The 144,179-nt window shown below is 38.4% G+C and overlaps 1 protein-coding gene and 1 non-coding gene across 7 annotated transcripts; both read left to right on the forward strand.

Annotated features, from left to right (window-relative positions):
* Window positions 1-7,601: 7,601 nt before the first annotated feature.
* On the forward strand, window positions 7,602-77,628 carry SS18 (SS18 subunit of BAF chromatin remodeling complex). Of its 6 annotated transcripts, none has more exons than XM_065932415.1 (11): window positions 7,602-7,722; window positions 10,951-11,027; window positions 20,090-20,174; window positions 43,493-43,646; window positions 47,106-47,327; window positions 57,341-57,508; window positions 58,155-58,259; window positions 61,101-61,193; window positions 61,911-62,030; window positions 66,497-66,630; window positions 75,859-77,628. In XM_065932415.1, the coding sequence occupies exons 2-11, from the start codon at window positions 10,951-10,953 to the stop codon at window positions 75,883-75,885; spliced, it is 1,185 nt and encodes a 394-aa protein (XP_065788487.1). In that variant the 5' UTR covers window positions 7,602-7,722; the 3' UTR covers window positions 75,886-77,628. The 6 variants fall into 6 exon arrangements, with proteins under 6 accessions (XP_065788487.1, XP_065788488.1, XP_065788490.1 ...); XM_065932418.1 differs by lacking the exon at window positions 7,602-7,722 and adding an exon at window positions 7,851-7,964; XM_065932417.1 differs by lacking the exon at window positions 7,602-7,722 and adding an exon at window positions 8,081-8,229.
* Window positions 77,629-119,527: 41,899 nt separating this feature from the next.
* Window positions 119,528-119,620, forward strand: LOC136168085 (small nucleolar RNA SNORD116). Its single transcript, XR_010663239.1, has one exon. It is a non-coding gene; the product is annotated as a small nucleolar RNA SNORD116 (small nucleolar RNA).
* The last annotated feature ends 24,559 nt before the right edge of the window (window positions 119,621-144,179 follow it).

A 144,179-nucleotide genomic window follows, 5' to 3' on the forward strand; every position in this document is an offset into this window, starting at 1 on the left:
GCAGTAGTACAAAGTTGTACTAGTAAATATTATATTCTTTACCAGTAGGCACCTGTGGGAAGAAATGCCAAATTCATTTTAGAATGTTATTAAATAAGCACTTAATTATGAATTTTATTAGATCTTCTCTCTTGAGTACCTGTTGTTTTAATATTCAGAATGACGTAAGGGGCAGTAAACATAAAACACCTCTCCTGCCTTCAAATTAAGATGTTAGCTTGAGAAAAAGCATTTTTTAAATATTTGAGTTGCTTGCTGAACCACCCCCTTTCTTATGGGACATCATTTATTCTTGAAAGAATGATTGACATACTGTGGTTTTTCAGAGTTAGATATTTGGGCAAACATTTCTTGAGTGACATTAACCTGTCATTTCAAAAGAACAGCATACAGGGAATTACCTGGTGGTCCTGTGGTTAGAGGGCTTCCCAGGTGGCTCAGTGATAAAGAATCTACCTGCCAGTGCAGGGGATGCAGGAGACTCAGGTTCGTCCCTGGGTCGGGAAGGAAATGGCAACCCGCTCCAGTATTCTTGCTTGGAAAATCCCATGGACAGTGGAGCCTGGTGGGCTACAGTCCACGGGGTAGCAAAGAATCAGACACAGCTGATCAACTGAGCAGGTACGCATGCCAGTGTTTAGGATTCTGTGCTTTCCCTGCGTAGGGCAGGTTCAGTCCCTGGTTGGGGAACTAAGATCCTTCACCTCCCAGTGCAAGTCCAAAACAACCCCCCCCCCCAAAACCAGATAATGTGTGTTTCAAAAGATAAAATTCAAGCATTTAAGCAAAAATTAGAATTTTTGGAAGACTTGCATACGTCACCATGAACTGGACAACTTCCCCATAAATTAAAACTTTGCTCTGTATTCTACAATAACCCATTTAGGAAAAAAATTGAAGAATAGAAAAATGTATATGTAAAATTATTTTTAAATTAAAATCTTAAATGGCAAAAAAATTAAACTTTTACTGATGAGACTATTGGCAATGAAAAAGTCTAATTTTTTATGTAGTACTGCATTTGGAATTTATACATAATTCAGTGAACCAGTGACCAAAGCAAGATACACAGTTATGCATAAATAAAAGACTACATAGACCAATGGATTTTAATGTAATAGAGTTGGAGTAATAACAAACTTGCCTTCAAAATCACTGCAGATGGTGACTGCAGCCATGAAATAAAAAATGCTTGCTTGGAAGAAATGCTATGACCAACTTAGTGTATTAAAAAGCAGAGACATTACTTTGCCAACAAAGGTCTGTACAGTCAAAGCTACGGTTTTTCCAGTAGTCATGTATGGATGTGAGATTTGGACCATAAAGAAGGCTGAGTGCAGAAGAACTGATGCTTTCGAATGGTGGTGCTGGAGAACTCTAGAGAGTCCCTTGGACTGCAAGGAGATCACACCAGTCAATCCTAAAGGAAATCAACCCTGAATATTCATTGGAGGGACTGATGCTGAAGCTCCAATACTTTGGCCACCTGATGCAAAGAGCTGACTCATTGGAAAAGACCCTGATGCTGAGAAAGATTGAAGGCAGGAGAAGGGGACGACAGAGGATGAGATGGTTGGATGGAGAGCATCACTGACTCAATGCACTTAAGTCTGAGCAAGCTCTGGGAGAAGGTGAAAGACAGGGAAGCCTGGTGTGCTGCAGTCTATGAGGTCACTAAGAGTCAGACACAACTGAGTGACTAAACAACAAAAACAAGAGTAATAAAAATTCACTGGTAAGAATCTATAAGTTTCAACCAGCTTTAAGAAACTATCACAGTAAAGCTGCATCATGTACAGGCTGCTCCTACATCATTGTTTTAAGTGTCTTCAAATTTTTTGTCCATTTTTGTTGTGTTGTTTGCGTTTTTACTGAGCTGTAAGGGTTCTTTAAATCTTCTAGATACAAGTTCTCTGTTTTCATATATTTCCACCTGTAGTATTGCTTGCATTTTTACTTTCTTATAATCCTTTGAAGAGAATTGAAGAGACTTTTAAATTTGATTGAAATCCACTTTATCAATCTTTCTTGGATGCTTCTTGCTTTTTGTTATACCTAAGAAATATTTAACTCAAGGTCATGAAGATTTTCTCCAATTTTTTGTTTCAGAATTCTATAGTTTTACTTTCTACATTAGGTCTACAGTATATTTCAAGTTAATTTTTGTGCCTATGTGAGGAAAGGGTCAAAGTTCATTTTTTAAAACATGAATTGTTGCAAAACAGTTTTTCCTCCACTGAATTATCTTGGCATCTGTATTAGTTTTCCTATGGCTGCTGTAATAAATTACCACAAATCTGGTGGCTTAATAGAAATTTATTCTCTCACAATTCTGGAGGCCAGAAGGCTGAAACTATATCGTCTATGCTGCTGCTGCTAAGTCACATCAGTCGTGTCCGACTCTTCACGACCCCATGGACTGTAGCCTACCAGGCCCCTCCATCCATGGGATTTCCCAGGCAAGAGTACCGGAGTGGGGTGCCATTGCCTGCTCCATAGTGCCTATAGGACTGTGCTAGAATATTTTCTTCAAAAGAAAATATACAATAAATGCTATTAGGTTAGCTTAGTATGTAATTAGGACAGTAGTTTGTAACATATTGAATAACATCCATTATTTTAGTGCACACTGCATGATTCAACCATAAATGTTAGATAGGGAAATTTCCTATAGGTGCATGAACAAATTATCCCCAACTTAGTAGCTTAAAACAACACAAATTTATTACTTTACAGTTTTAGAGGTCAGATACCCAAAATGGGCTTCACTGGGCTATAATTAAGTGAAAGTGAAGTAGCTCAGTCTTGTTGACTCTTTGCGACCCCGAGGAATGTAGCCTACCAGGCTCCTCCGTCCATGGGATTCTCCAGGCAAGGATACTGGAGTGGGTTGCCATTTCCTTCTCCAGGGACCTTCCCGACCCAGGTCTCCTGCATTGTAGGCATACGCTTTACCGTCTGAGCCACCAGGGAAGCCCTATAATTGAGTGTTAGTATGGTTCTACTTCTTCTGGAAGCTCTTGGGGAGAATCTCCTTCCTTGCCTTTTCAGCATCTAGAGGCCACCCACATTCCTTGGCTCATGAACCACTTCTCTCTTCAAAGCCAGCAATGACAAGTCTTCCTCAAGTTGCCATCTCTCTGATAATGACTTTTCAACCTCACTGTTCTCCATTTAGGGAAATTTGTGATTACACTGGGCTGACTCAAATAAGGGCATCCCTGGTAGCTCAGCTGGTAAAGAATCTGCTTGCAGTGCAGGAGATCTGATTCAATCCCTGATTTGGGAAGATCCCCTGGAGAAGGGAAAGGCTACCCACTCCAGTATTCTGGTCTGGAGAATTCCATGGACTATATAGTCCACGGGGTTGCAAAGAGATAGACAAATGGAGCGACTTTAACTTTCACCCAAATAATCCGGGTTCATCTTTGTATTTTAAGGTCAGCTGATTAATCACCTCAATTCTAACTGGAACCTTAATACCATGTTTTCATGTAAGTTATCATATTCACAAGTTCTGAGGATTGGGAAGTAGTCATCTTTGTGAGGATGAAATTACAGTGCCTATCGCATCCGTTCATAGGGAACTTAGTTAATGATTCATAGGGAAATTAGTATGTCATCATCCTGTCTATAAATTGTGAAATAGTTCAAGGACAGTTATTATATTCTTTTACTAAAGGTAAAGTAACTGGACATCATTTTCAAGGACAGGAAACATGTTCAACAGGAAAAAAATGTGATCTCTAAGTTATAAAATATCTTAAGAGGACGCTGCACTGTCAAGTATTTTGAACCATTTCTAGTCTTGAAGTATGTATTTCTCTCCTTATTAGATTATTAAGTACAAATCTTATCCTTATTTAGTAATTACAATATCACATTTTTTTGCATATTTTACCGGTTAAGATTGACATCTTAAATAATCACTCAGCACGATGGCTGTGCATAATAAACACTAACTAAATAATTAAACATCTTATTATTTTTAATAGTCTTTTAGATAGGGTGGCAAAATGTGAATGAGATAAAGAGTGTTCTGTCCAGTATCATGCCATAAGTGGAAGAACTGGGATCTCCAAACTTGTGCATTCATCACAGTGAGTTAGTTACAGTTGCACAGCTTCCCACAGAAACTAGTTTTTTGAAGCAACGCTTTCTTATAACATTTAGCTCCCAAATATAATTGATTCAGCTTCTCCTTAATTCATTCAATATTTGATAGCATTAGAAGAAATGGAAATGTGCCAGAGAGGTTAAGTTATAGTCTACTCTGAATGAAATCTTCTGGAGTATTGAAAATAAAGTCTTTTACGAAGGATTGGGAAAGGTGATTTGTTCTTGCCTAGAATAATGATTTTATATATAGATGTCTGCTGTTCTCCTTATAGTCTTGAAATCTGTGGAAGCCACAACTCAAAATGACTCATCAAATGCCATGGTGACAGTGAGCAGAAATATTTTGAAAGATATTACCTGAGGGGTTTTGCTCTGAGCCCAATTATAAGCAGACAGGCTTGGTCTGTGCCTTCCCAATGTATTATATAAATTGATGGCAGCACAGGGGCATAAAATACCAGCTAATTTGGTAGTACAGAGAGTCTACTAATTATAAAACAGTAAGTACTAAAGAAACGCTTGTATGAAAGTAAAGCTATCTCAATTATCTGAAAATTCATGATGTATTTTTTGTGGATTAAGATAATTTTAATGCCATGATTTTATAGTTTTATTAAACATTGAACATATTCCTATAGCACTTGATTCAGTCAGTTCAGTTAAATTCATTTAAGGAATACAAATTCATGTAAAACAAATAGAGAATTTAAGCATATTTGAAAATCAAGCACAGATAATTTCCTCATTATTATTTTTGAAAAGTGTACCTACATTCATTATTAGTGTGAATAATAAAGACCAGTTGTTCATGTGGATGTTTTTACTTATTCTGAGCTATTGTAGATTCTCAAAAACCTTTCACCTCTTTGTTATGGGGCTGAATTCCTTTTTCAGATGTCTCAATCCAAGAGCAGTTTAAATAAATGGGACAGATTTTTCTAGTTGGGGAGACGGCTGCCTGCGTAGCTCGTTTTTAAGCTCCAAGTCATTTCTCAAACTTGGGCCAACTACCCATTCTCTGTTTTCTCCTTATCTAAATTCTGGGGACTCTATTCTTTTCCCTTCCAGTCCTGCTATCACTCTGTAGTTACCTTGGGATTCCTCTCTCTTAACTAATGGTGAAATGAGACTAGATGCTTCTAATCTTTTCCCTAACTCAGGGATTTTATAGGTACAAAGACTCCAAAATTCCCAGAGAGTTCCTCCAGGCTACAGTCTTCCTTACCACTTGCTGAACTTTCTACTTGTCCAGATCAAGCTGACTGATTGGATTTATAACGAAAGCTTAGGTAAGATTGTTGTTGGTGTCTGTTTGCTAAGTTGCGTCCCACTCTTGCAACCCTGTGGACTGTAGCCCGCCTTGCTCCTCTGTCCATGGGATTTCCCAGGCAAGAATACTGGAGTGGGTTGTCATTTCCTTCTCCAGGGGATCTTCCCAACCCAGGGATAGAACCGGCATTTATTATGACTAACTTGCATCGCCTGGCAGATTGGTTACCACTAGCGCTGCCTGGGAAGCCCAGGAGTAAGATGAAAGTGAAAGTGAAGTCGCTCAGTCCTGTCCGACTCTTTCCGACATCATGGACTGTAGCCTACCAGGATTCTCCGTCCATGGGATTTTAGGGCTCCTTTAAAAAGGTGAATTCTTCACGGAGATCATTTGTATCTTTGGATGAACCATTACACCAGTGCTTGCCCTTTGATTTCATGGGATGGACACATAGAAAATACTGGTATCTTTTTGGCATATACGCGTGCTTGCTCAGTGGTGTCCAAGTTTGCAACCCCTGGGACAATAGACCACCAGGCTCCTCTGTCCATGGAATTTTGCAGGCAAGAATACTGGAGTGGGTAGCCATTTCCTACTCCAGGAATCTTCTTGACCCAGGGATCGAAGCCATGTCTCTGGTGTCTCTTGCATTGGCAGGCAGATTCTTTTCCACTGGGCCACCTGGGAAGCCTTTGGTGTCAGAGAAAACTGTGGTTATCCATGTCTAGAAGTAGTGGGTGTCCTAGGCCCTGCCCTGCTACTTTGAAGGAATAAACTACTTGAGCAGAGCTGTTATCTCTTTCCTTACCTACAGCTGGGAAGCTGTACTTTAGACAAAAGCGTTACCTATCTCTGGGTACTTCCTTGGCACTTTTTTTTCCTGGACTATAGGAATTCAGACAGTGTTGCTACTGGTTCATGTCATTCTTCTACAATTTCCATGCTATCTCCCTAGCAGATAGAAATGGAGCAGTAAAAAGTTTCATTTCTCCTACTGAGATATTCTCAACTACTAAGGCACATTTGTGTAAACATCAACACACCACCATGGAAGCCAGGCTTTTAGACAAGACTTAGTTTCTGTTCTGAATTCAATAGGTTTTCCAAATTGATGTGTTTGCACTATGTCCAAGTTTAGCAGTGTATTTTTGTCAACGCTGAGGGTAGTGAAAGACAATTCCTGAAAGAAACTACTATTTGCAGAATTACAAAACATCTTACTTTTATCCTGAGGATGGCTTGAGTCTCTTCATCCTTTAGGTCTCAGGTTAAATATAACCAAGGGGACTTCGCATCACAACCAGTCTCTCTCAGTCTCAGTCCCCAGTTAGCTTGTCTTCCTAAGTACTTTACATATGTACATATTTGTTTGTCTCTGGTTTCTGAGCCCTGTCAGAGTTTAAGTTCCTTGAGAACAGGTACTCGTCCATCTTGTTCACAGCTGTATCCCAGGTGCCTAGCACATAAAAAGGACCCAAATTTGCTGAATGAGTGAAACTCATGGCTTTTTTTGTGTGTGTGAAGAGCATTTATTTGAAACATATATTTTAAAATAAGGAAATTTTCCTTTTTCCCCCCCCGGCTTATTTTATATATAAACCGAGGGATTGATTTTTGAGCCTCATTAATGTTGGATGACATTTTTATATAAACTTTTCCTTCGTGTTACATGAAAGTCTAATTTTACTGTGTATTAACAAAGCCTGCACAACATATTACGGAACTTTGCCCATGTCCCTTCCACAATTTGAAAACTTTTGGCTTTTTCCCTCACACTGATTAGCTTGGGCCTAATGTACAAGCCACTAAATACATAATTGCAAAAGAAAAGCGCGAAGGTGCCCTATTTCAAAACCTAATTCCGAAGATGCGAGTCAGATGAAACCGACCCACATTTCCGCCAAGGGTTTATCCTAAGAGACGAACTCTGGCCGCTCCAGCCAAGTTGGCCGACTGCCCCTGAAGTACACGACACAGCCTTCGTTTCCCGATTTTGGGTCGCGCTTTACTTTCTAATTGTTCGGGAGTGCTGTGTCTGCGCACGAGACCGTGGGTTCGGAGGTGCGCACTTCGGAGGCGTAGCCGAGCGATTCAAACCAGCGAATCGGCGCTCCCCTCGTCCGGCCACCCCTGCCCCGTCTCGGCAGATGCTCCACGGGTGCGCACGAAACTCCCGGATCCTGACCTTCCTCCTCCCCTGGCCGGGTACCCGCAGAGCTCGGGGCGGCCACTTCTACCCAGGAGGGGGTGAGGAGGAAGTTGGCAAAACTGCTCGAGCTCTAGAGCGGAGCGCCGAAACGCCGCGAGGGACACTCGGGCGCGCGGAGAGGGAGGCAAGCGGCCCCGCGCGAAGGGGCGGGCCGGCTCGGGCGCTCGCATTTCCTGTGACAGGGGCTGCCCTACCGCTCCCTCTCCCGCGGGCGGCGGGACCATTTCCTGAATCGCTGAAGCGGAGGGAGGGCTGGGGCGCGGCCCTACCACGAGCTCAGAGGGCCGGGGGTGGCGAGGAAGGACAGGCGGAGGAACCGGAGGGTGACCGAGAACAGGGACGTTCTGCCGGGGCCGCGGCTCCCAGGTACCGCGCAGAAACCGGACTAGTTCGGGCCAGAGCTCCTCCCGCAGGCGGGGCCGGCCGGCTGCCCGTCGGGCGCCGGAGCATCCCCCCTCCGCGCGAGCCCGACGTGGTTCGGCCCGAGAGGCCGGCGTCTCTCCCCCAGTTTGCCGTTCACCCGGAGCGCTCGGGACTTGCCCGTAGTGGTGACGGCGGCAACATGTCCGTGGCGTTCGCGGCCCCGAGGCAACGCGGCAAGGGGGAGATTACTCCCGCCGCGATTCAGAAGGTGAAGCCGCGCGGCGTCGGGGATGCCAGGCCTGGCCCGCGTTGAGGAGGAACCCGGGGGTCTGGCTCGGGCCGGGCTTCTCGGCCGCGCCGGGGGCGGAGGCGGGCCTGCTGGGCGGGCGGGCGGCTGTGGGAACCCGAGCCGCGGGGCTGCTCCCTAGTGGGTGGCGGAAGGGGGCGACCTGCTCCCGTCGCGGAGTCCTGCGCGCCCCCTCGGGCTCCTTCCTACGGGCACAAAAGCCCGAGTGACCGCCGCCCGATTTCTCTGGGGATGGGGCGGCGTTCGCGCGACGGGGCGCTTGCGCCCGGCGGCGGCGGCGGCCGCGCGGGGCAGGGCTGTTTTCCGAGGCCCGCGCCCCCCGCGGCCCGCGCGTAGCTCCGGAGTTACTTTGGCGTCGCCCCGCCCCGCGCGGTGCGGCGGCCGCTCCGGGTCGACCCCACCTCGGGGCCCGGGGGTGGGCCTAGGAGAAGTAGGAGCGCTGCTCGCTCTCGGCGCTTGGCTGCAAACTCCGGCCGAGTTGGGGAGCTCTCAGCAGAACTTGGGGGATGCTGCGGGGTAACTCGGCCGAGGCTCCGAGGCGGACGAGGGAGCACCCTCTAGACTTCAGGATTCTCGCGCAGCCCCTTCTCCCCTCCGGATCCACCCCGACCCATTTACAGCTGCAGCGCCAAGAGTAGGCGCCGAGGCTGCGGTGGTGAGCATGGTCCCTGCCTGCCTTCAGGGAGCTTAGGGTCGAGTGGTGGAGACAGTCTGAGCCTCGTGATCCGTTTCAGAAGACGTGATACACACGCGGGGAGCTGCGCGGTGGCCGCGGTTACTTGCCAGTTGGGAACACAAAGGTTTCTTTATTGTTTTCTGCCCCTTGTTGTCTTTGAGCACGGCAGCATTCTGAATTTGAGTGAACCAGAGTTTGAAAAGTTACTTGCTAAATTTTGCAATTTACCCTAAATAGTTTTGTTTTATGCACCGGAACAAAGATGAAAATGGAAAAAAGTCAACTTTTAAAACCACTCAAGACACCATCATATGCCTAGTAGTTTATGTTAATAGGCTTCTGTTGACTCTCAGGCTCTTTACAGTGTGGCGTTTGACATTTGCCCAACTGTTGCTTTATTTATGAAGAGACAGGCTTGGCATTGCCTGAAAACGCAGCGTGCTGGGCGAAGTCTGCGGCCTGGCAAACAGCTCCGAGTACGCATACACAAAACGTGTTTCTGGAAGGCTTCACTTTGTGGACTGTAGAAAAGTTCTGAGTTTGTATTTCTTATAAAGAGTTCTTACCTACATCTTAAGATAATTTATCGTGGGTGACTAACTCAAGAGATGCTGATCAGTTAAAGTGTTCATCCTCAGCTCAGGAGAGAAAAAGGATCCACATTAAGTGCCTGATTGTATAGTGTGAGGGAATGACGTTAAGATACGAGACAAACCCGGACGTTCTAATGGTGAAGATTGTTAAGCCATTGAATCTACTGAGAAGATAGGTTGTGAAATCGTTAGGTTGGACAGTGTATTAAAACACATTCTAAAGACAAATTTTTTGGCAACTGATGAGTGGATATAAGAAGAAAACTGCATTTGTTTTTTTTGAAAGGCATATTAATATTTTTTTCCACCTAGTAAAGACTGATTCATATGCAGAAAAGAAGTCACACTTTTAAATGGATCTTCATGTTTAATTAAAAGAATTACATTAACTAAATTAGTGAGAAAGAGTGGTTATGGTATTATACTTAAAACTTTCCTGAAATCCTGAAAGGGTGGGGACAGTTTGAGGAGGAACATCTACTCCTGTCCCTTGATAAATCTGAGCCTTTGACATCTTGAGTGGTTTGCTCAGGATAGCAAAACTGACAGTAAAACTGACTTTTTATTTATTTTTGTTTTCTTTCTTTTTTTCAAAACTGACTTTTTAATTGCTACATCAGTGCTTTTTCCTCAGTACCACTCTGCTTAGATGAATTATTTAATCCTTAAAGCCAATTTTGCTTTGAAAAATTTTCATAGTATGATAAATATATGATTGTTTTTAAACTTTTGGGACAATTATAAGGTTGGCTCATAGGGTCTGTGGTTAATATTACAGTACTTACCTAGAAATTACTGGAATTAATGATTGCATATTTGGAAAATCACAAAACCATGCTGCATAAAACTTGGAAAAGACCCTGATGCTGGGAAAGATTGAGGGCAGCAGGAGAACGAGGTGACAGAGGAAGAGATGGTTGGCTAGAATCGTGGACTCAATGGGCACAAGTTTGAGCAAGCTCTGGGAGAGGGTGAAGGACAGGGAAGCTTGGTGTGCTGCAGTCCATGGGGTCTCAAAGAGTCAGACATGACTTAGTGACTGAACAACAACATAAAACTTGGAAGCTAACCAGCTATCTCCTTAAGCCTCCTGTGCTGAAGTTTTCATCAGTTTACTTCATTCTGGATTAGGACAGATTAGCTTCCACTGCAGGAGGCACAGGTTCAATCCCTGATTGGGAACTAAGATCCCGCAAGCTGGGCGGCAGTGGTTGAAAAAAAAAATTAAAAGTTGTTGATTAAACATAATATCCCAAAGATATAAAATAAGATCTTTTGTGCAGATCTATATTGTAGGTATAAAAAAGACTTGTGGATTCAGTTCCTGAATAGATAAACTTTTCTAGAAATCTGAATTTTTTATTTTACTTGATGCATGAGATTTACAATAAACTTTTTTTACTTTTATTTCAGATGCTGGATGAAAATAACCATCTAATTCAGTGCATAATGGACTATCAGAATAAAGGAAAGACCTCAGAGTGTTCTCAGTAAGATTGATATGAAAGTTGTTTTTTGGTATTTCTTTTTCTGTATTGGTTAGTTTTTTACTTTTCTTTCTTTTTAAGAATAGCTTTATTGAGATATAATTCACATACCATATAATTTACCTGTTTTAAAGTGTACAATTCAGTGGATTTTAGTATATTCATAGAGTTGTACTACTATCGCTTTGATCAATTTTAGAACATTTTCAACAATCCAGAAAGAAACCCTATCATTAGCAGTCACTCCCCACTCTCACCTCCTAATCCACACCCGCTGATAACCACTAATTTGCTTTCTGTCTATGTAGATTTGCTTATTGTGGACACTTCATACAAATGAATTCACTCAGTACGTGATCTTTTTTGACTGCGTTGTTTAGCATCGTGTTTTCAGGATTCATCCATGTTGAAGCTTATATCAATATTTCCTTCCTTTTTATTGCTAAATAATCTTCCATGGCTGTACCACATTTTATTTGTCTATCAGTGATGAACATTTGGATTGTTTCCTGGTCTTGACTATGATGAGTGATGCTGTGCACATTCGTGTGCAATTTTTTGTGTGACTTGATTTTTGTAAAAGAAAAATTTGTTACTTGGGCTGGAGGATATATGTTTTTTCCTTATACTTCTTATCCTGTGTTATAAATGACTTCAAATTTCTGTAGTCTGATTTTTGGAACATTAGATCTTCGCGTTCATAGTTACATGCATATTCTGTTGACTCTTGAATAGCATAGGTTTAAACTACACAAGCACTTACATGGATTTTTTTTTCAGTGTAGATGTACTGCAGTGCTATATGGTCTGCAGTTGGTTGAATACATGGATGCGAAGCCATGAGATACGGAGGGCTAACTGTAAGGTTATACTTGGATTTTCAACTGCAGGTGGCTCCGTGTCTTCATCCCTTTTGCGCAAAGGTCGACTGAATGTGGTTGAGAATGTCAAGTTTGTATCTAATAAATAGAGAATTGATTATCACTCATAAGAACTGAACTTCTTATTTTAAAGTAATGATGTTTCGAAGTGAACAGTACCCTATATCTAGTAGGATCTGATAAAGTGGAACAAATTGAATATTTTATCAAAAATCTTTATAACAGCACTGTCAGCAGAAATATATTGCAAGCCACATAAGTCATTCTACACTTGCTTTTGTGTGTGTGTGTGAGTCGCTCAGTCGTGTCTGACTCTTTGCGACCCCATGGAATGTACCCCACAGGCTCCTCTGTCCAAGGGATTCTCCAGGCAAAAATACGGGTAGATAGCTATTCCCTTCTCCAGGGGATCTTCCTGACCCAGGGATTAACCTGGGTCTCTTGCATTGCAGGCAGATTCTTTACCATCAGCCATCGGTAGGCACGTTATACAAGTAGAAAGAAACAGGTGAAATTAATTTTAATAATACCTTACTTAACTCATTGTTTCTAAAATATCACTTCAATATATAACCAGTATAAAAATACTAATCAGTTAATTTATGTTCTTTTGTTTCATACCAAGTCTTTGAAACCCACTGTGCATCCGATTCTACTGACATCATTTTGTATTAGCCTCAAGTTCAGTGTGTCTAGTGGCTACTGTATTGGACAACTCAGTTCCAAGTACTTTTCTCCCACCGTTGTTTTGGTATTCATCTATTTCCTGGAGATCTCACTGTTCTGCTCTCAGGAAGATGTTTTTCAGCAACCCTGGCTCTGCATGGCTTTCATGCTGTGCTGGTCTCTCGGCTATTATCTGATTAACCCTTTTCCTAATTTTGAGTCCTTCTTCATGACTTCTCCATGACTTATTCCCCTGTGCTTAAAATTATTTTTGAATTAAAATCATAAAGCATAAAAGTTTGTAGAGATGAAACTTTGTAAAAAATTATATTTATTTTAATTGGAAAGTAATTATTTTACAGCATTGTGGTGTTTTTTGCCATACATCAATATGAATTGGCCATAGGCATACACTTCTTATTTCTCACTCTTATCTCTATTCTCCATAGAGGTAACTACTTACAGTGGTTTAGTTCTGTCTTTCCAAACATTTTTCTGTGCATTTACAAATATGTGCTCATATTTATATAAACACATTTAGACGTTTTTAGTAGGTTAGAGTTTTATAAAAGGAATGGCTGGGTCAAAAACTATGCTGAATCTCCAAATTACTCGATTGTGTTGTATTGGTTTGCCTTCCTCCAGCTAGGTTTCAGAGACCTAGTTTTCAACCATGTCTGCCAGCAGTGGATAGTGGCCATCTTAAAATTTTTTTTTACATATATTGGTGAAGAGTGGTATCTCGTCCTAAAACTTTTTATTTTAAAATAATTTCACTCTTACAAAAAACATTTCAAAGATAGTAAAAGAAATTCCTGTATGTCCTTCCCTGAAATTCCTCAAATGTTAACGTTTTAGTCTCCTTGCTATGTCATTCATTTCTTCCCTACATTGTTTTTCTGAAACATTTGAGAAAAAGTTGCAGGCATGATTCTCTCTCACCTTTATAAAATCCGTGTGTATTTCATACATGTTTCATGAAAACAGGCACAACTTAAGAGTCTAGTTGTTCACATCAAGATTTAATACTGTTGTCTAGTTTCAAACTTTTTAGAAATTCTACCAGTTTTCTTGTTAGTGTATTTGCTCAGGTCCACAGTCTGGTCCAGGATCAGATGATATGTTTAGGTTGGTCTCAGAATACTTTCATCTGGACCTGTCCTTCGATTTATCTGTTCTCTTTCATGATGTTTACATTGTTGAAGAGTACAGGCCGGTTGTGTGGGATGTCCCTCATTGTGGAGTTTGACTGCTGTTGCTCCTTGATGAGATCCATGTTTACGTACTTTTGTTGTCTTCTCAGTGCATCTGCGGTAGCTGTGTGACCGTGGTTTGTCCCAGTATTCATGATAACTTTGGCCACTATGTTAAGGTGCTGTCATGTCTGCCAAGATTTTTACTATAAAGTTACTGTTTTTTCCTTTATGATTCCTACCTATGTTTTGGGGAGATACCTTGAGACACATGTAACACTGTTTCTTAGCCTATTTCTACATGTTCATTGTAATGTCCACCAGTGATTCTTGGGGCTTCCCTGGTAACTCTGGTAAAGAACCCACCTGCCAGTGCAGGAGATGCGGGTTCAGTCTCTGGGTTGGGAAGATCTCCTGGAGGAGGAAATGGCAACCCACTCCAGTATTCTTGTCTGGGAAATCCCTGCCAGCTCCTCAGTCCATGGGGTCGTGAAAGAGTTGAACACAACTTTGTGACTAAACAGCAGTAGACATAGTGCTAAATGCCAGTAGCAACAGTGGTTCTTAACTCAAACAGTTACTACTGTATTGGGTGCCAAAAGGTGACAGAATCTATCTTTCCTTCTTGTTTGGAATCCTACTGTAAGGAAGAAATTTCCGAAGCCCTGCTCCCATTTATTCATTCATTGATTTATATCTGAATGGACTTATTGATTTTTATTGTATTCTCTGGATTATAATTTGTTAGTCTATATATTTTCTTTTTCAAATTGTCCAAATGCTGGCCACTGGCAGCCCTTCAAGCTGGCTTCTTGATACATCGCTTATTATTTTTTGAGCATTTACAGAATTTTCTTGCCTGACAAAATGTTTCAGGCTTATCTTGTGTTTTTTTTCTGCCCCAGTCTGGAATCATCCATTTCTCCAGGTCCTTGTTCTTTTTTGGAAAATTATATTCAGAAATTAAGATCTGAATGCTAGGCTATCCTATTTTCTAATCACTTGTGCATTTTGCATTTTATGTGACCACTGCCATTTCTTTTATGTATATTTTCTTTGATGAATCTTGTCTGTTTATATGTAAAACATTCTTCTAAGAAAATTACCAGCGGAGCTACTTCCTTAGCTTAACTGTGACTGCTCATCAGTTGTTACGAGATCCCCACCTCAAGTCAGCTGTGGAATAGTAATGATTGTGAGGCACTGATGAGAAGAATCATTTTCACTTGTGGCTTTTTTCTTTTTACTGCCTTCATCCAGCACCTCGGCCCGGTCCACATTCCGCACCCTCCCCCAGGCCCCTGGTAACCACAAGTCTAATCTCTTTTTCTGTGAGTTTGTTTTTGAAGCATAACTGACCTATAACACTATGTTAGTTCCTGGTACACAGCATAGTGATTTGACCCTTCTATACGTTACAAAGTGATCACCACACCCGTGACTTTTCAAAATGCCAGGCAGAGCCGAGGGCATACGGTTGGTTCAGTTTCCTACAGGCCTTGGCAGTGAGTGATGGGGATAAGACATATTCAGATCTAGAACCCTCTTTTCCAGCTTGTTGGCACAAGTTCATCCTGTCTTATTCTTTATATTCTCAGCGTTTTTGTGTATGTGATCATTTTCCTCTTTCTCGGCCTATTGGCATAGACCTCATTTGCTCACATAGATGTATCTGGTATAAATGGGGCCTAAATTGATTTAGGTAGAATCTTAAATTCTGCCCTTTCTCTTGTATCTAATTTCATTCTTAGAGTTTTCCAGGTACTCTTTGTTTCTAAAGTTGTCAGAATTGGTTTGGGAGTGAAGAGAAAAAAAATCTCTCCTTTCAATGTTAATAAATGTTCTTGTTTCTCACAGGAGGAGAAGCGAAAGGAAAATAAAGAGAAATGTCAATGACAACCATTTGGGAATTGACTGTTCAATTTTAATTAAACAGTTCCTTAAGATGTGATAACTGCCTCAAGCAGAGTTTTTTTAGATAAAAAAATAACTTTATTTTTATGAACACAGTATATACATTGTAGAAAATTAGGAAACACGGATATATAAAATTTAGAGAATGAACACCATATTCTCATCACCCAAAGATTTTTTGCTGATTACATGAACTCCATGGATGATAGCCCGCTAGGCTCTTCTGACCATGGAATTTTCCAGGCTGAAATACTGGAGTGAGTTGCCATTTCCTACTTCAGGGGATCTTCCCGATCCAGGGATCAAACCTGCATCTATTGTGCCTCCGCTTTGGCGAGAGGATCCTTTACCACTAGGGCCACCTGGGAAGCTCGGTTTGTGTATGTTACTCTTTCCTTACCCACACTCATACATTCACACACACACATATAAGGCAGTGAATCACAGTTGAACTTGTACACCGAGCTCCTCTTCGCTTTAAATTCTGACAACGTACATGTAAGAATATATTATTGCTCTCTTGTGGTGTTTGGTTTGAGCATTTTCTAAATCATTCCATGCATTTACTTAAATCAGCCCTTATTTTTTTTTTCCCCAGGGTGATTGCATCTATTTCAGAATGGGTTATAAAGCAATTCTCAAATGAAAAATTTGTGTTCATAATATAAATGAATTTTGGTTAAAATCTCTAGTTAGGAAGGTAACTTTTATTCTGTACATTGTATTCTTATTAACCTATAAATATACTCTTCATAGCTTCTAGATAAAGATTTCTTTTTCAAAATGAAATCTCATGTTTTTTGATTCATTTTATAATTATATCAATATATTCAATAGTGGTTATTTAACTTTATTTGAGGTAATTGATGTAGTGGCTCTTAGTGGAATCTTTGGGAAGTGAACTGCCTTACATTTAATAGGTTAATAATTGAAGGTATTTGGAAATACCTACCAGTATTTATTAGGCAGTTACCATCATCAAATATAAGATGTTGATTATGTTTTATATCTACCCTTTGTTTATGTACTGTTTTCTCATATAAAATATACTGCTTTAGAAATTACAAGCATATACATTAAAAACCGCTTCAGTGATAAATTAGTAGTATTTATAGAATAAAAAAAGTTTCTCAGAAGAATATTTGTAGAAGAATTGAGAATAAGTTTATTTGGTGAGTGTTGTAAGAAGAATGAAGAAGAAAATAAGAAGAAAAAAGAATTTCTTTCTTTTACCAGAAAGAAAACCTAATGAAGTTGCTTACAAAAGACCTGTTAAAATTTTTCTAGGTTTTACCAGAAAGAAAGAAACCAGAAAGAAACCAAAAGAAAAATTTTCTAGGTTTTACCAGAAAGAAAACCTAACGAAGTTACTTACAAAAGACCCATTAAAATTTTTCGTTTTTACCTATCCCCTTACATTAGATAAAAAGATTTGGCTGTTGGGACAGTTGTAGCAATTTGACTGTGTTCTGTGGATTCGATTAACATTGTATCAGCATTCATTTCCTCCTTAGGATGGTTGTACTGTAGTTATATAAGGGAATGTCCTTGTTTTTGGGAAACTGACAATGTAGTATTAGGAGTGATGAGTATTATGTCAGTAACTGACTCTCAAATGACTTTGGGAAAAAAGTGTGTAGTTGCATGCATGTGTATGTTGACTTGTGTGTTTAGAGATAGTGTGAGACAAATTAAAATGCTGACAGTTGGGGAATGTGGGAGAAAGATATTTGGGAGTTCTTCATACTATTCTTGAAATTGAGTTTGAGGTTATTTCAAGATTAAAAATTAAGATTTGAAAGTTAGGGAAATGTTTTAACATATTTGCTAAAAGGTGCTGTATTTGAAGATATTTAGAACTATAAGCACTTTATAGATCCGCTCTCATTGCCAGTATTTTATACACGGGGCCTCGAGTGTGGCAGATTCAATATTTTAATACTGATTTACCGAGTACCAGTAACCATGATTACAGTTTTTCTTAAAAGGTCATAAGTAAGCCATAGTTCTTAGTAACATTGGCATTTTTATATTTGATAGGGCAGTCAGCGAATCTCATATCTGAATACGTGTATTAGAGCCTTACTGGTACTCAGAAAAAGAGGAAAACTTGAAGGAGTAGCCTTTGAAATGCATTATATGTTCTAATTAAAAATGGCTGGTTGGTTTTTTAAAAATGGCAAGATTGTGGAGCCCTGCACCTTAAATTCCATTTAAGATTGCTATGGAATAATGAAGTAGTTCCAGCTGGTGGTGCCTGTCAGTGCTGTTTGAAGAACTTCAGTGGCATAACTGTGAATAACTGCAAAATATTATTTCTTGGTCCTTGTTTGTATAAGGATCATTGTAACAATATGTCACGTGTGATTGAGCAGCATAGTGTATAATATATGTGAGGAGAAACGTAAAGAACCTGTAGACTTGTTTTTAAACAACAAAAAAACGATAACAAAGGGAAACAAGGAAGATTGGGAAGTGTTAGGTATGTCTTACCTCCACGGTGGTGATATTTTCGCAGGTGTTCATGTATGTCCAAACATCAAATTGTACATATTGAATATGTGAAGTTCTTTATAAATATCAGTTATACCTCAATAAATCTAAAAAAAACAAACTACGAAAGCATAATCTTGTTAGTTAAGAAACTTCAAGTTCAGTGAGAAATAAGTTTTATTCCCCACTAAATAAGAAAATAATGAAACCAGTTTTTCTAATAGAAATTAGAGTTTACTAGTTTTTCTAACAGCAAAGAATTTGCTAGGATTCCTTTTATGATGTCTGTTTTAGAAAATTACTGCATTTGGGATCTGCATTAGAAGGCTTTATTTAGCAGAATAAAGGTGTTTTTTACTTACTTCATAATTTTAATTTATATACTGTTTATTAGTAAATGAAATTCTAAAAGAATAATGATCTGATGCAGATTTTAAGTTTGTATTTTGTGTATTTACCAACACTAGTAATGGAATCACTGCTAATTTCACTCTGGTTTCATCGGAATTAATTTTTAAAATTATGAAGAGAGGCTTAGCAAAAATTATTCATAAGTAAATAAAATAACAAACATGTTTAACCACTTCATGCCAATAATGAGAATTTGCTTTATTTTTTAAAGTTAATTCGTAATGGTGTTGGTGTTCTGTTCTTTACTCCATCTCAGTGCTTTACCTTGTAACTTTTTTTTTTGTAGTTTAGTTCAGGCGCTCATTTGTGTCCGACTCTTAGCGAACCCATGGACTGTAGCACGCCAGGCCTCCCTGTCTATCAACAACTCCCGGAGTTTACCCAAACTCATGTCCGTTGAGTTGGTGATGCCATCCAGCCATCTCAGCTTCTGTCGTCCCCTTCTCCTCCTGCCTTCAATCTTTTCCAGCATCAGGGTCTTTTCAAATGAGTCAGTTCTCCGCATGAGGTGGCCAAAGTACTGGAGTTTCAGCTTCAACATCAGTCTTTCCAAATGAATGTTCAGGACTGATCTCCTTTAGGATGAACTGGTTGGATCTCCTTGCAGTTCAAGGGACTGTCAAGAGTCTTCTCCAAAGGAGTCTTCTTCAAAAGCATCAATTCTTCGGCACTCAGCTTTCTTTATAGTTCAAGTCTCTACTGCTGGAAAAACCATAGCTTTGACTAGACAGACCTTTGTCAGCAAAGTAATGTCTCCGCTTTTTAATTGGAGACACCTATTTATTGTCCTCTTCATGCTAGGTCCTGATAGCTGGGCAGCACAACTGCATAAATTATTGGTCACTGCTGCGGGAATGAGAATAAAAAAGTGTGGTTTCCACCTCCTTTCTGACATTTTAACAGAGCGTGTTGACTGTACTTGACTTTGAGGTCTTTGGTAACACGAAAATGGCAGAGGAAAGGGAATAAGCATATCAGTTTCTTTGACTCCTTCATCCTAGATCTCTTTGTAAGTGTATTGGGTTAGCTGAAAAGTTTGTTTGGATTTTCCCATAAGGTGTTATATATAATACGAAAAACTTGAACGAACTTTTTGGCCAACCCAGTAGTTTGCGTGGAGCCCTTACCTGTGTTAGTATTCCATTTTCCATGCTGTACAATCTTGTACAAGGTATTAACCTTTCTAAACATCAATTTCTTCATCTGTAAAATGGAGAAAATAAGAACCTTTACCTCATAGTGTTGGTTTGACGTTTAAGTATATAAAGCATGTTTATGTATTCTCTAGGAATATCTAGCACATGGCGAGAGCCTTGTTTTTATTTTTGTCTTTGAATGTACTTATTTGCAGTTACTTTGCAGAAGAACTAGGAAAAAATTGAAGTACTGCTGGTGTTCATGCAACAGAAATCTCTTACTAAAAACTTGAGAAATAGAATGCTGTTTGTGTGTAAGCAGATAGGAAGAAAATGATTTTTTAATATTGACATTTGTTTTGTTTTAATAGGTATCAACAGATGTTGCATACCAACTTGGTCTACCTTGCTACAATAGCAGATTCTAATCAGAACATGCAGTCTCTCTTACCAGCAGTAAGTACCTTTAAAGTAGTGGGAAGTGTAGATAATTTTTATAGAGTTCTGTACAGAAGGACCCATTTTTGTTGAGTGATTCTGAGATTTGTTTAGGAATTCCTACCCTCCTCTGAGAACATATGAAGATATTTGTTTACATGATCTATTAGCTTTATTATTTTGCCTTCATATTTAATTTGAATTAATTCAGTTAGAATTGATTCACTGCCCAAGGAAGTTACATCCATCCATCTATTCATTCACCCATCCACCTACCTATTTATTCATTTATTTTGATGTGTAATCACACAAATTATTTAGGAACAAATCTCTAATATTTTAAAGCAGATCCCTATCCATCATGTATGTAATTTAATATACATCTCTAGCAGATAAGGACTGATATCCCACATAACAAAATAACCAGAATCTCTTAATGTCTTACAATAATCAGGATGTTTTCAGTTTTCCCCAGTTATCTAAAAAAAAGTTAGAATGTTTTGCTGATTGTTTGCCACAGAATCCAAGCAAGGCCCACTGTCTGCTTTGGCTAATCTGTGTCTTAGGTCTTTTTTAACCTGTATCAGTTTTTTTCATTCTCCATTTACTTACTGAAGAAAGAGGGTCACTTATTTTGTAGAATTTCTCACATTCTGGATTTGGCTTTTTGTAGCCTCATGATCCTTAAACGTGTTCCTCCATCTCATTTCTATTTCCTCTAAACTGGTAATTTATAGATGGAGAGGCTCGACCATAATTAGTTTTTTGTTGAATATTTCATTGACTGCGACATGTGAGTGTTGCCTATTGTTTTTTGTTAGGAGGAACATGTTTTGTTGTCCAATTTTTAGTGATGTTAATGTTGATCAGTGCTCACAATTGATACCAGTTTCATCAGTCCATTATAAAGTTCTTCATCTACCTTTCAGGTAATGGGTTCATCAGTCATTGGTGCTTGTTGGTTGGGTCCATTGTTTCTTAAGATCTAAGGATGATAAATTTTTCATTTTACAGTTCCTCCCTCATTTTACTTCTTTTAAAAAGGAGAATTTCAGCAAATATTTGGTTATCTTAAAATAGAGAGTTCCTATAGGAAAGTCATGATAGAATCTTGATTTTATTCTTTATCAATTTTTTAATCAGTTTATCAATTTTCAGAATAACAAGTTGGTCTGTGGCAACTTGCAAAGGATGACCAAGGATTTTGTCTTTGTGTTTATTATTATCTGAACTTACACATTTCTATATTTTTAATGTGTTTAAATCCATTGAGACACTGTGATGCTCAAGTTTTCTCACCTTTGGTCGATGGGAATCCCTTCCTTTGGCTTCTGTGCCCTGCTGACATGATTCCAGTATTCTTGTGGAGCTTCTTTACTTTAGAATTTATGAGAGAGATCAGACTGACTATATTTGTGCCCCAGAGCTATTCTGCCCCAGCTGTTTTTTCAGCTGGCCCTTTTTTCTGTGGGAGTTGATATTTAGAGACCACAGTTTGGATGTTTGGGGCGCTTGTTATTACTGCATTTGGTTGTTGTTCAGTCGCTAAGTTGTGCCCGTCTCTCTGTGACCCTTGGACTGCAGCCCACCAGGCTTCCTTGTCCTTCACTATCTCGGAGCTTGCTCAAACTCATGTCCATTGAGTGGTGATGCCATCCAGCCATCTCATCCTCTCTCGCCCCCTTCTCCTTCTGCCCTCAGTCTTTCCCAGCATCAGGGTCTTTTCCAATGAGTTGTCTCTTCACATCCGGTGGCCAAAGTATTGGAGCTTCAGCATCAGTCCTTCCAATGAATGTTTGGAGCATTTTCAGTGGACAGAGGTAGTAAACATGTTTTTTTTTTTAAGGAAAATATTGGTGGTATTTTTCACCTCAGGAAAAAATTTTTTTTGACTGAGCTTTAATTTTGTTTATTAGTGTCTCTTCTTTTTCTAAAAAGCTTGATATCTTAACAACTTTATAGTCTTGTTTACTTTGTACTGCTATATATGTGACATAATTTCAATATAGCAACATTGCCACTAACAATAAGAGGCTTGTCCTTAAGATAAATCTCACTAAAGATATATAATGAATAAATTTTGTTTTGTGATTTTTTTACCATGATTTTTTTTTTTTTAACCATAATCTTGATTACCAGCTAGTATGAGAAATAGGTTTGATTTCATTTGTTTCCAGGTAGATAATTCTCTCTCAGCATTATCTACTGGGAAAACAAAGCAAAATATCTTTTCTCTACTTCTGTCATGACACCTATATCATATATCTAGTGCCCATATACCTGGGGGTCTGTGTCTTACCTCTTCTGTTCCATTGACTGGTTTTGATGATTTCCTCTGTCCTGTCACACTTGTCAGAGTCAAGACTTGTAATAAGTCTTGATGTATATTAGAGAAGTTCTTTATCTCTTCCTTAGGTTCCTTTTTTTTTCTTTCAAGACTATCTTGGGTACTGGTCCTTTTCATTTCTTTATACACTTAAGCTTATCAGCGTGTTCACCATAATCCCATTGTGATTTTCACTGAGATGACTTTGACTGTCAATCAGTTTGGGGAGAATTGATGTCTCTGCAGTACTAAGTCTTTCACATCATGATCATTCCATATATTTTGATTTATTTAGTCCTTTCCTCCCTGTCAGTGAAGTTTTGTGATTTTCCTGGAGGGGATTTGCGCACCTCTCTTTGGATCTATTGCTAAGTACGTTGTCTTTTTAAGGCAGTTTTTAAATGGAATCTTTGTTTTTTTTTAAGCTTTATTTTGTAACCATGATTGCTATTTACATAGAAACACAATTGGTTTTGAATCCCATAGTCTTGTTCAGTTTTTATCTCTAAAAATTTTTCTGTGGATACTTTCATTTTCTCTATTCACCAATGTATCATTTGTGAATGAGTTTTGTTCTTTTCTTGCCAGTCCTTACACCTTTTATTTATTTCTTTTGCCTTCTCTAGCTAGGGCCTCCAGTACATTCCTGAGTAGATGTGGTGACAGAGGACATCTTAATCTTGTTCTTGGTCACAGAGGGAAAGCTTTCACTGTTTAACCATTCCCTATGATGTTCCCTCTAGTTTTTTGGTAGATACCTTTAATCAGATTAAGGAAGTTCCCTTCTGTTTCTTTTGTGCCAAGAGTTTATATATTGATTGGATGTTAAGTTTTATTAAATACTTTTATTGCATCTAATGAGATGATCATAGTTTTCTCTTTAATCTGTTATTGTGGTGAATTACATTGATTTACTTCTTAATGTTCAGTCTTGAATTTTTTTAGTAATTAACCTACATTTTCATGACCCACTTGGTCATGATCTTTTTAAAAAAATTGCTGTATTCAGTTTGTTGAATTTTTGATCAAGATTTTTATGTGTGTTCATGAGTGTAATTGCCTTTTATCTTTCCCTTCTTATAATACCTTTGTCTCTTTGTTTTGAGGTTATGCTGGCTTTATAAAATGAGCTGCAGAATTTTCCCATTTTTTCTTATCTGGAAGAATTTGCATAATATTGCTATTTCCTAGATGATTCGTATAATTTAGAAAAGCCATCTGGATCTGAAGTTTTCTTTGTGAGGAGACTTTTATTTACCTGCTCAATTTCTTTATGGTTATAGGACAGTTTATGCATTTCTACATTTTATGAGATACCTATTTCAGTAAGTTGAGCTTTTTAGCATTTTATCTAAAATTTCAAATTTTTTGATAATAAAGTTTGTAGAATAATCCTAACATCTGTTAGGGTTTTATAGAATTTTCCTAATGTCTATAGGATCTGTAGTGATAGTTTCTTTTTTTATCCTCATTGTAGTTTATTTGTGCCTTCTCGTTAAAAATCTTTTTTGATCACAGTTGCCAAGTATTTTTTGTATTTATTCTCTTAATCTTTTTAAAGAATCAGCATTTGTCTTTGATCTTTCTCTGTTGCATCATTTCTCAAACTCTGTCCTCAGAACTGCATCATATGTAAACATTACTGAACACTGAGGAGTTTCATATGTTATATATATGATATTTCCTTTTACTTATTATACTACTATTCATTTAAAATGAACAATACTAAACTCATTGCATGTTAATATAAGATTCTTTAAAGAAAAAACAACTATATCTTTGAAATCTAATTTAGTGTGAGGTAAATGATACTGTTTAATAATTTTGCAAATTTCTTTTGAATGTCTGGCTTAATAGAAAACATCTGTATTTTCACATTTACTTCTGAATTTGATCTAGCATAATATGTTTTGGTTGAAGTAGAAGAAAACCCAGTTCCACACAAATAGGAAGTTTGTAAAGGGAAGAATATTTTTAGCCTTTTCAGAATGTTGTGAATAATCTAATAGTATAGCACATCTTAGCAAGTGTTTTTTTTTTAAAGGTTAGTTGCAGTATGGAATCTGAAATTTTATCAGTACATTTATCTTATTCCGGTACCTTAAAGTTCACTGGTCTGTCTTGCATTTTTGGATGGATCTTTTACTTATGCATGATTTCAGAACATCATGATTTGGTCATCTGGTAAAGAATAAATTCACTTAGTTCTGCACATATTTTAAGTACTAATATGTTTCATTATGTGATACCAAAAGCCACATTTGTTGAAATTACTGCCAGTCTCATCAGAAAAGTCTCATATGTTGGGATGCTGTCAAGCTCAAGATAGAAAATATGTTTGCCAAACTCCCATTTCTTCCTTGAAAAGTCAAGGATCATTGGCAATGTGATCTTTGGCAACAAGTACTGTCAATTGTTTTCCAGGCTCACTGTGTTCAGTTTTGAGGAAATGTCTGCCTGGATAAGGGTAATTTGTCTAGGAATTGTTCTTTGAAGTAAAGTTGGTGTTCCATGAAGGGAAGTGAAAGTGTTAGTCGCTCAGTCGTGTCTGACTGTTTGTGACCCCCTGGACTGTAGCCCGCCAGGCTCCTCTGGCCATGAATTCTCCAGGCAAGAATACTGGAGTGGGTTGCCATTCCCTTTTCCAGGGGATCTTCCCGACCCAGAGATTGAACCTGGTTCTCCTGTGTTGCAGGCAGATTCTTCACCATGTGAGCCTCAGATGTTCCGTGAAAACACGAACCCCAGTATTCCATGAAAACGGTGCCTAAGTCAGCAGGCAGCTCAGTCACAAAGTGTTTTCATTTTACTTGGATTTGTGGCAGATATGTTTATTTTTTTCTCATTTTGTCATCACATGGAGTATTTAACTAACATGGAGAATTTAATAAATGAATAATTTTTACTGCTTTATCAAGGACATTCTTAAGTGAAAGTGACTTTCTTTTATTGCCAGTCTGTGATAGTCAATAATACAGTGATTTACAGTAGACTTTGATGCCTTGATATAAGGCTGCATCTGTTATGTCCACTTTTGCTGTTGCATCACGATATTATAAATACCAACATAGCTTAAAAGGCAAACATTATCTTAGTACTATTATGGAAATAGTTTTGACCTTTTGGATTTCCTGAAAGAATCTTGAGAACCAGACTCTGTGACATTACTCTTTTGTCTGTTTTTGTTTATGGCTCGTTTCTGATCTTACTTCATTGTTTCATTTTATTTTCTTTCACTGTATCTTGCTGTTCTTTTTCTGAGTTTTAAGATGAATCCTGGCTTCCTCAGTTTTAATCCTTGCGTACTCATTTATGCATTTGAGGGTGTAAATTTCTGTCCAATTAGTTCTTTTGTGTAGTATATTCATATATAGTTTCCATTGTTATTTCTTCTTTATACATGGGTTGGTAAATATATTTCTTAGTTTGCAAGCAGGGAGATTTTATTGTTTCTTTTTCTTAATGATTTCCGACTTCATTGCATTGTGGGTAGTTAACACTATATGATTTCAGTTCTTGGGAATTCTTCGAGATTTGTTTTGTGGTCCAACATATAGTCAGTTTTTACAAAAGTTCCATGTATTCATCAGCTCCTGAGTGCAGAATCCTTTATATGTTGACTGTTTCAAGTGTGTTAATCTTGTTTGAATCTTCTATTAATACATAGCCTTACTGATTTTTTTTTTTTTAACTTTGTGACGTTTCATTTTTGTGTTTGTTCTATCAGCTACTGAGAGGTGTATGTTTAAAATGTCAAGTATAGTTATAGATGGACTGTTTTCCCTTGTACAGTTTTAAGATTTTATCACACTTTGAGGCACTGGCATTGGGTGCTTATATGTTTAGAAATGTTACAGCTTTCTGATTCTTTGTAACATGTGTCGTTATGAAGTACCCCTCATTGTCCTGACTATGCTTTTGGTCTTAGTATCTACTTGTCTGGGTTTTGTGTAGCTCAGTCAGCTCTCCTTAGCATTTTCATGTTGTATCTCCCAGTTGAATGACCATTTCTTTGTGCTAGAGATACCTGTTTTATGAATAATACATAAACTTTCTTTGTTATTTACCTGAAATGTTAAATCCATTTATAGTGAACGTAATTGCTCATATATCTGAGTTTAAACCTACCATCGTATAAACCTACCATGCAAACACTTTGTGTTTGTCTCATCTGTTTATATTCCTTTTTTCTATTCTTTCTGTCTGGATAATTTTTTTTTATCATTTTCTTTTTTTTTTTTAATGCTTGTTTGGAAATTATATACTTGTATGCTTACTATTCTTTTACTATATAGGTTACTGTACAGTTAATTCAAGAACCCTCAGATAACTGTATTTCTATTCATTTTCTCAATGACTTATCTGTTGTTACACATTTTAAATCTGTGACTGTTTATTCACAATTAGTACTTTTTTTAAAGTTAATATTCATTAGAATTATCATTATTGCCATTTTTGATGCTTTTCATTCCTCCCTTCATTTTCAGCCTTTTCTCTCAGGTCATTTCTTCTTTTCCTCCTGAAAGAACATATTTCAACATTTCCTTTTAGCACTGGTTTGGTGGTGACAAATATCTTCAGGTGTTTTTTTTTTTGTATATGTGATCTGAAAAAAATTTTTTTTTTCTTACTATCCTTCTTATAAGATGCTTTTGCCAGGGACAGATTTTAGGTTGGCATATGAGTACATGAAATTAATAATTCTGTTGTTTTCTGACCTTTAACTATTGACACCTTTGTCGATGTAAACGTGATTATTTTGAAGGCAGTTTGACTATTTTCTTTGTGTTGATGAGTTTTGCTTTGCCTAGAGTTTTTTGCAGTTTTACTCTGAGCTCTCTAGGTGTTTTATTTATCTATTTTCTTTTTATTTATCCTGCTTGGAGTTTTGCTGAGATTTCTGTAGTCTGTGGATTGATATCTTTGATCAGTTTTGGGAAATTCTCAACCAGCTTTCTGTACTGCCTGTTGTGCCCACAGCAATTGTAGCCCCAGGTTTGGGCCCATGTCTCTGCATTTTTTTTCTTCTGGAGCTTGGCCTGTGCATTTTTAATTGCTTTGTCTGCTGTTCTATGTCTTGAAACATATTTTTAAAATATTTTCTCCAGCTTTTTTGTCGTCCATCATGGAGGATTTGAATGACCTCCTCTGCCAAACCCTGTGTGATTCCTTAAGTATTGGCATAGAATTCTGTTTGCTGTCCATAGTGTATTAATTATTTTTATGGCTTCTCAGATATGCCTGTTTCACTGGAGAGAGAACACACTTGCAGAAAAGGACTGCTAAGTACTGGGTCCTTTGAATACTGTATTTCATCCTCAGAATTCTTTAAGATATTAGTCCCATTTCATGGTTGAAGATACTGAGTGTCAGGATGATCCGTGTGTCTTGGTAAGTGGTAGCATGACCCTTGAGCCCACGCCTTACTGAAAGCAGTTCATGCATTATATCATCAGTCATGTGACTACTGGGATGGAATGGAAATAAAAGCTTGACCCCTTTGCTCTTAAGTTTGTGTATCAGGGTAGGAGTTGGCTGGATTTTTCTAGAGCTTGAATCTAGGTTTTACAACCTGCAGTGACTTGATTGTTCGGTTGTGTTATTAGGTAAATGAATGCCTTAATCACTTTTGTTTCTTTTTTGTCTTGCTTTGTTCTTGTCCTTAGGCGTTAAGTTTGTAGAAAAAAAGTGTTAAATGAATGAGTCTGCTTATAGTTTGGGGACTATACTGTGTATTTAAGATGTAGGCTAAGAATTTCGCTTATTGTCACCATGGTGATTTTTTTTTTTCCTCCTGTTCTTGTAAACCTGAAAGATATAACACTTTTTTGATCATATTCTCATCAAAACAGTAACACATCACAGGATTCTCAAGTCAGGGCATTGAGTGTGGAGAGGGGACGTTCTCCCCCAGTTACCAGAATCTCAGGGGTGGCTGGGGAGTGAGCAGTGCACAGTATTCTCAGGTGATTCTGTTACCCCTTCCATATCCCTCTGCCCACCCAGTGGAGAATCTCTGTAACTTACGATACTGTGCAATTTTGAATTTTGTCAGTTTGTCTTGATTTGAAATACTGTCTTCATAGGATATGGAAATATCTTAAAGTCTTAAACATTATAATTTCTCACATGTCCCTTATTCTCTCTAGCTTTTATGGAGAACACAACAGTGTTGGTTCATGGCATGCATCTGGAGGTTTAGTTACTCATTTCTCTTGCCCATCCTCAGAAAAGTTGTAATTATTGAGAAGCCAATGTGGTAAAATTTAACTTACCATAGAAATTCATTAAGCTACTGCAAAATTTTCTGATTTAGAATTTACTAGTCCATTCTTACCTGTTGCTAAGTTATATACTTTACTGAAATTTTTTGCAATTTTTAAAAATAGCATTTATATTTTTCCTACAGATCAAATAGGACAGTAAAAATAATTATTGTTTGTATTCAAGGCAAATATTATTTTACCATCACCTAGTTAAGAACTATCGCATAGGAAAGACATAGATTTCATTACAAACCTACCATTATTTCAGATTCATTTAACACAGAGTCACCATTTCACATATTTTGCTAAAGAATATAGATATTGCCATTTGTGTATTTTGAAATAAAATTTTTCCCTCTTAATACTGGTCAAAGTTTTAATTGAAGTTTGTGACCAAATTTTCATTTTAAAAAATGAGTATTTTGAACTTTAAGTTGTTTGAAAAGCAACATTAGCAAGGAGGAAGGGTTTTAGAAGAACTAGAAATAAATCGATCCTCATAGTAAGGGGAACAACAGAGAGTTGGACCAATAGAGAAAAGTGGGGCTAGAGAGGGGAAAAATCAGCTGCAAGGGAAGCAGTTGGATTAGAGATGAAATAGGAAGAAAGGTGAATTTGGGAAAACTGAAATAGCAGAATACATATCACCAGTCGGCCAAAAGGGATAGAATATACTAGTTACTAATTGTAGTGTGAGAAATTTTGACCCTAAAAAAAGACTGTATGTTTTAGGGTGATTTTACTCAAGTTTTCCAGAATGGAGTTTTTCATTTTTTTTTTTAACTGGTTGTGGGAATTGGAAATGTGCCCATACTTACATGTAAGCTCAACTTTCAATCTTTAATATCACCCCCAAAAGAGGAATTATGTGTTTATGGTAATATTTCATGTATCTGAAACTAGACCAGATCTAGCAAGCTTCTTCTATTTGAATGAAAGTCAAGAATTGAAAGACCAGGACTAAATGGAAAAAGACCTAAAAGGAGAAAGATGACTTAGAAAGCCAGTGTACTAACCATTTGGCATTTTACTTCTTAGTCTGGACCCTGGGTATTCTTTTCTTGTTTCAAATGCATTGTAAGTTTCTAACAGAAACTATTCTTAATTTTATATATGTTTTAACAAGTTTGATTTTTCAATTTTAAGCCCGCAACCAAAAAGCAAATCAAATCAGAACTCAGAGAATGTAGTCTATGGACAGGCTTATTTAAAAGCAGTGTATATGACAAAACCCACTGAAAAATTTTAAAAAAAATTAGTAAAAATAAAGCAAAAAAAAAAATAAAAGCAGTGTAAAATCTACAAGCAATAAATGCTGGAGAGGGTGTGGAGAAAAGGAAACCCTCTTACACTGTTGGTGGGAATGCAAACTAGTACAGCCACTATGGAGAACAGTGTGGAGATTTCTTAAAACCTGGAAATAGAACTGCCATATGACCCAGCAATCCCACTTCTGGGCATACACACCGAGGAAATCAGATCTGAAAGAGACACATGCACCCCAATGTTCATCGCAGCACTGTTTATAATAGCCAGGACATGGAAGCAACCCAGATACCCATCAGCAGATGAATGGATAAGGAAGCTGTGGTACATATACACCGTGGAATATTACTCAGGCATAAAAAGAATTTATTTGAATCAGTTCTAATGAGATGGATGAAACTGGAGCCCATTATACAGAGTGAAGTAAGCCAGAAAGATAAAGAACATTACAACATACTAACACATATATATGGAATTTAGAAAGATGGTAATGATAACCCTATATGCAAAACAGAAAAAGAGACACAGATGTACAGAACAGACTTTTGGACTCTGTGGGAGAAGGCGAGGGTGGGATGTTTTGAGAGAACAGCATCGATACATGTGTATTATCTATAGTGAAACAGATCACCAGCCCAGGTGGGATGCATGAGACAGGTGCTCGGGCCTGGTGCACTGGGAGGACCCAGAGGAATCGGGTGAAGAGGAAGGTGGGAGGTGGGATCGGGATGGGGAATACATGTAACTCCATGGCTGATTCATGTCAATGTATGACAAAACCCACTTCAATATTGTAAAGTAATTAGCCTCCAACTATTTTTTCCATTTCCTCCAATGGAAAAAAAAAAAGCAGTGTACCTGACATCTGAGGTGACATTGAAAGAGGCCAACTATTTATACAAAGTGGGCATTGTTCAAAGTGCACACTGTTCTGACGCCTCTTCGTATGTGTATGTAGGGTCCTGTCTGCCTTATGATGTTGGAGGCATCACTGGAATATTGGTCTTCAGAGTTGGTATTTACTTTCTAAAACAGCAGTGGGCTTCCCTGGTGGCTCAGATGGTAAGGACTCTGACTGCAGTGCAGCAGACCTGGGTTCAATCCCTGGGTCGGGAAGATCCCCTAGAGGAGGGCGTGGCAGCACACGCCAGTATTCTTGCTGGAGAATCCGTGGACAGAGGAGCCTGGTGGGCTGTGTGGTCCATGGGGTCACAAAGAGCTGGACAGGACTGGGCAGCTTTCACCTTCAAGTACCATTGATTTAGGAAAGAATTATGAGAGAACAGTTTAAATTTTAAACAGCTTTTATCTATTGATTTAATTTTTCTTTGGGAAAAATTTGGGGAGCAAATAGTCTTTTTTATTGTGATAGTTCATTTTGAAGATATACAGTCTGGAAATATTTCTACAGAATTAAATTTTAGAACTGGAAGGAACTTGGATAATCATATTGCCTAGTGTTTCTTTACCGTGGCTGCACATTTTAAAAGCTCTTCAGGTTGATTCTATTGTATAACTAGGAATTGAGGATTTTATATTGCTATATATTTTGAATGGGATATCCAGTGATATTTGAGGATAGGTAAAACTTTGGAAAAATATGATACCTTTTTCTGTAGTATCTACCTTCATTTGATGTATACTGTGACCACTTTATGAGAATTTATAATTACTCTGTGATTCTACTACATGGAGGACTAAATAAAGCATTCAGGGTGTCCAATGTGTAGGAGGTACTCAGGAAATACTGATGGTGATGACAATGAAGGTAGTATGCAGTTGGAACGTACACATGGAAAGAGAATTCAGATTTGCTAGTGTTTGAAAGAAGATTGGTGGGATTCTGTTACTGAATACATATACAGGATAAGGGAAGGACTTTGGAGACTTAACTGATATTCATGCCATTAACTGAGTTTGAGTGTGTGTGCATTTAATTTTAAAAGAAGGCCAAAAGTTGATGGGAATTGCTTGTCTTGGCTTTTCACTTAATTCATTATGAGCATTAAGTTTTAAAAAGAATCTCTAATTTAACTAGGTAGTTTTAAAAAGAATCTCTAATTTAACTAGGTAATTTTAGGTATTAAAGATAATTTTTGTTTAATGTATTTTCTGTACAAAAAAATAAAAGTCTTAAATTGTTACTAAAAATCAGCTTAGAGAAAGTAGCCTTACACTTTATATGTTGTTTTTTATTTCCTAAATTGCAGTTTTGGAGGATGCCACACTTGATAGTGTGAGTTAACATTGGGCACTCGATTAGCCTTTCCTTAGATAAGTGTCAGTAATAACGATCATACATTTGTCTTCAGGTCAGTGACCATGCTGGCAGAGCACTCATTAGTTAAGATGTTTCACTGACTAAAGTTTGATATTATAGGATTTGCTGTTTACAAAATTAGCTGTTTGCAGGTATGGTCCAAGTGAAGTGAAGGAATACATGGTGAGAGCTGTGGAATATTTTTAAGATTAGCAAGGTCTGTTTCATTTATAAATTTTAGCTTAATTTTTAGCACAGATTATAATACTTTGATGTGGTTAGAACATTAAGGACTGCCAAAAGCTATACAAAACCCATCTCCAGCTTGTCTTCTTGCTGTGTTTTTTGCAAATAAAAGCCAATACATACGTTCCCCTTCTTTTCTATGCGAGTAGAACCTTGCTGTACACACTATCCTATTTTTTATTACAGTTTTTTTTTTTAATGAAAGTGTTTAACATCTCATTTAGATTTATGGTACTTCAGTATCGGCATCTTTTCCGAGTCTCGGGATGTGCTCAGCGTCTGATGGGCATGGCCGTGCTCATGTGGTCTGTGTGGCGACACTGGGGCTGCTGTCCTTTAACTTCAGGGAGGGTTTTCTTTGTTCACCTTTCTCGCTACTCAGCTCCCTCCCTTTACCTGCCCGTCAAATGTTGATGATCTATCCTTGAACATTTTTTTACCATGCACACCCGTTCTGGGAGATTTCACTCACATGCCTGGTTTTTTATATTCTTGACTTGAGGTTCCCCCCCTGTATTCTTGAGCTTCCCTTGTGACTCAGGTGGTAAAGAATCTGCCTGCAATGCTGGAGACCTGGGTTTGATCCCTGGGTTGGGAAGATCCCCTGGAGAAGGGAAGGGCTACCCACTCCAGTATTCTGGCCTAGAGAATTCCTTGGACTGTATAGTCCATGGGATCACAAAGAGTCAGGCACGGTTGAGCCACTTTCACTTTCACTTCCTCCATATTCTTGGCTCCCAATAGGTATCTTCTTGCCCAGGTGTGCACCGTGAATCTAGCTTCCATTTGGCATACCTAGTTTGAATATTCCTCACCACATGATGTGGGCAAAACTCATCTCTCTCCAGTTTCCTCTGTTCCCTGCTGTTAAAGGGGGGGGGGGAGAAAGTGCACAGCCTGCGTTTTCCTATTTCCTATCTCAAGTGAGTAGTATAAACACTGAGTTCTTTTACTGAGAAACATAGTGATCATCTCAGACTACTCCATTTTCTTTCACCAGCCACAACTGTCTTCTTTCTCTTCTACCTTAATAAGTGCTGCAAAATAAAAAGTGTCTAATTAAGACATTTTGGTATTAAAAACAGAGCAAGACTGCAGGTGAAATGATCTTTTGAAATGTGTATCTGTAGTTTATATGCCAGAGCATTCTATAAATGAAATTAAAGACAACAGTAATTCTGCAGTATAATTGTATGCTATTTTAGAAGTATGTATATTTCAAGTACATTTGAAACATAATAGATGTGATTAGTTCTTCTATTGAGGATTAGAGAAGGTTTCATAAAAGAGGTAACCGTGCATTTCATAGACAGTTAATTTATGGGAACACATTTCTCTATGTTAATACAGGGAGCATTTTGCCAACATTGTTGCCTCTCGTGTCTTTTCAGAGTCCTAGGAAAAATCATGATAGCTATTTGCTGGATAGCATGAATAAGGAATAGAGGAGACCTTTCTAAACCGTTTCAGATATGTGTAAAACTCATTTTGGGAGACTGATTTTAGGACTTGGAAGTAAGACAAATAATGATAGGGATGGGGCTTTTGGGTCCAGTCTTGGTTGATTCATCAAGACTCGTGTGTGTGTCTAAGGATCATCTCTTTATCAGTTTTTGGAAGTATTTATATGTGTATATGTATCTATCTGTATATGTAAAATATATGTAGCCTATTTTGAATAGTTTCTTTTTAATCTCTCTCTGTATGTCACTTGATTGCCTCCTTTGGGGAACTATTTTAGTGACAGTTACACTAATGATATTTATACAGGCCAAAGATTATTAAACTACAATTTGTATTTTTCAGTTTTTTAAAATATTATAAAGAAATAGTGAAGATATTTTATAGTCAAAATTATTTTTAGTTTTATAGTAAATTGTTTAAATTTGGTAGTTTCTTCATTTGTTCCCTAAGTATTAGATTCCTACTGTGTGTTAGGTGATAGTTAATGACTTTACCAAAACACAAATATTCCTGCTCTTTTGGATTTTATGTTGTACCAAGTAAGGCAGGTGTGGTAAATAAAGCATGTTGCCTGTAGGAGATGGAAAGAGTTAAGGAAAAGGAAAACAAACAGGAGAAGAAGAGGTATACTGGAAATACTGGAAGCTGGGATGGAGTTTATAATATGAAATGGAGTGGTCAGGGTAGACCTCTTTGAGAAGGTGACGTCTGAGCTAAGACCTGAGAAAGTGTTTTAGGCAGAGGAAACAAGCAGTGGAAAGCTCCGGAGGTGAGACTGTCTGGCTTGTTCAAGGGACAGCGGGAAGGTGGTTGTGGCTGGAACAGAATGAGGTGAGGAAGGTGGGTGAGCAGAGCCTATCTTGCAGGCGGTTGTAAGGACTTTGTTTTTCACTCTGAAACCAGAAACTCAAGGAGGATTTTGAGCCAGAGTAGATTGATGTTTAACAAGTTCATTCTGGTTACTTTGTGGAGAATTTACTGTGGAGGAGCGTGGGTCAAAGCGGGGAGTCCTCAAGGAGACTCTTGCAGTAATCAGTGTGAGTGGTGATGGTGGCTTGTGCCAGGGTGGTAGCAGGGGAGTTGGTAGTAGAAGTCACATTGTGGGTTTATTTTGAAGGTAGAGCCCAAAGGATATGTTGAAAGTTGGATGTAGGAGGCAGTGTATAAGAATAGAGGTGTAAAGGATGCCCCTGTTGGTTTTCAGCAGAGCAACTGGAAGATGAAATTGCCATCAGCTGATAGTGTTGGACAAAGGGATTTGAGGCTGAGGCCAAGATGTCAGGGACTCAGTGTTGTAAATTTTAAGTTTGAGGTGTCTAATAGACTCACAAATGGAAGTGTGGAGTTAAGAGTAGGTAATTTTGACATAAAAAATCATGATTCCGCCAGGCTCCTCTGTCCATGGGGATTCTCCAGGTAAGAATACTGGAGTGGGTTGCCATGCCCTCCCCCAGGGGATCTTCCCAACCCAGGGATCGAACCCAGGTCTCCCGAGTTGCAGGCGGATTCTTTACCGTCTGAGCCACCAGGGAAGCCCCATTTTTTCATGTAACAATTATTTATTGAGTACCTTTATTTGATAGTTCAGATGGTAAAGAATATGCCCATATTGCTGGAGACCGAGGTTGGATCCCTGGATCCTGAAGATCCCCTGGAGAAGGAAATGGCAACCTACTCCAGTTTCTTGCCTGGAGAATGCCACAGACAGAGGAGCCTGTTGGGCTACAGTCCATGGGGTCACAGAGTCGGACACGACTGAGCAATTAACACTTCACTTCTGTTTGATACGAGATGATTCGGGGCTACAGTGATAAGCAAATATAATTATGGGCTCAGTCCTTACAGAAATTAACATATAGTGTGATAGATGTTAATTAAGTAATTATGCAAACATTTTAAGTGACAGTTGTAAATGCTGTGAAGGAAGGGCATCTAGGACTTAAGAGGGCAGATAAGGGGGCCTGATGACGCGGGGGCGAGGGAAGGCTTTCTTGAGAAAATGACATTTGAGCTATAATTTACACAGAATAAAATTCATTCATTTAAATTGTATAGGTGGATGAATTTTGACTAATCCATGTGACTACTGCTACAATCAGGATATAGAATAATGCTGTCATTCCAAAAAAGTTCTCTGATGCCTGTTTTCTGCCCACTTTAAACTGGGTTGTCTTTCAATTGATTTGTAGGAGTTCTTCCTATATTCTAGATACAGATCTTTTACTGACTATATATATTGCAAATACTTTCTGCCAGTTTGAAAATTACCTTTTTATTCTCTTTATGGTGTCTTTGGATAAACAGTTTCTAATTTAAATGAAATCCAGTTTATCAGTCTTTTTCTTTTATTTTCAGTGTCTTGTTTATGAAATACTTTTTTGTATCAGGGTCATGAAGATACACTTTCTTCTGAAAGTTTGTTTATCCATGATTCATTGCAGATTAAATTTGTTTATGATCTGAGCTAGGAGTCAGGGTTCAATTTTGTTCATATGATGTTCAATTTATCCAGTACCATTTATTGGAAAGATCAGTTTTCACCCATTGAATATAAATCATTTTATTGTAAAGTGTCTCTGTCTGGGGGGCTGTTCCTCAACTCTTTTATTCTGTTGATGTGTTTATCAGCCCTTGCATCCGCCACATAACTGAGCACTACACATCAGGTAATGTTCTAGAGTCCTGGCTGTTCTAAGTCTTTTGTATTTCCATGTAGATTTTAGAGTTAGCTTGTTAATTTCTGCAGAAAGCCTGCTGGGATTTTGATTGAGATTACATAAAATCTCTAAACCAACATTGGAGAAACTGATACATCTCCGCAATATTTAGTCTTGCAGTCAATGAGGATGACATATCCCTCTGTTTAGTAAACCCCATAATTTCTGTCAACAATGTTGCAGTGTAGAAGTATTGCACATCTCTTGCTAAATTTATTTATTCACCTTTTTTTGGATGCTGTTGAACATGGTATCATTTTCAAAATTTTAGTTTTCTAGTTTTTTACTGAAAACTATAGAAATTATATATATACACACACACATATAGGTATATATACATATATATATTCCTTGTCTCTAGTTACTTTAGTGGTTCTAACAGTTCGTTAAAGATTCTCTTGGGTTTTCTATGCACTCAATCATGTTATCTTTGAATAATAATTATATGTCATTACCAATCTTTTATTTTTCCCCCACTTTATTCTTTTTTTATACTGTTGATTTGCCTATTGGCTTGTTTATTTTGTTGACTATATGGTGTTAATGAATATACTTGTCTTGTTCTTGAATTTTTATTTTTTTCCTGAAAGCCCAGTATTTTCATCAGTAAAAGATGATATTGAGTATACATTTTATTTTGTAAACTAGATTTGTTAGGTTAAGGATGTTCCCATTCTTAATGACTTAAAGTCTTTAGTGGATGTTGAATTTTAACAGATAATTTTCCTTTATTGAGATGATTATATGACTTTTATTTTGGTAATTTGGTGAGTTACAATGATTAATTTCCAAAAGTTAAATTAGCCTGCATTCCTGAAATAAATTCCATTGGTTATTAATGCATCATCTTTTTTATGCAGTCTGAATTTGATTTGCAAATTTTGTTTAGGATTTTTGTGACCTCATTAAGACTTGGAAATTGTTCCCCATTTTTTTGTTCTCTCTCTGTATATGGCTCCTTGAGTTCTGTACTTGTCTTATTTTATTTCCTTCATTATACTACTTGGGGTTTGATGGCTGTCTTTTCCTGGCTACTGCGGATGGATGCTTGTATCATTAATTTTTCAACCTTTCTTAAAAATGCATTTTAAATATGCATTTTCAAGCTATAAATTTTCATGGTTTAGCTGTATCTCACATATTTTTTCTGGCTGCTGCTGCTGCTTTTTTTAAAAAAATATTTATTTGGCTGTGCTGTGCCTTAGTTACAACATGGGGTATCTAGTTCTCTGACCAGGGATTGAACCTAGGCCCCCTGCTTTGGGAGCTCAGAGTCTTAGCCTCTGGACCACCAGGGAAGTCTCTGTCTCACAAATTTTGATGTTGCATTTTCATTACCATTCATTCATTTCAGCATATTTTCTGATTTCCATTGTGATTTCTTCATTAACAGGTTATTAGTTTTCTGTTACTGATTTAGAGTTTAATTCCACTGTGCTCAAAACATATAACATAGGATCTCAATCATTTGCATTTGTTGACTTCTTATGTGGCCCTGTATATAGCCTAGTTTGGTCTACATTCCTTGAGTGTTTGAGAAGAATGTGTATTATGCAGTTGTTGTATATAATAGTCTAAGCATGTTAATTAAATTGAGTTGTTAATGGTGGTGTCAAATCTTATATTTTAAGGCTTTTTTTTTTCTATTAGGTGTTTTTTTGTCCTGTCAGTTACTAGAAGTATATTAAAATCTCCAACCATTATTATGGATTATTCCATTTTTCCTTTTGATTCTGTCAACTTTTACGATGTAGATTTTGAAGCTGTGTAAAAAGATGTATGCAAATTTATGATTGTTACATTCCTGGTTAGTTGGTCCTTTTATTATAATAAACTGTCCCTTTAGTATTTCTAGTAGTAGTTTTTGATTTGTCAACTGTCTGATATATAGTGATATCACCATACATTTGATTAATGTTTATATATTATTCTTTTTCTTTTAACATCTATATGTCCTTAAGTTTAAAGTAAATCTCTTGTAAACAGAATATAGTTGAGTGTTTTAAAACTTCAGTAACATTCGTTATTTTATTGAAATGAGAGGTCCATGAACATTTAATGCAGAACATGCTATAATTGGGTCTGAGTGTGTCAGCCTGACCCTGGTTTTCTCTTTGCCTTCTTTTGGTCCTTCTTTGAATTAATCAAGCATTGTTTGTTCCTGTATATGTGTATAGACGTTTTGAAGTAGTTACCCAATAGATTACATGTACAAGCTTGGTTTATTAGATTTCAGTCTAAATTTGTACTTCTAACACTTGCTGAAAAAAATACAAGAAATTTATAGCAATTTAACTTTATTATTCTGTTGTCCTTTATGTTAGTTTTGTCATATTTTATACTTCTACATATCTTTATACTAGTCATTGTTACTGTTATTTTAAATGTTAATGTTTTTATTTGTTTACATATTTACCTTTCCATTCCTTTATGTTAATTCCTCTAGTTCTGTGCTTCTGTCTGGGACCATTTTCTTTTAGCTGGATGAATCCTTTTCAATTGAACAAGTTATCTCAGCTTTCATTCATCTGAAACTGTTATTATTTCATCTTTGTATTTGGAGTATATTTTCTCTTAGCATAGAATTCTAGGTTGGTTGATTTATTATTTTCTTTTTCTGTCTTAGCACTTTAAAGATCTTGGTTTTTTTAATTCTGTTTCCGTTATTTATGATACACAATAGGTTTTTAGCCTGATTGCCTTTTCCCTGAAGGTAATGTAACTTATTTTCCCTGGCTACTTTTAAGGTTTTCACTTTGACTTTGGCTTTTAGGACTTTGACTCTGATATGTCTAGCTGTGTTTGCTTCATATCCTACTGAGGTTTGTAGAGCTTCATACGTTTGCTAGAGACTCATGTCTTTTGTTAGCTTTGGAAAATTCTTGACCAGCATTCTTACTGCTTATAAGTGTCAAAAAGTGGAGAACACTTTTGTAACTCCAGTTAGATGTGTGTTAGGCCTTTTTAACATGGCATACATGTCTTTAACACTTTTGAGTTGTATTTTCTTTACATTTTTTCTATCTTGATTTGTGATTTTATTTTACACTTTTGTTGCTCCATTTTACTCTTTTAAGAATTCTAGGCTTTGCTGAAATTCTCCATTTATTCTGTTTGCTTTTTGCCTGGAACATATCAGTCATTATTAAAGTCTCTCATATAACTCTAAAATGTGAATGACCTGTGTGTCTTTTTTTTTCTGTTTTCTATTATTTCTGTTGGTCTTCCATCTACTCTCTCTCTCTTTTTTTAAATGGAGATAAAATTCACATAGTGTGAAGTTCACCATTTTAACCTTTTAAAGTACAGATATTATGGGTTCCATTCTAGACCACCACAATAAAATGAATACTGCAATAAAGCTAGTCACAGAAATTTTTCTGTTTCCCAGAGCATATAAAAGTTGTGTTACACTGTACTATAGTCTGTGAAGTGTGCATTGGCACTGTGTCTGAACATCAGTGTACACACCTTAATTAAAAAATACTTGATTGCTAAAAAATGCTCACTAGCATCAGAGCCATCAGTGAGTTGTAATCTTTTTGCAATAGTAACATTAAACAGCACTGCTCACAGACTACCATGACAAATACAATAGTGTCATGAAAAAGTTTGAAATACTGTGAAAATTACTGAAACGTGACACAGAAGCTTGAAATGAGCAAATGCTGTTGGAAAAATGACAACAGTATACTTGCTTCCCACAGGGTTGCCACACACCTCTAATTTATAACACACACACATACAGTATCTTTGAAGCACAATAAAGTGAGGAATTGTGTACAACTCAGTGGTTTTCAGTGTATTCACAGAGTATACAGCCATCACCATTATCTAATTTCAGGACACTTCCATCACCCCAAAAAGAACACTCGTGACCATTGACCATCAGCTGCAGTTCTCCCCTCTGCCCATCCTCCTGGCAAAGACTGATCAGTCTACTTTCTGTCTCCCTGGCTTTGCCTGTTCCAGACAGTTCATATAAATGGAATCATACCATGTGTAGACTTTTGAGTCTGACATCTTCACTTAGCACAAGTGTTTGCAAGATGTGTCTGTGTTATAGTGTGTATCAGTACTTCACTCCATTTTGTGGCTGAGAAACATTCCATTGTGTAGGTAATTTATCACATTTTGTTTATTCATTCATCGGTTAAAGAACTTTTATTTTTTTTCCCTACTGTTATGTGAACATTCGTGTTTAAATATGGTGTGAATGTATGTCTTCAGTTCTCTTGGATCTATACCTGCAGTGGAATTGCTAGGTCCTTTGATAGCTCTGTGTTTACCTCTTTAAGAAACTGCTCAAGTGTTCTGCACAGCAGTTGCACCCTTTTACAATCCCTTCAGCATGTGAGTTATTTTCCCCACTTTCTTACCAACACTTGTTATTTTCCGTAGTTTAAAAAAAAAATTATTGTAGCCATCCTGATGAGTGTTGGCCATCTCTTACTTTTTGTAGAATGCCTTTTAATTTTAATTGAGGGCTTTTGGACTTGGTAGGGCTGATCTATTTAAATTTGATCTTAATCCAAATAAAGGCTCTTTTGAAATCTTAACAGAGGGATGAACTTGTTTGAAGGCCTTTCTGATGTACTTGGACCTCTACTCCAATCTTTGTCTCCCTTGAACAGGGCAGAGCTGGAATCTCTTCTCAGCTCTTTTTTGTTGTAATTACTGTTTTCTGCTAGTTTTTTTGAATCTTCACCTTCTTTCTGGTTCTTTCTCTCTGGGACTTTGTTCTTGTTCCCAGCTCTCCGGTAGCCAAAAATCTCTGTCTTAGTTGCGTAGGACTGGCGCCTCCTACGTGGGCTCTGTTTTCCTGTTCCCCAGTGAAGTCAGGAAAAGCCAGCGTGGCTGTGGGGTTGTGTTGTTTCTATTTTCCCTTCTTTTAAGGGTTGTAGCCCCTCTTGTTCCTCTCTGTGTACGTCACTTTTCAGTGCCTTCAAATTTTTACTTTTATCTAGATTTTTACTTTTATCTAGATTGTTTTTTTTAGAGAGACAGTTTTTCTTTGCCGTTTTCAAAAAGTATAACTAACCAGGTAAAGAAGCACAAATATAAAGTAATGAATCTTGGAAAACATAGACAGAATACTCCTTGACATAAATCATAGCAAGATCTTTCTCGATCCACCTCCTGGTTTCAGAACTTGATGAAACTCAGGTTCTTGATGTCTCATGGCAGGAAGAATTCTGTGAGAACCAGGTGATAGGTAAGAAATGGATTTAGAGAGAATGACACTCCACAGACAGAGTCTGGGCCATCTCGGAAGGAGAGAGTGGCCTATCTGGATTTTAAGCTTTTACTAGCAAGAGGGTTCGTTTGATACAAGCTACTTTATTATGATGGGAACTGAGAACATTGGTGTTTTATGAGTTGAATCACAAGAAGATGAGAAACTGATATCTACTGAGAGTGAGAGCACAAATTCTTGAACAAAAAATTTGGACAAGATAATAGGAGGAAGGAATTTGATTTTCAAACTAGAGGGTCAATTCAGCCATATTGAAGGAGGATAAAGAAAGGATGATTTAAAAGTGAGATATGTGACACCAAGTTGATATTTGGTAATTTTTTTGAAATGGAGCAAAGTATTTAAAGAATACAAATTGGATAAAGAATTTAAGATAAGACTTGAAGAGGAAATATTTAATAAGCAGTTATTGGATTGGATTCAGTAGTGGAAGAAACTAAGATTATGAATTTAAGATTTTGAATTTTGTAAATGTTGGTGGTTATGAGGTGGTTGGAGATTTGAGTGTTTACAAGTGATGTCTAAAGAACAATGTATATCTGGTCAGTGTGCTAGGGAGGACTGTGTTTGCAAAATCTGGGTAGTATAGACATAGTAAACATGTCAGAGGAAGACTGAAGTTGTAGAAATGGACATTCTGTTTAGAACACAGACAAGTAGAGAAAGAAAACAAAATAGATCTGTAAAGGTAAGATTTCTGTATCCTCTTACAGGCTTAAAAAACTGGGGTTTGGAAAGAAACTATATTCTTTCTCTGCCCAAAAATCCCCAAGAAGGGAGCCAAGTTTACAGACCACCTTACCTTATATCTGTGTTTTTCCTTTTGCCCTTTTGTGAACTCTCAAGGTTAGTCAGTGATTTTCTTCACACTTGCATTAGGAAATTTGCCAAAGGCATCCTTTTGAGGCAGCTGTCTGTGTACCCTTGGAGGCCGTCAGTAATGTTTCCAATCTATAGGAGTAGTCGGCACAAAAATGTTGGGCTGAGCTGCAACTCTGTGGTTTAAAACATTCCCCCTCCACAACCACCCCCCTCCCAACAGTATAAAATATATCACATTTTGAAGTTTTTGTCCCTTAGTCTTTTGTTACTGTATCTTTTCAGGTAAAATAACATCACTAAGAGTAAATACACCCCAATATATCAATAATGAAAGGAGACTTGATTTTTAAAGTATAATTGAAATAGCAATAGTGGGCACCTTAGAAATCTTGATAGATAAACAAGAATTCTTTTTGTATTGAATGACAATTTTTAAATTTTCACTGTAAAGTAAAATATACCTCAGTTGTGGTTCTTCTTTTGGTCTAAGGTGGTCAGAGGATACATCCATGCTGATGATCCTGTGAAGTTTTTGGAGCGTATTAAACACAATGTGAATAAGCCCATGATTAAAATGCAGCAGAATAAGTTGAAACACTTGTGTGTTTTTGCTCCTGTTCACTTGAATAATATAGGCAACTGTTACACCATATGCATCTTTAATATATTAGTCTGACTGTTTGTCTTGTTTTACTAAACTGTCTTCTTTCAGCCACCCACACAGAATATGCCTATGGGTCCCGGAGGGATGAGTCCGAGTGGCCCTCCCCCACCTCCGCGGGCTCACAACATGCCTTCAGATGGAATGGTAGGTGGGGGTCCTCCGGCACCACACATGCAGAACCAGATGAACGGCCAGATGCCTGGTAAGTTTCTCTCCTCTAAGACATTAACACCAGAGTTGCTTAGCAACTGAAACGACATGGGGGCTCAAGGGATACTTAGATTGTTGATGACAAAACTGCTTTGAATGCCCCCGAGTCCAAGCTCTCTTAGAGTTTGTTAGCTACAGAGCTACGTGACCTGTATTCAGTGTTTATCAGGCTGCCCTTGGGCTTTGATGTAGCTGACACACAGCATTCCTCTGATGAACAGAACTGGCTAAATTTAGTCTGTCTGAAACTATGCAATACAGCTGGCTTTAGAAGCTTTTGGGGGGGAAAAAAGGCATGGCGTTGTGGCTTAAGAATGAAAATGTTTATAAAAATGTATTATAGCATTTCTCTGAGTTTTGTATTTACTTGAAATTTTATTGATCTCAGAAATAGTACTGCTGAAAAAAATACCACATGGGGAGATAAAAACGAAACACTCTCTAAAGTGCTAATGTATTTAGTATTTCCTCTTTGGTCTGTTGAAACTGAGCTTGGATTTTTATGAATATATATGTTTATAGCATAATGGAAATATGGAAATTGAGCAAAATTAAAAGCTGAAAAGTGTCAGCTTTCTTATATAATGCATCATTTGCTGTTTATCCATTTTAAGTTTAGAGCTACTTAAAATATCTTTCAGACCATCAGGTGCTGATTTACACACCTTTTGCTGGGTTGAATTTTTAATCTGAAAATTATCTTTAAATTATCTTGTTTTTGTAACAACAGTCACACACCCATAATTTTTGTTTTCTACATTTAATGTGAGAATATTTTTGCTTTCTAAAAGCAAAGGTTGTTTTCATTAACATAAAGTATTATACAAATAGCAATAGTGAGAGTAAATTAAAATCACAGAGAAGTTTATTTTTAAAATGAGTGTCAGCATCCTTAGGACAGTGTCAGCTGATTGTGTCGGTAGCACTGGTGTTCAGGGTGGATGTAGAAGGCACAGAGCAGAAGAGGCCGGGTGGCCTGGCTGTAGGAGGTCGGTGTGTGCCTGACTGGTCACGGAGGAGGGGGAGTTTTGGTGGGAACTTTCTCTCCTTCTGGGGCTTCCACAGTCATGGCCCACACGGCCCTCACCCCACGTGGAGGCAGGGTTAAAGACATAACACCTTGTTGGTGCTAGTTAGAAGGAAGCTTCTTGCTTCCTTCTGGTCGTAGTCAGAAGGAATTGGTTGTAGTCGAAGGAAGCTTCTTGCTCTGTCCACACTTAGATCATCAGGACACGTTGTTTTTTTAAACTGTTGGGGTGGTGCCAGTGCAGGTTAGCAAGTCAGGGGAGTTTTGTGATTTTTTTTTTTTTTTAATGGTTGTGCCTTTAATTAGGAATTTGGTTCAACTTTTCCAGGTAACATTCAAGCCAAAGGCTGAGGAAGCAAGCAAGCAGCAATATAATTATTGTTAACATGACATTTGGTTTTTGTGTAATGCCATCTGGAATAAGATATCTCTTTGTGAGCCAGGGATTCTCAACCAGTTACGACCTAGGTTGTCCAGAATACTGGAGAACAACTAAAACAGCTCATAGTTAGAAAGTTTTCAGTTAGGTGTAGGAGAAATTGGAAGTCCAGTTAGTTATATTGTTTATATTTAATAAGTTTCATATGGTATTTAGCCAACCTTTTTATGCACACAAATTTGTATCTAGGCTTTTAATTTCTGATTTTAGTTTTGTTTTTAATATTTTATCTTGTAAGTGGTAGTGCTCTTTATATGTTGCTTGATCTTGGTCACGTATCTTCCTTTAAAATAAATTTAGCAGATTAAAAAAACCTAGATAATATATACCTATGGTGCCAAAATCAAAAGGTGCGAAAAGGCACACAGCCCCTATCTACCCAGACTCGTTGTTCCAGATAGTCATTGGTGTCTAGTTACCCTTTAAAACATGTGCTGGTGTACATTCTTTTTTCTCCTTTTTTTTTTTTTTTTAAACACAAATGGTAGCATATGTTAGATAGTATTATATTTCATATTTTTACCTCTTAAAAAATTTCCCTTAGAGACCAAGAGTATATAAAGATACTTTTTGGAGACCACTCAATATATAAAGAGCTGCCTCATTGTTTTTGATGACTGTATTCATTCTTTTTATGGATGCCTCTCATTTATTTGGATAATTTCCTTCTGATAGAAATATAGGTTATTTCTTGTCTTTTGGTATTAAATATTATGCTTCTGTGAATATGCCTATGAAATATAAATAAATAAGTAAACAAACTTAGTTTTGTATCCATATACATATTCACTCAAAAACTTGTATATTTATAGGATAAAGTCTCAGAACTGAAATTGCTAGGTTAAAGGTATATGCATTTTACAATATGGTAGCTATTGCCATATTGGTCTACATAAAAATAGTACTTATTACATTTATAGTCTTCCAATGAAGTATGAAAGTGCTTTTTTCTTCATAATATAGTTGGAACAAAACTTTTGATCTTTGCAAATCTAAAAGATGAAAAATGGATCTCATGGTTTTAATTTGCCTTTTTACTATATTAAATGAAACAAGGAATTTTCTTATGTCTATGGCCCTTTTGCAGCTTTTGTGTGAACTGATGTTTCATATGTACTTTGCCTGTTTACTGTTGGTGGACTTTTACCTACTTAGTTTGTATGTTAAGTAATTAGTTTGGTCTGTGATATTTCTTGTAAATAATTTTTCCCAGTTAATATTTTTGTTATTTAATTTTGCTCTGTTGATCATGTGCAAATGTTTTATTTTTATGTACTCTAGTTTATAAATCTTTTACAGTTCTGAGGTTTTTTTGTATACTTAAGAAAGCACTTCCACTCTAAGTTTATTTTAGAAATTCTCCAGTTTGAAATACTCTTCTATGGTTTCCTTACTTTTTCTTTCTTCTTTTTTAATGTTTAATTCTTTTATACATCTGGACTTAGTTTTGCTAGAAAAAACATGGTAGGGATCCAACCTGTGTTTTTCCAGATGTCTACTCAGTTGTCACAACATCACTTACTGAATTATCTTTCTTTTGCTCACAGATACTTAGTATCAGAACCATTGTCATTTACCAGAGTGTGCTTTTGGGTCAGTTTTTAGATTGTGCTCTAGGTTCATTGATCTGTTAATTTGTTCATTTATGTGTTAGCACTACACACTTTTAATTCAGCTTCATATGTTTTGGTCTCTTATAAAGCAAGTCCTCCTTCATACTGGTTTTTTTTTTTTTAATTTTTCTAGAATGTTTCTGGCTTTTCAAAACATCAGTTTCTTAATGTGTAAAATGAAAATAGTAGTCCACCTTACAGTATTTGCTATCATTCAAGTAAAGCATTTACTTCTTTGGCTATTGATTCAATACTCAAGTTATCATTTGGCATTACTATTTCATTAATGCAAAAAAAAGAGCTTCTTAAGGTACTCTTGTAGAGATCATCTGTTTAACTTTCATATTTTGGTTCTGATCACTTTTCTTCAAGGGCCCAACCATATGCCTATGCAGGGACCTGGACCCAATCAACTTAATATGACAAACAGTTCCATGAACATGCCTTCAAGTAGCCATGGGTCCATGGGAGGTTACAACCATTCCGTGCCGTCATCCCAGAGCATGCCAGTACAGAACCAGATGACCATGAGTCAAGGGCAGCCCATGGGAAACTACGGCCCCAGACCAAATATGAGTATGCAACCAAACCAAGGTAAGTTAGCTTTCTTTATACCCTTCTTGACTAGCATGCTCCATTAGCTTTTGAAAATCAGTCTTTTCAAAATGTTAGCTGATTTTCAAAAACACAAGTTTGAAGTAAGTCATACTCAGAAAAGGAACATCAAGTTTGAAATCAGCTGAAAATATTTTTTTTCTTTTACATTTAGGAATTAAATTGCTCAGTTTAGCTTTTTAAGTCTATTTATTTTTATATTGTTTGGACAGTTTATTTGAGACAGTATTTTTGGATTTTGAAGCCGATTGGTGAATAACAACATTTGGTTAGACCTAGAGAATTGAGAAAATAAAGTTTTGTTTTATTAAGTACATTCCTTAAAAAGTATCTGCTCTGTGGTTCATTTTACTTGTGAAGAATATATTAATTTTCTTTGAGTCTTCCTTGATTTAATGTTTTCTGATGCTGTGTTTCAGCATTAAAGGTAATTTTAAGATAATTTGTTGTTAGAATGTTCAGTGGAGGTGCTGCTGTATTCTTGTATTATTAGAGTGGTGTGAAGTCTATTAAAGTTTATTACCAATCTCAGAGAATGAAATTGTTATCATGTTTCTCTTTTAAGTATTCTTGTGAATAATAACTAAAAACCAGTAAGTGGCGCTCTGTTCTGCTAATTGCCTGTTTAAACATTTGGCCTGTTGCCAGCTTAAAGCTATTTCAATTATGAAATGTGGTGAGGTTAAGAGTCTCAGATAGAATTAAATGTATTTGCAATAAAATTCTCTAGATTTAGCTTATGAAAAACAAATCACCAAAATACACTTAGATGAAGTTAATGTTAATCTGTTGATCATTATTTTTGATGAAATAATATTGTGATTTAAAAATCTACAGATATTTTCTATAATTTTGGTAAAATACACCAGAAACAAAGGCAAATAAATGGAACAAATTGTCAATGAACATAGCTTCACAGAACTGGCACTTGTTCCATTCTTTTCCCCTGAAAGGTGTTGAGTGCCCATTATGGAATATTTCCTTTTTTAAGTTATATCAAATAAAGGTTCAAAACCACAGCAAGATCCAGTCAGTGCTCGATCAGGAGGGGTTCAGATGCCTCCTGTACAGTTGATTACCAGGACAGAGAGCGAAACAATAGCAATAGCGACTCTTTACAGCAGCCACCGTGATGCTGGCTCACTTCCTAGAAAGCACGTGTGCGAAAATGGGTGTTGCTACAGCACGGTTTGATATGGCTTCTTAAGATTTGAAGGGGCTTCCCTGGTGGCTCAGTGGTAAAGAATCCGCCTGCAGTGCAGGAGACCCGGGTTCAATCCCTGGGGCAGGAAGGTCCCCTGGAGAAGGAAATGCCAACCCACTCCAGTATTCTTGCCTGGGAAATCCCACGAACAGAGGAGCCTGGCAGGTTACAGTTCATAGGTTTGCCAAAGAGTCAGACACAACTGAGCCACTGAGCATGCGCTTAAGATTTGAAGAAGAAAAATAACATGTGCAGCAATGTGTATGGAGAAAATAGTTTTACTGTTTTTGGAAAAAGGAATTAAAGTTTTATAGGAGTTTCTGTTCAAAACATAGCCACCAGCTATTACTGTTCTTTAAATTAAAATTATTTTTCTTTCATTGAGTTACAGTTAACATACAGTATTAGTTTCAGGTGTATAGCATAGTGATTTGATAGTTTCATGCATTATGAAATGATAACCATAATTCCAGTTACCATCTGTTATTGAACTAAATTTTTAAATATTATTGACTATATTCCCTATGTGTACATTATACCACCGTGACTTACTTGTTTTATACCTGGAAGTTTGTACCTCTTAATCTCTTTCACCTATTTTGTGCATCACCCCCAATACCCCACAGTGTTCTTCTGAAAAATGTCCTATTTGTATCAATGTATAGTTTTTTCTTCTTTTAGAAGTTATTTTACTTTTTCTTTGTTCTCATAATTTGTGAATTTATGAATAGAAAATAGACTGTATAAAACATGACTTTGAGGATCTGATTTAGAAATAAAAGCTACATTTCAAAAGAGAAAAGAGGATGTTAGTGAGGAAATTACCGCTGTTTTAAAAAATCTCTTTAGGACAGATATAAAGCTTTTCAGTTAAATTTTGACATTTCAGAATCAAGAACCACCAAAGAAGATTACAATTATCATGGAAAAAAGGAGGGAAAGTTATATGAGTTTTTAGCAATACTTGCTTTCTTAATCACAAATAAAAAACTTTTCAGTTAAATTCCTTATAAAAATATTTTGGAATTCCTTATAAGAATACTTTAATTACATGTTACCTGTTGGATTTTTAAAAACTTGTTCAGCATGATATAAATTTTATTTGAAGTTTTAATATTTATTTTATTATAAAAGCTTTCCTTAGTTTTATACAAATAAGCTACATGTTTTACATTAAATTTTTTCTGTTTTGATAAATAGGTGAAAGAAATTAGAGACTACATTTTAAAATAAAGAAAAGCTTAGACGAATACCAATATTCTATAAAAGGAAATGTTTTCTACTTTAAAAATTTTTTGTTATTATTTGTTGAGATATTATTTGCTGTTCTTTGAGTTAATTCAGATTTCAAAATGTTGAGGCCTTTTGACTATCTGCTTATTTCTGTATACATATCTCTACATCAAGAGCTATTAGAAACAAAATGTTAAAACCACTTTTTTTTTTTTTAAACCACTTATTTTTTAACAATGAAATTTATTAAATATTTAACAATGAAATAGTGGGATTTCTTAGATTAAATCTATCCAATGACAAACAAAGGGGAGAAAAAGCACAGTGATAATTGTGTTTTAAAAACAAATAGCAATTATTTAACCTTTGTCACGTTAATAATTATCACTTAGGTGACATATTTGGGTACTTTATCTGATGATGTCATAGTTTTCTAAATAGAACATTGCTGGTCAAGACCTAGATGTGTTTAATTCTGGTAGTTTTGAAGTGACTTTGTTTTTTACCCTCTCTCCTTTCATTTCCTTCTTTTTTTTCTCCCTGCTTTGAAAATGAAATTCGGGAGAAAAAAAGTACTCATCTAAAAATTTTGTCATGTATTTTGGAGTCTGATTGAAATTAATTCAAAGGATAGATATCTTATACATTTTCTGTTTATCATTTTGATTGTTTAAAAAAGGAAGGAGAAGCAGCATGATAATTTATACTCATAGTTCCAGTATAAAAGGGGACATTGTGTACTAGTGTTATAGTAAAAGCATCATTTCTGGCAATGAAATTATGGAATGTCTTTGGATGTCATTAATTCTCTAAAAGCTGTTTTCATTTTTACTGAAAAATTGAAAAATAATAGTAAACCAAATTAATGCAAAGTCTAATATAGTGAAAACATGTAGACCTACCATACCAAACATGGCCTCATTAAATTTACTGATTTCTATATTCATGGTCATTAAAAAATTATAAGTTAAATAAACTTACATGACAGTGGCATTGCAGTTGGTACCTACTTTTAGTTGTAGTTTTATGTGTATGAATTGAGAAAGCAAATATTTTTAAATTTAGCATTTAGTGTATATTCTTTTATGAGGACAGCTGTTTTTAGATGAGTGGTTTAGCAAGTTTTTAATGTTAATTTCTTTCTTAAATTGCTGCACAATGTTGTAAATAGTTAATCCGATCTACTTCCTGTGTTATTTTAACTATTTCCCATATTAAGTTCAGTGATGATCACTTTGAAGTTTAGGAATAAGGCTCATGTTCACAGTTGATCACCTTCTTACGTGTTGCATCTACTCACTTAAGTAGAGAGCGTTCGCTCCACTGCAACTCAGACAGCTCCAAAGAGGCAGAGGTTTGCCTCTTTTGTCCTGGTGTCTAGAACAAAACCTGGGGGTAGACATGCAGATCTGTCTTTTCAGTGAATGGGAACTGAAACCAAATGTTACATGATAACCCAGAAAGATGTTTCTTAAAAGTCTAATTAATTTGAGTGGAGTGGTAGGCTTTCTGGACCAACAGTTAACATTTGATAGAAACAGCATATTTTTCATTCCCAGGCTTTAGTGATTATAGCTTTCCAGATTTTAACACCATTTTACTTACATATTATATATTCAAATGTAAGGATTTTCAAAAATTGTTATGTTTGTGTTAAAGCATATATTTCACAACTTCCAGGTATGGTATATAATTCTTCAGACTTGGATCTAAGTCTTGGCCCCATAGAGTACTGTGTATGGGACCTCTGTCTAATTTTATTAATTTCTTAAGTAAGATTAAGTGAGATGATGCATTTAAAAAGCCTAATTCCATAATTATTTGTATAATTTACATAAAATGAGAACAAGGGTTTTTTTGTAAAAATGAGAACTTGAGATCTGTTTATTGGCTATTGTCTTCTTTAGCCATAAGACCTAATTTATTTCTGGCTTTAGTTTTGTTTGAACAGTATTAAGAAAGTCTTGATTCATTTAGCTCATAAGTTGCAAGTGATAATGATCTGATCTAGAAGCTTGACATTAGAGTAGTGGGTAATTTTTCTTTCAGTATCTTTATGATATAAATATAAAGGGCAAAAAAATATTATCATAGCCAGGGTTGTTATATTTACTCTTATTATATAGTGGTTTACTACCAGTTATATATTCAGTTTTTTTAGAAACTGCCAAAGTGATTACCAAAGTATCTCCCATTTTACCATCCCAGCAGCACAGTGCACGTGGGATCTGCTTTCTTCAGATCCTTGCCAGCATTTGGTATTGTCAAATTTTTTTTAATCTTAGCTGTTCTAAAAATGAGTAGTAGATCACATCTCATTGTGGCCTTAATTTGCATCTCCCCAATGGCTGGCCATGCTGAACATCTTTTCACGTGCTTATTTGCCATCTGTATATCCTCTTCAGTGAAATGTCTCTTCGTGTCTTTTGCCCATTTTCTAGTTGAATTATTTTCTAACTGTTGAGTTTTGAGAAGTCTTCATATATTCTTTTAGGATTAATTTAAAATTTTTCTCCCGGCTTTTTTTTTTAATGTAAAATTTCAAATGTACAGAAAACTTCAAGGAATTGTACCTGTATCGTTGCCCTCTGTATTCTACTCATCTGTTAATGGCATCTTCTTTTTAAATGCATTTCTGAGTGTTTTGCAGATATTATTATACTTTTGCCCATTAACACTTAAGTCTGCATAGCATTAGAGCACAGCGTTTAAAACTTTTTCCTTTTTCTTTTAATAGTTTTTTTTTTTAATAAAGTAACATTTACATACAATGAAATAAATCTTAAGTGTCTCATTCACTGGGTTTTGATGTATTTGTAACACATATACTCCTTGGCCTTTTATAACTAACATCCTAGATGACGTTTATGGGATGCTGTTTTACTCCAGTTTAAATGTTTTTTGTTAACCATAATCTCGCTTCTTTTATGGTAAAAGGGGATGATTGATTTACCAGCATCAGAATCATCAGGGGTACCTGTTAAAACAAGGTTTGTCTGCTCCACCCATGCCCACTAAATGAGAATCTCTAGGGGTAAATTTTAGAAATTACATTTTGCAAATCTTCAAGTCATGCCTGTTTATACAACCCATTCCATCTGAAGTTTTTCTGGGCAGGATAATCTCTTCTGTACCTGCTGCTTCATAATTTTCAGCTTTCATGCTGAGTTGACACAAGCTGTATGTTCTCATGTAGCCCATCTCCATGGCTTTTTGTTTGGACAAGATGGGGCCTTTACTATCACAGTAGATTGTCACTTGTGTCCCATAAATCTAGAGCTTTTGGAATTCCTTTCAGTTTACAGTAGATGCAGTCTACAGGGGCTTTGTTTTTGAATTAATATTATTGTATAGTATAGTTGAAACTATTCAGAGGAGTTGGCTGAGAAATTGCGTAGCTTTTTGCTTTGCCGGATTTATGAAGCCACAACACATCCCTTTCCTAATTTTCAATCAACAGAAAGCTAAATATACAATCTAATTCTCAGACTCATTTGTAGAGATGCCTATGGTGTAGAATTATGCCCTTGAGAATCCAGGACTTCTTAACTCAGCCCTATTGACATGTTGAGTTACATCGGTCTCTCCTGTGGGGGCCTACCCTGTGCAGAGATATTTAGCGGTATCTCTGTCTCGTACCCACTAGGTGGCCGTAGGCAACCCCCAGCACCTCTGGAGACAACCAGAATGCCTCCAAACTTGACTGAATGTCCCCTGGGGACAGAAGCACAGCCTCAAGAAATGGTTGCTGTAGGGAGCTGCATGGAAGGGTGGTCTGTGTTACTGAGGAAACTTAACGACAAAAACAGAAGTTATTGATACGTTATGTTTCACTACTTTTTAAATACTTCCATGGGATTTCTCTAAAAATTGTTCTTTTTACTAGATAAAAGCTGTCATGGTTCTGTTTCTTCATTGGTTGCTAGGAAATTCAGCTCAGTTTGTACTAGTTAACAGTGACTTTACTAAACTTCTGAGATTTTCTTCCCTAGCTCTTGTTCTTTTACCCTTGATGTTTTTTCCTAAATATCTTATGAACCACTTAAAACTCTTGATGAAGGCAGGTGTAGATTTTAGGAAAGTGAAGAATCCTATTCACTTTAAATGGCATTGTAATAGATAGTGGGTTAGCTAATTGAATTTACTGAAATACAGGGATTTTCTTCTTGCAAATAAACCATTAGTAATACTTTCAAATGAGAGCTATAAATGGTTTAGTTTGAGACTGAATGGTTAAGGAACAAGTAGTAAAATGTGAGCAATAGGTGATGATAGATGAACAAGAAAATGGGCTTGGAGTGGATATTATCTACACAGTCTTGTAGTCATTCTTACTATAACACAGAGATAATAGATGAAGAAACTTACTGTATTCTAGGATTTTATTATTATAGTGATAATGTTATGTAGGACTGTTTTTCTCAGAGATATTACATGGAGAAGTCTGATTTGACTTCGGAGAAGAGTTACACATAATGACTAAGAGCATGGCTTTAAATTTCTCACCATTTCCTAGCCATAAGGAAGAGTAAGAATCTTAATGCTTGTATGCCTTAAGTTTTCTTACTTGTAAAGTGAAGTTGACAACAGTACTACCTGTTTCATCGGGTTTGAGGAGGATAAATAATAGACATAAAGCTCTTAACTTAATGCTTGGGCCATAATAAGTGCTCATTACTGTTAGCTGTCATTTTTAATTTTTTAAAATTATTCATAGATTAATAATATGACTTTAGAGTTTTATTATTTTGATCTCAAGATATGATTAAAATATAGGACATTGTTTCTGTAGAGTATTTGATAGTAGGATCTTTGTATATATCATCCTTTATAGTACTTCCTAGTGTCAGAAAGGATTATGTGAAAGATAAAAAATAGCCTTTAAGCATATAGTAATGTGTGATGTCACACTTTGTAGAAAATGGTTATAATAGACTCATTTTGTAATCTTTACTCTGTAGCACAGATTTTTAGAACTTATTTTGGGGTAGCCTTTTGAGTTTAGTGCTCTTATGTCCCTTAGTATCTCAATACACATTTATTTGTCAGTGTGACATATTTCATTATCATAAGAAAAATACTATGCTTCCTAAACAATCAGAATTAAGTCATAGTTTTTTAATAGATAAGGCTTTAAGGAAAAAGATGAAAAGTGCCATGGTCTAGCAGTGCTCTCCTGCTCTGTTTTCTGCAGTTTTAGACTTGATCTTGAGTGATCTGAGGATCCTTAGAGGGAGAGAAGTGACAGAAAATAAGAGAAGGGTGATAATTGAGCTCTTTGGGATTGGAGCTGCTGACAGTCCCCAAAGATAAAGCACAAGTGGCATGGTCTTTTCTATCTAGGGCTTCAACTAGAATTACTTTTCTCCTTTATAGCAAACCTTAGAACTTTGTTATTATTGTGTCTTTTTGGATTTTCCCCCAACTGATGTGTTTTTGCTTTCTTTCTCCTTTAATTTTGGTTCCACTGCATATTACATGCTTTAATTTTATAGCGATCTTCTGTTAAAACACGAGATCTTTAATCAATATTGAAGAAGAAAGACAAGGCAAAACCATTTACTGGAAATGAATTCTATAAATGGTCAATTATGCTGCCTATTCTATTATGAATGTTAGTGTTCAATATACAAAATGTTTTAATAATTGTACCCTTAATTAAATTAGTACTTTGAAACTTTTTCATTGCATAATTTGCTTCTGGACTGCTAACTTTGCTATAGCTGGAGTAGAGGCAGTGAAGAATAGTGGAATAAATGTGCTTTGAAATCTAACTGGAGTTTTGCCTGATTCCCAGTTGGTGTCTACTAGCTTATGTAATCTTGATCTTTGGATTTCTTGGCTGAACACGGCAAAGTTAGGCTCCTTACCTCTGGTAGTTGGTGATTTACATGAGTAAACGTGAGAGCACCTCTGGTAGCAAGTGCCTTCTGTGTCGGGCTCCCTTCCCCTCCCAGTCTCTACTGAGCTGTCTCATCCCTGTGATTGAGTTCACTTCCTTGTTGAAGACAGAGTCCCAGAGTAACCTTTGAAAGGCTTATATTGATGACGCAATTAGAAGAAAAAAGAAGTTTGAAAAGAAGTAGAACAGAAGAAGGCAAATAGGAGAAAAAAGAATTTTTTGCTCTAATAGAGTACTTCTTTAGATAGCCGGTTCTTCATATTGGAAAAGAGTGAATTCTCTTTGCTCACATTGTTCCTGCTGTTAGTCAGAAATATATTTAAAGAGGTGGGTGTGTTGTGTTTTTAATTTTTTATGTAAATTGTGAACTTTTGGCTCATCTGGACAATTTTGCCTATAAAACTTTTCTAATTCTTTCCCCAGGTCAGTGAAGGCGGGGTGGGGCATGTAGCTATTTAAGCAGGAAATTAGGAGACAACTCATACATGCTTCTCAGGCAGTAATAGTTATAATGTTTAAATGATGAGCTCTACATACCTTAACTTAGCCCAGTGAACCTCTGAGGAGCTACCTACTTTGTTAGATGGCAACATAGAACTTCATGACTGTTGTTGATTATATCATGTGATGCATTTTTATTGTTGCCAGTGTGATGATACTGTAGCAGTGGTTGTTCCCTGTCTGGATATTGCTCACTCAGGAAGCTATGCAGTTCTGATTTCTAAGTCTATGGCTTATTGTAATTCTCTGCCTACATGTTTTTTTGACTGCGTGTGTTAGAGGTTATTAAGCATTTATAGCCCTTTGATTTCAGGAAGACTGTTTTAGTTTATAAATCTTAAAGTTGAAAAACCTTCCTGGTGGCTCAACTGGTAAAGAACCATCCTACCAGTGCAGGAGATGCAAGAGATAGAGAGTTCAATCCCTGGGTCGGGTAGACCCCCTGGAGAAGGAAATGGCAACCCGCTCCAGTATTTTTGCTTGGAAAATCCTATGGACAGAGGAGCCTGGCAGACTGCAGTCCATGGAGGTCACAAAGAGTCTGACATGACTGAACACGCATATTCACAAAGTTGAAAAATAGAAGACCCTTAGGTTTTTGTTTTAAAATTGTGTATGAAATTCCACTGATATAAGTAGTACATTTATAAATGCATTTGTAGATTCCCTGTCTGCTGTTACATAATGATTGGGCATTGGAAAAGGAAAAAGACATACCCAGGAAATAGATTTCTTTCCCTCTGTTTAAATACTCATTTGCTATGTGATTTTTGTGGGTTTTTTTGTTTTTTCTTATGTAGCATAAGATTCTGTCTTTTCTGGCAAGATTGTCTGGATAAATATTACATAGTACATAATGAAAAATATATGCATTTAGCAAGTTCATATATTGTTTTTTAAGAAATTGCTACAACATTCCTCCAGTGGAATTCAAATCAGCTACCATGGATTGCTTGTTTTTCCTAGTTTGCAGATTATTTTAGGCACGTGAACTGTAGTTAAAAGATTTGCTTACATTACTTGAAGTCAGTTTATCTTCCAATAAATTACCTAGTTGAGGGATTATATGACAATACAAGAAGTTTGTATTTCTCTTAAGATGTTGAAGTTATGTGCCAGCAATTATGTGTGTAATGTTTTGTCTGTTTTCAGGTCCAGTGATGCACCAGCAGCCTCCTTCTCAACAGTACAACATGCCCCAGGGAGGCGGGCAGCATTACCAAGGCCAGCAGCCACCAATGGGGATGATGAGTCAAGTTAACCAAGGCAATCACATGCTGGGTCAGAGGCAGATCCCCCCCTATAGACCACCTCAACAGGGTACGGCTCCACGGGGAGAAATTCTCGCAGTGCTCGAAAGGCTTTCCATTTTAACGAACTTTTCATATAGGCAAAGTTAGAGCCTTTTCTTTCTTGATTTTGAAAATCATATTTTATTATTTTTCTTAAAAGGCAATGGGTATAGTAGGTACAGAGGGTCACGAAAAGTGGATATGAACTCCCTGGTTTATGGTTTTGTTTATTCTTTTCTGGGAAAAGGTTATGACATCAAATTATTATAAGCTCACTAATTTACAGCAGAAAACACCATTTTATTTTTGAGAAATTACTAAATGTGTGATCAGAAACAAACCCTAATTTGTTTCAAACTGCACTAATATCAGGAAATTAATTTTCTGCCAGTTTGAATCTCTTTTTAGGAAGGTAGTGTTTGTGTATTTGAGTTGGTATTGTTTGATATTGCATGTATGGTCTTAACATTGATTTCTGTGAGATGTGGTGTGTGTTGTTGCTGTGTGTTTATGCATGTGTGTGTATAAGAAAAGTCAGAAGTGTCTGAGATGCCACAGCATGGGAGGGGAATCTACGGCTGAGAAATAATCTGTCATAACATCAGATTAGACCGAATGCCTTTGATGACACAGAGAACAAACTATTTACATCTTGACTGGTTGTGGTTTTTCAGGCCCACCACAGCAGTACTCAGGCCAGGAAGACTATTATGGGGACCAATACAGTCATGGTGGACAAGGTCCTCCAGAAGGCATGAACCAGCAATATTACCCTGATGGTAATCTCTCCTAATGTTAACTTTCCCATTTTCTATCCCTGCCAGTATTAATGTAGCTAGCTACTCAAAACATTGTAATGAGAATGAAACAACTAACACTGTGTTTCTTCCAAATTTAGAAACACTTCAGTAATCTAAAGCATCAATCGTGGCATTAATTTATAACCTATTTTAAAGTATATTTTGCTTGGTTATTCCATATTCGTATCGTCAGGCAACATGTTCTATCACTGGAATCCTATCTTATGTAAAAGAAGATCCTTTTATATCTGAATTTGTTCATTTGAGCCAAAGCAAGTGTTACTGATTTGCTTTTTTAAGAAACAGCTTTATTGAGGTAATTCATACATCATAAAGTTCAACTGTTGATTTACTTTTATTCATTGTATAAATACAAAGAGAATATAGTTCTTGAGTATTCTACCAAATTTTATCCTATTAGTTAATATTACATATGTCTCAAAGAACTATGGTTTATATATGTTATCATTTGCATTTGAGAAAAATTTTGGAGGCTAAATTGTATCCATAATATAGCTATTTATATAGAGTTAGTAGAATAGAAAGGCATTTGAAAATCAGATTTTAACTCTAGTTATTTAGTTTAATGGTAATTTTATTTCTTAATGAGAAGGTAGCTTGTGAAAAAATGGTCAGTAAAAGATATACTGTGTTTAGTAGTAAGCCAAGTTTACAAGTAGACTGTCATCATACAGTAGACTGTCATCATACAGTTGTTTTTTTGTATGCTTGAAAATTGTATGATACAATATTGAAGAAAAAATAATCCAGACATATAAAATTGATCAGATAGAGGTGGCTATTCACATTACAAAATGATCTATCTTGTTTGGAAGGATTTGCCAAAATCTTCATTTATATTAAGCTCCCTTGATGTAAAGCTCCCTTAGGTAAAACTACTTAACAAACTTGGAGAAACTAAGAACTTGAAGCTGAAATGTTGAGACCATTTGACTAGAAGCTAGTGTAAGCTAGCAGGAGGATATGACTTGGTGTATTTAAGAAAGCATTTTGTCTGCCACTTTCTGTCAGTGTATAAATCCTAAGTGGTATAAGGACATTGTTTTTTTCCTGCAGAGATTCTGCTTATATAGGCAGAACAAACACGCCTTATAGAATTTTGCACACAAAATATGTGTTTCTTAGTGGTAGTGATACATATGGATAATTTTCGTTAGAAAATATTTTTTAAAAAATCTTTTACTTGCCCTCAGTTATTTAGAATGTTAGAGTTCTTTTGTTTTCCTTTCACATGTAGACATTGTTTTAACTTTTTTTTCCTAGAAAAACTTTAGTTACATTTATATACTATAGATATTTTAAAGAAATGAAATCTAGGTTGCTAAATACATTAGGTATAGTCTGCTGAAAATAAATGATAGTCTTGTTTAATTTTTAAAATACATTTTAAGTAATTGAGGTGAATTTAGTACCGTTATTCTGTTACTATTTCGTGAAACATGAAATTTATATTGTTATAAATATGAACTTTCTTATATGTTGTTCTTATAAATAGGAGAACTTTAAGGTTGCTATAAATAATTCTTTTATTGTACAATGGAATTTAAAAATTTAAGCTGTATATCATTTTTACGTAAATGTGTATTAATATATTTTTCTGATATTAACATAGAGTATTTCATTTATAGCAACAGTCAGTTTTCTTAAACAGCATTGGATGTTTTCTTACTACGTTTTGATACTTATGCCAGTAAATATGTAGCTAAGGACCAGCAGACTTTTTTCTGTAAAGGGCAAGGGAGTAAATATTTTAGTCTTTGCAAGTCCTATGGTCTTGGTCTCAACTACTAAACTTTTGTGGTAGCAGGAAAACAGCTATAGAAAATATGAATGGGTATGACTGTTCCAGTAAAGCTTAATTTGCAAAAACAAGCCACTGGCTCTATTTAGACTGCAGGCTGTAGGTTGCCAATCTATAATGTAGATACTTAGGAGGTGGTTTGGAAACACTGAAATACTAGAGTTATGAGTATTATATTTATTCATAACTATATTCTTCCTTCCTTAATTAGGTATTCTTCTAAAATTTAGTTCAGATTTTAGCTAACGCAAAGGTTTTTTCCCGCAATTTCTTTGCGCAAGTAAGCTGAAAGGACTAAGCCTGGCTGTCTTGCAGGTGTAACTTACTGTGCCTTAAAATTAAAAGTGTGCTCTGGCGCTTAACACAGCCTTAATTCTACGAAGCTGTATGTTTATGATACTCTAGAAATATTTTCTGAAGGCTCCTAGAATGTCAGCATTAAGCAATATATTTTTGCATCTGAAAATACTTTGAGATACAAATACTTCAGGAAGTTAATACAGAATGTGAAATATTTAAGTTTCTTTTAGGGGGAAAAAAACTTATGAGCTCTTTTATATTTTGCATTGTTTTAGCATATGCTGTGGAATTGGCCACCAGCAGAACAGGTGTTTGACAAAATATGATAATTGCTTCCTTTGCTTATTCTAACTTAATTCAGGTTATTTACATGTGAAAGGCCTAAATGCTTTCCTTTTCTTTTTTTTTAAAAAATGGAAGATAGAGTTTTTTTTCCCCTCCTTGATGAGGATTATCAGAGTTAAGACTAAATGTAATGTTTCTAAAACTGTTTTTTGCTTTAAAAAGAAAATGCACGTTATCTCAATATGAAAGCAATCACATTTGGTAAATATTTGGCTAATGCAATTGAAATTATTTTTTATGTATTTCCATTTCTTTTTCTTTTTTTTCAGTTTTATCTGAAAGTATAAATATATTTAGGGTTTTCACTCAGTGGCCATTAACGTTTCTTCCTGTCTCTTGTCGAATTGATGTAGGTCATAATGATTACGGTTATCAGCAACCGTCGTATCCTGAACAAGGCTACGATAGGCCTTATGAGGATTCCTCACAACATTACTACGAAGGAGGTATCTATATACCTTCACACACATACACATATATATCCCCTTCTACAGGAACAAAAATTCTTGCATAAGAGAACTTCTACCCACGCAAAGCTCTCGTAGAATACTAGTTGCTGGCTGTCTTGAAAGTTCCAGGGAGCCTAGAACAATCAGAATAATTTTCTTACAAATATTTAAAATGTATAACCATGACTTGCCATTTCTAACAACCATAAAAAGACTAAAACATTTTAAAATAATTTTTTCCCCCGGTGGAAATTTTCTATTTGAACATAAATCCATCAATCCAATTTTTTTTTTCTTGTTGTGTGTTCACATATGTATAATTTTACATATAAGTTTAGTGCCTCTAGGAAACAGCTTGCTGATCTTGTGTAGCTAGTGTGTGCTCTTGTAGCTGTCTTTAATTTTTGTCTTTTTTATTTTATTTAGCATAGTCATGATCTTATGACTGTGATGTTCCAGTAAATGTAATGCTCGTATGGCAGAGACGCTGAAAATGCTGCAGTTCAACCTTGCAAAATTGGCTTTAACTGCAGTTTGTTTGGCCGAAATCCTTCTGTTTGGTTTGAGTTTTTTCTTTGTTTTGTTAACTTTTAAAAATCAATATAGCATTTAATTTTGTTCTTGTGTTGTTGGCTATGCATCTTAGAGGAAAAAAGTTAATTAAGCAAACTCCTCAGTATTTTCTTTTTGTCCTCTTCTCCAATTATCATGTAGGAAATTCACAGTATGGCCAACAGCAAGATGCCTACCAAGGACCACCTCCCCAGCAGGGCTACCCACCCCAGCAGCAGTACCCGGGGCAGCAAGGCTACCCAGCACAGCAGCAGGGCTATGGTAACTGCTTCTGGAAGTTTTACCTTTGTCCCGCCCCCCAAAATGTGGAAGTGGATATTTAATGTTCATTTGAAAATTCATAGTTTAGCTCAGCTTGCTCATGGAGTGTCTCTTTAAAATGTTCTTAAAACTAGTAGTCTGTTTAAGAGAAAGCATAAACTGGAGATGGCTCATTGACCACAGGTAAGGTATAGAAAGTCATTTGAAATGAATTCATTAATTAATCAATTCCTAAACCTGTTTGGCATTCATGACCAGCCAGTAGCTTTGCATGTGCTTAGAAAACTGATGAGTTGGGTAATTACTAACAGTATCTACATAATCTGCTTGGCAAATTCATTTCCAAAACTAATAACTGTACCATGAAAAGTAACATTGATCCTTTGGTGTACAAATGAGGTCCATTTGGAATGTCTAGAGAAAATGTTTTTGTCATGCCCTTTTAAATTAGCAGTGTACACTTCCCATGGGGGTGTGTTTACTGCAGGTATGTATCTTACAGAGTTTGGAGGAAGTATAGCCATTTTTTCTTATTATATTCTCACTGTAATATTTACTAGTTGGCTATCTATTAGATAGGGAGTGGGGAATGATACAGACCTGATATATCAGTCTGAAATATCAGTCTTAATTATCTATGACTACTTGAGATATAGGAAAATATAGTTCCTATGATAGGAGATATAGCTGCTTAATTAGATATCATCTTTTGCTAACAGGGTCTCTTTTTTTACATCAATATGTCTAAATGACTGTGGTTCAGATCATGAACTAGCTCCCTATTGGAAAATTCAGGCTTAAATTGAAGAACGTAGGGAAAACCACCAGGCCATTCAGGTATGACCTCAATCAAATCCCTTATGATTATACAGGGGAGGTGACAAATAGATCCAAGGGATTAGATCTGGTAGATGGAGTATCTGAAGAGCTATGGACAGAGGTTTGTAATGTTGTACAAGAGGCAGTGACCAAAACTATCCCAAAGAAAAAGAAATGCAAGAAGGCAAAGTAGTTGTCTGAAGGGGCTTTACAAAATAGCTGAGGAAAGAAGAGAAGTGAAAGGCAAAGGCAGAAAGGGAAACATATACTCAATTGAATGCAGAGTTCCAGAGAATAGCAAAGAGAGATTAAAAGCCCTTCTTAAAAGAACAGTGCAGAGAAATAAAGGAAAATAATTGAAGGGGAAAGACTAGAGTTCTCTTCAAGAAAATTGGAGCTAACGGGGCATTTATGCAGGGATGTACACAATAAAGGACAGAGGTGGTAAGGACCTAACAGAAGCAGAAGAGGACTAAGAAGAGGTAGCAAGAATACACAGAAGAATTATACAAAAACAGTCTTAATTACCCAGATAACTACCATGGTGTGGTCACTCACTTAGAGCCATCCTGGAATGTGAAGTCAAGTGAGTCTTATAAAGTATTACTATGAATAAAGCTAGTGGAGGTGATGAAATTCCAGCTGAGCTATTTAAAATCTTAAAAGATGATGTTGTTAAAATGCTGCACTCAATATGTCAGCAACTTTGGAAAACTCAGCAGTAGCCACAGGACTAGAAAAGGTCAATTTTCATTCCATTGAATGAAAGAAGAATGTCCAAACTATCATCTAATTGTGCTCATTTCACATTCTAGCAAGGATATGTGCAAAATCCTTCAAGCTAGGCTTCAGCAGTGAACTGAGAACTTCCAGATGCACAAGATGGTTTTCAAAGAGGCAGAGGAACCAGAGATCAAATTGTCAACATTTGTTTGATCATAGAGAAAGCAAGAGAATTCCAGAAAATCATCTACTTCTGCTTCACAGACTATGCTGAAGCCTTTTGTGGATTGTAACAAACTGGAAAATTCTTAAAAGAGATGAGAATGTCAGATCACCTTAGCTGTCTCCTGAGAAACCTGTATGTGGGTCAAGAAGCAACAGTTAGAACCAGACATAGAATGACCTGTTCAGAATTGGGAAAGGAGGACTTCAAGGCTGTATACTATCACTATGCTTATTTAACTTATATGCAAAATGTAGGACTAGATGAATCACAAGCTGGAATCAAAATTGCCAGGAGAAATATCAATGACCCTCAGATGCGCTGATGATACTTCTCTAATGGCAAAAGTGAAGAAGAACTAAAAAACTTCTCGATGAGGGTGAAAGGGGAAAATGAAAAGTTGACTTGAAACTCAACATTAAAAAAAAACTAAGATCTTGGCGTCTGGTCCCATCACTTCATGGCAAATAGAAGGGGATAAGTAGAAGCAGTGACAGATTTTATTTTCTTGGCCCCCAGAATCACTGTGAATGGTGACTGCAGCTGTGAAATTAAAATACACTTGCTCCTTAGAAGGAAAGCTATGACAAACCTAGACAGTGTGTTAAAAACCAGATATATATAAAAAAAAACAAAAAACCCAGAGATATCACTTTGCCGACAAACGTCCATCTAGTTGAAAATATTGTTTTTCCAGTAGTTGTGTACAGACAGATGTGAGAGTTGGACCATAAAGAAGGCTGAGCACCGAAAAATCAGTGCTTTCGAACTGTGGTGCTGGAGATGACTCTTGAGAGTCCCTTGGACTGCAAGATCAGACCAGTCAATCCTAAAAAATCAACCCTGAATATTCGTTGGAAGGACTGATGCTGAAGTTCCAATACTTTGGCCACCTGATACTAAGAGCTGACTCATTAGACAAGACTCTGATGCTGGGAAAGATTGAAGGTGAAAGGAGAAGGGGGCAACAGGAGATTAGATTGTTGGATACATCACTGACTCAATGAATTTGAGCAAACTCTGGGAGATAGTAGGGGATGGAGGAACCTGGCATGCTGCAGTCCATGGGGTCACAAAGAGTCAGACCTAACTTAGTGACTGAAAACAACAACGTCTTTCTTTTTTTATTCATTGATTTAAACTCTGCTGTTGTTATGGGCACCTCTTTCCATCTGTGATAGCAAATATGAGAACCAGAATCAGGCAAAAATTCCATTGCGCCTTTGGCAATAAGCAGTGAAATTTCAGTCAAGTATTGGAAGTTAGGTATTTTCCCCTCGTTGATCAGTTCTGGTTCCCTAATTCCAAATATGACTTTAGAAATATTCCATGTACCTCCAACTAATAAAAAAAAAAAAAAAAAAAAAATTCCATGTATTTCTTGTCTTTTTGAAGGGATGTTCTTACTACTCTCAAATGGCATTTCCATTTCATGACCATTGGACATTTTGTACGTTGAATAAATAGAGTATTCTGGTTTTATTGTGTTTGCATGAAAACAAATGTTACATGGATCAGTCAGGCAAGTTTATTGAGTTAAGAGAAATATTTTCAGTGGAAAGAGAGAGTAAAAGAAATTTAGTAATCTGGGTTTAAGTGGTTAAATGCTTTTCTGTCTGACATTGGGTACCCTCATGGAAATGTTCCCACTTTGCTTATCTGTAGGTTTTAGTTGTCAAACTTCATTCTAATAGAAAATTTAGCTTTAATAATTGGGTGCATAATAATTACATAGTCAAAAGAGGAGACTGATGGAATTTATTTCAGCTTGAAAATTTACTCTCTTTTGACATTCCTCTATAATCAGTGTTTTCTGTGATAGGTTTTGAATGGCTGTGAGTGAAAACATTTGAGCAGGAAAGCATTTCAGCTTATGCTTTATAAAGCATTCTTGACAATAGACAGTAGTAGAATTTATGAAATAAACATATTTGTTTGGCAAGCCAAATTAGTCCCTTGTCTCTCTCTGGATGTTGAAATCATTCACTTATGTGTGTTAAGTGTTAAAGGTGATGGGTACACAGAGTGTAACTTTTGAATCGCGCTTTTTCACATGCAATCTGTGGCTCTTCAAGTCTTCTTTAGTTTCTGTTTGTCAGTGTTTGTCAGTGTAGAGCATAAAGCTTTCTTTTGGGAATTGTGAATGTAAATCTGGAATTTACATGTAAAATCATTCTTTGTGATTCTTCTAGTGATTGCAAGTGTAAATGTTGAGTTATACAGCTGCAACTATCACTGATTTCCAAACTTAAATTAGAAATTTCTTCAGTATTTTAATTTGAGTCTGCTTCTTGCTTTTTTCTTTTACCCTTTGCTTATACTGGTTAACTTTCTAATAGAAATACAGATAAGTTCCCTTAACATCATGGAGTTCATGTGCTTTACAATTTATAGTATTTTTTAATAATTTATTTTTAATTGAAGGATAATTGCTCTGTAATATTGTGTTGGTTTCTGCCAAATGTCAGCATGAATCAGCCATAAGTATACCTATGTCCCCTCCTTCTTGAACCTAACAGTATTTTTACTTATAAATTTTGGAATTTGTTTCAAAAAGCATTTGAGAAGAATCAAGATAGCAAACTATTCTTTTGAGTTTAAAAATGAGAGCATAGTAACATCTAATTCTAAACCCTTTCTAGAATTCTAGGAACTTGCTGTATTTTCTTCTGGGGTTTTATTTGTGTTAATTATTTTGCAGGTCCTTCACAGGGTGGCCCAGGTCCTCAGTATCCTAACTACCCACAGGGACAAGGTCAGCAGTATGGGGGTTACAGACCGGCACAGCCTGGACCCCCACAGCCACCGCAGCAGAGGCCTTATGGGTACGACCAGGTAAGTTACTTGGCCAGCTGTGTGGCTGCCTCATTGTTTGCTCACTCTTGATTAGCTTAAATATTTTTCAGTTGGCGACTCATTTTTCCCTCCTTTTGTTTATAACATGAGTTAACCAGAAAAAAAGTATTTTCTCTTGAGTCTTTTTCATAGAATGTTAGCACAGTCAATGGCACCCCACTCCAGTACTCTTGCCTGGAAACTCCCATGGGCGGAGGAGCCTGGTAGGCTGCAGTCCATGGGGTTGCTATGAGTCAGACACGACTGAGCGACTTCACTTTCACTTTTCACTTTCATGCATTGGAGAAGGAAATGGTAACCTGCTCGAGTGTTCTTGCCTGGAGAATCCCAGCGACGGGGGAGCCTGGTGGGCTGCTGTCTATGGGGTCGCACAGTCGGACACGACTGAAGCGACTTAGCAGCAGCAGCATGGTTACTGTTGCATATAAAACATGGCATTCTCCAGGCACCAGCATTCATTCATGTTCATTCATTTATAGTCTCTCTCTAGTCTTTACCCTGCAGGCATGCTTCCCTTAGCCCTTCCAAACATTATTCTGTATTCTAAACCCCCTGATTTCTCTTATTTCCCTCCTGCTTATTGTTCAAGACTCCTCAAGACCTGACCTGTTGAAACGTGGAGTCCGTCTGAGTCAGTGCACTCACTGGCTCTCAGCTTCACGTCAGCACGTTCACTCCACGTCCTCAGCAGCTACGATGGCCTTTCTCTTTCTGCTCATGCTCACAGCCTGTCTCTGCTGCCTCCTGTACCCCTATCCACTATGTCAGATGTTAATACTCTTTCTTTCTCCCCTGTTATCCTTCCTTCTGCTTCCTTTAGATAAGTATAAGTATATCTCATCCTATGATGTCTGTGTTCTCTTAAACCTTCTTTTCATCAGTAAATTGCTCAGGCTTAATAATCTCTGCCACAGTCATTGTTTTATGAATCTTCTCATACATGCTCTAAATTATTAAGATGATTTATTATGTTGGCAGGGTTTTTTTTTTTTTTGATTGATTTCAGGTTTGTTTAATGACTTTACAGTGAGGAGAATATGATCTGTTCACCACTTAAGCTGCCTAAAATACATTACTTTCTAATGTCAGGGTTACAGACCAATAGGAATGATCTAGTTTGAGGAACAAGTCATATACAATGCTGGTTAGATGCTGAGGCATGAGCAGCTCTTTGGTCAACGCTGTCCCAAGTCGACAACCCTCTTGTACTGACACTTTCTAGTTAGGTGGGAAAAGTAAAAGGATGTGGACAGATAAGTAATATTAAAAAGAATATACTAAGATTAAGTCAAAGGATTAGGTAGAAGTTTTATTTAATTGTAAAATAAGTGTTGACTAGTGAGTATTTAAGGACAAGATCTCTGAGCAGATATAATTTAGGCTCATTCTAATCCACAGGATAGCTGTTGAAAAGTGGTCATTTACTCCGTAATTCAGCAGATTTTTATTAATTTCCCGTGTGTGCTGGACACTCTGTTGTGTCCTAGATGAGTGAAACACGCCTGGTCCTTACGGCTCATGGATAAACTCCCTCCATCTTCCTTAACTTCACTTTAGCATTTGACTCAGGTTCCTATTTTCATTCTTAAGTGGTGTTTTTTAGCTTCTACATGACTACTGTTTCATTCCTCTTACATTTCCAGTGATTCCTTTTCTATTTTCTACTTGTTTCTCATCTTTCTTTTACCCTATCAGTTTCTTTTATCAATCCTTGGCTTAGTTTTTCGGTCTGTATTCCTCCTGCCTTACATTTTCCGTATCCTTAACCCACCCTTCTCAACCCAACTCCAGCTCCATTTTTTCAGCTGTGTACAGAACATCTCTCCAGGTGTCTTGCCATTTTCTTCAGCTTCATCATTTTCTTTCTGACTTGTCATGTTTCTGAATCTCCTAAGCTTATATCATTCATTAAGCAAATGGTTCTTGAGCAACATTTATCTGCCAAGATGGGAACATGTTAGGAAAATTAGATCGATATGGACTCTGTGTTTGTGAACTGAAGTCTAGGTGGGGTACAGACAAGTAAGTAGATGATATGATGTAGTGTGAGAAGGTACTTGTATGAGGGAAGGCAAGATTTTTGTGAAAGGGAGCGCTTAACTCAGATACATGTTCCTTGGGAAGTATAAGTGCGGGAGCCAGCTTGTAGTAGAGAACAGAATGGTATTCTTGTCAGAAAGAAGTGCACTCATGAAGGACTAGTGTTAAGATATGTGGCTCAGTAAAGCAGAAGTGTGGGGAGGAAGAGGCAAGAGTGGAGAGATAAATTAGGGCCAGGTTTGGAGGACTCTTGTAAGCCATAGAGGGGAGCTTGGCCTTCATCTTGATAATGGTGTGGCTCAACCACATTGCATTCTCACCAGCAGTGAATACGAGTTTCTGTCACTCTGCGCCCTCAATCAGCATTTGATGTTATCAGTGTTCAGAGTTTTGGCCATTCTAATAGGTGTGTGGCGTATCTCGTTTTATTTTGCATTTCTCCAATGACATATTATATAGACATCCTTTCATGTGCTCATTTGCCATCCTTATATCTTCTTTGGTGAGGTGTCTTTTCAGGTCTTTGGCCCATTTTTTGATAGAGTTGTTTATTTTCTTTTTGTTAAGTTGTAAGAGTTCTTTGTATAGGTTAGATAATAGTCCTTATCAGATGTGTCTCTTTCGAGTACTTCTTTGTTTTCAAGACTTTTCTTATTTTTTTGACATTGTCTTTCTCAGAGTAGAAAGTTTTAATTTTAATGAAGTCCAGTTTATCAGTTATTTCTTTCATGGATCACACCTTTGATATTGTTTCTATAAAGTCACCACAGAACTCAAGGTCACCTGTGTTTTCTCTTATGTTACCTTCTAGGAGCTTTATTAGTTTTGTATTTTACATTTAGGTCAAGTTCTTATTTAAGTTAATTTTCTGAATTGAGAAAACCTTAATTGTTAAGATTTGTATCTAGATTCACTTTTTTGTATGTGGATGTCCAGTTAACTAGCACCATTTGTTGAGTGAGACCACTCTTGCATTATTGTATTACCTTTGCTCCTTTGCCAAAGATCAGTTGACCGTATCTAAGTGGATCTATTTCTGGGTTCTCTATTCACTTCCATCGATTTATTTTTCTATTTTTTTACTAATATCACATTGTCTTAATTGTTATAGCTTGATAGTAAGTCTTGAAGCTGAACATTATCAGTCATTGTTCATCTCCTCCAATATTCCTTGGTTATTCTGGGTCTTCTGCCTCTCCATGTAGATTTTATAATTATACTGTCAGTATCCAAAAGTAACTTGAAGATTTTGGTGGCAATTGTGTTGAGTCTTTAGATCAAGTTGGGAAGAACCCATATATCTGAACAATATTGAGTTTCCTATCCATGAACATGGAGAATCTCTACATTTATTTAGTTCTTTTATTACTTTTTAAATTTTCCTTATACAGTTCTGTATATATTTTATTAGATTTATAGCTAAGAATTTAACTTGTGGGGGAGAATTCTCATGTAGATGGTATTGTTTTTAATTTCAAACTCCACTTGTTCATTGTGATAACTTACCGTGAACGGTGTGAGATTCATGATCTCTGAAGAAGATTTAGCTTTAGGACCAGAGACCAGGCTTGATCACTCAAGAGCGTTTGTGTAGCAGAGTTTTATTAAAGTAAGAAAAAGGACAGAGAAAGCTTCTGACATCACATCGGATGCAAAGACAGACATCGGATGGGGGACAGAGAGTGGCCCCCTCGCTAGTGTTAGCAAGGGAGTTATATAGTTTTTAAATTAGTTATTACAATAAATCATAAGAATGTCTCAAGGTTGTAAAAATTTTACCAAACCCACTCCCACAGTTTACATTTTAAGATAATAGGATTAGAACTTAACAACAGAAGGATTTTACCAGACCCACTCCCATAATATACATTCTAAGATACCAGGATTAGTCAGAAGATTTTCAGGAAGGAGAAACTGTCCTCAAGCAGGATACATTGTTATATAATCCTTAGTACAGAGTTTAAACTGAATTGTTTGTTGTATAATCATCACTTCCAGGCTTAAAGAAAAAATGCTTTATGACTCAGACTAAGGAACATAGAAAAAAAAGACGTTTGTCCTTTCCTCCTCCTTGAGAATTCCAGACCCCTCTCTTCACCTCCTTGGTGACCCTGAACTTCTTATCAACCTGCCCAGGAATTGACTCTCTCAGTTGCTAGTGTATAGGGGACTTTTCTATGTTATTAACCTTGTATCCTGCAACCTTGCTTATTGGTTTCAGGAGGTTTTTTTATTGTTGATTCTGTGGGATTTTCTCCCGAGTCAGTCATGTCATCAGCATACATAGACAGTTTTATTTCTCCTTTTCCAATTTGTTTATCTTTATTTCTTTTTCTAATTGCATAAGCTAGGAATTTCAGTACAGTGTTGAGAAAGAGTGATATGAGGGGACATCTCTGCTTTGTTCCTGATCTTAGCACAAAAGTTTCATTAGATCTTAGCAGGAAAGTTTCATTAAATACGATGTTGGATGCTTTTATTTTCTAGCATAGCATTTATCTCCATGTGACACATTATGTAGTTATTGTTTATTATCATACTCTCTTCCCCTAGACTGTCAGTTCTTTAAACACAGCACCATGTCTGTTTTTATCACTGTTGAGTCTCCACCACCCAGGAACACATTGCTGTTATTTTGTTGTTCAGTTGCTCAGGTGTGTACAACTCTTTGTGACCCCATGGACTGCAGCACGCCAGGCTTCCCTGTCCTTTGTCTCCCAGAGCTTGCTCAAACTCATGTCCATTGAGTTTTTGATGCCATCCAACCATCTTGTCCTCTTGTCAGCTCCTTCTCCTCCTGCCTTCAATCTTTCCCAGCATTGAGGTCTTTTCCAGTGAGTCGGCTCTTCGCATCAGGTGCCCAGAGTATTAGAGCTTCAGCTGCAGTCCCTCCAATGAATATTCAGGACTGATCTCCTTTAGGATTGACTGGTTTGATCTCTTTGCAGTCCAAGGGACTCTCAAGAGTCTTCTCCAGTACCAGAATTCAGATGCATCAGTTCTTTGGCGCTCAGCTTTCTTTATGGTCCAACTCTCACATCCGTACATGACTACTGGAAAAGCCATAGTTTTGACTGTATGGACCTTTGTTGGCAAAGTAGTGTCTCTGCTTTTTAATATGCTGTCTAGGTTTGTCATAGCTTTTCTTCCAGGTAACACATTGAGTAGTCAATAAATATGGTGAGCAAACATATAAGGCCTTTACTTCCTAAATCTGAATGGTGATCATAAGAATAAAGAAACCCCTAAAAAGCATTCTGACGGTAATTTTAAGACCTTTGTATGATTAGGTGAATGAAGAAGAGAAATTTAAGGATGGTTGACATTACTCAGTCATCGTTCAGTCTGGGGACTCTTCACACCACACACTCTGGAAATCTCATTGGCTCACAGGGTTTCAGCTTGCCGTGCTGCTGGCTGTCGAATCTGTATTTCTAGTCTGACTTTCTCTTCTGAACATCAGGCGCCTAGTAGTCATCTGCAATTAGAAGTAGCATATCAGCTTCATATAACCAAAACATTTATAATCTCTGTGCCACACACTCCTCCTTTCTGTGTTGTCTGTCAGAGAGAGGTACTAGAGAGAGGTACTATTGCCAAGTTAGAATGCTATGTGCCACATTTGGTGCTTAAGTCTCTCTCCACCTCCCTCTCTCCATCTGGTAAATGACAAAATCCTGTTAGCCTGGTTTCTTCAACATTCTTGTATCCGTCCACTTCTAAAAGTGCCTTATCTTTGTTTAGACCATTAATATGTCCTGACTTCATCACAGGATGAAGGATTCTCCCATGCTGTCTTCTTGCATCCTTTCCCATTCATTCTTTACTCAGAGGAATTTTGTAATTTAAAAAAGGAAAAGAAAAATTGAAGAAGCAGAGAGAGATGCTATGTCGAGGCTTAGAGAGCAGACATGGTTGACCCAAGATGACCGAGGTGAGAAGCGGTGGAGCTGGGTGGTAAGTCCTGAATGACTAGAAACCCAGTGACTGGACCCTCCCTGTACCAGGCTGCCTTCCACCCACACCAGCTGTGTGCAGAGCATCTTCATGCTCTTCTTCTTGAATAACTTTCTGAAGCAGGAATTAAAATTATCCTCACTTGTCAGATGAGAAAATCAAGAAAGGGAAGGTGGGTAACTGGCCTCAAGGACAAGAGAAACTAGAGAAACTAGAAACAGATTTCCGGCTCCAAAACCCTTCCTTTTAACCCTAGAATTTGCTAATGGTTGCAAATATACAGTATTTGGGGGGACTTGCTTGTGATTTGATTTTATCCTAGCGAAGTGATCAAGTTACTTAAATTTTCAGGGCTTCAGTTTCTTCATCTATAAAATGGAGATAATGTGTACTGCATAAGTAACAGATGAACACGAAGCACTTATTATGGTGTTTGACATCTGGTAATTAAGATCTTATTGAGATATATTAACAGTTAGCTATTATTGATATTAGACTTACATCTATTACTTCAAGCTGTGTGTTACCAAATAATCAATAGCTTCTACTCCTTATTAGTGTACATTCTTTTTTATTCTCCAGTTCCCTAAGCGTTTTTTACCCATTTTTTCCTCCACTTTTACTTTAGCTATGTCTGCTATTTGAATTGCCCCTTTTTTCTTTTCTCTGCTATTCAAATTTTACTATTTTATTAAGGCACACAGTCTCTGTGACATATTTGTAAAATTATTTTAGTTGTGTTAACCTTTTCCTTTCTGAATGCTTATAGAACTTGTTCTGTAACTAGACTTTATTTGTAAATCTTATTTTCCCTATTTTTCAGATTTATTACAGTGATGAACATATAATATTTGCTCAGTAAATGTTTATAATTGCTTGAATATCATATTTGGCATACATTATTGAAGAAGTCTTGTGTGTCAGGCACTCACCAATACTTGGGGCCTAAGAATGGATAAGACCTAGTCCCTATCATTAATTCATACTATAGTAGATAGATTATAGCCTCTGTTTATATAGCACATCAGTTTTTACCTCTCTTCTGCATTCACATCATTCATAATATGTGCCACTTGCTTTCATCATTAATATCTCATGATACACATTCACTAGGAGAGTGTTTCCTTCCAGCATTGAGACTTGCTTATTTCTAATTTTTTTGTGATTTTTGAAAGCGCTTTCTCATGTCCTCTCTTATTTGAGTGTCCTAGCAAACAAATGAGGTAGAACTCATGTAACCTTAAACAGAAAATTGAGATCCAGAGATGAGTATGTTACAGTCCCCACCTTATAGGTGAAGAATCTGCGTCTCAGAAAATTAACAGTAGAGTTGGGACTTAAACTTAGTACTTAGATAACTTTAGAGTTGAATAGCAAGCTCCTGTACAGTAAACGTTTCTTATCTCACACTTTGTCCTGTAGGAATGTTTGTGCTTCTCTGGTGGCTCAGGCAGGAAAGAGCCCACCCGCAGTGCGGAAGACCTGGGTTCCATCCCTGGGCTGGGAGGATCCCCTGGAGGAGGGCATGGCAGCCCACTCCAGTGTTCTTGCCTGGAGAATCCCCATGGACACATGGGGTTGCAAAGATTTGAACACAACTGAACAACTAAGCACAGCACATAGGAATTTTTAAACAAAGACAGCAGAGAGGAACCTCATGAATCCCTGTGTACTTACAAACCAACTTCAACAATTATCAACATTTTACCAATGTTGTTTTATATACTTTCCACCCTATTTTATTGAGTATTTTAAAGCAAATCCTACCTATAAATATTTCTTTTTGTAATTTTATTTTTTTTAATGGCCTGTTTATTTTTTGGCTGTGCTGTCTTCATTGCTCTGCAGGGTTTTCTCTAGTTGTGGCAAGTGGGGCTACTCTGTGGTGCATGGGCTTCTCATTGCAGGGGCTTCTCTTATTGTGGAGCATGGGCTCCGTAGTTGTGGCCCATGGGCTTAGGAGCTCCCTGGGATGTGGGATCTTCCCAGAGCAGGGTTCAAACCCGTGTCCCGTGCATTGGCAGTTGAATTCTTAACCACTGAACCACCTGGGAAGCCTTACACATATTATAAGATGAACTCTGACTTTAAATCTTTCTGAATATAATTATGTAAAATACATAAAAATTTTTTAAACCTTAATTCTATTTATAGTGCATTATCTGCTTAGATACAGTGGTATTCAGCAGATTTTCAAGTATATCTACTTCTATGGAAGTGTAAACTTTTAGGGTACTACTTCTTATGGTATAGGAGGAGTTCAACTCTAGAATACTTTCTTGATATAAAATAATTAATGTGACTTAGAGGGGGTATTTAGCCAGAGGAAATAGCTGATTATGTGCTTCCAGTGAATACTGTTTTTGGAAAATAAGTGCTTTTATGAGCATCTTTTAAAAATACATTTAAGATATTTTACTAAAGTATATTTTTTCTGGTCTCTCTTTTCTTCTACCTTCTCTTTTGGAGAAAAATATTTTCCTTCTCTTTGCTAAAAACCTGCTTTAACAGTTGCATACTGGACATTGTTTACCTCCCTTGTAGAATGTTGCTATTTCATTGATTACCTCTTTTATATCTATACTTTATTTTCTTTCCCTTGCTGTCAGCCTACAGGCCCTTCAAACCTACCTTATTAAAAGCAACAAAAGCAAAAAATAAAATAAAAGCAACAAAAGCACAACAGTCTTTCTTTGATTTTATGTACCAGCTGCCTATCTGAATATGTCTGCTGATACCTCACTGGCCTCAGGGAGAGGCCCAAATTCTGTGGCTAGGTTCTTTTCCCCTTATCTCCTTTGCTACTTATCCTAACTTGGTATTAATACATAAGTAGTTATAATAATCTAAACAGTTACAAACTTTGAATACTAGCACATAACTTATACACTGATACACACCATGCAAGAGTTTAGAGCCAGAACTTCTTGCGCATTCCTGATCAATTCAGTTCATCAAAATTCACCAGAAACTTAAATTCTCATTATGTGCTGTTCTAGGCTCAAAGATTTTGAAATCCATTTGCGGTTGACTGTGATATCGGAAAAAATTTACAGAGATATTATATATACCTAAATATAGAACAATATCTGTATGCTGTGAAAGTAGCTGCTTTTGCCATATGACAGTATAAAGACTTAACTTGTGATTTCTGTGCAAACTATTATGGTCAAATGATCATCTAATTACGTTTTAAAATTTATCTTTTAGGGGCAGTATGGAAACTACCAGCAGTGAAAAGTACTTCCATTCCAGTAGCCAGGATCTACTAGCAGCCATATTGTCGCCTCAGCACTGTGGACACCTTCCTGTGACGAGACCCTTCCATTCCATCTAGTTTTTGGAAAAACCTTGTGGATAAGCGGCTGTTTCATCCGTAAGCAGCCTGTGTGGCTTAGTTATAAAAAGGCTTTAGTAGCTCAAAAATACTCTTGATTTCACATGTCTACTCTAGATGGCAACATTGGACAGAAAATACAATGACATACCCAATTTGCAATGATTTTGGAACTGCGTTTCAAACGGACTGTTACAGACTGAAAGGTGTGAACAGCGTTGTATGTTTATGAAGGTTAAGGGAATTTAATACTTTTCCATAGATTCTTTTGTAAGGGGAAGAGGGAAATGTACACTTTTTACAGCAGCAATATTTTGTATATTATGTTCATTTCATGTGGTGAATATGCAAGGCGGTACACTACGCGCTGGACAGAATCAGAAATCCTCTGTTCATGGGGATGGGAGCACGTTGGATGCTTGATTGTGCTAGTCTGAAAATGGTGTTCTGTGAAGCTAAAGGTGAGGGGGATGACAAAGCTCCCATACGTCCACTACTAGGTTCTTCAGAGGACATTCAGACCCCTTTTCTCTCTTAGCTAATCAGGGGCGCTGTGGTACAGTTTTGAGTAAAAAGACATTTTTTTAAAAAGCTTTCCAGTTTTATGGACAAAAACCTTTTTTATAAAAGATCATTTATAATTGTGTTTTAAAATGTGAGGCAATAAGAATTATTTCGTGTGGGATCTGAAGAATCTTGGTTAACAGTTGCATGTAAGTCCTCTCCTAAAACAGCAATAACTGAATATGAAAGTTTTGAATTTACCTTGTTTGAGTAATCACTAGTAAATAATGTCAGAACATTTTATAAATGATATCAAAGAAGAGTCAACAATGATGTATTTTATTTTTTAACATGAGAAGGATAATTGGTTTCTATAATAAGAAGAGTTCGGGAGACTTTATAAACCTTCCTTTCAACTTTTCTTGACTGGAAATAATGCCATTTATAAAGGAGTACTTTTACGTTTCCCCCTTTTTTATGTTGGTTAATAGAACACAGAGATGTTTAGGAAAATGCTTGCTGATGAGGTTTATTCTGATCTATATTAAAAGCATAGAGGTTGCATTTCAGATCACCCTGTTTTATCAGCATGGTCTGTTTAATCATACTTGAGACTGTCCTGTGCCTGATTGTTTGAGCTGAGTTCAGGGATTTTGCATTAGGCAGGAAATCATGCATTGAGAAGTTTATAACCACAATTCTTTAAGCATAATCTGAAAACATCTAGCCCAAAGGTAAGTTGCTATTTTCATCACAGTTGCCTGTGCCCAGGGAATAAGGTATATTCTTTATAATTGGATTGTTTTTTCCCACTTACGACTGGAAACAAAACAGAAGGGGTGCCATAAATTTGAAAAAGCAAAATGTACTGTTCTCAACATACTGTAACCAAAAGGAGAAATTTTAATGTGTCTCTGTGTGTATGAAAGAGAGTGTATGCGTGTTTTAAGGTCTGAATAAGGCTGTTTCCAACATGGTCAGTAGAAAATGGACATCAAATTGGAGCAGATAAAGCATGGACAGCCTTATTGTGACTGAAATGCTTTTAGGTTCTGTGCCAATTTTCCACCACTGTGTACTTTGTTGCTATTTAAAACTGTATCAACTCTAACAGAAGAATAAATTATTTGTGATTTTAATTTTCTCATTTGTTTTTTTAAATTAGATCTCTTTGACTCTCTTGTTCTGTCTGGAGACTGTGCTGTGGGTTTTTTATATAAGTTAGTCTAGTATAAGCAGACTATATTTGTATTCTAGGACTTTATCAAAATTCTCTTGTCATGCCCAAGTTAATTAGAATTAACTGTTCAGTAATCAGAATGTTGTGTGGGCTGTTTGTTATGGAATTCTTTCTCTGAAAATGAAGTCCATGAGGCTATAATCAAGATGACTGAATTAGATAAATGAGTTGAGGAGACGAAATTGTGCTGAACCCAACCTGGTGTAGATATGTTATCTCATTTGAAATAAGCTCAACTGACATTAAGAAATAATTTGTCTTGCCAACCCATCTTCTGTTGTCTTATTCTCCTTTTAATGGAAACTAAAATTGCAATTTTAATAAGCAGAATCTCCTCCAGGACTTTCTTCCTGGAGACTACCGCATTTGCAAGGTTTAATTGTTTTATAACAGTCCTGTTTCGTAGAAGTTTTTAATTGGTGGTGACAAAAATTACCTTACTCCTTTGATACCTAGTAAGCTGAATAACTTTACCAGTAGCTTTCTACCAAGTTTGACATCACCATATAGACCATATATTGTAAAACTGGAAGTTTCGTTTTAGCAAAATATATTATTATGAAGAAATATCATACCATCCCATGAAATTCCAGAAGCAAAACATTACTAAGAAGAGCAGGGCAGTTACTGATCAACATTTAAAAATATTTAGCTGTGCTAGTTTCGGCGTTTGAGAGTATGTTAGTAGTCTCTACAGCTTTGATGGCAAGTTGTTTTGGTTTTGTTTTTAATTTTTTAATGGCATTTTCTGTGTGTGTGGAGAATGGTATGAGGATCTTCGTGTACCAGAAATCTGACTGAGGCACTTAGCGATTCGTGGCCAATCTTGTGTTGTCTTTACACCCACCCACAAATTGAAGCAAACACTATGTCCTTTCATTCTTTCAATAAGTATCTCTAAAAGATAAATGCTTTTTGAAGTAACACCTTGGTACCAGGATTCTTCCTACTCTGGAAATTTTGTATTTTCATTGTTAACAATGAATGAAAAATCATCTCAGAATATGTATGGCCAAATTGCTGCCTTTTCTTTCATTTTAAAAAGTCATTTATATTAAATCATTAAGGTATTAGCAAAAGTATACTAAGTGTACAGTCTCCCTAATTTCATCTCTCAAATGTAACACTTGTTAAGAAGGTTTGATACATTTCTTCCAGCTTGATTTTATACACATAAGCTGAGATATTATTCTCTCTTTTTAAACAAAATTGGAATTTAACTAACCACACTGTTTTGCAGCTTTTTATTATTATTATTATTTAGGTAAAAAATAGCTTGGATTTTTTGTTTGTTTTTTACAATTGCAAAAGCAAAGCTTTCATAAACTATCTGGCAAGGTTTTTTTGGTTTTGCTTTTATATGATTGTTGGAATATTTCTAAACTATAAATTTTAGTATGTTAGGTTTAAGGCCATGTACATTATTATCTTCCTAAAGGATATATCCTTGCTAACACGAGATTACTAGCCTTGTTTTTGCAATTCTAATAGGCTTTTAAAAAATGCTATCTCAGAACTTAATTTGAATTACATTTGATTTATTTGTAAGTTTGAGCATCCAAAATACTTAAAGGGAGTTTATTATTTTTTGCTGTGAAATGGCTTTTAATATTCTTTGTATATTTTTCTTTGGGCATATGAGAGAGACAGGAAATTGTATAAATACATATACACAAATTACAAAATTATATATGGTTCTCTAAATGCAAATGTTAATTCTCTTTCTATATTGCCCATCTCTTTAGTCTCTATTATTTAACTGTAGATATACTATTGATATCTTTCACTGTATTAAAGTTGTAAGACTTCATATATTCAATTTCATAACTTCTTAGAACCCCCCTAACTTCCAAATTTATGAGAATATTCCCCATACTTATTTTAATATTTCTAAAACTTACTGTACATGATATGATTTAGAGCATTAGTTTTTATCCTATGTGATAACAAGTTGTTTCAATATCATTTACTGAATAAACCAGTTTATTTGAGAAGTCACCTTATTTTGTTTACCTAAGAAATTAATTATAGCTAAGACATGCTTGATTTATGCCATTTTAAAGACTAGTTAGATTTTTTAAATATAACTTCATTTAGTTGGCATAAAGTTATTAATTTTTCCCCCTCACAAGGGTTTTGCTATTGGGTAAGAGTTAACTGCAATGGTATAAATAATGAGTGGCTTCTTAATAGTAAGAGAATTATTGAAATATACATTACACATACACATTCATATATATGTATGTATTATGTATTTGTATACATGTGGATAAATGTATATATTAAAAAAATTTTTTTTCCTGATATAGATCTGTAGTTTAAGAACTTAGATGTGTGAGCATTGCACTTATGTTTAGGCTATAATTTGTAACTATGGTAATATTCTGAGAGGTTTTCTGTGAGAGGTACATTATAAATAATTATTTAATGTTAAGATAGGTGAATGGAAAATCCTGAATATTATGAGGATTTTTTTCATCATTTTTGGTCTCTTTGAAATGCTGATGACAATCAATAGTCTCCTCTCTTCTTTTAAAAATAATCCCCAAGTTTTGGGTGACACATGGCCACCTACCTAGTGACTACATTTTACAGCTTCCTGTGGAAGAGGGGCTGGAGTGATGTGTGTAACTTCTAGATAACATTTTTAAAAGTATGCTCCATTTTCTCCCTTCCATTTCCCAAGGGCTTGCTTATCACATATTAGTGGGGAGATCTGAACTTAACATATTAGAAAATTACTTAGAGAATGACAGTGCAACTAAATAAAATGAAAAGTCTCCTGAATGGCCTCATGGATCCCCCTACTGCCTCTCTGCCTGGATGACGACATGAGAGAAGTAACGCTTCTGTCTCATGAGGCTCTTTGTTATAGCAGCAAACCCCATTCTCTAATGTAGGGTCACGTAGGGGAGGGCCAGTTCATACTACCCTGTACATATTCTGTGTGGAGTCATAGTTTTTAGAAGTGACAAGTTTTTATTGTGTGTGTAGTGTACTTTGTATTTAGTTCATATTCTTAACTAATGAAACAGGATAAAACCCACTATATTTCGTTTAAGATCATATTCAGCTTTCCACCACTTGAATTAGCTGAATGCCATATTTAGTAACAATAGATTTAGTTAAAGTACTGGTAAAAATATACTTACTATTTATTATCATTTGGCATATTTATAAATTTTATAAATAGCATGTTTTCTGAATACTTACTTTGAGGATTATGTGTTAGATAGGACTTCATAAAATCGCTTGTGTTTTTAATTTTATTATGGTTTCTTCTGCCCTAACTTGATCTGTGGACTTTTTTCTCTAATGTTTTCTTGCTATTTCCTTAGTTTTCTGACTTTGACTATCTGAAGTGTATACATTGATTCTAGTTTACCTGCCAACTATCCTTTTGGGGGGGTGGGCGGGGAAGATGTACTAAAAGCATTCTAATTTTATACCTGTAATAGCTTTTATCATTCAGTTTCAGGTCAAATATAAAGGATTTAATATCTGTAGGAAGTGTAACTATATTAGCTATGGAAGGATATCTTGGAATATTGATTATTTTTCATACTTTTTCATACACATCAAGTTTTCTGCACTTTTAGGACTCCTGACATCATGGACCAAAATATTGTTTATAGCTATCAAGGATTTTATCTTCTATTGATGCAGCTATACTAGGGGATTATTTCTGTTAATGGTTAGCTTAGTAAATTAAGAACAAGGAAGTGTGGCAGTGACTTTCTTTTCAGTACTAATATTAGTTTATCCATAGAAATCCTATTCCTATTCATTAATTTCAGTATTCCATTCTTTCCCAAGATCTTGCTTCACAGCAAGCTTTCATACTTCAAACTCAACATGTTAGTGCTCAGTCCTCATTCCCACATAAACACAACCATTTTGAAAACATGAACTGATATTAATTACCCCCTTGGCACCAGAATTCAGGATTTCCTGATGCGGCACGCTAATGTAAAATGCATTAGGGCAAATGCTGGCTCCAAGGGGTAATACTCTCTAAATAAACACAGCAATGTTTTTCTTTATTCACGATTTTCAGGCTATTCTAAAAGTCATTCATCCTCCTCCAGCCCCCTCCCCCTCCCATAAGCATTTTGAGTTTTAATAAGTTATAACTGGATTTTTATAAGAAGAAATTGAATTCCAAGTTGCAAATCAGTGGCACTTAGCTCTTCGGTTCTTTGAAATAAAATATACCTCAATGTTCCCATTATTAAAGGACTTTGGACCATAATTTACAATAGTCTTCTGGGAGGTAACAGTTTATGTCATTAATATCACTAAATAGATCGTTTGATATTTAAATTTCTTTGGAAGTGGAAAATGATTAAGATCAGTCACTCAAAGTCAGAAAGAATGTGTATGGATTTTTTTGGGTTTGTTTTGGGGTGTGTATGGATTTGAATATTCCATATAGACTTCGGATCAAGTAGGGATGGTTCATATTTTGATGTATTATCTCGAAATGCATACTAATACTGCTACTGTAAGATAAGACAGAAAAGGAACCAAAGCAGATATAGTCAAGCTCAAAGAACCAAGTATCTCTGTGGAGCAAAAACAGAATAAAAATGTGAATTGGTGAGTGAGACTGAAACCACAGAGCACCTGGTTTTGAGTCTAGAAGCAGGTAGTGGTACTTAAGAAATTGGCTCCTGTGAAGTAATAAAAACTAAAAGTAATAACAAGATTGGACACTGGAGCCACGTTTACTGTTTAACATCAGAGAAGCTCGAATGTGACTCTTCGCAACTGTTCACACATCCAAAAGGAGGTTTTGTTTAAAAAAAAAAATCTACTGATGATCACTATCTAGGGCCTTCTTTCCAGGCAGCTAAGTATAATGAAGCTAGATAATACATATTTAGCATCTTAATATGGAGCAGAACCAAGGTATTCTGAAACTTGGTAATTAGATCTAAAATATTCCTAAAATAATTATTGTAGGGAAAAAGCTTTTAGAGATTTGGTTCTGAATTTTCTGCAAGGGTCCAGGAGTACAAAGGGAAAGGCAGAAAGATGGAAGATGGATAGGGAAGAGAGGAAAAAAGTACAAGTAAAGCCTTCTTTAAATAAACCCATGAACTAAAATTTCAAGATATGTCAGAATCACTTGGAAGAACATGTATTCCCACTATATAAAATTAAATGTTATGGAATGGTCTGACATTTTAAAATGTGAATGCTTAAGCAGCTCAAGGAAATTTATCCAGTCATATCCTTGAATGGATATGAAATTACAAAACAAAAACATGAAGAAATGAAACATACATAAAAACCACTGAGAAATCTTACAAGTAAAAAATAATATCACTGAAACAAGCTCAATTGGCGTAAACTGTAGGCTGGGCACAACTGAAGAGGAAATTTGTGATTTAGATGATAGTGTCAGATATTGTCTCATACAAGAACACAAAACGTTAAAATATATATATCAATGAAGGAACATTGAAGAGAGATGGAAGTGAAGGCAGAGTTTCAATAAGGTAACTCCAGAAGAAAATAGAGGGATTGGTAGGAAAACTATGCATAGATAAAAGCTGACAGTTTTCCACAATTCAGTCTATTAATACTTGAATTATCAATTTGCCCTAGGTCCAGTGAGGGCAAAGGAAAGTGAATCCATATTCAGATAAATTATGATGATGTTCAAAACATCTAAAAATTATCTGAGAGAAAAGACACATTACCTATGAAGAAATAAAATTTTGGCAAGAGAATTAATCTGCAACAATCTAAAAGATACAGAGAAGTCAGGTACTGAGGGAAAATAAGTCAGTCTAAATGTTATTCCTAGCTAAACTAGCCTTCTTCAGTGAAGGCAAAATAGAAATGTTCAGACTTACAAAGACCAAGAGAGTTTATCATCCATGGAAGATGTACTTCAGCAAAGAAATAATAATAATGGTCAGAAGAAGGTATAGGATGATGAAAAGAGATTACATAAAATTTGTCAAATGTAATTATTCATAGGAAGCAGATCGCTTCTTTACGGGATGGAAAAGAAAAAGTGTTAGTCACTCAATCTTGTCTGCTCTTCACAATTTGCAACCCCATGGTCTGTACCCTCCAGGCTTCTCCGTCCATGGAATTTCTCAGGCTGGAATACTCGAATGGGTAGCCATTCCCTTCTCCAGGGGATCTTCCCAATCTGGGGATCAAACCTGGTTCTCATGTATTGCTGGCAGATTCTTTACCATCTGAGCCACTAGGGAAGCCCATGGAAAGGAAAGGTAAAGATAAAAGGTTTTAAAAAAAAATTTATAAATGTGGTAGGTTGGTTGCATTTATGATCTCAGTTCTTCACCCCTTTGCCATGTGATGTTGCACTTCCTCTCAATGAAGAGGCTGAGTTCGTTTTCTGGATTCTGGATTCTGACTTTGGCTGTGTGACTTGCTCTTTGTCCATGGGTTGTTAGCAGATGTAACTTGTATAGAGTGCTTACAGAACACTGGTGCAATTCTGCTTCCACTCAGTACCTCTGCCTTTGCTGTGGAAATCTGCCCAGGCTAACCAGCTCAGGAATGGGAGAGACTTGAGAGGCAAAGCCAAATCAACAGTGAACACCAGGCAAGATCAGCAAAGCCACCCAGCCAGTCAGCTGACCACAGATTAGATTCAAGTCTAGTCCAGATCAACAAGACCCTGCAGGCTCTTAAGCCATTTTTTTGTTATATGTCACTGACTTTGTGTGTAGTTTCTTTGTTTGTATGAAACTAGTATATGTTTCTTTGTTATGAAGCATTATTGTAGCAATAGATAGCTGATATAATAATAAGATACAAGATAGGAAGCATGTGGGTTTTCTTTCATGTTCAGGGAAATAGACTGAAAACCTTTAGACTTTATTGGAAATTTTTAGGGTATAATTGTAACAGTAATGTTAAAAAGTGTCAGCATAAAAAATGAGTCATGTTGAAAAACAAATATAAATAAATTTAAGAGCCAAGAAAGAGGGAAGAGGAAAAAAGAGAAGAAGAAATAGACAGAATGTGTTAACTCAGTGGAAGGAAGAAAAAAGAGATGGGTTATCGATACCATCTTCCTAAATTCCATATATATGTGTTAGTATACTGTAATGTTCTTTATCTTTCTGGCTTACTTCACTCTGTATAATGGGCTCCAGTTTCATCCATCTCATTAGAACTGATTCAAATGAATTCTTTTTAACAGCTGAGTAATATTCCATGGTGTATATATACCACAGCTTTCTCATCCATTCATCTGCTGATGGGCATCTAGGTTGCTTCCATGTCCTGGCTATTATAAACAGTGCTGCGATGAACATTGGGGTGCACGTGTCTCTTTCAGATCTGGTTTCCTCAGTGTGTATGCCCAGAAGTGGGATTGCTGGGTCATATGGCAGTTCTATTTCCAGTTTTTTAAGAAATCTCCACACTGTTCTCCATAGCGGCTGTACTAGTTTGCATTCCCACCAACAGTGTAAGAGGGTTCCCTTTTCTCCACACCCTCTCCAGCATTTATTGCTTGTAGACTTTTGGATAGCAGCCATTCTGACTGGCGTGCAGGCTTGTCTGCCCATATGTGTATAACTAAATCACTTACTAACACAACATTGTAAATGAACTATATGCCAATAAAATTAAAATTTAAAAAAGAAAAAAGAGATGGGGTGGTAAAAACTCATGGAAGAATATCATAAAATTAGATCTAAATACATCAGTCACAGTAAGTATAAACAGATTAAGCTTACTTATTATAGGATATTAAATTGGGAACCCAAACTATTCTTATTGAGATATTACTAAAACTGTAACAGAAAGGTAGAAAAATAAACAGGTATTAATATCAAAGTAGAATTTATAAGCAAAAGCAGTAATAGAATAAAGAAGGATCTGAAGTAATTAAATAGAAAAACCGCTTAAGGTATAATAACTTTGAAATATATAAGGCAAAAACAGAGAATTACAAGCAAAAATGTAAAACTGCAAGACCATAGTGAGTGAAAGTCTCTCAGTCATGTGTGACTCTTTGCAACCCCATGAAATTCTCCAGGCTAGGATACTGGAGTGGGTAGCCTTTCCCTTCTCCAGGGGATCTTCCCAACCCAGGTCTCCTACATTGCAGAAGGGACACCTGCAAGACCATAGTGGAAGGATTTTAGTCTGTTTTCAGCAGAAACTTGGGTCTACTATCCAGACAAGTGCTCGGGCCTGGTGAACTGGGAGGACCCAGAGGAGTCGGGTGGAGAAGAAGGTGGGAGGGGGGATCGGGATGGGGAATAGGTGTAACTCTATGGCTGATTCATGTCAATGTATGACAAAACCCACTGAAATGTTGTGAAGTAATTAGCCTCCAACTAATAAAAACAATAAAAAAAAAATAAGGATAGAGAATGATTCTGTCCAACAGAAATGTAGTATCAGCTCCATATGTAATTAAAATGTTTTCTAGTAGTACATTTAAAAGTATGGAAACAGAAAAAATAATATCTTTTGTGTAACCCAGAGTACCCCAAATGCTATTTCAAGAGAGAGAAAATTAATGAGATGTTTCACATTCTTTCCAAAGTAAGTCTTAGAAATCTAGTTTGTATTTCATACTTAGAGTGCGTCACTTGTCACATCTCAAGTGCTCAGCAGCCCCATCTTAGTGGCTATCATGCTGGATAGCCTTGATGCAGAAAATCTAATAAGTAAATACAAAGTCTTGTACCTGACAGTATAAATCTTTTTCAAGTATATATAATATTTACAAAAATTGACCTTATGCTAATTTATAAAGTCTGATCAAATTTTACAGAATCCATATTGGATGAGTCACTATTTGATAACGGTACATGTGCTAGGAACTTGCAAAATTTATTAATAAGCATCTGTGGTTAAAGAGAAAATTGCAGTGGAAATTTAAAACATTTAGAACTGAGCTAAAATACAAGTTGTCAATATAAAAACTCATGAGGTGTTGATGCAACAGTTCTTAGAAGTAAACTGATAGCCTTAAATGTCTTTATGTGAAAAAGGTGGACAATAAATTCAACTCAGGAATATGGATGAGGAAGCCAAAACTAAACACAGACAAAACAATCTAAGGAAGATTTTTAGGGGGAATAATAAAGATCATAAATTAATAAAAATAAGAGGATCATCAAATAAGAACCACATCTGTGTTTTGAAAATAACCAACAGAGCTATAATTTGACCAAGAAAAAATATTAAGGTACAAGTAAGTACCCCAGGGACAGAGGAGCCTGGTGAGCTGGCATCAGACACAGTTGGAAACGACTGAAGCAACTTAGCAGCAGCAGCAGCAGCAAGTAGTTTGAGAAAAAGAAAGGAGTGTGATTACAAATGCACTGTGTAGTCCAAATATTCGCTAGAACTATAAAAGATCTGTATAGCCAACCTGATCATAAACTTCTTACATTTGGCATTAATATCGCAAAATATGTAGGATGTGGTCTTTGGCTTCTTTGGGAGTCATGACTAGATTTAGGAATGAAACTGAATTCTTTCATGACTTTATAACTCATTTATGAATCTTCCTGTTGCTCAAAGGGAGTCATTGTCAGCTTCCTGAAGTCAGGGACTTTGTCTACTGCTGGTGTCTCAGTGTGTGGAATAATGCCTGATATGTAAAGGAAATTCTGTAATATTAGTTGAAAGTGTATCAGGAATGTTGATTATGAATTAGGATGTAGAAATTTAGGAATCATAAATGAAGTAATGAAACAAATGGGTTAAAATAGAAGGTTTTGTATTATTATTGTTATTATTATTAACACAGGTCCACAATTCCCTTTTCAAAACTCCCCAGTCCTGACCTATCCTGAGGTCATCTGCCTGCAAAGCCTGGCCTGTCTTTATCTGACTCAGATTCCCCTTGAGGTGTGGATGTAAGATACTGTATATGAAATACCTTGTCTTAGGAGTTTCAGATAAGGGATTCTGAACCTGTGTCAATGTCTGTGGTGGTTTAGTTGTTTAGTCATGTCCAACTATTTTGCAACCCCATGGACTGCAGCCCTCCAGGTTCCTTTGTCCGTGGGATTTCCCAGGCAAGGATACTGGCATGGGTTGCCATTTTCTTCTCCAGGGGATCTTCCCAACCCAGGGGATCGAACCTGTGTCTCCTGCATTGCAGGTTTCTTTACCAACTGAGCCACCTAAACTGTATAATAGAACAGTACATTTCACTTGTAAGTAGGCAAGGAGTAGTTACCTGTTTATATTGGTGACTTATTAATCAATTATAGAATTTCAATAAGTTTATAGTTATGAGATGGTAAGCAAAGCTAACTTTGTCTTATTTCCCCTTGTTAATTAAAAAAAAGGAAATCTCGGGGATGTCTGTTTAGATGGGGAAAATGATGACATTGATGACAACATTCCTGTCTTTGTTTTGGGCTCTGTTATTCTCTATTCTGTACCCAGAGCTAAATGATTAGGATTCTACAACTTATTAGGAAAAAGTGCAGTTTTCTTCCTTCACCATTGTAGCCCACTGTGATACACTTCCTTCACCATCTTGCCATCATATTCTTCGTCCTCTCCACATCTCTCTTGTACCCTTGGCTACGAGCCCATCCTACCTTAACAATGCCCCTTCTGTTTCCTAGAGCTGCTCCCCCACCTCTCCATCACCCTCCACAAACATACCTTTACATTCCAAGTGCCTTTCCTTACCGCATAATATTCACTCAACCATCTTCAATCAAGTTGCCTGTTAAACCTATTTCCTTTATTAACATTTTATGGCTTCTAAGCATTTCCAAGTTCTTCTGGTAGACAGATCCCTTACATGAGGGGCTTCTGACATGGCATTACTGTTCCTAATAATTTGTCTTTTTCTACGAGAAATAGATAGCAAGAGCTCCTTGGAATACCTTGGTAAGCACATGTGGGATCTGTACATTCATATTTGGACTGATGCATCGAGAAGTTTGCTACAACGGAGAAAGGAAAGGGTATAAAAATTCAGGTTGACAAAGATAAGCCATATTCTATAATTTCAGTTTGGAAACTCAGATAAAACACGAGTCTTAGGTGAAATATAGTATATTCAGGTCAAACTAGGAAGTAGTATTTCTTTCTGAAGATAATTTTACAGAGGAGTCTCAGTGATATAAGGAGGACTGAATGGCTAAGGACGTAGGCAGGTGTGGGAGTGGGTGGATAAGGAGGAATAGTGAAACAATGAGAAATCAAAAGGAGAACTGGGAGATATTATGCCATAGAAACGAAGGAAAGAAAATTTTATATGATAAACGGGCAGCTGTGATCTCTGCAGCCAAATGTACACCTCCAGCCATTTTCCAGACTGCCGGGCCCTCTGGCAGAATGCACTTAGGATGCATTCAGAGGGGCTGAGGTCCTCCTTTGAGGTGGTACTTCTCAAATGTAGCCTCCTGCTCTGGCTGTAGAGGGCTTCCCAGGTGATGCTAGTGGTAAGAGAGGAGGGTTCCATCTCTGGGTCAGGAAGATCCCCTAGAAGAGGAGATGGCAACCCACTCCGGTGTTCTTGCCTGGAAAATCCCATGGACAGAGAAGCCTGGGGGGCTACAGTCCCTGGGGTCACAAAGAATTAGACAGGACTGAGTGTCCAAGCACCCAGACTCCAGACTACTTCGGCCTGCCTCTCAGGGGGACACTCTCTCCTGGAGTGAGTCACAGACCACTGTGCTGCTTAGTCACTCAATTGTGTCCGACTCTGTGTGACCCCAGGGACTGCAGCCCGCCAGGCTCCTCTGTCCATGGGGATTCTCCAGGTAAGAATACTGGAGTGGGTTGCCCTGCCCTCCTCTAGGGGATCTTCCCGACCCAAGGATAAAACCCACATCTCTTACATTTCCTGTACGGTCAGGCATGTTCTTTACTACCTGGGAAGCCCAGGTGCAGACAAATACTGTCTGATTCCACTTATACAGAGATGGGCTTCCCAGGTGGTGCTAGTGGTAAAACCCACTTGCCAGTGCAGGAGACATAACAGATGCGGGTTCCATCTCTGGGTTGGGAAGATCCCCTGGAGGAGGGCATGGCAACCCCCTCCAGTATTCTTGCCTGGAGAATCCCATGGACAGAGGAACCTGGTGGGTTACAGCCCACAGGGTTGCAATGAGTCAGACACCACTGAAGCGACTTAGCGCACACACATACTGAGAAACTAGTCAAACTCAGGGTCAGAAAGTACACTGGTAGACACCAAGGGCCAGGGGGTGGCGGCAGTGGGGAGGGGGAATGGGGAGTTGGTGTTTAATGGGAACAATTTCAGTTTAGGAAGGTGAAAAATCCAGGAGGTGGGTGGTGGCGAGAATTGCACAACAGTGTGAATGTAGTTAGGACCACTGAACTGTACAGTTAGATATGGTTTAAAGAGTATGTTTTATATGATGTGACTTTTACCATGATAAAAAAAATTTTTTTAATGAATTATTAGTGGTGAATGAGTAAACAAATGATCCCATGAATGAATGGATAATGTTCATTCCTTGTGATCAGTTTTTGGCCTCATTTCACACTGTTGACCATGCCATTTCTCACATCACTCTTCGCCCTTTCCCCGCCACCCCCCACCTTCTGCTGCCTCGTTTGTTCTTCTTTGGCTCTTTCTCATCTCCTCCCCATACTCACTTTTCTACTACCTGCCTTTAAATGTTGGTTTCCTCCTCACTACCTTGTCTTACCTTTTTATGAAAAATATTCGTCCTGGGGGAATTTCATCCATACGCTTGATTGGGCTATTACTTATACACTTAATGTCTCAGCCTGGACCACTCAACTTCACTTTACACTGATGGTGTGCTGCGGCCAGCCAACTATTACATTTTCAGGAACTTTGTGAGCCAGCTGCCAAACCCAGCCTTTATTATAAATTTACAACAAAATAAATTGTAGTAAAGAAAACAAAGGTAATAAATACTTAAAACTCATTACTTCCTAACAGCTTTTCTACATTTTAAAACTATTAATGCACTTGAGATTTTGTGCGTCTGTTGTATTTATACATTGAAAAGACTTGATAGTAGCATATTACTGCACATCTCTTGCAACTCACATTCCGAGATGTCATCTTGGTAACTTGAAAACTGCCACAGTGGGAATATTTACGCTATGGAAATTGGGAAATGCTTCAAATCAGGGTTTAATTTATTGTTTTGTTGATTGTCTAGACTTACGAAGGTGATAGAGAAAATGTTAATAATGTAGATTAAGTGTAATAGTGTCATGTCTATAGCTGTAACATAGTAATGCCAAAAAATTGAGGGAATAGTCTTCTCGTATTCAAAAAGTATTATCCACTTCAGCGAAAAAATTGGTCCTTTCATTGATGAACAAGAGAAATCCTGATCTACAACTTTATTGTTTCACTTTCTCTTTTTTAAAAAAATTTATTTATTTATTGCTGTACGGGGACTTTGCTGCTGTCTGAAGGCTTCTTCATTGAGGTGACTTCTCTTGTTGCAAAGCACAGGCTCTAGGCACATGAGCCTCAGTAATTGTGGCACACGGGCTCAGTTGCTCCATGGCCTGGGGAATCTTCCTGGACCAGGGATCAAACCTGTGACCCCTGCATTGTCAGGAGGATTCTTATCCACTGCACTACCAGGGAATTACTTGTTTCACTTCCTCTTAAACATAAATATTGACCATAACACTCATTCATCAGTTGCATTTATAGGTTTTCTGTGGATCCAAGCACTTGATAAAAGTCAAAAACATTTTATGAGAATTGGTTGGTAATATGGAGTTTACAATAGAATATTATATTTTATTAGTATGTGTAAATTAGGCACCAGACATCCTTCACATCAAGAAAATGTATAAATGCTTATGTATGCATGCGTCCCCCTCCTCCACCAAGAGCCGGTTATATATTTACCAACACAAAACTTCTTGAAACCCTCAATATCAATTGCCTACTCAACATCTCAAGTTTAATATCACAGGCATTGAAGACGTAACACGTCAGAAACAGTTCATTTTTCTTGTAAAATCTTCTTTTCTGATATTACTCTGTATCTTCTCTATGGGGTAGGGAAGAAAGCCAAGCAAGAGTGTGATCTTGATTGGAAACTAGTGTCAGTCTAATGGAAGGAGGGGCTGCAACACACGGTTACCCACCTGGAGCCAGAAGACTGGCCTTCCCCTTGCCAGTTACTCATTGGTTAAGGTCTGCCCACCAGGGGAATGGGTCATAGCCTTCCAGACTAGGTACATACAGTTGATCTGAGGGCAATTCTCTGGGGAAGGCAGTAGCCATGAATTTTAAACAACCAGCTCTCAGAACAGCTGAGGGACAAACGCATGCATGTTCAGTCATTCAGTTGTGTCTGACTCTTGAGATCCTATGGACTATAGCCTGCCAGTCTCCTCTGTCCATGTGATTTTCCAGGCAAGAATACTGGAATGGGTTGCCATTTCCTCCTCCAGGGGATCTTTCCAACCCTAGGATTGAACCCACATCTTCTGCATTGGCAAGCTGATTCTTTGAGCTGTGGTGTTGGAGAAGACGCTTGAGAGTCCCTTGGACTGCAGGGGGATCCAACCAGTCCATCCTAAAGGAAATCAGTCCTGATTATTCATTGGAAGCCCTGATGCTGAAGTTGAAACTCCAATACTTTGGCCATCTGATGCGAAGAACTGACTCATTTGAAAAGACTTTGATGCTGGGAAAGATTGAAGGTGGGAGGAGAAGGGGATGACAGAGGATGAGATGGTTGGATGGTATCACCGACTCAATGGACATGGGTTTGAGTAAACTCTGGGAGTTGGTGATAGACAGGGAGGCCTGGCATGCTGCAGTCCATGGGGTCACAAAGAATCAGACACGATTGAGTGACTGAACTGAACTGAACTGAGTCACATGGAAAGCCCGAGGGACAAAAATTACCTTTCAGTAAAGAGGATCTGGGCACCCACAGCATCCACTGTTGCGTGGACACATGCAGAAGTGCAAGTCGGGAGAGGTGGAAGAGAAGAGATTGAGACAGGTCCTGGTGAGTGCATTCTTCTCTAAGAACAATCCAGGTTAGCTGCTGAGGGTAGGCAGGATCCTCGTGGGGTGTGGAGAACTTGACTAGTGTGGGAAGCTTTGGAGCAGCTGCAACATGTAGGCAGTGAAAGGGAGGCTACTCCAGGCAGTGTCAGGAGTGGAAACCATGGTGGGTGATGACAGCACTTTACCATGGTCTCAAAATAAACATTCTTCAGCCATCTCAGTGTAGCTTCCAGGTGATGCTAATGGTAAAGAACCCACCTGCCAATGCAGGAGATGTAAGAGATGTGGGTAAGATCCCTGGGTTGAGAAGATCCCCTGGAGGAGGGCATGGTCACCCACTCCAGTATTCTTGCCTAGAGGATCCCATGGACAGAGGAGCCTGGTGGGCTATGGTCTATGGGGATTCAAAAAGAATCGGACACGACTGAAACGACTACACATGGCCTTTATTTCCTACGGGGCTCTCTTAGTCCAATCACGGTCCAAGAGAAAATCCACCCAGCTCTGTTCTTCATACACTGGTAAATACAGAATATCAAGCTGAATTTCATCTTTCTTGAATCCCTATTTAAATGTAAATAAACTTTGCCCGTCCTTTTTAAATCTTAGCCCAGGTCATGACAAGGAGAAGTGGATATAGAAGTTCTTAAAATGTCTCCTTTTTGCATTCAGTTTTCAGAATTCTTTTCATGTCATGCAGGTCTGAAAGGTTAAAAATAACTGCACCTCCAGAGACTTCTTCTTGGGCTGTGTTCTTCCTTAGGAACCTCTAAGCTTTTCCCACCCAAACCAGGTCATCATCTTTACCTAATTTAAAAATCTCCCAGATCCAGTGCTCTACAAAAATCAATGAGATCTTTCCCACCAGATGATCCCAGCAGCCACACGTGATAGTCTCTGGTCTGATTCTGCATGAGTTTGATTTTATATACTCTATTGTAATAATTTATTAACTTGATAAAATCTGCTGACTCCTCATGGAAAATATTCTGTTTATATTTTATATTTCCTGCAGCTTCCTTTCCGTCGCCTTTATTATGGAGTATTTACATGAGAATAGGGCCTTTGTTTTTTTAAAAGTTCATCTGTGCCTGCTGCCGATTGCCTCCCCTGAAGTCAGAGCCCTCTGTTTGTGACATACATCGTGCTTTTCATATTGAAAGCACTCAGTGAACCCTGAATAATTCATCTTCTCTTCATGTTTGTGGGGCTTCCCTGATGGCTCAGATGGTAAAGAATCTGCCTGCAATGCAAGAGACCTGGGTTTGATCCCTGAGTCGGGGAAGATCCCCTGGAGAAGGAAATGGCATCCCACTTCAGTATTCTTGCCTGGAGAATCTCGTGGGCAGAGGAGCCTGGTGGGTTATAGTTCATGGGATCACAAAGAGTCAGACACGATTGAGCAGCTAACACTTTCACTTTCACGTCTGTTGGGTTATCTAGGTGAGCTGAATTAGCCCCATTTTACCGGCAGGGCAATGCAGAGAGATGTAGAAGGCAGTCCCTTGAGGATGTTGGAGTTCAAGTGTAGAGCCCTTGTGTCTCTTGTACTAGATGAAGCCCCTCTCCTTGGTTACAGTTAGTTCTGTTGGGTTACAATCCTGTATCTTAAGTTATTCTTGCTTTTAGTGTGCACATTTGAGATGGAAAGATGTATTAGTGGGAAAGGATAGATGAACATCAGGCGATAAAACTTCACAAATAGTCCCAAATATTTCTCAAGGGAGCTTTTGCTGTGTCATCTGTTTGTCAAGCTGAAGATGTTAGTCGCTCAATTGTGTCTGACTCTTTGTGACCCCATGGATTGTAGCCCGCCAGGCTCCTCTGTCCATGGAGTTCTCTAGGCAAGATATTGGAGTGGGTTGCCATGCCCTGCTCCGGGGGATCTTCCCGACATAGGGATCGAACTTGAGTCTCCTGCATTGGCATGTGGATTCTTCACCCCTGAGCTACCAGAGAAGCCCATGTATATGAATATTATACACACACACACACACACACACACACATATATGTATGTATTTCTTGCCTAGAGAATCCCATGGACAGAGGAGCCTGGTGGCTAAGTTCCACAGGGTTGCAAAGACTTTGTCACAACTGAAGCAACTTAGCATGCATGCTATATATATAAATATATATATATATATAAAATCTAGTTTCAGAGTAAATTCCATGAGGAAAACCAAACTTTTAACACATAGTTTGCTATAATAATTCTGTTATTAGGAGTTTATCTAAATCAAATCCAGGATCACAGTTTTGATGAATTTCACAATTTTTATAGCAATTTTATAATAGAAACTCCAAAACTTTTGAATTGAGGTTTTCAAAAGGATCAGGTTTTCTTAGAATTTGAGGACTGGGAACAAAGCTCTGCTGTGTATCATCTATAAGAAAAAAACACAATGGTATCTAAGTAGGGGGAGAGCATGTTCTCATGTGTACTCAAGAATTAATTCCACTGCTATTCACCAACCTTTAGGAATCTGGAAATAATATGCCTGTTGGCTATTTGTGTTAGAACAGATGTAAAATTAATCAGTCTAGCTAACAGTACCAGGTCTGCCTTGGCCAGTGAAAGATTTTAAAACAGTTTCCCCAAAACAAGAATCATAAAAAAGTCTTCTAAGCCACATTATTAGTGGGCCCAAATATTGTCATTGTGTTGTGCTTACTCATACTTCCCATCGTTTTGCTTTCATCCAGGAAGCATGGGGTCATTTCTCCCCATAACTCACCTTTGGTGGAAGGCAATCTTCTTGCCTCTTGCATCAGTGCGTTGTTGGCAAGCTTGGTAAGAATGACACATCTGACGTTAGCAGCTAGCTCTTCAGCGGCTCTTTCAGAACTAGAGTAGCAGCAAGTGATGGCCCTTGTTGAGTTCCAGAGAGTACAGTGTTCCCCCCGATAGCCTTGGTATTTGAGGAAGCCATATACCCTCTAATTCTTTTCTTCCTTCTTTACTCTTTTGCAGCTAGCATGAACCGTGGAGATGAATTACTTCAGTAAATATTCTTGATTCCTAATCATCTTTCAAGAGTGAGCTATACAAGGAAGTTATTAATTAAGTTGTTAGATGAGAATGACATCTACAATCCATAAAATGGATTAAGGAAACCAAGAGCTTTATATCATAAAACAAAACAAAAAAAAGGTTAACAGTATTTGACTTTGAGGAAAAGGACCTCAACTTGAGTCCTAGCCCCAACATTTTCTGATCAATCCCATCGAACAGCCAGTAAATATAAATTTCGGAGGTTATGTGAACATCTCTGTTGTTCTGTGGCAGTTATCCAGACTCCTCTTTGCTTGGTTTATGCTAATGTGCTTCTGAGCATCCTAATTTTCTATCTTTTTCTCCTCTTAACCCTGATAGCTCAGTTTTATTAGCTTTTCCAGGCACTGGGTTCTACAGATGAATACACTATAAATCTCTGGTGAAGACAAATAAGAAGTCAAGGTTCAAGGAGAATAGAAAGGAAATTATGGGAGGAGGAGGGGGATTCTATAGAGATGAAAGCAGGTTAAAAGGCATATCAGGTGTACGCTTGGTCCTAATGAGTCTAAGGGAAAAGTGAATATCCTAGAGTGAACTTTACACAGATAATGTGGCCAAGAGGGTGTTTAAATAGGCATTGTTTATGGACTTGTATACCTTCGTTTATTCGACAAGTATTTACAGAGTGTTTCTCCTCTGCAAGGCACTATTCTAGGAACTGGGAATACAGGAGTGACCAAACATCCCGAAATCTGTTTTCTCACGGCACTGACATCCTAGAGGTGTGTGTTTGTGTCTGTGTCTGTGTCCATGCACAGTGGCTCTGGAGAAAAAGCAGAGAGAGGGGATCCGGGTTTGGGCATGGGTGGGTTGCAATGTAAAAGAGCTGGTCAGGGAAGTCCTTCTCGAGGAGGTGGCAACCAAGTGACCAGAAAGAGGTGAGGGAGTGAGTCACCATGTCATGTCATCTGCTCAGAGGATTTCAGGCAGATAGAACATAATCGTACGAATAGCTCAGATATTATTTTTACATTAGCCACTTCTTTTCTCCCTGAGTCACACTGTAGAACCAGTGCACAGTGGTCACTCTGGAGCACTCAGAAAAGAAATGGTTCTACTGAGAGGAACTTATCTCTGGAGCCACTGTGTCACTGCTTCCTCTGGTCAGTACACAGGCCCTGTGGGGTTCTGGTCATGATACTGATGGAACGAGAAAGGCCTCGTCACCCTGAAGAGGTTAGGAAAGCAACTGGAGAGACTGGTGAAATTCAGAATATCAATTTTTCCCTTCAACTTTTATGTGTAAATTTACAATTATGTTCTACTAAGTATAAATGAGTTCATTTTGCCTTTGCTTAGAACCAGTTTATGAGAGGAATGTTACAAATCATCCTTTTGTATTTGCTAAATCTGGACCTAATTCCATTTTTCAAGAAATTGTGTTTGTAGAAATAAGGCCACATGGAAATGAACAAATAATGAAAAATGGAATATAACAAACCCCTAAAGTCCCAGAGAATTAAAGCTCTGCCAGAATTATTTATAAAATGTGCACCAGTATCCCAAAGTATTTACAATTTGCTCTGTGGCTTATGAAGTCTGGTGCCATCTAAACATTCTTGGTGGTTCCATGAGACCCAAACCTTGTTTCTGAAACCTTGTGCCCAGGTCCAGTGCAAAGCCAAGAGCCCCATGTGGTGGGATCATCATCTTGACATGCAAAGCTCTTTGTAACTAGAGACCTTTAAGATCATCCTGAAAAGAAGTTGAATTCTGTATGCAACTCTGGGTTGCTCTCTAGATGATCATTCAGTTTCCTATGAGTCAGTGAAGTTAGGGCAAAAGGCAGAGAATGAGGTATCCTGAATCTGGGATTGGTGAGGGGTGGCGGGGGTGAAGAGGTTTGCATTGCACAAAAGTCAACATGGAGGAGAAAAGTGAATACAGATCAGAAGGTCCTTTGAAATACAAATGGGTGTCTCAACACTAGACAGTCCAGTGATTTATTAATGTTGGAGTGATGTAGAAGCAGATCAAGCTTTAAAAGTTGCCCAGTACATAGCAAAGTCGGGAGGGAACACAGAGGGATTTTGGTATATGTCCTCCACCACACATCCCTTACTCCCAGGACCCATTCAGCTGGTAGAAACACAATGCCATCCATCTGTAACTCTTTGAAACAAGAATCTCACATTTGAGCGTCCCTTTTAAATGGTGGCTACAAGAGCCAACTCTTGCTGCTAGCACAAGGTCTCACAAGGCTGTTAATCATCAAGTACTGATAGCTACTGTTCCACGTTGGATGAATACCAATTAGAGACATGGGGCAACCTGAGGACTGGAGAGGAGAGAGCAGTGGGGGACTGGCTTTGTTGTTTTGGGGAGGGGTTGCCAAAAAAATATTACCTGGGGCGCCAGTGCTCTTCTCGCCAACCCTGAGGGGCGACTGATGAGAATGGCAGACTAATTTACAAAGTATAAAGTAGGGGATGTACCAGAAGCATCCTATTATTATTAATAGGGTTTATTTTCCAAGACAGTGATGGCTGAATCTTATTTGTTTTTAGTTTTAGAATCAGGCAGCATTGGTCTAAACTTTATAATTCTCTGTGCCTTTTCTCTTATGGTATTTCCTGAAAGGGGTAGTATGAAGTTCCAGGAAGGCTTAGAAGGAAAAGCCTTGGAAACAAACAAACAAAAAAACTTACCACATGCAAAAGAGAAGAATTTACCAAGGAATGTTTAGGAAAACAGAACGAAGAGCTCTTCCAAGTTAAAGAACATCTCAATGGGAAAACAGTCCAAACTGGAGCAGGTAGCCAAAACCAGTAGGGTTTTCAACACAATGAGATTTTATTTGCTCATGTACATCTCTCCACTCACACCCAGCCAATGATGCACAAATCCAGCATCCGATGTGGAGACTACCTCTCTTGAGTGCCCCTTCCTTGGTCTTTGAAATCCCCGCCTGGTATCAGCAGTCTCTCTGCACCTTTGGATGCATCTTGGGGGCAGTGATTCTCAATATGATCACAAGGTTTTATGCCTTGCTACTATATCAGAAGCAAACTTGGTGAGAACCAACTGCATACTTGGGAATTGGGAAAGAAAAACATACTTCCCCCAGTTTATTTCAGCGCTGTCTTGCATTGTCCCAGAGTGCTGAGAGCACAGCATGGAGCTGCTTAGAAAACCTGATTAGGTCCCACAGTGCTGAGCACATAGAGTTTCAAGAGGCTGGGAAATTGTTACCATTGGAAGGAGTATGAAAAATGGTGCATGTGTGGGGGAGGACAAAAATTAAACTGAGATGACTAAGAAACATATTAACTCAAATTATGTTTGATTTGCCATCAAGAGCTCTCTCTTCTGGATGCTTGGGAGAGTGCCTCCATGGGGAGTTGAAAAGTGTTCAAGGCCTCTTCTGAATTGATAGTGCTCCCAGGGTTGATGTGAGCCGTTTAGGAGTAGGGGGAGCCATGGAGACCTTTCACTTAGTTAGGAGGCCTTTTGATGGATTTGAGAAGCACAGGCTTGAAGAAATAAGGGGAAAAAATCATTAGGCTGTAAGAGTTGTTCCTTTGTTCTTTTGTTCTTGCATCTAAGTAGGCACTGAATAGATACTGATTGCATAAAGGAATGTTTATTCTAACATATTAAAATAGTTTGCAATTTGAAATGAAGTTGTGGATCTGGCCAGATGTTGTTTCTCAGATTGTTATCCCATGACAAGAAACACTTCAGTCCGTGTGAAAAGAGTCAAAGACAGCTTAGAAATTTCTCTTGGATTTGTGCTTACTGGCTCATTATTTGCTCAAGTGATTCATGATGTTGAGTTTGTGGAAGTCATAGCAGAACTGAAATTGCCAAGTAGAAATAAAAGCAAACCCTATGTAGCAAAATCTTGGATTGAACATGATTGTGGAGGCAACTGACAAGCAAGTCTATCTGGAGGAGGAGAAGAATCTTTAGAGGCTGCCTGGAGGACAAAGCAGATCTTGGCCTTTTGGTTGATACCCTAGTTACCATAGCGATTGATTGGACTTTGCCATAAAATGATTTGGTATCTGTATGAACATGGTGCAATGGACCTCATGTAGCTAGGTTTGTATTTTTGTTTTGTTTTTTTCCTTAAAGTTCATTAGAGGATATATATGTCCTCAGGTATTGATATCCTTTGCAGTCTTGCAGCAAAATCACACAGAATGTGAACACCGTTCTGCCTCTGTTGATAGGGTAGAGTGAAAAAGTGGGAGCCTGAGAAGGCCATGAAAGAAAGCCTTTGGAAACACCTTAGGGAAGACACATTCCTGACGGGCCATATCTATAAAGGACAAGTGTTACTTCTACAAGTAGCTTCCTTCTGCATCAAGTCTATCAGATCAAAACCGGTTACTGTACTGGTCAATGTGCTCAGTCATGTCAGACTCTTTGTGACACTATGGACTGTAGCCTGCCAGGCACCTCTGTCCATGGGATTCTCCAGGCAAGAACACTGAAGTGGGTTGCCATTCCATTTTCCAGGGGATCTTCCTGACCCAGGGATCAAACTGTCTCTCCTACACTGTGTCTCCTGTTTTGTGGGCAGATTCTTTACTGCTGAGCCATGAGGGAAGCCTCAAAACTGATTAATCTCAGACAAATGAAGAAGAAAATCAGAGTGCTATCTGTAGAAGAAAAACTGAAAGAATAGAAAACTTGATAAACTCAGGCTGCCAAGTTGCAGCAGATTGTTAGATCAGGGGAGGCATATGTCAAGACTGGGGAGAAAAGCAAGCCATCCTAACAACAGTTCAGGTGTGGAAAGATCAGTTTGAGGAGAACTCTGAAAATGTATAGCATCAATATCTTGTCAGCATGTCTGAGGAGCTCCATAAAAGTGGCTCTACTGAAAAGAAAAGCTGGGATCCAATCCTCTACACCAGTGGTATTTGTAAAGAATTCTTGGAAACTGTTGAAATGCAGTGACCTTAGGGAGATCAGCCACGTCATGAAAGTCAAGGAAATGACTGACAAGTGGGGAAGTAGAAGAAAGCTGCCCCTGTCCTGTGACTAAAGCCTTTGTGAATTTGGGCTGACCTGGGTCCTGAAAACAGGTATGAAGCCAAGATCAGTGGCTTCTCTCCTTAAAGATATGAATGAATCATCTGGGGATCTTGTGAAAATATAGAATTCAGTCCTGGGTGGGGTCAAGATTCTGCATTTCCAACAAACTCCCAGCCTGTGCTCTTAATAGGGCTTTCAAAGAGCATTACCCAGAGTAGCAAGGGGCTGGTGTCAAAGACCATTAATTTGAGCAGCTAGTAGCGAGGGACTGGACCTTTATGTCTTAGTTTAACCAACTTAAATTGCTGTTAAAGAGGACTTTAGCCTGGTGCTGTGTTCAAGATTATCTAGTTTAATTTTATTAGGTAATTATTAACAAGTTTTTAGTTGTTAAGATTCTAAATGTATCAGCTTATAGGTTATTCAAGCTGCATTTTATGACAGCTATTGTATCAATGTTCTATTCCTATTACGGACAATTTGTATCTTGAGTTGCTGGGATTTGATTGTGTCTTTCTAGATGGTATTATGTAGGGAAAACTCTGAGACATGACATTACCTTTATCTAATTCTAACTGCAACAGGATGTGCTAAGATTCCTTTCTCCCCCTTTCTTTCTCTTGATTTCTTTCTTTCCATTTTTTTTAAAAACACAACTGAGTTCATGGATCTCGGCCAAATCCCTGGAAATAATCCAGACCTACACATTTCTCTTGCCCATTACAACTGAAACAGTAGTAGCAAACCAGAAATAGCTCTATTTAGGAAAACATTTCCCCCCTACAATTTAAGATTACAACTGGCATGCCAAATCAATATTAGGGACATGTTTTATACACTTATGTATTTTGGAGGTGGGGAATAGAAATAACACCTTTTATTTCAGAATCAATTTGAAGGGAGCTGACTTCAGATACTGAATAGAGATCTCAGCCCATAATCTTGGGTTCCTGAGCACACAGCACCAGTTTAGTTTCTAATTTACTCTCGGGTGACTTAATGGTATTGCTTAATTATAACAGTTGCAAATTCCATCCTCCAAAATATATCACAGGCAGCCAAACATCTGCAGGGTTTTGTAGTAGGGAGGATGCCAAAATGAAATGTTCATTTTTTGTCTTATTTTGCTTTTATTAGTTTTTAATACATATATGTAATAAACAAGATGAGCAAGACAATATTTAAATATGCACCGATGGTAATCAAATGTAAGATATTAAGTTGCAAAAATGCCCATTCTATGGAAAGGAATATGTTTCTCCGGAGAATCTAGGCTGTGACAGGGGACATTTTAAAATAACATTAAGTTTTCAATGTTAGAAAAGAAGTAGGAACACTCCTCAACATGGGAAGTGCAGATGAGAACTAGGAAAACGACCCTCCAGAATGTACTGACTGAACACCAACAAGAAAATTTGCCTTTTCTGGGAGAAGGAGTGCTATCTGATAACAGTGGTGTCAACACACTCAGTAAGTTGAAAATGAGATTAATTGCCTCAAGTGTGCAGTTGACAAATGATACAAATGATTAAGATAATCTGTTTCTTTTTTTTTTTTTTCAGTTAGAGAAAAGATGTTTTCAAGACAGACACAAAGTACGTGGCTATCATTTCTAGACGTTAAAATTATACCTTATTTGGCAAAGGAATGAATGATGTAATTTTATATATACCACAGTTTGGGAAATTATTTTAGAGCTAGTTTTTCTTTATCTTGTTATACAAAGATATTCCCCACCCTTAAAAGATACATATATATTTTTAAATTCTATAGGTCTAAGAAAGAGAAGATATGCTTTACCATAATGCCTTAAAAAATTGACAAATAAAACTTCAAACTTCACCAATGACTCATCTCCCTTGTGCAATAGTATTTCTTCAATTTAAAAAAAAGAAGAAAGAAAAGTACAAAATATAAAAAAAAATAGCCAATTAAAAAAATTGCTTCTGTGTATGCTCAGTAGGGATCTGGTAAAAATTAAGCTGGGGCTAATGAAACTCCAAGCCCCTGCATCATGCCACAGAGGGAGGAAGGCTGGATATTGCCTGCTACGCGGCAAACTGCTTAAGGAGCTTCATGAAAGTCTCACTGAAACCAACTTAGCCAATACTCCTGTCCCCCAGCCTTTATGAAGATCATCTCCAATCAGATAATATTGCTGCCGCGGTGGAGCTAGGTGCGACTCCAGTGCGTGCTTACCGCTTAGTCACCTCAGCGAGGTGTTAGCTTGAAAGTCAAGGGAGCCTGGGAAGTGGGTCTTATTAAACAATCCAGGACGCCAGGCTCTCGTGGTTGCCCAGGTGGGTGCTAAGCATAGAGATGGCTCATTTTAACACTCACCCATTCCCTTGGCTGAACCCAGCTTTACTTTCTTTTTCAAACCAGGCAGTTTCTAGCCAGTCTTCGGTGCCCTGCCTTTTCTGTGCTTTTGTGACCACACTGAGATCCTTCTTGGAAAATGTTTAGAATCTCCCCTGCTAGAAACCCCCAAGACCTGGCCTTTGTGAATCTAGAACTCACAAAGAAGCTCTGCCTCTAGATTTATGCCTGTCTTCTATTTCCTCCAAGTCTTTTCTGGAGACTGGTTAATTTCAAAGCGTGGTCCTAGGGGGGGCAGATTAAGGCACCAGAGAGCTTGTTTGAATTGCAGAAATTTAGGCCTCACTCCAGAAAGACGGATTCAGAAGTTACTTTGTAAGGAGAGCCCTAGATAAAAACTGTGCACCATTTTTTTGAATCACTGTTCTAATTCATTTTGATAATGACAATGAATTGGTCTACCCAGGGGCATTTGCATGAGAAAAAGGGACTTCTGATGATGCAAAATTTTGTACTGAAAGAACAGAAGTCTGCGATAAACAGAAATTTCTATCAAAAGACTTGGAATTGGGTTCTCCATGGTGTCACCATAGCCACTCCGCTTCAAGTTGCACCACCAAGGGAACCCTCTGTCCCAAATCAACCCAAAGCTAAGTCTGGGGAAAAGCCATGACCAACCATGACAATGGGGCTGAATATATTTTCCTGGAAGTGCAGATCGATTTTTCTATGGAGCAGATTAGTGCAATTATTCAGCAAGTATTTATTGAACGTAGGACCATAAGAACTGTAAGTAGTGTGACAACAGCAGTCATAACCCTGGGTTGCAAATCTGGGGACCTTGGTTCCAGTCTCTGCTTAGCACTGATAAGTGGTGTTGTCTTGGGGTGGTGGTTGGTTTAGTCACTAAGTCATGTCCAACTCTTGTGACCCCATGCCAAGCTCCTCTGTCCGTGGGATTCTCCAGGCAAGAATACTGGAGTGGGTTGCCATTGCCTTCTCTAGTGTTGTCTTGGGCAAGTGCCTAACTCATCCTATATGTGTGGAGTTGGTACTGCAGACCACGATGGTGATGCAGAAGGCCATTTGGTGGCTCTTGTAAATAAGTGCTCTGCTTTTTAGCAGCCTTTTGTTTCCCAGTTGTTTGCTGTCGTGCTCGGTCATCTGACTCTTTGCAACCCCATGGACTGTAGCCAGCCAGGCTCCTCTGTCCATGGAACTTTCCAGGCAGGAATACTGGAGTGGGTTGCCAGTCCCTCCTCCAGGGGATCCTCCTGACTCAGGGAATGAACCCGAGTGTCCTGCATTGCAGGCAGATTCTTTATCATTTGAGCTACAGGGTAGTCCAGGCATGAGGACCCTTAAAAAAAAAAAAAGAAACATTTTGTGGAAGTCTCATAATTAAACATTAAATTTAAGCTGTTCCATTTAAAGCTGCAGAAGGAAGTTCCTAAGTCACATGATCAGTTGTCCCTTTATTTCTGGTGGGGACCCTGAGGCATTCCTTTGGAATTCTGTGTTTCCAAAGTTTGAAAAGAATTGAACTTGATATTTATAGTCACCTTTGACACTACCAACTTTAACATTCCCCAGCTGTGTATGTGTCTTGCCACCAAAACCTAGTTCCCCTAAAACGGAGTTCCTCTGCCGAGCTGATAATTAACCTGTCCAAAACCCTATTCCTTTTCCTGTCTCACCTCTGTTTTCCCCAGGATTCAGAAGTATCAAAGCAAAGAGGAGGTGATTGAAACTGGGGGAAACTTCCTGAATATAAAAGCCCACTTAGGTCCCCCACTTCATGTTTGTAAGAAAAAGATTTTCGTCCCTTAGGCCTTTCCAGAGTTCCAAAGAGCAGGCAGGAGCAGTTGCAATTAGGAGAGCGAGTGAATGCAGAAACAAAGGAAAAGCAGTCGAGAACCTAGTTCGGTGATAAAACAGATACCTAGTTCCTCCGCAGGAGAGGAACAACTTGACACACACCTTTGAGCTGTTCTGCAGGAACGAAGACCCCCCACCCAGGTGGAGGATGCTGTTACATGCTGAAAAGCACAAAGCCCCAGACTGGTTTGATTCTGAGGGCTGTTGATTAACCTTTCGAGTTGCTCTCCAATGAGGGTCCTCCTGTCCCGTGTTCTTTGAGGCAGCGGAACGAGACAGAGTTGGGTTCAGAAGCCAAGGGTAAAAATGCTGAATTCTTTCATCGCAGATTGGAGAGAGGCAGGCTCCTGCTGGGCGCACACGCTCTTGCGGACAGGCGTGGGTCCTGGTGCGCGGACAGGCTGCTTCACGGGAATCTCGTGGGGGGACGCGGTTCTCGCGAGGCAGGCCCGGGTGTGCAGCCCCGGGCTCCAGACGGCAGTGCCGGGCACAGCGCTTCTGCACACGGCCCGCTGGCCCGACCCTGGATTGCGGGGCGGTGGGCACGGTCTCTGCACACGGCCCGCCCAGGTGAGGTGTCGGGGCAGCCATTTTGCAAGAGGAACTCTGACGTCAGGTGCCAGGTGTGAGGCCTCAGCACGCAGCGCCCCGTGAGCCAGTGAGAGAGGCGAAGCACAAAGGAAAAGAAAAGGTTAGACTTTATCACTCCCACTCGAGTCCCTGGAAGCTGTGAATGGGCTCTGCTGAAGACAAACCCCTCCTCTACCTTTTGTCCTGCTCCTTATTCTCAGGGGGTGCTGAGGGACGCAGCTGCATTTTCTGTTGTTCGTTGTTCAGTCGCGTCCAACTCTTTGGGACCCCATGGACTGCAGCTCGCCAGGCTTCTCTGTCCATCACTATCTCCCTGAGGTTGCTCAGACTCACGTCCATCCAGTCAGTGATGCCATCCAACCATCTCATCCTCTGTTGCCCCCTTCTCTTGCCCTCAATTTGTCCCAGCCTTCTGAGTGTGGGTGTCGTTATACCCGCGGGTGGAGGAGCAGACCTTCTCCTCAGCCGCTTTCAGAGGTGTTTAGTGGTCCTCAGGCCTCAGTCTCCCTGAGCAAACACCATCTGTCTAACTTTTTGAAGACAAAGGACTCTAGACAATTTAGGATGCATGGCTCAAATATTAGCGAGGGAATAATGGTCACGTCAAATTTTTCCTAAAACAAGATGAAGGTATCTACATCTTTTGCCTGGAAGTGAGTGTGCCCTGGTGTTGAGGCCTGAATATCCCTGGCGTATTGTTGTTTTGTTGGTTTTTGGAAGAAGAACTTCATGTGGGTCTAATACAGAACCAGGTCCTGGTGGACTGTAGAGCAACCAGCAGTGTGTAGGGATTGGGGACCACTGGTATATATGGGGGGGGGCGGTCTTCACTGACTGCACTGAGGTCCTATATCACCCTTCATTCCTCAGTGCGTTTCTTTGTGGGGAGAATGGAGAGAGAACAGGCTGACTGGCCTGAGGTAACAAGGCCCTGGTCAACTAGGCCCTGTATCACGAGGCAGTGCCAAACAAGTCTGCTCTACAAAGAGATGCTCATGTCTGGTGGGTGTGACTGTCCAGGTGTTTGATGGACTATCATGGGATTGGCTTCTTATTATAAAGCAAATGCAAATATTACCTCATTATGTGGGTCTTCCCAGGTGGCACTAGTAATAAACAACCTGCCTGCCAATGCAGGAGACTTAAGAGATGTGGCTTTGATCCCTGGGTTGGGAAGATGCCTGGGGGAGGGCCTGGCAACTCACTCCAGTATTCATGCCTGGAGAATCCGTAAGGACAGAGGATCCTGGTGGGCTCCTGTCCATAGGTAACATAGCTGGACGCGACTGAAGTGACTTAGCATGCATGCACATACCTCTTTATGTAGTATAGCCAAAATGAGCTATGTTATAATCAATTATATTTCAATAAAAGACTCCACTGTAGAGAGAAACCATATAAAGCTAATGTGTGTGATCTTTAATATCTACTGGATTGAATTTTTATTTTATGCTAAACCTATAGACATCAAGAGGCTAGTAAGAGACTGTTACAAACACTCGATGTCTATAGAGTAGAGTTTAGATGTAGATTGCTCACTTAAAAACATACGTGAAATGGTAAAGGTAGAACCTATTACAAATCACCCATGTGAAACAGATGATTTGAATAATTACTTCAAATTACAAAAAAAAAGTTCCATGAAGTAACATTTGCAGCTCATCTCACCTACCTGTGAGCCCCGACCTTGGAGTTTACTCTGGGCAGATGGATTTGCTCTGTCCATGGAGGTTTGCCCTCAGCCATTAATATCATCATACTGTGCCCTTTGTTTAAGGGGGTTGCCAATCTCCAACTTGTACATACAGGAAAGGATGGCATTCTAAAGGTTCTGTGGATGCCTCTTCTTAGACCTTCCCTGATACCCCCATAGGTTTACAACCATCATGACTGAGTTTGCTCAGTCTGGTATTCAAAACCGAGTAGGTGGCACTGGTGTCGACTAAGAATTTGACAGACTTTCTTCATGTCCAGAATCAGCTGGGGCTCCTTGGGGTCAGTAGGGCTGCCTCCAGCCCCTTCGTGCTTAGTCTGTTTGGACCATCTGCATTCAAGGATAGTGGCTGGGATCTGCCATTTACATCACCATGTGGGGACAGTGAGGGTGTTCTCTTTCCCAGTGTCCCTATTGTTCACATGGGGTGCACTGATTGGGTCCTAATTTCCTTGGTGGGTGTCCCTTGATGGGGAATCAAGAGTCTCTATGGAATCGATACTCATTGGAATCAAGAGTCTCTATGGGTGGTTAGTCCAGATTTTCCTGCTGACCGACTGACCTTGGAGAGAAACAGCCAGTAGGTGGCCTTACCTCCAGGTTTTTTATCCTCCTTTATGTCTTGTTATTAAACACCTGGTAGGCAACCTTGACCAGGTGAGAGGTAGGAAGCTTATGCCTAGTGTTGGGGGGCACTTGGGGAAATGAAATATGCCAGGATTGCCTTCCCTTCCAGTGACTCAGGGTCAGTGGCAGGCATTCCCTGAGGTGCTCCAGGAGTGCCAATGGGTCTTCCACTGGCTTCTGATTGATTTCCTTTATCTTTAACAGTTTCTTTCCTGATGCCTAGATTTCCTTTCAGGATCAAATTTTTTATAATCAATCAGCCTCTGTCATCTACCTTTTCTTCATTGTCTCTATGGTTCCAGTTCGTTTGTTATCTGGGAACCCTGGATTCCCTGGTCTGAAAATAGCATGAAGTTCTGAATACATCTTTCCTCAACCGGATACTATGATTTAAAACAGTATAAATTGAATGCTTACTACCACATTTTCCAGTCCTGGCTTTGTTGCATTCCAGGGTGTTTTAATCTTTTTGGCAGGTGTTGCAAAAGTGTTAAGAACAAGATGTTTAAAAATGTGATCAGTTCTGGCTCAGGTCCCAAAACAATGGGTGTGCACAGAGTTCCAGACTACTAAGGAAGCAATTGTGAAGACATTGAGAAATGGTTTGGTAACCTTTAGCTGGTCATCTGTTTCCAACCTATAAGCATTGATGAAGAGACTCAGAGGGGAGTTGGACGCAAGAAATTTGGGGGAAAGTTAAGAAGTTCCAAAGGGAGAGGAGGAAGGGGTTGACTCTCCCTCTCATGCCTAGGGAATGATACTGCTTCAGGTCTGGCATTGCTTGCCTGCTTTGGCAGAATGGGGAATATTGGTTACTGGGTAGCGGATAGGCTATACACTCAGAATTTGTGCAATAACAAGTGCCAGTGGTATCTGTGAGCAGCAAAAGAGAGAGAACTGGTATAGATCATTTGAGATCTGCCCCAAGGTCCATCTGGAGGGGTCCATCAAGAGGATCCTGGAGAAGCACAAGATAGATGGCGGTTGAGGGAGGAGGTGTAAGCTGTCAGTCTAAGATGATACCTTTTCCAGCATGTTGGGATTACAAGTTAAGAAGTCCCCTGCTGTCCAAGAGCCCAGGAGAGGGAGTCAGCTATGCAGTCTTCAGAAGATAGTGTCACCCACTGAAAAATAAAAATTAAAAAAAAAAAAAAAAAAAGAAGATAGTGTCACACCATATTGTAGCTCTTACCTTCCTCTTCCGCTCCTCTCCAACCCTGAGAGATCTGAGGGCCCGGCTAGAGCTGAGTTGGGGATGGTGGAAAGGAAAGGGGTAGTGCTGGTGGAGAAAAAGTGAAAGCATCACGCTCATCTTTGTCACTGTCAGTGTTGAACCTGAATCAGGCCCAGCTGCACATGGGAAGAACTTTAAGGACAGTTGGAAATTTAACAAGTACCAGAGAGTGGGAGCCTGGTGGGCTGCCTTCTATGGGGTTACACAGAGTTGGACATGACTGAAGTGACTTAGCAGCAGCAGCAGAGAGTGAGGACTTCCCTGGTGTCTCAGTGGTAAAGAATACATCTGCCAATGCAGGAGATACAGGTTCAATCCCTGGGCCAGGAAGATCCTCTGGAGAAGAAAACAGCAACCTGCTCCAGTATTCTTGCCCGGGAGATCCCATGTACAGAGGAACCTGGTGGGCTACAGTCCATGGGGTTGCAAAAGCGTTGGACATGACTTGGAGACTAAACAACAACAGCAATCAGAGAGTGAACGTTTTATAAATGGACTGAGACTGGGGGACCAGAGTCATGAGAGGAATGTTTCTTACCCAAGCAAATCCAGAAAAACTCTTGAAACTGTCCTAATTTTTATCTAAGGAGGTAGGAGAAACTAGCTTTGGATAGGATTAAATTGAAGGACAGTGGGAGACATATATAGTTGCTTTATGCCTATCAGTCTTATTTGTTCAAATGAATAGTTTTACTTAAAACATTATTAATCCATTAATAAATTCCTTTTTTACCTCTGGAAAAAGTATTGAAAATCAAGCAAAAATAATTGTATTAAATTCTTAAAATTTGTGAGTTTAAAACTTTGTAAGTTTTGGAAATTCCCTGGTGATTCAGTGGTTAGGACTCCGCAGTTTCACAGTGGAGGGCCCAGGTTTGATCCCTGCTTAGGGAACTAAGAGCCCATAAGTGGTGAGTTGCGGCAAAAAAAAAAAAAAAAAAAAAAAAGATAAATGATTGTATACGTTACTACAGAACATGTAATCAAGGTAATATGAAACATGTTTGGCTGCCCCAAATATGTCATAATGGCATTGGTTATTATTGTTATTATTTTAAAAAGTTTTAATTGGAGGATAATTGCTTTATAATATTGTGTTGGTTTCTGCCATACAACATTGAGAATCAGTTATAACTGTATATACATATAAAACTATATATGATATATGTACCCTCCTTCTTGAGCCTCTGTCACACCCCCATCTTGCCCCTGTGGGTCATCACAGTGCACCAGGCTGAGCTCCTTGAGCTATGCAGCAGCCTCCTACTAACTATCTGTTTTACACATGGTCGTTTGATCCCTGGGTCTGGAAGAACCCCTGGAGGAGGGCATGGCAACCCAATCCAGGATTCTTGCCTGGAGAATCCCATGGACTGAGCAGCCTGGCAGGTTACAGTCCATAGGCTCACACAGAGTCCGACACCCTGCAGCGACTTAGCGTGCACGCACGCAGTGTATATATGTCAGTGGTACTTTCTCAATTCATCCCACCCTCTCCTTACCCCACTGTGTCCACAGGTCCATTCACTACATCTGTGTCTCCATTCCTTCCCTGGAAATACGTTCATCAATACCATTTTTCTAGATTCCATATGTATGCATTAATATCCTATATTTGTTTTTCTCTTTCTGACTTACTCTGTATAACAGGCTCTAGGTTCCTCTACCTCACTACAATGGACTCAAATTTGTTCCTTTTGATGGCTGAGAAATATTCCATTGTATATATATACCACACATTGGTTATTTTTTAATTAAATCCACTCAAGTAACAGCCAATTCAAAAGGGACACTCTGACTCTCCTTTCTGTCTCCATGAAAGGAGGATATATATCTCTTATGTGAAAAGTGCCCTTCACGCTTCTGGATGTAGAAGGACACCCTTACCTCCAGAGACAGGGTGTTTATAAACAAACCTTGTGATTTCTTTAATTTACTTCCCCAAGTCCAGGCTCCAGATTCTTCACTAACTGAGCACTCAGAGCCTAAATTTCTTTGTCTTGGCAGTTCCTCACAAGTTTATTCCTTCTCTGTCTGAAAGGTATGAAAGCTGCCTGTGATGACCACTTGTTAAGTCCGGTGTCTTTGAGATCTACATGTGGATGAATTAAAATTTGTTACTTTTTCTCCTGTTAATCTGTCTTATATCAGTTTTAATATTAGTTCAGCCTCAAGAACTCCAGAGGGGTAGAGAAGGAAATTTCCCCTCCCTGACACATGCTATTGAAAAGTCATTTTTAGGTTATGGATTATATTCTCTTAGGTTAAAACTTTCCAAACCAACAGGTATGTGAGTCTTTTTAAAGCTTCCACTGGGTCACTTTAGCCATATTTGAGTCATGTGAGGGTGAAAAAACTTACTTTCTGCTCTAAGAAAAGTGCTCTGACCTTTTGAGGCTTATATAACTCAAAGAACTGAAGCCATAAACTTCAAATTGAATGTGAGTAGCGTTCTCATTGAGCAAAGAAAATGAAGTCAAATTAGAAGAAAAATGGTTCATAGTTTTTAGATGGGAGTATTAAAAATTTAAGCCTGTGTCCAGACATTTAGACAATTCACTATAATTCTCATGATTTTAGAGATACTGAGGTCAGGCTAAAACAAGGCATTATTTGCATTAATCTTTGCTTTTATTTTTGGCTGAGGACTTTCCATACTCATGAAATTAAATGCAAAATATATATTGATAAAATGTTTAGATTGGAAAATGAAGCACTTTGGTTTGAGATTTTACTGAAATTGAAAGAAAGAATTAGTAATAGAGCAATATTATTTGTATTTTATGATGAATTTCTCTTATTTTAACCTGAACGTTCTCTAAGAAGGTGAAGAGAGCAACCCACTCTTTTACATTGATCTGAAAACTAGGGACATTTGGAAAAGTCATTAAGTTTCTGACCAAATGACTAATATTAAATACATTAAACATAACACAGGAGGCAAATGCTTTTCTTGGTTTTGCCACTGGATTTTATAGACTGTCTAGGACCACTATGAGACTTCTTATTTCAACTACATTTCATCTGCACTGATACTTCTCTCTGTATCAGTTAAAATAAAAGGGAGGTGAACCCCATCCTTTGTAAGGAAGGATCTGCTGATTGGTGCAAAGGAGGTTGACGAACTCTTCCATGTTTCTAAGAAACCATTTACTAAAGCAATTACCCGGTGAACCCAAGCCTGGGACCCAGTTTAGGGCATTTTATGCAGGGACTTTTATCAGTGATGGGTATTGCTACTTCATTCCCATCAAATTCCTCTCCCCAAACTTCCTCCACCTTTAGTGTAGTAGGCAATGAGTGGAGCAGGTGGAATCTTCCTCTTTTAAAAGGTACTGATGTGGGGAAAGGATAATTCTTGCCTTTGATACTAATTCTTCCATTTTCTGAAATTAGTAAACCTCAACTTTTAAAATACATTTATTGCTAACCCATAAGAAACCTGTCCACATTCTAAAGTGTATTTCCAGATACAATGCTGTGAATGTAATGATCCCTGCTTTGTGTTTTGTTTTTTTCAAACTTGTTAGATATTTCCTTCTTAAAATATTGCTCCTTCATATATATTTTTAGGGTAAAACACCCTAGTAGGAGTTTTGACCCCTTAATATGTTTCTCTTTTTAAGTAGGGGTAAGTGTGGTGAAAGAGTGAATGTAGTAAAAATTTTAATCTTATATATTTTTATTTAAAAATATTTTGTATTTGCTCTTCGTTTTGACATAGTTTCAGATTTCCAGAGGATTTAGTAGCATAGCACAAAGAATTCTTGTATGCCCTCAGTCTCCACATTGTTATACGACACTGCATTTGCTTTATTTATGCTGCCTCTCTTCTGTGGGTATGTGTGTATAATATATATATATACACATGTATATGCATTTTATTAGGCTTTTCTGAACTGTATTTTGAACTCTACAAATTTTTTAAAAATATGAGTGATCTATGATGATCTTTTATTTATTTATTTTTTGCCGTGTGGTACGTGGGATCTTAGCTCCCCATCCAGGGATGGAAACCTCACCCCTTGCATTAGAAGTGTGGAGTCTTAACCACTGGACCACCAGGGACGTCCTTGCTCCTCTGCTCTTAAATGCTTGCATGTTTCTTAAAGTAAGGACATTCTCTTACGCAATTAGCATTGATATAGTACTATTAACTAATCTCTAGCTCATATTCCATCTCTCAGTGATTTGTGACTCTTTGTGACCCTCTGGGCTGTAGCCCACCAGGCTCCTCTATCCATGGGATTTTCCAGGCAAGATTACTGGAGTGGGTTGCCTTTCCCTTCTCCAGGAGATCTTCTCAACCCAGGGATCAAACTCGTATCTCCTATATCTCCTGCATTGGCAAGCGGATTCTTTACCACTGAGCCAGCTGGGAAGTCCCCATTATCTACCTTTTTCAAATTGCTGGTTTTCCCAATAGTTTTCTTTATAACAAGCAAAAACCTCAGATGATGCATTGTATTCAACTTCAAGTCTCTTTAGTTTCCTTCAAACTGGAACAGTCTCCAGTCTGTCTTCATCATGACCTTGACATTATTGAAGAGTACAAATCATTTATTTTGTAGAATGTCTCTCAGTTTGGATTTGCTTATGTATTTTTAAAAGTATAAAATATTCTCTATGAAGGAGTTGGAAAATTCCTGTTGCTCTTGAAACTCATAGCCTCAAAATGTATTGACTTATGTGAGCTCAGATATGTGGAACAGTAAAGGGATTTAATCTCTGAATTTGTACATATGGTCCCTGAACCATGTGTGAACATTCTTCAGAACTCTATACACTTTGTTCTTAAATCAAAGTGGTAAAGGCCAAAGTCATGACTTGGAAAATTTATAATTCATGTTTTTTCCTCTTTTTTTTTTTTTTTATTGTGTAATTCATTTTTAAGGGAAAAACTCCAAGTTCTTGATTTTAGTAACCACTACTATAGATTTTTTCCCCCCTGTTTGGGCTATTTATCTCACTTTCTCTTAAGTAAAGAGAGGAGTGTAAAGTTGCTAGTGAAAGGTTCAGGAGAGGTTTAATAGATAATTGAATTGGTTTATTAAAAAAGTCCAAAAAGATGTGCAGTCACCTGAAGGCCTTTTTTGAGGAACAGCTGGCCCATTGCTATCTTTGTCTCTTATTCTTTTATTCTCTTAATTCTTATTCTTTGTCACTTATTCCAAGACTTCTTTTCAGTTGTGTCATTGTTTTGGTGACTGTAATATTCAGGTCTATTAGATGAACACGATTTTCACATACAACATTGTAGGAATTTTTTTTACAATCATCAAATGAAGTTTTGGAATCTTGAGACCCCTCAGAAGTGCAGCGAAAACTTGAGAGATCGGTGTTCTTTCCCCTTTAGTGTAGTAAATAAACTGAAGCATGATGACTGTCTCAGGAATCCTGCCTCTCCTTGAATAATAGATTTTTATCATAGAGCTGAGAAGGAGGCTGGTTGGGTAACACAAATGCTGTTATTGAAAGGAAAACATATGAACATAAAGCTCTTTTCCACTGAAGGTGAAATTTATCTCCCAGGGTCCAAAAAGTTGATCTTTTTCTTTCTAAATTTAAAAAAAATTTTTAGAGAGACAAAAAGAAATGATGATAAATAACTTTTAGAAACACAAATAGCAAATGACATTCAAGCCCCAGATGGCTGTTGACTTTGATAGAACCATCAACTGGACGTTAGAAGCATTTTTGTGTTGGAACTTCTGCAGGTCTTGTCCCTCTACAACCATCAGTTCCTTCTCTCCAAAGATTTTCTCTATAACAGTGAACAGTTAGTGTAAGAATTATTGAATAACTGTCTTGGAAAAAACAATTGTAATTCTCTTTGCCGTTAAAAAATGTGACTGGACTCTTAAAATGCTGTACTTCTGATTAAAAAAACAACAATCACCTATTGTATACACCTTTCCTTTGGATTTATTCTTCTTTACAAGTGAAGTGATTAATATTAGAATTCTTTTAATTGGGCTTAGACATCGCCATGCTTCTTTCCAGAAAAGTCAATGTAAAAAAAACCCAAAAACCTTTTGTTCTCCTGTTAATTGCTACCAGTTGCCTTCCATAGGCACTTAAACTGTTTTCTGGTGGTCCTAGTATATACTTGATTTTGAGCAACAGTAGGTTAGTTTGGCACTTATTTACTTCTTGCCACCTGATGTCTTCCTAGTTTCTTGCTGAATCAACTTTTTGAGCTCTCAACTTCCTTTTCAATTGTCTTACCTCCGTGGCTGATCTGCCAGGCCTAGGGATTCAGCTTTGTTGCACCACCGCACACTTCAAAGCTATTTCAGAATTCTCACTTCAAAATTAAAATATACATTTTCTTTTCAGTGACTGAGCCATGAAATGCAATCCCATGGGACAAGGAAAAAGTGGTAGAGTAGAAAAGAAAAAAAAAAAAAAAAGACAAGCTACAACACAGAAGCAAGTACTTCCTGGGGAATTCGCCTTCTCAAACATGTGTTTCCCAGAGCTCAGAAAACACTGATTTCTGTGTTGTTTTACTGTTTCTTTGTTCTACTCTGCCACTTCCTTATCCCACATGATTCCATTTCACGCCTCAGTCACCAAGTAAGAAAATGTATACTTTAGGTTAGATTTTAACTGTAAGCACATTTTTGAAGTGGCCCCCAGTACTAAAAATGTTAGCACTTGGGCCATTAGCTAGAAGCTAGATGATAGGTTCTAAAAGACTCTTCATAATCCCAAACACAGGAGTAACTACATAGCCTAGAGATGTAGACAATGGCTCCCTCCTCAAGCCATACATCACTTAACTAGAGTCCTGCAGGGACCAAGGGAAACTCAGCACCTGAGTTGACTGATGTCGGTGTGGGATGGTTCCAGATTTCAGAACATTGCACAGTTGTAAGGCTGTTTTAATGGGAATGATGTGTCCCACCACTGTGGGTGCTGATGGGAGGCTGATTTCAAATGATTCCATATGGTCCCTACCTATTGGGGGTCTTCCCTTCCTGCCATCACCCTGAAGGTGAAGATGTTCACTCTTCATTCTGAGAAGAGTTTACTAACATTCCAGGCCATCAGAGGAGGAGGGTGGTGTGAGAGGGGAGGTGGGGAGAGGAGGGTAGAGAAACTTCTGGGGTCTTTATGAGAGTCACTCCAACCCAGAGAATGCCTGGGTGATGGGTTGGCTGATGTCAGTTGGGGGTCCGCAAACACAGGAAGGAGAGGGTGGACTCTGTGCTCTTGGCTCTAGCAATTTTCTTTTCAACCTCCCACCCTTATTGTGATCTCTTTCCCTTATCCTCTCCCATTTGCAGTTAAGGAGGGAATATTTTCTTATTTCCAAGAGCAGAAAAACACACTTAGCAGGTATGCATTTGAATCTTGCACCTTGGATTTAGATTAGTTGCTTTTCTTTTCCCCTAAAATAGTTAAGTACCTTAAGCTTTTCCTGCTGGTTCAGATAATTTTTTTTCAAATATGTTAAAGAAAGTAATTTTTTTTTTTCAAATATATTAAAGTAAAAGTGTGAAAGTTAATCTCTCAGTTGTGTCTAACTCTTTGTAACCCCATGGACTGTCGCCCACTAGACTTCTCTGTCCATGGAATTTCCAGGCAGGAATACTGGAGTGGGTTGTCGTTTCCTACTCCAAGGGATCTTCCCGGCCCAGGGGTTGAACCCAAGTCTCTTGTGTCTCCTGCATTGGGAGGTGGATTCATTACCAGTAGCACCACCTGGGAAGTGGTAAAACTCTTGCTCAGACAATTAACAAACCCTCATTAAGTTCCTAGAAAATTGCAAGCTCTCTGCTAGTATTGAGAATTACAAAGAGGGGTAAAAAATTTCTGCCTTCGTAGAGTTTAGAGTTGAACATGAGAACTCAACACATGAAATGATACAGGCAACAGTAAAGTCTATACAGATAAATAGTACAGAGCTGGGAGTGATTTATTCTCATGGAGAGAGGGAGTCATCAGGGAAATATTTATGGAAGTGGTAAGGCCTGACCTGGGTTTTGAAGGGTACAAAGGATTTTGATGGAAGAACAAGAGAGAGGCAGGTCCATCCAAGTGGAAGGAGCATGTGCAGAGGTACAGGGGCTTCTCCCGACCTTCCACCCTGCCCTCCTCTACTGGCAGCACTTGGGATCTTTGAGATCCAGAATGATTGAGGGAAAGAAGCTTAAAGCCTGCTGGGGAGCTTTCAGCATCTGCCTTGTGAATCTAGAGAAGTCTGAAGATTTCAGAGTAAAAAGTGACTTCTGGATACTCCAACAAGCTCTTGGGTAACCAAGTTCAGAAAGCAGTTGTTGGAATTCCACCTAACTCCAGAAGTCTACTTTTGGTCTCCAAAGTCTCTGTTCTTTGAATTGTGATGGGTGCTGAGCATTGCTGCTCCATTCTTAGGGATGAGAGGCTAGGTAGCCCTTGGGCAGATATCTGGAGATCAGGATTGAACCAAGCTTGAGATGTTGAAGGGACAAACCACCATCCATCCAGTGGACAAGAGGAATCCATGCTTTTGAATTTTTGGAAAGAAAACAAAGAAGCAACAGCAGCCCTAGTTGGTTGCTTGGCATTGTGAAAATGCACCTGGTCCATTTGGGAAGCTTATCCAGTGCTGCCAATGGCTTTCAGTGAAGTTCAGGGCACTCAGAATTCAGCATGAACTCACTGGTGTTTCAGAGAATTCTTTGTGATCCTGTATGCTAGGACTTGGTGGACTAGCTTACCTTGGTCAGGTGATCAGCAAGTGTTGCCTGAGAAGACAGAGAATCCCTTATGGTCCTGTTGCAAAGTTCCAAGTCACACAGAAGTATATCTGTGCAAAGGGACAGCTCAACAAGGTGGGCGACTGAGCCTCGGATGTTCAGTTTTACTAAAGAGTCTCTAGGACAGGATTTTTACTTCTTCTAAAGATAGGGTTCTATAGTTAGCAGCAACATTATATTAGGTAGTCCTAACAGACTATAATCTGACTCTGTGCTTCAGAGTTGGGTTTTTTTAATGCATTGATTTAAAGTATTTTAAAACCTGTTCTTGAATATATTCTTTGAAAATTGTTCAATGTCCCTTTCATAAAAGTCTATACAACAAATTCTCAAAAATGATCAGTTAATGAGAATGACGTAATACAAGATGTAACACATCTTACCTTAGCTATCCGGAAACTCAGAGGTCAATATTCTGATCAATTCCATCATATCATTCTAATTTTCTAGGTCTCTTGCTCTCATATCTGTTACAAAATCCTCCTATTGTATAGGGTTGTTTTTTTTTAATTAGTGGTTTCTAATCCAATTTTACAAACAGTAGGAACATAAAAAAGAAATATGCAATGAAACCATAACATTTTGTTAAATAGTTTTGCCTCATTTCTAAAACACACATGTGGAAACTCTTTTGTATTAAGCACAGGTGAGGGTTCTGACTGTGGCTGCTCTTCACTTGGAAGTATTATTGACAGGAAAGCACTCTCATTCATACTGGAATGCCTATGTGGGTAGTTCCTTTGTTAAACCCTCCTAGATTAACTTGCTCATCTCAAGACACTCGTATCACTCTAAGCACTCATGTATATGTGTCTGGGTAACCATAACTGTCATTAGTTATGTATTTCATAGAACATAGAAATTTAGAGCTGGAAGGAATGTAATCACCAAAATCCCACTTAGCTGAAACGATAGATGGGCATTTTGCAACCACTGAGAGATTACAACAGAAGTTATCATGCTGTAGGTTATTGCATGGGCTCTATGGGACTCTCTTCCAAATGTGTAGACTGGGCCTAAGAGACTCTGGGTGATGCTTGCATTGTTCTTCCTTGAATGGCAAACAGAAACTTGGCTTTGGGACTTTCTTTTGGAAAATAAATTTTCATCTAGTTATTTGTTTCTGGTTCCTATTTATACAAAACTACCTTCTCCTCTGGAAGCCGTGATCCTTGAGGGCAGGGGCTATGTCTCAGTCATCCTTTTATTCCCCCTCTGGCACCAGCTCCAGTCCTTGTACAAAGCAAACACGTAATAAGAGTTGACTGACCGACTGACTGTATGAATGGCAGACTCTTTGGTAGCACTGAACGTTCATTGGAGGAGGATCTTACCCTGACATTTCTTTTCTGCTTAAAAGATGCAGTGCCCACAGAGAACACAATGGACAGTGACTGACAAAAACAGAGGATACAGCTGAGTCAGTGAGCAAAGCATCATCTCATGAGGTTGGCAAGGAGCCTTAGTTGCCGCTGTCACTATCACTACCCATCAGATAGCCGTTCAGGCAGATCCAGGCTAGGAGGGAAGAGCCAAAGCATGCAGTGATGAATGAATCAGAAAGACATGGTGAAGGATTTGCTATCTGATGACAGAAGTAAGGGAGCTGAAGATGATGCCAGAGTTGTGAGCAGTTCTGTGTCTGGGAGGACAGTAAAGCTGTACCTGGGATCGATGATGACACCCTCACATGCATTCCTTGGAAAATCTGAACAATATGAGTGAGAACTCACTACCGTCTCTTCATCGAAACTGAGGTCCAGCACGTTGCCTGCCTTAAAAAAAAAAAAAAAAAAAAAAAAAAAAAAAAGCTGTACCTGGAGACTGTGGAAGCTGACAGGAAGTAAATTTGGGGAGGAAAGTAAAAGCATTTGTGGGTGGTTGTGCAGAGTTGTCAGAAGCCTGGTTTTCTTCCACTTGCCTAGGGTGTGACCCCTGTCTTTGTGGTCCCAATGGCTGCCAGCGCTCTGGCTGGCATGGTGGGGTCAGGCATCAGAACAGAGGAAGGGCAAGAAGGAGGAAGACAAAGACCAGGAGTGAAGGCTAGATGGTGAAGAGGTTTCCTGGAAGGCACGCACTTGTGCTTTAATCTCATTGGCCAGAGCTTTGTTACATAACTGCCAAGGAAGTTTGGAAATGCAGTGTTTTAGTAAAATACATGTATGTGTGCATGCTCAGTTGCTTCAGTCATGTCCGATTCTTTGCCAGCCCATGGACTGTAACTTGTCAGGTTCCTCTGTCCATGGAATTTTCCCAGCAAGAATACTTGAGTGGGTTGCCATGCCCTCCTCCAGGGTATCTTCCTGACCCAGGGATTGAACCCGTGTCGCCTGTGTCTCCTGTATTGCAGGTGGATTCTTTACCTGATGAGCCTTGGGGAAGCCCTAATAAAATACATGCCCTAAATAAAATTGGGAGATCTTTTGCTATTGAAAATGTGAGGCTGAATATTGGGGGAGCACCAACAGTCTATGTTACACAAAGCTAGACATCGAACTTGGACTCTGAATTCCTAATCCAGGGCTCTTTCAACTCTGCTAAACAACTGACGATGTGAGCTCTATATTGTGGAGGCAGAAAGGAGGACTGAGCAATGCCAAAGGCTTGGTGGCACTGAGAAGTGCCCAAGGCTGGCTCTGCCATTTATGTCTCTGTTTTACTTTAGGCATAACATAATTTCCTTTGAATCCCTGCAAAACGGTTTGTTGATAAAATGATTTCTGAATTTCTAACAGCTAAAATATCTTATGATTTAAAAAAATATGGTAGTTAAAATCAAGTGAACAATTGGACACATCAAAGGACTCTATGTAGTAATCTCATGGATGGTCACTCTGGTTTGAGATTCATAATGTAGCCTCATGATTAGGCTGGATTACAAATACACCTCTTCTCAGAGACGATTTGCCCCAAAAAAGGAGAAAGTGGTTACCTACTTGACAGCTATTTTCCCACTCTTCCCTTGTCTACCCAATCTCAATACTATTTGAATGTTGGTCAGAAATCCTGTGGTAGCTTGACTCCAAAGACAGCTGGCATGAGTTCTTCCCTTCCTGTACAAGAATGCCACTCTTGCCTTGAGAAGTGGACTCTGTAGAATCTGGGCTGGGCTGGTTTGATCCATAGAATTTGGCAGAACCGTGTGACATAACAGAGTATGGTTAGTTCTAGGCTTAAGACTACAGTCCTAAGGATTACAAAGGGTTACAAAGGACTTGCAGTTTCTGCCTTCTGTCTTTTATGTCTGCCCTGTAAGAAGTTTAGGCTGCTCTGCTAGAAAGAGAAGCACGTGGAAGCATCTTGAAGGAGCGTGTGTGAGCAGGGAAGCCATCTTGGAGAAGGCACCCCGTGGTGCCTTCAGGAGACTCCAGCCTGACTGCAGCCACACAAGAACCCAAAACACCCAGATGAGTCCAGTCAGCTCACAAAACCATGAATGATATAATAGTAAATTGCTTTAAACTCCTAAGTTTTGGATGATTCGTCGTATAGTAATAGACAACCAAAACAAACATGCTCAGGAAAAGAGCCATTTCTCAGTCCCAGGAAGTGAGTCCTGTTTCGTTTAAGTCAATTTTGGTGATTCAGCTCTTTGCCAAAGTATTTTAGGGGAATACATTTGACTAGTTCCAGTCAATGAGATGCTGGATGACATTTCTTTACAGATAAAAAAGAGACTTATGGGAGGAAATGTATGCACTTTTCAGTCTGACATTGTTGAGCATACATTTGACTTCTGGAACCATGGAAGCTATACTGTGACCATAAGGAGACAGCTCTAAGGATCAAGCCAGTTGGCTGATGATGACAAAGCAAAAAAGATAGAGGGGCTTTTGTCCTTGAAATCAGTCCCAAACTTCCCAAACCTTAGACTTCTTGTTGTTGTCGTTGAATTGCTAAGTCGTGTCTCACTCTTTGTGACCCTATGGACTACAGCATGCCAGGCTTCCCTGTTCTTCACTATCTCCAACGTTTGCTCAAACTCATGTCCGTTGAGTCAGTGATGCCAGCGAACCATCTCATCCTCTGCCTCCCCCTTCTCCTCCTGCCCTCAATCTTTCCCAGCATCAGGGTGTTTTCCAATGAGTCGGCTCTTTACATCAGGTGGCCAAAGTATTGGAGCTACAGCTTCAGTTGTCAGTCCTTCCAAAGAACATTCAGGGTGATTTCCTTTAGGATTGACTGGTTTGATCTCCTTGCTGTCCAAGGAACTCTCAAGAGTCTTCTCCAGCACCACAGTAAACCTTTTTGATTTAAATCAGTTTGAACTGGGTTTTCTATTACTTATAGCTGAAATCATCCTAAGTGATACAGTGGACAAGGAAATCTCTCTAGTACTGCCTTCCACTGATGCAGAAAGAAAAAAATTGAAGTGACAAAGTCTCTTCTCTTTCTTTTATACGATTGTGGGTCCCAGAGAAGACAGTCCTTCCAGACTCTTGGATGTGCAAAGGTAGTAGCCGGGTGTGGGTGAGACCCTAAATTGTTTTATATGATGACATGAAAGGATTTGTGTTTTGAGAGAAAGGAGTAGAGTACAGAGAACCTGGGAGAGAGGCTGAAAGTCTTGAGCCCAGATGTGAGCATCTGTCTGTCTGTGCGTGTGAAGGGGGAATGAGAGATAGGAGGGGAGCTGGAATTTAAGGAGAAAGATGTGAAAATCTGGTAATGCGAAGCCTTCACTGAGTATGAGGATGGGCTCCAGGCTCTAGGGTGGAGCAGAGGAGATGAAGTGCAAATGAAAAAGGGAGTTAGAGGACGAGAAGTTAGAGCCAGAGGCAGCTTGGAGGAATTGTGAGCACTGAAAGAATGTTAGGTGTGGGGGTTGGGAAGCTGACATGTCAGGGTTTTTTTTTTTTTTTTTTCCTAAAAAAAATCTTTAATTCTGAAAGTGCAAAATGACCTCTTCTGACATATTGATTGCAGACTAGCTTCCTAGACAACAATTATGTGCTAAAAACACATTTCCCCCCCAAGTTTCAAATATTCAAATTGAACACAGTTTCTTCAGGTCCTTGTTGCTGTTTAGCTCTTAGACCTTATCGGGACTATTAAGATATCCAGGATAGCCTGCAATGACAATAAAGGATCTGAGTGACTGGGAAGCAGCATTTGTCAACAGATGAGGGCAGAGCTTTACCCGGAGGCCTGGTTACTTCTCACTGACTTCCTGAGCGACCTGAGCAAGGTGCTCAGTGATTCCGAAACTCAGCCTTCTCATCCGTAAACTAAATAGCTGACCTAGATCAGTTCCTTTTTAAAAAATTAAAAATGTCGTTTTAAAATGACAAAAAAGACCAAAGTGATACATTATTGTTGTTAGAAAAAAATTCAAGCCATGTGCTGGCGGACTTGCCTCTAATATTTGCAGGTCCTGAAGCAAAAAAAAAAAAAACAAAAAAAAACCAAACAGCCCACGTAGTCTAAATAGCTAACATTTATAAATTAATGGTAAATACAATTTAAAATTGGAATTGCTGCCCAATTTCCACTTCTAAACAGTGATTTCTCACCTTCTTGATAATATCTGCATTTTCGTTGCTGTTTCAACCTACATTTTCCTAATTAGCAGAGAAGTTCATCATCTTTATGTATCTTTATTGGCCAATAGTATACCTTCTTCAGTGAATTTCCTTTTCATAATCTTCGCACCCTTTTTTCTATCAGTTAGCATTTGTCATTTTTCTTACTGATTTCCAGGTGCTTTTAATATATTGATACTAATCTAGTTCTGTGGTTTTCAAATTGCTGTCTATGAAGCTCCAAGTTTTTATGGAGCCCCGTTTCTGCAGAGCTATGTGAGGCACGTAGGGGTGTATTTCCTTGAAAATGAGAGGCAGAACAAAGAGGGCTCTGGTTCCCTCAACCCAGAGCTGGAGCAGTTCTCCTTTACTTCATTTTGAGATAAGAGCCTTTATAAGATTGCAGGTGTGTGTATTTTAAAAAAGGATCTATTGCTTAAAACAGATGTTTAAACTAGATCATCTTTAAGTATCACTACTGCTTGGAAGTTCTATGATCTTTGAGTCTATGAATTAAAAACATAATGCTATATATATCAGTTCAGTTCAGTCACTCAGTCATGTCCGACTCTTTGCGACCCCATGGACTGTAGCACGCCAGACCTCCCTGTCGGTCACCAACTCCATACACACACATACACACATTTTAAAAAATATTCTTTTTCATATGGTTTACCCCAGGAGATTGCACATTATTCTCTGTGTTATACAATAGGACTTTGTTTATTCTTTCTGACTGTAATAGGGGGCTTCCCTGTGCCTCAGTTGGTAATTGCATGTACCAACTGCAGACTCCCAGTCCATCCCTCTCCTACCCCTCTCAGCAACCATGAGTCTGCACGATCACTTTTTCTTTTTTTTTTTTTTTTAATTTTTTCTAATTTTTTAAATTTTTTATTAGTTGGAGGCTAATTACTTCACAACATTTCAGTGGGTGCACGATCACTTTTTCAGAGCTTCATGCATTTATTCATTTGCGAAATATTACTGGGCACCTACTGTTTGCTGAGCACTATGCAAAGTGTGGACACTGCTTACACAAGATAGCCATGGTTCCTACCCTCTTAGACTCTTGATAGGTGGGAAGGCAGCTAGTTAAAAAACGATGCAAATAAAGAATGTTGAGGGTTAGGAAAGTGACATATGCCATGTTACCCTAAGTCAGAGAAGGGCAGGCATGAGGAGGTGATGTTCAGCTGTAACCTGAAAGTGACCGTGAGCTAGAAAGGAATAGGGAAAAGGGGTAAAGATTGGGGATAGGTGGGCAGGACTTAGGGCAATAAATAATGTAAATAAATTTAAATTTTCTTGGGGTACTGTCTTGATTAATGACCCAGTCTTTCTGGCTTACTTCACTCTGTATAATGGGCTCCAGTTTCATCCATCTCATTAGAACTGATTCAAATGAATTCTTTTTAACGGCTGAGTAATATTCCATGGTGTATATGTACCACAGCTTCCTTATCCATTCATCTGCTGATGGGCATCTAGGTTGCTTCCATGTCCTGGCTATTATAAACAGTGCTGCGATGAACATTGGGGTGCACGTGTCTCTTTCAGATCTGGTTTCCTCAGTGTGTATGCCCAGCAGCGGGATTGCTGGGTCATATGGCAGTTCTATTTCCAGTTTTTTAAGGTATCTCCACACTGTTCTCCATAGCGGCTGTACTAGTTTGCATTCCCACCAACAGTGTAAGAGGGTTCCCTTTTCTCCACACCCTCTCCAGCATTTATTGCTTGTAGACTTTTGGATAGCAGCCATCCTGATTGGCGTGTAATGGTACCTCATTGTGGTTTTGATTTGCATTTCTCTGATAATGAGTGATGTGGAGCATCTTTTCATGTGTTTGTTAGCCATCTGTATGTCTTCTTTGGAGAAATGTCTGTTTAGTTCTTTGGCCCATTTTTTGATTGTGACCCAGTCTTTAAATGAGCAAATCTAGAGAGATTTTTGCTTACTTTCACATATATATATTTCATATATATATATATAGTATATAAAAAATAAGTTGCAGTGAGCTGCCATTCTTCTCTATTTTCTTCCCACCTGACTCTCCCTTTAACATGAATGAAAAGCTTTACTTGGGTAACTTGCAACTTAAAATTATATTTACAAGACGGAATAAACCTAAATTGACAGTCTTCTAGATAGCAATAACATTGAAATTTGAATAAGACATAAGATTTTTGACAAAATTCCAGTAACATAAAGAACCACTTAACTTGAATTCAACCAAAACAATTGATTCAGAATTTACAGTCACTGAGAGACTTCAAACAGAAGTGAACATGCTGTAGGTTATTATATGGGCTTTGTTGGGCTCTCTCCAAAATGAATAGGCAGAGCCCAAGGGAGTCAGGTGGTTTTCACATAGGTCTTACCTGGAGACAGAACCTGAATTTAGCTGTTGAAACTATGTTTCTATAGAGGGTGGATTCTCTCCCAGCACCTTTCTGTCCTCCTCCTTCCTTTCACTATCAAACATTTAAAAGAGAATAGTCTCTCCTCTGTGTTTCTATTTTCTCATCACCACTCAGTATTTACTTTCTCGCAATCTGGCTGTAGTTCCCGTTTCTTTAAAGAGATGCTTTTCACATTCACTGGTAACTCCCTGATCAGTAGCTTTTGGTTCAATTCTTCTCAACCTTGTGTTTCCTATAATGTCTGGTACCATTGTTCTCCTGTTTTCTCTAAACTTGCTGAAAGCCTTGGTTGTAATGATCATGACTAATTTTCCTCTTGTGTATCTCTGACCGCTTTGTCTTCTCCTTCTCTGCCTACCTTCCTTTTCTCCCCTGACAATAACTGTAGTTACAAGACTCCTTCCTGTCTTCTTTTACCTTTCTTCTTATGGAGATGAACCCGATATTTCTACACCCAGACCTGGTTAGGCTTTAATTCAGCATTTGTGGTTTGCTTTACACCACCATGGTTACCTCCTCCTTCTGTCCAGCACCCAGGAGTGTCTTGTTTTTTTAAATTGTCCCAGTATTCCCCAAGTTATCCAGAGCTCACTGTCACATTTGACTCTCTTTTTTGCTGTTTTTTTTTTTTTTTTTTTTTGGTGGCCACACCTTGAAGCATGCAGAATTTCCCTGACTAGGGATCAAACCCATGTCCCCTTATTGGAAGTGTGGAATCTTAACCACTGGGCCACTAAGGAAACCCCCTTTTTGCTTTTATATACATGCTTCTCTCTCATCTTTCTTCCTTTACCTTCCCACTGGCTGGAGTGACCATATACCCTACTGTTCTCAGTAGGGTTTGGATTTATACCCTGAGCATCCCATTCTGTTAGCACCCTGTTTTACCCAGAAGACTGTCCTGGTTAGGACAATAGACAAGACAGTCACCCTACAACACACACAACACTAGATCAGATCTTCAGTCCCCCTTGCAATACCTCCTAACTGGCCTCTTGCCTCTAGGTCCTCTCTGAATGAAAGCTACTGGAAAAGATCGATTCTCTGCTTTAAAATCTTAACCAACCCTTCACTTCCTTTTAAATAAAGTAAATGCTCTTTGTTCCCAAACTGTTTTCAGTATCATTTCCTGATTCCCTCTGGAAGTATGGAGCATCAGAGTAACACGAGACACATGTGAACATACCTTTTGACATGGTGGCCAGGGTGCGCACACAGAAGATATTTTAGGGACTGCCATAATTGGAAATGAGTCATTTTTCTGGGATAGGTCCTACTTTGGTTCTCCTAATAATAACGAAATAGAAAAAGGCTCCCTCATGTGGTTTTTATTGTCCCTTTATTCCCAGTTCTGTGCAGTATGAAGGTGCTATTTGAGGCCTCTACCAAAAGTGGAATGTTTCACAGTACAAGCCACCCAGCACCCCTGAACCAGCGTGGTCCTGTTGGTTGAAGAGATGTTCACAGAGGGTTTGCCCGCAACCCATAGCCATTTCCTGGGCATGACCAGGCAGCTGCTTTCATTTTGAGGCAGATATGAAGTCTGAGGTGACATCTAACACAGATTTCTTACCTAAGAGAAGACTTAATCTCTTTTTAATCTCTAGTGGAAATATTACTCAGTAAACAAGTATAATTTCTATTCAAGGATGAACTTGACTTTCCCTCAAGAATTTTGTACATATTCTCTTGCTTCTGTGCATGGTTTTTTCATGTCCTGAGTCGGACTTTTCATGTCCACTAATAATACTTGCGTTTTAACTTAGTAATTTAAAAACATAAATCTATTTTGTTAAGCTTTTAAAAACAAAAATATATTAAAATAAGAACAAATAACTCTTGTATTATTTCATTAACTCAAGTTGAAAAACCTAGAAGTCTTTAAGCAACTAGTCTTATTGAAAAATCTAGTTTAATCAAATTCTTAAGCATTTAAAAATCCACCAGTTATTGAATAGATTTTATTTTGAATGCTCACAGGGCAAATGATTGGCTTTAATAAGAGGAAACTTCCCAAGCACTTCCCTCTTGTAAATCTACTACATTAATTTGGAAGCAGGGTAAAACAAATGAGAAGTATGAAGAAATTCTCCGAACCATTCTGGTATTATTTAGTATGTTTTGAAAAATTCTCTTAATCCTTTCAAAACAATTCTAAAAGTGTTTATACGTTTTATGTTGGAATCATAAAGCTTAATAACCTGTCAGAATTCCTATACCAAGTTCTCTTTAAAATACTTTAATACCAGATATGTACTGAATGTCCTAATGGTAAAATCCTTCCTGAATATAACACAAAATCATTAATACTATGGATTTGATTTATTTCATTATATTTATATTTCATTTAAGCCTTTCCAAATCTGGAGAATGTACTTACCATTAGACTATTTCCTCTAGTGGGTGAGAAAAGTTGGTTATTGGGTTGACAAGTCTTGGCTAGGATGTGGTCAGAGGTGGGAGAGGATTGGATGTGGGGCTTGAGGGTTACATGCATCTCTGATGATTCTGTATCACCAGCCAAATGGTGAGCTAATCTTCCAAATCTCTTTATCTACTTCAAATCCACATTCTCCCCATCTTGTTATTTCATGTGAATCTTCACCCCTGTCCAGATTGCAGTTGTGTGTGTTAGTTGCTCAGTCATGTCCGACTCTTTGTGGCCCCGTGGACTGTGTAACTTGCCAGACTCCTCTGTTCATGGAATTCTCCAGGCAAGAATACTGGAGTAGGTAGCCATTCCTTTCTCCAGGGAATCTTTCTGACCCAGGGATTGAACCCGGGTGTCCTGCATTGCAGGCAAGTTCCTTACCATCTGAGCCACCAGGGAAACCCAATTGCAGCTAACCTCATTCAATTAATTTATTTACTTTCCAGTTTAAATTTGGAAAAGGGAATGGCACCCCACTCCAGTATTCTTGCCTGGAGAATTCCATGGATGGAGGAGCCTGGCAGGCTATAGTCCATGGGATTGCAGAGTCGGATACGACTGAGTGACTAACACATAGTTTAAATTAGCGTACTTTTCACCTAGACTTTGACAGTATTTAGGGCAACACTGGCCAGTAGAAATACGATGTGAGATACAAATGTGAGCCATATATTAAATTTTACTGATCAGTTCGGTTCAGTTGTTCAGTCGTGTTCAAATCTTTGCGACCCTATGGCCTGCAGCATGACAGGCTTCCCTGTCCATCACCAACTCCTGAAGCTTGCTCAGACTCATGTCCATCGAGTCAGTGATGCCATCCAACCATCTCATCCTCTGTTGTCCCCTTCTCCTCCTGCCTTCAATCTTTCCCAGCATCAGGGTCTTTTCCAGTGAGTCAATTCTTCGCATCAGGTGGCCAAAGTGTTGAAGCTACAGCTTCAAGATCAGTCCTTCCAATGAATATTCAGGACTGATTTCCTTTAGGATTGACTGGTTTGATATCCTTGCAGTCCAAGGGACTCTCAAGAACCACGCTTAAAAAGAGACAAGTGAAATTAATAATATATTTTATTTCACTCAGTATATCCAAAATACTATCATTTCATCATGTTAACAACATAAATATTACTTTTATTCTGTATCACTTTAACTGTGCTGCTGAGACCAAGAGATATTAAATTAGGATCAAGGTAGGAGCTGGGTGGCTGTGAACAGAATATTTTAGGATATATTTATATGAAGTCTAGAGATTACTTCCAGAATCTCTGTGTTTAGATATTTATTCTTTCCTCTAGAAGATAAGCATCCTAAATGTAGGAACCATTTCCTTGCTGCCTCCCAACACCTGCTTCATTAATATATAAATTCTAAGTAAATGTGTTTTGAGTGAATGAGTGAAAGAAAGGAAGAGATAGAGTGGCTTCACTGCTTTAGAGTGGACCTCAGCAGGCCTGAGAGTAAGGATGGATACCCAAGGACAGGAAACTTCCCACCTAACTAGCAGATTTGGGACCTGGGACATGTCTCTTTACCAGAGTTCTGGGTCTCAAGAAAATCGTAGCAAGGATCTTCCCAACCCAGGGATGGAACAGGCGGACTCTTTACCACTAGTGCCACCTGGGAAGTGTAAGGAAATATATATATATATAAAATTTGTATTAATGATATTGGCTGTATAACAAGCCACTCCAAAACAAACTAATTTGAACCAATAACTATCTGACTAACAAATAGTTGGATCTTGGATTCTTGGATCACTGGCATTACTTCTTGTCTGGGCCAACTCTGCTGGTTTCAGCAAAGTTTGCTCAAATCTCTATGTTTAGTTGGAAAGTTGGCTGGTGTCTGGGGGATCTAAGATGGCTTCACTTACACGTCTGGTTGTTGGCAGGTCTGCAGAAGGGTTGGGAGCAACTGGGCCTTGTGTCTTATCATTCAGGAGGCTAGCTTGGGCTTGTTGATATGGTGACAGAGTTCCCAGGAGAGCAAGGGACCAAGCTCAAAAGTGAAAGCACTTGGATGCTCATTATTGCTAATATCCCATTAGCCGAGCAAGTTCCGTGGCTGAGCTCGGAGAGCAGGAGGGCACTCACAGTTACAGGATAAGAGGCCTGGACGCTGGAAGGGGAAGGACTGCTGCCATTTCTGCAATAAATCCACATAGGCAATCAAAACATTATGCATGAAGATGTTCATCACCATGGCTTTTGTAGTATAACAATACATAAATGTAATTCAAATGTCCCACAAAAAGCAATTAAAAAATTATGATACACTGGGAGGACTATTTGGTACCTCTCAGGCAGTAACATTAAAAATGCTTCTGATATACTTACTGTTAAGTGAAAAAAACGTACCCAGTTTTATGAATCCTATGGTAACTATGGGGATTTCCCAGGTGCCGCCAGTGGCGAATTTCTCCTGGGAAATTCAGGAGACAGGGATACAAGTTCGATCTCTGGGTTGGGAAGATCCCTTGGAGGAGGGCATGGCAACCCACTCCAGTATCCTTTCCTGAAGAATCCCAGTGGATAGAGGAGCCTAGTGGGCTCCAGTCCGTGGAGTCGCACAGAGTCATGCACGACTAAAGCAACTTAGCACACACACACATGGTAATTATGTAATAAATATTAGTTTGTTACTGTTTAGTCACTAATTCGTGTTCAATTCTTTTGTGACCCCATGGACTGTAACCTGCCAGGCTCCTCTGTCCAGGGGATTTCCTAGGTAAGAATACTGGAGTGGGTTGCTATTTCCTTCTCCAAGGGATCTTCCTAACCCAGGAATCGAACCTGCATCTCTTGCTTTGGCAGGCAAATTCTTTTCTGCTGAGCCACCAGGAAAGCCCCAATAAACATTAAAACAAATGTTTATAAAAAGTTTTGGAAATGAATATAAAAAATTTTCATATCTATGTTGAGGTATGACATCATGAGTCAGTCTGCTTTTCATTAATCAAAACTTCTCAAAAATTATACCACACACATAAAATCTACCTAAAATTTTATTCAAAATCAACTTTCATGTTTATTAAAAAGAAATAATTTTGCACATCTCTAAATTATTAATATGTCATATTATAGATACTCAGAAAATATGTTCCAACAACATTTTCCCTTGGTATAAAGGAAAATTTTACAATTTCTTCTTATGAAAGTGTAATATAAGACTACAAGAGCAAGAAGTAATTTAAATATGTTCAGGGACCATTTTCATCTTCAGAATTAAGGATTATTTTAATTTTACATCATTGCCTTTTCTCTTTTACTTTCCTTTTTAGTTTTATCATTTTAGGATTCCCTATTTTTAATTTTCATACAGAGATTTCTTTAATTGATCATTATAATTAAGCATAAAGTCATAAGTTACAAAGTCATATTTTGCTGGATCTAGAGTTCTAAATTATTCATTCCACTTACTGTTTTTAGATTAGTTCATCTGAAAACTTCCAGTTTATTGTTGCTTTTTATTTTGTACAAATAAGACAGCAAAAAAAGGAAGGACATAATAAAATAGATCTTCAAGTTGTTGATCTTAAAGTTTATATTGTTTGATACTCTGGTGTCCTTATCAGACATCAATTTTTTCCCAGAAGCCCTTGATTTCATTTTCTATAAACCTTGTTGTACTCGTGTATTCCAGCAAACCCTCACCGTTTCTTCTTGGACCTTCACTTCTTAACTAAAGCCGTTTATTGATATCCTACTTTTTTGCAGTGAGGTAGCAAATCAATAAATTAAAGATTAGTTCAGCGTGTCGGCTTTCCTAAGCATTCTGGGACTCATTTACTACTTTGGTAGACATGGAGGCCAGGTGGCAGCCACCCACAGAAATAATGTGTTCCTCTGTCAAATGTTTCTGGAAGTCACCTTTCAGACTAATTACTGAGTTCTGAACTGTTTGAGACGAGAAATTGGATGTAGATCATAACTTCGTATATACTAGCATTACGAGTTAAAAGAAATTATTTTCAATACATCCAATTTTTATATTACCCTGCCAGGAGGTAGGTAATATAAAATCTAGCTTCAGGAGGATTCTTTGGGGAAGACAGTTTGTTCATTACACAAAGCAAGCCCACTGCCGTGACCTGACACAGCCAGTACTTTTTTTTCTTTTTTTTTCTTCCTAGGGCACACATTTCCATAAGCTCTGTTCCACAGTCCTATTTATATAACCATGTGGGTGGGATATATTAGTGCCACACTGGATTTCATCAATCTTATCTCTTGGAATCGGTACAGTCTATTTACTCTGATATTGTTCTGTTCACTCCTGCTAGCTTTTACCTAGTGTTCATTCCTCAGAGGTCCGTTCAGGGATCTGAGCTGTTTACTTTTTAGATCTTCCTGTTAGTATCACAGTCGTTGCCAAGAACTCTCCCCTCAACTGAGAGTTTTACAATTCAAAACCTCATTACATTTTATAGAACCATATTAGGAATCTCTATCCCCAACTGTTTGAAATTGCCTGTATTTTTACTTAAGAGCATTTAGATAGATAATCAGAAATATTTTGTGTGGATGAAAAAGGACAGATTAGCCATAGAAAGTGAGAAGATGAGAGACACCTTAGAACAGTGTTCAGTGATCAGATTTATTATGTTGATGGCCAGTTTTGCCTGACAGGTCTAAGGCCATTCATTTACTGGTTTAGAGACAATGGTCAGAACAAGTTCTATTCTAAGAAGACAGAAGGTCAAAATAGCGGGCAATCTAGTGTTGGAAAATGGGGGGAAATGCACTTTATACCTCACTGGTAGGAAAGTAAGTTGATATAATCTCTTTGAGAAGCTACTTTGCAATATATAGAAAACCTTATTAATTGCCTAATTCCAATGATTCAGCAACTCAATTTACAAAATTTTACCCTAAGGAAATAATAATAATAAGCAAGGATAAGAGGATGTTCAACATAATTTGGCTAATAATAAAATATTAGCAATAACTTAAATATCCAACAGTAGGGGATGGTTGAATAACCTAGGGTATATGCATAGTATGGTATATTAAGCAACTGTTGAAAATTATGCTTTAAAAATATTTAATACCTAGAAAAATATGTGTTACATGTTAAATGAACAAAACCTCTATAAAATGGTTCAGTTCAGTTGAATCCAGTCGCTCAGTCGTGTCCGACTCTTTGCGACCCCATGAATCGCAGCACGCCAGGCCTCCCTGTCCATTACCAACTCCTGGAGTCTACCCAAACCCATGCCCATTGAGTCAGTGATGCCATCCAGCCATCTCATCCTCTGTTGTCCCCTTCTCCTCCTGCCCCCAATCCCTCCCAGCATCAGGGTCTTTTCCAATGAGTCAACTTTTTGCACGAGGTGGCCAAAGTATTGGAGTTTCATCTTCAGCATCAGTCCTTCCAATGAACACTCAGGACTGATCTCCTTTAGGATGGACTGGTTGGATCTCCTTGCAGTCCAAGGGACTCTCAAGAGTCTTCTCCAATGCCACAGTTCAAAAGCATCAATTCTTTCTTCACCGTCCAACTCTCACATCCATACATGACCACTGGAAAAACCATAGCCTTGACTAGATGGACCTTTGTTGGCAAAGTAATGTCTCTGCTTTTGAATATGCTATCCAGATTGGTCATAATTTTCCTTCCAATGAGTAAGCGTCTTTTAATTTCATGGCTGCAATCACCATCTGCAGTGATTTTGGAGCCCCCCAAAATAAAGCCTGACACTGTTTCCACTGTTTGCACATACATAGTATAATACTATTTTGGAGGAAAAAAGTGTATGTATGCATAGAAAACCAGATTAGAAGTATGTGCACCAAAATGAGAGTGTTCTGGGGAAGGGGCTTATGGATGATTTTTATTTTCTCCCTTGTGCTTTCCTTTCCTTTCTAAAATAAACAACTCTTCCATTTGCAAGTAGGGAAAACATTATTTAGAAAATAATGGGAAGTAAGGCAAAAATTGCTCAAAAATTATATATAGTGCATATATATATATATATATATATATATAACCACGACAAGAATTCCCATTAACAAAGAGACATTAACATTTGCAAAGAAGCACATGCAGGCTGCTAAAATGTGATGTGTATATGTATGTGCAAAACCAGTGGTCTGAAAACTCAATGATCTTTATGCAAAAAGGCATAAACAGAATTAACAATCCATATAATTTTCTCTTTCCATAGACAGATTGACTTAATTTTTTAAAAGCAGAAATGTAGGGTTGGTGAAATAAGGCCATGCAATGTGGGAACTTTAGACCTCCAAAGTTGTGATATACTCCACTCACATCCTTCCTTCCTAGCCTCTGGTTGAGAAGACCTGTCGGGATTTTGGGGTGAATCCCTGTGTAGCTGTGGTCTGTAGGGGACATAAGGTGGCCTTAGAGATGTGGCCCGAGAGATATTTGGAGATGATGATGCCCCTGTAGTGCTTGTGAGCTCCATGTGTCCTAATAGTGGAGGCCAAGCAGGAGAACTTGACAAATATTGACCTACTTCAGTATTTAAAAGGGCTTCCCCTGTGGTTCTAGTGGTAAAGAACTGGCCTGCCAGTGCAGGAGACGTAAGAGATGCAGGTTTGATCCCTGGGTCAGGAAGATTCCCTGGAGGAGGGCATGGCAACCCACTCCAGTATTCTTGTCTGGAGAATCCCCATGAACAGAGGAGCCTGGCGGGCTACAGTTGATACAGTCACAAAAAATCAGATGCGACTGAAGCACTTAGCATGCACGCAGCACAATACTTAAAATAATGACAAATAAAGTAACTGCGGAAGTGATGGGGAAAATTTTCTTTTTTCTATTTCACTTCCACAACAAGGGCCACCAACTCATATGGGAGGTGAAGGGAGCACCATGTCCACATTTTCCTCCTATCTGCTCTGCTCCCGCCCAGGACTTTCCTAAGAGGTCAAATAAGGTAAAATGCTCTCCCCATCCCCAGTTTAGCCTTTATTTCACTCGGTAAACCTATTATCCTTGAACGGTGTGCTGAACTTGCTACTTACCCAGCTGCTTTGTGAGCCGTGGCTTTGGGGCTGCTTCTGCTCCTAAACACCTGTTTTCAAATCTGGCTCATTTGCAGGAATTGGGGTTAACCGTCTAATAGGCAAGACCAGGAGCCCCTGGGATAATTTGGAGTGCTTGTAGCCCTCCCTGCAGGCCCCTCCTCAGCCTGAATCTCTTACAACTAACCTTGGTTGGTGGTCAGTAGGAAGATGTCCTTTGGAAAGTGGGAGCAACTGGAGATTTTGTAGAGACCTGTGTTTTCCTCAAAGTCTTCACCCTAGAAATTCAACAGTAAACTTGCTGCATCTCTCTGTGAGAGATTTGGGGTTACTTTTTTAGGAATTTCATTTAGGCAGTGTGCTAAATTTTACTTACTCACTCTAATTCTCCTTTATTTAATTAAGATATCATCAAGAATTATACCACTTTGGCCAAAAGTAGGTAAACCAAGGCAGCCTACCCTTTATTGCTTTTCTGGGATAAAGGCACCTTCCTCCTACTTCTTGTCACTTCCACAGACTTGGCTAAATCCATCCAACCCCAGCTGGGAAATCCCTTTTCAAGGGGTGTCTGCAAAAGGCGTGTACAGAGATGTCATCCTAGAACGTTCTTCAGGGCCCCGTGGGTGAGGATTCTCATCACAAATGTTGGACAACTGTGTTTCATGTCTTATGCTCCTGGCCCTGATTGGAATTTTTCATTTTTTTCTCTTTGTCTTTTTTTTCCCCTCACTGTGTTGATGTTGTTCCTGACTCTGGGGTGGTGGGTATCACAGCTCCTGGGAAACCATGGCATTTGCTCTCTTATTGCTTCTTCTAAAGTATTTCCTAGATTTTATCAATACATTCTTACTGTACCAGTTGATTTGATTTTCCCTGTATCTTTAGTTTTTCCCTTTCTCTGGCTTCTTCCCAGAAACACATAAATGCTCCCAGATCTCCCCTATCTTAAATAATTCTTTTCTTGGCCAAGGTACTGCTGTCTCTCGCTAGAGCCCATTATAGCACTATTTCTTCAATGAGTATTCTGCCTGGTTTTTATCTCTTCCTCCCTTTCACCCACTCTTCAAAATTCATAATATTCTCACTTCAGCTCCCACAGAACTACAAAGCTGCTCACATATGGGTTATCAAGTACTCGCAATTGCTCATTTCCAGTTTCTATCCTAGATGACCTCTGTGTAGCGTAAGATGGGTTGTTCTCTCCCTGTTTGATGAGACTCTGCTTTCTGGATGCCCAAGACACCATTTCCCCCCACTTTTCCTCTTTCTAACCACTGTCTACTCCTTCAGTTTCCTGTTTTCCAGTGTGGTCTCTTTGATCTTCTTTTCTTGTCACTTTAGTCTACACAGTTGTCCTCTTGAGATAATCTCTTGCAAATTGGTGGCTTTAAACACCATCTCCTCATGACTTCCAAGTTGGTAGCACTAGTTCTGATGTCTTCATGGCCAGAAACATTTCTAGCACCCTCTGCCTTCTTTCCTTGACTCCTCTCTCTACCTAAGTTAAACCTGAGACTACTGTTCCTCTCCCAGTTATAAACCTAACCAGGAGGTTAGATTACTTGATTGTCATTATCTAATAGCTTCATATTATTCAGAAGTGAAGCCCAGACTCCTCAGTCTGGCACTCAGGGCCCTTCATGAGTCACTTCAAGTCTAGTCACTTCCTTGAGACAGCCTCTCTCATCACAGCCCTCATTTAGCCAGTCTACTAGTAGTTATGCCAGCATTCTTGAGTGTATCTGCCTCTGCACTGTCATTCATGACATTTTCAGCACAGGTTATGGCTCAAGAAATAGCCACTAAATAAATGAATGGAATAGCTGCTCAGCTATTGAATGGAGCTCTTTTCACTCTTCTCAGTCTAGTTCCTGTTCTGTCACCTCCATGAAGTCTTTCCTGATCATTTCGCTGGAAACCGTCTCTCTTCCTTTGAGCTCCTGTGGTATTGTTTTCTTATATTAATCCTATGCCACTTTATACATTTTTGTAGTTTTTCCAGTGCCCATCATGATACCTTATACCCAACAGGTGATTCAGTCTTGTTAAAACTATGTAACACAAAATCCGTGGGATATGAATTTTGTGGGCCCCCTTGAAAAGCTTAAAAAACACTTAATGAATAATTTAATATTTAGTAAACTAAAATTAAAAAGTAGACTTAGTTCTATTTTTTAACACCATAGAAATGTTCCTAGAACCTACACAGAGCAGATTAGTACATGGATCTGACAAAGGAGTGTTATGCCCGATGTCCAAATTCCTGGGCGGGAAGAGAGAAGGCTTCCAAGACAATGCAACTCGCAAAAAAGGGAAGTTTATTGCTGACTCGAGTCAGGGCTCCTGCCACGTCCAACGCAGTGGTGCGGGGTCAGAGAGCGCTGAGCCCAAGCTGTTACCCAGATTTATAGGGTGTGCATAAGCAGTTGGTAGCTGGTTTAAGCGGATTGGTTACATGTTTGCAAAGTAATCTTATTGGCCCAAACCTTCGTGGGCTTTTTTTCAAACTTGGGCGTTCGCAGGCTTTTCAGCTTTCCCCTGATAGGTTCCCTTTTTCTTGCTAGGCGCATGTTGATTGGCTGGTTCCAGGTGGCCTGATAATCATGTTACCCTGGAAGACCAGGCCTACTCCTAATCTAGGCTGCCTGTCATGGCGCAACCTCACAGGAGCAGTAGACTATTAAAGTAAAACCAAATAAGGTCAAGAGATTGGGGTAGTTCTCCATATATTGCACACAAGTATGCTCAGTCGCTTCAGTTGTGTTCAACTCTCTATGACTGCCACCCGCCCCCCTCCGCCCCACTGAGGACTGTAGCCCGCCAGGCTCCTCTGTCCACAGGACTTTCCTGGCAAGAGTACTGGAGTGGGTTGTCATGCCCTTCTACAGGGGATCTTCCCGACCCAGGAATCAAACCTACATCTCCTGCATCTCCTGCATTGTAGGTGGATTCTTTACTACTGAGCCACCGGGGAAGACTGTGTTTTCCATATACTAGTAGTTGGTAATTTCCAGCATAATCTGCTATTTCAACAATTTCATAACTTCATTTCTAACTCAACAACAGGTTGCTCTAATGAACTATGCTGTGCTGTACTTAGTTGCTCAGTGGTGTCCGACTCTTTTCGATCCCATGAACTGTAGTCCACCAGGTTCCTCTGTCCATGGAATTCTCCAGGCAAGAATACTGGAGTGGGTTGCCATTGCCTTCTCCATGGGACCTTCCTGACCCAGTGATTGAACCCAGGTCTCCTGCATTGTAGGCAAATTCTTTACCATCTGAGCCACCAGGGAAGTCCTGTATTGTATGAACCTGGCAGCTATTGAAGAGGGTTCTTTGCTTTTTAGCAGTGAGACACATTTATAAGAGTCTTTGAGTTGACTGAGTATATTTTCAGTGTACATGGAGTTGGTCTGCATATCAGGTGGTGACTTGGCATGAAACCACAGGTGAGCTGTCATGCACATATGTAAAGTGGATTCCCCTGTTCACCTGCAGACCTGGGGTGGGTATGAGACAATTTAAGGAGTGTGCTATTGTGGAGAAACTAATCTTAGACTTGAGCTGGATTTCTGATGACTCCTAACACGGAAAAACCTACTAATGAGGAGGCTACTTGTGTAATTTTTTTTTGTACTTAAAGTAAAATGTAAAATGTCAGGCAGCTATCCATGACCTACTCCAGGGAAAGGGAACAGCTAATGATTAGTCTTCTGTTTACAATTAAAGTCTGATTTCTTTTCCTAATTTTGGTTGACTTGCTATTGGTCCTCTGGACTCCTAATAGGCCTTGTGGATTCTAAATAGATTCTGCTTGATTCCCAATTACCATGCAATTAAAGGACCTCCAAATGCTGCCCTTTAATTTTGTTTATGTTCATTGTCTCTAGGCTTTTGTTCTGTAATCTACTTTTAGATACCACGTCAGTTCTTTATAACTTTGTATTTGTTTTTTAGAGATACACCACCCTCATTTTCTAATATAGCCCTTCTTTATTAAAAAAAAAACAAAACAGAAGAAACAGCATAACAAAATCACCAAAACAGTTGTGTAAACTTAGGTGGAAATAAGTGTTACAAGAATGGAATAAATGGGGAGATGACTGGCTTAACACTATGGGTTTAGTAACAAAGTCCAGTCCTGGAATGGGGAGGGTGACTACCTTGATCCCTTTGTGCTTAGCATCCTAGGTTTAATTGAGGAGACAGACACTTTGTTTTCTAAAGAAGGACCTGTTTTGTACATTCTCCTGGAATCTGTGCATGAACTTAATAGTCAGGTGACTGAATAATGGATAGTCAACCTCTATCCTTTCACTGTTCTGGTATAGTCCAGAGGTTCTTTACAAAAAATCTCCTTTGCAAGCTAGATTCTCTGAGCCTTCCTAGGTGATGGTTAGTTAAGCTGATGAGAGAAAATTAGGGGAGACGCCCCCTGGCAGGCAGGCCACAAATGTACATTCTAACAGTGACCTTTAAGGAGCCTGCAACAACCCCCGCCCCCCAAAGAATCACTCAAATAGTGAATAATGAAGACTTTTTCTGAAAGCAGTTGAAAAAGTGACTTTAATACTTGGGATTTCAGGAGGGTAGAACACCTGTTATATGGTGGGGCCTCTTAAATCACGCTTGGTCTCTTCTAGCTCCAGAGAGCGGTGCCCTTAGACCCAGAGACCTTCACAGGTCTGAAGGCTATCGTAAGAAGCCAGGGCACGCGTCCTTAATGAAGATCGGTTCAGCACAGTAAGCAGTAATCACCGCCAGGCCTTGCAAAAGTGCTGAGCTACTTTTCCTACTACTTTCTCTGGATGATTCTGAGGGTAGAGGGGAAAAGTCACAGATATGGGTTACCCCAACCCATAAATAATTGAAAGAATATGGAATGCAAATTCAAATTCGTTTCTTTTCATAACAACCCCACTTAAACAGCTCATTCAACTGTGTTTGCCAGTAAATGGAGTGGAATTGGAATTGACAGGAGGGGTTTCTCTTGAATAGCCAACTGAGATGCAGAAATGCTTTCTGGTGCAAAACAAAGAAATCAGCAAATGAAGGCAGTCGTTCTGAGCTACCCCACTTCTTCCCTTCCCGATGAAGCGCCTAATGAAATGTGAAGTGGTCCAGGAGCTGTAGGCGGAAGAATGCCTTGGTGTAATAATAGAGAGAGAGGTGTTTGCTATCAAAATGGGTATAGGCTTCTTGGTGAAGGTATAAAAGACTTCCAGGCTGGGCATAAGCAAAGAGCAAGACTCATGATCTGAGAACAAGGAAGAGAGCCTGAAGGGAAGGCAGCTTTCAATTAATATCTCCTGAGATTTAAGAACAAGACAATCCCAAATCAGGTATTAATAAAAGCAGATACAAATGTGATGGCATTTAAAAATATTAACGGATGTTTTTTTCTCATTCTCCCTTGCTTTGATTCTGTGCTTTTCCTGTACTGCCTTACCTGACTAAGTCCTCTAGAGTCATTTCATTGCCCAAAGGGAGGGATATGACAAGGTATCAAAGAGAAAGAGGAAGTAGTAGCTTTGGTTTCTAAAATCTCAGCTCTGGAAAGAACCCAGAAGATTTGGGATACAGATAGGATTTGGTAGAATGAGTTTTGAGGAGAGTTTTCTCTTGGACTAGAGGAAGATTCCCTTGGATTGGGGGATGGAAGGGACTGCTTGGGGAAGGGAGGAAAGCAGAGATGGTGAAGCGTGCTGGAGGAAGGGCAGAGTGCCCTGCTGTTTGGACAATTCCAGGGGAGATGGTGACAGCCAGTCTTTAGAGACTGCACAGCTTTGCAGAAGTTTCTGAGTCACAGAGTGATACCTAAAAAATAAGGGGTTCCTGTGCCCCAGCAAGTGCCATGGCAGCAGGGGAGAGAACCATTGGGCCCACGGGGGGCACAAAAGAATAAAGAACAGACACTTCATGGCTTCATCTGAGGACTAAACATGCTAGCACTGTCTGAGGCCTCCTTCGAATTTAAACACAACCCTGGGGAAGCAAGGCGGATTCTAAAATGAGTGAGACTAAATTTCTAACACTTTGGAAGAGTATGGTATCAATGTAGAAATTCAGTTAATATAAAAAAAATAATAAAGGGTTTGTAAAAATAAAGAGTTATAAACCACAATTTGTGCTTACCACTAGTAGGACCCGATCCAGGATTTCTAAGCCTCTTGAGGAAGTTTGTGGGAGGTTGATTTCCCTCTCAAATTAGAGGGTAACTATTTTGAGGCAAATGCCATGACCTGGGCAGGGAGTGGGTGGGCAAAAATGAGGCAGACTTTTGGGAGTAACCATGGAGGTTGAAGTGGATTGTGAAGAAATTGAGTTTAAGAGTGTCACAGAGTACTTTAATCCCCAGGGACAGACTCAGAAAAGGTAGCAGCAGGAAGCAGGAGAGGAGCGGTTGAGGTGGGTAGAAAACAGAAGGAGGGTGCCTTAATGGGATCCATAGAAGAGATTAAATTTTTGATATTCAGGAAAATCTTCTAGAAAGGGAAGGAGACTTGAACTTCATGGCTCCACCACAGTTCCTGACAAGCCTGATGGGGACAACAGATAACTCCCATGGGACACTTCTGGGGCTTTTTGGAAAAGCAGGTGGAATTCCTGTTTCTTAAAGCTGGCCCAACACACAACACACAAACAGGCACACAGCTTACTGCAGGAGCCTGGGGCCCATGAGCTGAGGGAGACTGACTTCTCTGCAAAACATGCTCAGGATTGGAAGTGCAACACTTTGAAGATAGTGCTGAGTATTTGAGAAACACAAGTTCCCCTCTTTCTTTCTCTCTTTCCATGAAAGTGAAATTTTTATGGTAGTTGGTAGAGAACCACAGCTGATAATGACAAACCTAAAGTAGGGTTGGGGGGATCTTGGGCAAGGAAAGACAGATTCGGGTCTTGACTCTTGGCTTCTTGACTTAGGAGACTCGAGAATCATGGGAGAATTGTTTCACCTCTGGCACCAGGGACCCTCTCAGATTTAACTGAGGAGGAAGGGAGCTGCCAGTCACAAGACTCACCATCTTGAAGCCAAACTCTGACATGAAATAGTCTTACCTGTGGCCAGGTAAGACTCTGGTGAAGAGGGTTGTAAATGCAGAAGGAAGATACTGAGGGTCTCCCAGGTTAAGTGACCCCCACTTCATTGAGACAAGAAATTTGCTCTGAAAAAGAGCTTGCCAACTCAAGCCTGAAATGTTTAGTGCCCATACAACCATGGGGGTATGTTGCTGGAGAGAATTACTATTTCAAAAATCTAATGTGGGACCGAGATCCAGTTTGCTGGGGGTACCTAGAGGAACTCTTGCAAGAAGGCAAAGATTTACTAGAACAACATGTTGAGAAAAATTTTGCACCAATGTTCATTTCTGTTTTCATCTTTCCCACCCTTGCAGGATATCCCTCTTTGCCAGACTCTAGTCTCTGATTATTGTATTTCCAAAGTCTGAATCTGTGCTAAACCTTTAGGAGCAAAGTTCTCATAATGGAGAATTGATTAAGAATTTTCTCCAAGAGGGTCAGTAAAGGGATCCCTGGGCTGGTTATCAAGGAAGGGAGAGGGTAAAAGAAAGTCTTATTTTGGTGAAAAGGGTTTCCTGTGAAACTCAAAGGAAGAGAATGAAGCATTCCCCTAAATGTTTTACACATTCTCTTGCATATGAAAAGCAGTGCTGGCAGCAAGGACAAGTTTGGGTTTAACTTTTCAGGGTTACTACTGGACTCTACCTGGCAAGGCCAGTGTTTCTGTGCCCTTTCTGGTTTCATTGTGTGGGCTTCCAGTTGATGTTCTGAAAGATCCCATTGCTTTTGGCTTTAGAATTTCAGAATTCCCTTATTGTTTTACAGAATGGTTCCCTTTTGTTTTGTCCCACTTAAGTTGCAAGGTCCAAAGCAGTTTCTGAGGGATGATGAAAAGTGCATGGGCTCCTTAATTCTTTCCACTTGCTTGAGAGGGTGTTTCTAGTATTCATCCATCCAAAGAACAGTTACTGAGGCCCTCCACAGTACCCAGCACTTGTCTGGTCCTAGAAATCAGATGGAAGTCCCTTTTCTGCCTGTCTTTCATAAAGACAGTAGTGGAAAGTGAGAATCACAGACCACTGTGACGAGTGCTAGGATAGATGTGTGCACTAGGGGCTTAAGGAGGGATATGATTCAGCCTTTAGGGGTTGACAGGGTTGTCCCAGATTCCCAGTTGCTTTGAATTTTTTTTAAAGAAGTGATTTTTGCAAGAGAATCATAGAGACATTAGTGAGAAGGTGAATCAATCCCTAGAATTTTCTGTCACAGACTTCTTGTCCTTTGAAGTAATTAAATCTATTTATTGCTTAGACAATGTTAGATTTTCTGTAGCTTTCAGCCAAAAGCAACCCTGACTGGTACTATATCTATATCTATTTGCCAATTTTTGTATTAAAGCATGTTGAGAAAAAAATTGAAATTTTGTGTTGTTTTGACTGTAGTTACCATTCTTTTTTATTTGCACTGGAATTTATACAGGAAGACAAAAAGCTGGTTTTCTCACTCTAGGAAGATTGGAACAGACTTTTCTTTTTCCCCTCTCTTTCTCTCCTTTCTTCCCTTTCTCCTCCCTCCTCTTTTCTTCCCTTCCTTTTCCCTTCCTCCTTATTTGAATTATTCAAAATGTCAGTAAATATCAGTGGGTTAAGTATTACATTGATAAATTAACTTAAATTCATTTCTTATATAATGAATAATGAATAAAGTTTTCTATAGCAAGCAAATAAGTATACATATTAATCTTTGTATTAAAGATTATAAAATAATAAACTATTATTTATAAACTTGACCCTCATAGGAGAGCTTCTTGCAAATGACCTATCCAGGGTTCAATTTTACAATGAAAAGACACTGATTAAGCATTAAGATGATAAGAAAGAACCTTCACTCCAACCTGGGTAGTATTTTTAGTCTTAATTTCTTTGAGT

The sequence above is a fragment of the Muntiacus reevesi genome, chromosome 4 (assembly GCF_963930625.1).
Source record: "Muntiacus reevesi chromosome 4, mMunRee1.1, whole genome shotgun sequence".
NCBI lineage: Eukaryota > Metazoa > Chordata > Mammalia > Artiodactyla > Cervidae > Muntiacus > Muntiacus reevesi.

What these genes read in the sequence shown, in the direction of transcription:
- SS18 (XM_065932417.1), top strand. Translation starts at nt 8,161, where the DNA reads ATGTCCGTGGCGTTCGCGGCCCCGAGGCAACGCGGCAAGGGGGAGATT. An exon ending in TGCAGTCTCTCTTACCAGCA is followed by an intron (nt 20,175 to 43,492) that starts GTAAGTACCTTT and finishes GTCTTCTTTCAG; the next exon opens with CCACCCACACAGAATATGCC. An exon ending in GAGTATGCAACCAAACCAAG is followed by an intron (nt 47,328 to 57,340) that starts GTAAGTTAGCTT and finishes GTCTGTTTTCAG; the next exon opens with GTCCAGTGATGCACCAGCAG.